General features: G+C 42.2%; 2 protein-coding genes and 1 long non-coding RNA gene across 3 annotated transcripts; all 3 read right to left on the reverse strand.

The window, feature by feature from the left end:
• Positions 1 to 5,974: 5,974 nt before the first annotated feature.
• On the reverse strand, positions 5,975 to 85,070 carry LOC133419538 (NACHT, LRR and PYD domains-containing protein 3-like). Its single transcript, XM_061708757.1, has 7 exons — positions 85,019 to 85,070; positions 82,081 to 83,863; positions 81,610 to 81,783; positions 11,798 to 11,971; positions 11,434 to 11,604; positions 6,631 to 6,680; positions 5,975 to 6,501 (listed from the first exon to the last, which is right to left on the reverse strand). The coding sequence occupies exons 1-7, from the start codon at positions 85,053 to 85,055 to the stop codon at positions 5,975 to 5,977; spliced, it is 2,916 nt and encodes a 971-aa protein (XP_061564741.1). The 5' UTR covers positions 85,056 to 85,070.
• Positions 30,744 to 47,395, reverse strand: LOC133419539 (uncharacterized). The gene is made up of 3 exons (XR_009770530.1): positions 47,311 to 47,395; positions 30,877 to 31,009; positions 30,744 to 30,794 (listed from the first exon to the last, which is right to left on the reverse strand). It is a non-coding gene; the product is annotated as an uncharacterized LOC133419539 (long non-coding RNA).
• A 12,806-nt stretch (positions 85,071 to 97,876) lies between the features above and the next one.
• On the reverse strand, positions 97,877 to 134,780 carry fmn2b (formin 2b). Its single transcript, XM_061709141.1, has 20 exons — positions 133,765 to 134,780; positions 133,174 to 133,712; positions 131,291 to 131,508; positions 127,063 to 127,250; positions 126,265 to 126,406; positions 125,848 to 125,903; positions 121,873 to 122,990; positions 120,299 to 120,443; positions 116,372 to 116,459; positions 116,135 to 116,196; positions 113,338 to 113,429; positions 112,371 to 112,500; positions 111,442 to 111,588; positions 109,430 to 109,489; positions 108,349 to 108,469; positions 104,627 to 104,719; positions 102,729 to 102,780; positions 99,995 to 100,144; positions 99,314 to 99,395; positions 97,877 to 98,326 (listed from the first exon to the last, which is right to left on the reverse strand). The coding sequence occupies exons 1-20, from the start codon at positions 134,611 to 134,613 to the stop codon at positions 98,300 to 98,302; spliced, it is 4,359 nt and encodes a 1,452-aa protein (XP_061565125.1). The 5' UTR covers positions 134,614 to 134,780; the 3' UTR covers positions 97,877 to 98,299.
• Between the last annotated feature and the right edge of the window lie 9,399 nt (positions 134,781 to 144,179).

Consider the following 144,179-nt stretch of genomic DNA (forward strand, 5'->3'; position numbering starts at 1 on the left):
TGATTATTTATGTATTTGATTTACAAGTTGTCCTTTTACTTTGGGTAACCATTTCTTCTTTTATTCTTTTTGTCTTGATTTTTCTTTGTTGTCTTTGTCCTGTATGTCTTTAAAATGCTAAAAACAAATAAAAATATAATTGAAAAAAAAAAAAAAAACTCATCCGAAAGAACAGCAAGGTGTTTTCTGTAGCCACCGAGTTCGCTAGACCCCAATCGGTGAGGGGACTCGTCTCAATCCTCCGGACGTTAGGCCCTCTCTCGACCTTCCTTGATGGGGGAGTATGTGTTCCGTGCACTTTAGTCACCTTCGGTCCAGAGGAAAAAAGAAAATCCGCTCACAGATGGGGTCGCCAAATTGTGGTGGGAAAAATTGTTGTTTGTTCAATAAAGTGTTCAAAAAAGAATGTCTTGACATGTCAGCTGCCTTTCTGGAGTTTTAATAAAAGAGAGCATTCATGAATGGAGTCACACAGTACAACTGATTACAAAAAGCAGTCAGTGAGTGAGTGAGCTGAAGATGTTTTGAGACATCCTGTCTTATATTTCAGCCAGGCTGGGAACAAAAGACAAAATATATGTCACCCTGACAACCAGCCTGGCTCCACCGCCTGATAGTGAGAAATTCCACAGGCTCTGTGTCCAAGGAGCTTGACCTCGGCAGCATAGGAATGTTCACTTGAAAACAGGTATGTGCATTAGTCAGTCTTAAAGCATACAAGACAAAATATATATGTTATACCAGAATTTCCCATTACAACATCTGACGGAGTTGACGTCTGATGGAGTTGCATGTATTTTCCCGCCAAAACATGTATTGTTCACTGCAGCTAGCTGGTTTTTCCTCAGTTGCTAGCTGTCTCAATAACCTTACTAAAATAACTTGATTCAATCCACTACTGTTTAAAAACATTATCATAACAGAGAGACGGTGTTGACATGTTCCACCTGTGACCATAAGAATATCAACATTGTTTGTCTAAAATATAAAAAAATGTAAAAGGTACCAGAGTATGTGTGGTAGCGTTGCATTCAGAACAGGCAGGGAGAGAAAAGGGTCCTTAGGGAAATAGCTGACCACTTTGATAGGCAGGATTTTAGGGAAAATTGTTTTATTTATTTAAGACCACTCTTCGTTACTGCATGCGGCTCGCGAGCCGCGGGTTGGACACCCCTGCAGTGGACTGTTGCGCCAGGCTTGAGGCTCCTTTTAAGAAATGAGACTCTCTAGCGCCACCCTTCACCACGACGGCCGTTGGGGGTACTGCAGCCAACAGTGAAGCCGGCACGGGAGAACGGGGAGAACGCACAAGCAGCGTCATGTGACGTCACATCCGCAGCCCAGCGCGGGAAATTCGGGACCGAATTGCAGCACATTTTGCAGCACACAGCCTGTTCAAGGCAAAGGAGAGATACACTAGAGGAATCATTCTTTTTGGTTTGGAACGCTTCATCTGACATTATTAATAGAAAACTTAAAATGTATACGGATTTTTTTCATAAATCTTGCCACAATCCTGCCTCAAGCTCCTTTAAGAGTGTCTGTTATTTTACTTCTCTTCTCTATTTCTCTTTTCCTCTCCTACTAATCCCCCCACACATACAGACGGGTCATAAATCCCAGAGCCATTCTGAGCTATCGACACACACACACACACACACACACACACACACACACACACACACACACACACACACACACACACACACACACACACACACACACACACACACACACACACAGACGTTATCGGAAGATTTGCATTATATGATTTCTTGTCCCTGTTAATGTAGTTGAGCCGTCAGAATTTATCCGAAGTGTTGTTTTACCATCTGCTTGACACTGGTGTAAATAAATTCTGATTGGAAGAAGTCGTCCTTGTTTATTTTGCACACGTTTGCTAATATGTTGGTTAATGTTGGTTGCCGGAGCCTGTGTTCGGATTTCATCCTTCAATTATTATTCTGTAGAATAATTAGGGCCCGAGCACCTTCAGTGCGAAGGCCCTATTGTATCCGTAGGAATTTTTAGGGCCCGAGCACCTTCAGTGCGAAGGCCCTATTGTATTTGCAGGAATTCTTTGTATTATTTTTTTTTTTATTATTATTATTTTTCTGACAAAAGGAAGGCCTTTTTGCCCCCCTAAACGTGCCCAAAAAGTCACCAAATTTTGCATGCAAACCAGGCCTGGCGAAAAATTTGATATTTTATGGTTTGCATTAATGGGAGTGGCAAAATGGCTCAACAGCGCCCCCCGGAAAACTTTGTGCCTCAAGCCCCACGATACGGTTTGTCGTACATGCACGAAAATCGGGACACAGGAAGTCAGCCATTTTGAATTAATCGTGTCACTTTGGCGCAATTTATGCCATTCCTTCGGCAGTTAATACGGCCCGAACCGTAACGTGCACCCAGGTGTGTTATACATCAAAATGTGCGTCTCCATCCTGCGACAACACGCATTACTTTTCTCTTTCAAAAGTGTTACCGTGGCGACGCTAGACGCCAAAAAGCGCACCCACCCTTCATCTGATTGGTTCAGACCGAAAAAACTTTGCGCCTCAAGCCCCACAATACGGTTTGACGTACATGAACGAAAATCGGTACATACCTGTATCATGTCGCAACTTAAAGAAAAGTCTCTTGGCGCCATGGCCGAAACCGAACAGGAAGTCTGCCATTTTAAACATTCTGAATTAATCGCGTAATTTTGGAGCAATATGAGCCATTCCTTCGAGAATTAATACGGCCCGAACCGTAATGTGCACTTAGGTGTGTTGTACATCAAAATGTGCGTCTTCATCCTGCGACTACGCACATTACTTTTCTCTTTCAAAAGTGTTACCGTGGCGACGCTAGACGGCAAAAAGCGCTCCCCCCTTCATCTGATTGGTCCATATTTGATAGTTCCCCAAAAGTCACCAAATTTTGCATGCAAGGCAGGCCTGGCGATAAATTTGATATTTCATGGTTTGCATTAATGGGCGTGGCAAAATGGCTCAACAGCGCCCCCCGGAAAACTTTGTGCCTCAAGCCCCACAATACGGTTTGACGTATCTCAGATCAGCTGATCAGCTGATTTGAGAGAGCCTGAAACTAAGAGGAAGCTCAGAGGGGACGGCGCCTTTGCTGTTGCAGCTCTAAAACTATGGAACAACCTGCCTCAGCAAATCAAACAGGCCTCCTCTCTGTCTGTTTTTAAATCTCTTCTCAAAACATACCTGTTCTCCTTTGCTTTTAACACCTAGCAAGACAGTTTATTTTATCCTTTTATTCTTTATTTTATTCTTTTATCTTTTATTCTATCCTTTTTATTCACTTAACTTATCATGATTGTTTTATTTACGTGCCTTGTGTTTTACGGTGTTTTGTCTTGGTTTTCCATTCACCTGTCCAGCACTTTGGACCATGTTGGTGTTTTTAATGTGCTTTCTAAATAAAGTTGACTTGACTTGACTTGGCTCTCGTCCCGCTGAAACGGTGGAGAAGCAGGCGAGGATCACGTGGCTTCATGCGAGCTCCCGTCGTCCCGAGAAAAAGTAAACACAGCTGGCCCAGAGCCACTTAGCCTCTTAGCCACTTAGCCTCTTAGCCTCGCCGTCAGGCCGTGGCTCAGAAGGCCAAGGGCCCTGGTACCCTGGTGCATTTTTTGGCAGCAAAATTGCGCCTCACTGTGGCAGAAACAAAGTACTGCACCCTCAGCAAAACAACGGCAGAATGACATTTATCCGAGCGGCTTAAAGACAAGCCAACACTCATGTGGTGACATTATAAACACTTTAATATTGATCAGTAATCCACAAAACCACCTCCCAGAGCTGCAGTCTGCATCACTCTAGATGCTGAAGCTTCTTCTGATGGAGGAAAACAGCTGATCATATTTGGTATGTACAGAAATACAGATTTGGTAGAAATGTGATGCATTGGACGATGGAGCATAAAATCTGTGGTTGCAATAAAGACATCTTATTTCCAAACAGTTGTCTTGACTCACTGAATCATTAGGTGAGAAAATGAGAGCTGAAAACAACGTTACAGATGACGTCATGGAGGGGTCGTCCAGTTCTACTACAGTCTAGGAACCATAGAAGCACATTATAGTTGTTGATTTCTCCTTCTACTGACAAATGTACATAAAAATCATCGTAGTACATGTAAGATCAACCAGGCCGACCCCCGGGACCCTGAACATGAAGAAGCAGTTCTAGATGATGGAGGGATCTTCTTATTCATACAATAAACTCACATAGAAACAAACCCTTTACCATGACAGAGACCTGACAGTCCAGTAGTGACGTCATGGCCGGAACAGGAAGTGGTGAGCAGGCCAGCTGACAGTCTTGCCTGGGCCCGGGACAAAATAATCTAAGATGGGCCCCCCTGCGCCCGGATCTCTCCTTCTCCCTCTTCCTCTCCTCTCCCTCTGCTCTTCAGGTTTTTATACAAGCTAATGGACGTTAACATTAGAGATAGCCAGTTAGGTTAAGTTACAAGGTTGGTAAACGTTGTAACTGTTTCTTACCTTGCTCTACGCTGACTTTATTAATTCCAGCTTCACCGTCACCACTATTTTAAAATATTTGTGTAGAGAATCTCTGAGGCCTCTATTTTCTTCTTCTCTTCTTCTCTTTTCTCTTCTTTTCTGAGCACCAGACTTGTGCTGACCGGACATTTTGACCATTCTAATGGTTGAATTAAATGATAATATAAAATTTTGATCATTTTAGTGTTGGGGGTTCTTGACCACAAGGACAATTGGGAAGAAAACAAATAACAAGCTTTTATGTAACTCAAATACTACATATTTTTCCACAATTAGGCATATTTTGAAACATTTTGAAAAATGATTCCATAATTTTATGAGAAAAAAAAAAATCTTTTTCAGTTCTGGGGCTTCCCCCTACCCTGGGCCCGGGACAACGGACCCGTTTGACCCCCCCCCCCCCCCCCCCCCCCCTATTGGCGGGCGTGGTGGTGAGAATATAGACCAGGATGAACCCTGGCTGCACAGCTACCTTGTGCTCAGATCTGTCAGCAGGTTGTAACTTCATACTTCATCTGGGCTGATTGCAGCTCAGTGATTCCTCTCTGACATCACAGTTGGTCACATGTGCAGCAAACTACCTGCAGCTGACATGAAGTGAATGATCTGAGCTGAACTGAGCTGCAGAGAAACAACATGCTGCTGTTCACCGTGAAGCTCTGACTGGAAACAGACAGAAGAATAACGTGGATCCTGGAATAACGGCAGCTTCACCTTTAAAGGACCGGAAGAGGAAGAAGTTTCCAAGGAATCATTCAGAACAGTTTCACCAACATGTGATTCAGGTGTTGTTCTGCCCTGTGTTCAGGTGCATTTATAATTTAATAGTAGATTTTGTACAACAGCGCCCCCTTTTTGCCCCCTAGCAGCATTAACTGTAAAGCAGAGTAATTTCCTCAGAATTAACAAGGCCAAGAAGAGAGCACATGGTGCCTGTTTCTCCTGCTGCGATTTATCTTTAACATTGTTGCCTTGGACACTCTTTGTCCGTGAGTATTTTGTTTTGTTGATTTTTAGATATGACTTGCATATTATATTTGCTGAAAGTTTGTTTTGCTGCAAATTCAGTCTAAGAGTGACTTAATTAATGGCTAGCATAGCTTTGCCCTATGACTCAACATTTTTTTTACCTTAGTTACATTTCTTAGTCATGTCAGTGCAATGAATATTGTTTAGATTCTGATTTGTGTTTGGATTTTGCTCTTTATTACAGTTTTACAGTAAATTGTGGATCTTCAATAAACGTGCAAGAAAAGTTATGCCTTGTTTTTATTGGAGGACTTCACACTGTTCTGTAACTGTCAAGCTTTGAATACTCATGGCGAGGACAGTATAGGTGTTCTGATGGAAACAGAGACAGACATGTACAGACTCAACTATCTGTCCAACAGAGACATTTTCTCTGACAGGAGGCGACTCTGGAGACTGAACTCAACACAGAGACACTGAAGAACCAGAACCAATCCAGAACCCAGGATAGAGAGGTTCAGTGAATGTGGTGTTGAAGGTGTGGAGGTGAATCAGTCTGTCAGAGGAGACCCTGTAGAAGGACAGAGTTCCAGCAGGAACGTCCACGTACACTGCTACTCTGTCAGAGACTGAGGAAGGGGAGGAGGGAGATGTTAGTTTGTTATTGTGACAGACTTGGTACCGACCATCATCAGAACCATACAGACTCCAGGAATGATGGTTCCATCCAAACACAGAGTCTTTAGAGTTTCCTCTCCTGCTGATTCTTCTGTAACTCACTGATACAGAAACATTCCCTCTCTTCTGGACCTCCCAGTAACAGCGACCCGTCAGAACTTCTCTACACAGCAGCTGAGGCTCACCATCAAACCTGTCTGGATGACGAGGATATGACTGATCCTCCTTCACATCCATCATCTTCCTGTTGTTGTCACACAGTTGGATGTATTTGTTTACTGTGTTTGTGTCGATGGTGAGTTGACAGGAATCTGATGGAGAGAACAAACAAGCAGCTGCAGTTATTATTGATCAGTTATTGATCACTGATGGACTCATGAATGAGTGATGTGTCAGTGTGAAGATGGTTGAATGTGTGAATGAAATAGAAACAAACTTACACTTCCTCAGACCTCCTGGTGTCAGAAATCGCTGTCCAGCAGGCTCCACCCTGGAAGGAAAAGGAGGATCAGACCAGCACAGTCTCTGTCAGGGGCGGGATGTTATTTAGAGGACCAGGGTTCTCTAAATAACACCCACCCCTGACAGGAGGAGGAGGATCAGACCAGCTCAGTCTCTCTCAGGGGCGGGATGTTATTTAGAGGACCAGGGTCCTCTAAATCAGGGGTTCCCAACCTTTTTTGTGCCAAGGACCAGCAGAAGTATAAACAAAAAGCTCAGGGACCGGTTGACAATTTATGTCAATTTTAATAAACATTTTAGAAATAGAATTTTCCACATCAGTAGATTTGTCCACTTGTATTGCATACCACGGAGATGCTTTTATTCTGTCCAGCAATTGTCCCTCAATATCCTCGGCAATATCATCAATTCTCCTGGCAACAGTATTGTTGGAAAGTGGAACCTTTCCCACAGCTCATTTTTCCCCCAAAAAATCGAGGCAGATGTCTTTTGCAGCGGTACCGGTCCGGGGACCGGGGGTTGGGAATCACGGCTCTAAATAACATCCCACCCCTGACAGGAGGAGGGGGGTCAGACCAGCTCAGTCTCTCTCAGGGGTGGGATGTTATTTAGAGCTGTGATTCCCAACCCCCGGTCCCCGGACCGGTACCGGGCCGTAGAGCCGTTACTACTGGGCCGTGAAATGGCTTGTGTTCCGATCATAATTAGGGCTGCAACGATTCGCTGATGTTGTCGACAAAAATCGATAATCAAAATTGTCGACAATTGAGGCATCTCACTTCACTTCACCTCATACAATCTCTGCCGAGAGCCGCGCAGCATGTCAGCGTCTCAGCGCAGCCGCGGGTAACAAAACTTAAAAAGTTCGGGAGCGTTTTAGCCTGGATACGGCGAATAAAAAGAAGACTTGCAAGGTTTGCAAAGCAGACCTTGCTTATCACGGGAGCACGTTGGTAATGCACGAGCACCTCAGACAGTTGAACGAAATGGACTCGCCTTGGTAAGTGTATTTTGGCTTTAAAAGAGAACTTTAACGTTATGCCTGACTGCACCTGACAAAAGTACTTTAAATTAAATACATGCAGTCCAAAGATGAGAGCCACCATGGACCCCTTTCTGCAAAAGAAGCAGACGTGTTCCCTGCAACAGGCGACTGCCCTCACTGAGTCAGTAGATGCTGATCTGTGATATGAACAGCTCTCCATGGTTGATGCTGACGGGTTTCAACAAATGATACACCAGTTCAACCCAGAGTACGTCCTGCCATCCAGAACCCATTTCACCCAATTGATGGAGAAAAAATACGAGACGTTTTATTTTATTTTATTTTATCATTTATTTTTTCTATAACACAATTGCCTGTCCTTAAAAAATGAAAATAATGGACAGAGGTTTATTTATTTATGGATTTATGTCTATACTGACTGATCACTGTGCCTGTCCTTGGTTTTTTTATTTACTTTTTGTATGAACAGCAGCAAAGTTGAATAAAATATCTATTTTTCATTGAAGTACCCATCTTTCTCGTGTTTATTATCATTTGCCACATAATTAAAGCAACCTCATGCTAAATTTAAGAAAAAATGACAAATTATCCGATTAGTCGACTAATCGTTTCAATAATCGGTGACTAGTTGACTATTAAAATAGTCGTTAGTTGCAGCCCTATTTAAAATGCGTTGTTTTTTTCTAAAATGTTTATTAAAATTAACATAAATTGTCAACCGGTCCATGAGCTTTTTGTTGATACTTGTGCTGGTCCTTTGCACAAAAAAGGTTGGGAACCCCTGATTTAGAGGACCAGGGTCCTCTAATGGCCCTTTTCCACTAGTCCCGCCTCAGCTCGTTTCTACCCGCCACGGCCCCGTCTTGTTCTTTTGCACTAGGGGCTGAGACGGGTAGAGCCGCTCCAAGCCGATACTATTTCTGTAACCATTCTGGCGAGGTTCTATCCGGGCTGAGCCGGGACTATTTCTGACGTCACCACCCTCCGCGCCACTGATTGGTCGGGGGGCGGGGCCGTCATCACCCTCCGTGCCACTGATTGGTCGGGGGCGGGGCCGTCAGATGTTTGAATCAGGAAGCGGGAGTCAGCGCGAGCGCGACTCGCGGCTCGCAGCGATTTTATCATAAAGCGCAAAACGTCTGTTTGGTCATCCAACTCTGAGGTGCAGATGTTCATAAACCTGGTGGCTGAGGAGAGAATTAAAAAAGGGATGTAGACGGGCTGTTTTACTCTCAGCCCCTCGCGGCTCCAGCTGATTTCTGATCAGCGCCCACATGAACAAAGCGGTTGCGCAATCGAGTACGTCACAGCAGCTTCACCCCAACCTGCCCACTTCTCCCCTGGCTGTGGAAAAACAAACGGGGACAAAACGGGTAGAGGCGGGTAGAGGCGTGACGAGCCGAGTTGGGCCGAGTAAGGACTAGTGCAAAAGGGCCAAAAATAACATCCCACCCCTGACAGGAGGAGGGGGGTCAGACCAGCTCAGTCTCTCTCAGCAAACATGGACATTACATGTCTCTCACACACGGATGAAGGAACAGTCCAACACTTGGACACACTGATACAAATATTGTGCTTGATCTACTTAAAAAACAAAAGTAAACTTTTTGCATGAGATTATTATGTAGATCAAAAAAGACTAGTCTTTGGTTAAACTACTTCATTTTTTGTATGAAAATAATACATTTTGCAAGTACAGTCAACGTAATTGTGTTAAGTTTACTTTATTTATCAAAATTAAGTTGACTTTTCTTGCAAGTGAAGTTTGTACATACTAAAAATTAAGTAGTTTATACAAAGACCTACATTAAAATCTCATGCGAAAAAGTTGCCTTAATTTTTTTTAAAGTAGATCAAGCAAGATATTTTATACTGTGGTGTTCTACTTAAACAAATAAAGCATGTTTCATCTAAACGTTGGTCAATCTGCCCAATAGATTAAAATTGTTAAAGGAAAAGTAAATATGCTGTGTGTAAATGAAAAGATTGCCTGGGATTACAGAAATACTGCTGGTTAAGGAAAAATGCACAATGTTAGGGTTTGGCACACCCTTCCTCCACCAGAGGGCGCCACAGGCTGGTCAGGCTTGGCCAGAGCAGCTGATCCCAATCATCGTCCCCACACCTGACACCACTCAGCCTTGTCACCCAGCCTGCTCTTAAACCTGCCTCCCACAAGCTGCGGTGTCAGATGATTCTCTCCAGCTCAGAGCCCCGTACTCGGCCCGTTTTCCTGGTCTTCCATAGTTTCGCGTTCGTGGACCTTCCCTTCCTGGGTCCTTTTGGATTACTTTTTTCCAGCCGTGAGTTTCCCCTCCGGTCTGCGTCTTTTGTTGGACTTTCCTGCTGCGTTTTTACGGTCTGTGATTTTGTGTTGGTCTTCCTTCCCTCCTTTGGAGCGCCCTTCGTTATACCTGAACCTTGCTCGTGTTGTCCTGCATTTGGGTCCGCCCTCCTTCCCTCGAGCCTAACAAAAATGTCTTGTTTTTGAACAAATGCAGATTAAGTTCTTGAATCTATGTTATATTTACATGTGCTTAGATTTAGTTTTTTTCAGTGAAGATGCACTTAAACGCAGCGTCTCTGAAGTCTGTCCTGTGGTCGGCACCTTCCAGCACAGTTTCAACACATTCTTCTCATCTGATTTCAGATTTATTTATTTAAAATGGGACAGTGCATATTAATGAACATTCACATGTAAATATGCCAGATTATAGCCTAAGGCTAATTTCCATCTGTAGTCCCCTGGCAGGTTGATGGTAACATGAACATAAACGAATAAGAAAAAACAAAGACAGAAACACATAATACCACAACACAACACGAAACTTAGTACAAAGAATAAAAACAGGAGACCAACGACCAGTGTGTAAACGAGTCTAAACAGTAGAGTACAGTTATAGTGGATATATGTTAAAGTGTTTATATTTTAAAGTGCTTAGTGCGAGGAGATAAATTATATTGTACGGGAACCAAAATGGAGTATACATATTGCACAAAACCCGTTGTTAATATAAAGTGCATAATCAAATTGCACATTGCTCTACCGTATCTCTACTAATTGTATTTAATATATACATATGTATATATACACATATATATACACACATACGCATGTACAGTACGTACACACACACATATACACACATATATATACATACACCTACACACACATATCCATACCCATGTCTACATACCCCAGACAAGCCCAATCTGAATTATGCATGATCACAGGTTTGGTTGCCTCTTAACCACATCTTCAAGTGTTTCTTAAATGTGGTGAAATTAGAGCACTCCCTTACCGAGGGTGGGATGCTATTCCAAAATGCACACCCTTTATAAGATAGGGTATTTTGGGCAAAAGTTGTCCGCCTGAAACTTAGGTCACAATCCCCTCTATCAGTGGCTCTCGTCGCACGCAGAGTAGGGCCACGGGTAGATCTCTTTTTAATAAACATTTTCAGTGGCAGAGGATCTGGTTTCATCTCTGCTGAATCAGCAGCAGGAGGAGACCGTGTCATGGATGAGTGAAGGTGCAGCTGTTATTGTGCTCTGATGGGCCTGAAAACCACCCTGCTGTGGTTCTGGGATGTTTACTGGGTCGAGGACGGCTCAGAGTTGTGAAGTTCATCTATCAGCTCTGCTGCAGCACCAGATGAGCTGCAGCAGCTCTGTCTGCTCAAAGATCTCTGTTCAAAGCCAGAGAAGCACAAAGACGATGTCCACAAAGACACCATGAAGAGTCCAGCACTCTGATGTCCTTCTGTCTTCCTACCTGAGAGTGTCCAGTCTCCAGCGGGGATCCTCCAGTCTAGACAGAAGCTTCCTTGCTGACTCCCCTGGATGGTTGTAGCTCAGGTCCAGCTCTCTCAGGTGGGAGGGGTTGGAGGTCAGAGCTGAGACCAGAGAAGCACTTCCTTCCTCTGAGATCAGACAGCCTGACAGCCTGAAACACACAACACAACACACATGCAGAGACTCTGAGAGATCTGCTCTGTGACTAAAGCTGACTCTGTCCTCGTGTTCACCTAATGATGGAGCTGAAGGAGAAGTCAGAGGATCAGCAAAAACACATCAACAATCTTCAATATCAACCTCAGTTGTAACGGTCACCAGTTGAACACTTGGTGGATTCTGACCTGAGAGTCTCCAGGTGACAGTGTGGACTCTCCAGTCCAGGACACAGCTTCTTCAGTCCTGAATCCTGCAGGTCGTTGTTGCTCAGGTCCAGTTCTGTCAGACTGGAGGACTGAGAGCTGAGAACTGAGGACAGAAGTGGACAGATGTCCCCTGAGAGGTGACAGCCACTCAACCTGCAGATGAGATTAAAGAGAGATCAGGAGGTTATTTAAACGTTGATTATGTCATTTAACAAAGATATAAATTATATATCAATGAATACTGATTATTTCAACTAATAATCAATAAATATTGATCATAGTGATCGCTGCATTTGTCTTCTCTGCATGTAAAGTTTCCTGAAATGAATCATTGAGGAGAACTGGTCCCACATGAACCTGAACTTAGTTGAACAGTGAATTTAACTGGTTTCCTCCAAGAACACAACATGTGATTGTAACTAAAACAGATGTGTCCGTGTTCATCCTTACACAGCTTTCTTGGAGGCTTTGACCACCGGCAGCAGCCTCCGTAGAACCTCCTCTGAAGCTGAGAACTTCTTCAGGTCAAACACCTCCAGATCTTCTGATGACAGTAAGATGAAGACCAGAGCCGACCACTGAGCAGTAGACAGATAATCTGTGGAGAGATATCCTGACCTCAGGGACTCTTGTACCTTCTCCACCAGAGACCGATCGTTCAGTTCATTCAGACAGTGGAACAGGTTGATGCTTCTCTCTGCAGACAGATCCCCACTGATCTTCTTCTTGATGTATTTAACTGTTTCCTGATTGTTCTGTGAACTTCTTTGGTCTGGTTCCAACAGACCTCGTAGGAGGTTCTGATTGGTCTCCAGTGAAAGACCCAGGAGGAAGCGCAGGAACAAGTCAAGGTGTCCGTTGGGACTCTGTAAGGCCTTGTCCACAGCACTCTGATAGAAGTTAGTCTCTGCTCTTTTTTTAAACCACCTGGAGGTGTGTCTCTGTTCCTCCAGCAGGTTGACTCCAGACTTGATGAAGGTCTGATGGACATGAAGAGCAGCCAGAAACTCCTGGACAGTGAGATGGATGAAGCAGAAAACCTGGTTCTGGTACAGGCTGCTCTCCTCTCTAAAGATCTGGGTGAACACTCCTGAGTACACTGAAGCCTCTCTGACATCGATGCCACACTCTCTCAGGTCTTTCTTATAGAAGATCAGGTTTCCTTTCTGCAGCTGCTCAAAAGCCAGTTTTCCCAGAGACTCCACCATCTTCCTGCTCTCTGGACTCCAGTGTGGATCAGTCTCAGCTCCTCCTTCATATTTGACTCTCTTCAGTTTGGCTTGGACCACCAGGAAGTGGATGTACATCTCAGTCAGGGTCTTGGGCAGCCCCCCTCCCTCTCTGGTTACCAGGACTTTCTCCAGGACGTTCTCCAGGACCGTAGCAGTGATCCAGCAGAAGACTGGGATGTGGCACATGATGTGGAGGCTCCGTGATGTCTTGATGTGGGAGATGATCCTGCTGGTCTGCTCCTCTTCTCTGAACCTCTTCCTGAAGTATTCCTCCTTCTGTGGGTCAGTGAACCCTCTGACTTCTGTCACCATGTGAACACAGTAAGGAGGGATCTGATTGGCTGCTGCGGGTCGTGTGGTGATCCAGAGACGAGCAGAAGGAAGCAGGTTCCCCGTGATGAGGTTTGTCAGCAGCACGCCCAGTGAGGTGGACTCTGTAACATCAGTCAGGTCCTTATTGTTGTTGAAGTTCAGAGGAAGTCGACTCTCGTCCAGACCGTCAAAGATGAACACGACCTGGAACTCTTCAAAGCTGCAGATTCCTTTGGTTTCACTGAAGAAGTGATGAACAAGTTCCACCAAGCTGAACTTCTCCTCTCTCAGCACATTCAGCTCTCTGAAGGTGAATGGAAGCAGGAACTGGATGTCCTGGTTGGTTCTGCCTTCAGCCCAGTCCAGAGTGAACTTCTGTGTTAGGACTGTTTTCCCGATGCCGGCCACTCCCTTCGTCATAAACGTTCTGATTGGTCCTCCTCTTCCAGGTGGGGGTTTAAAGATGTCTTCCTGTCTGATGGCGTTTTCTGCTCCGTCTGGTTTCCTGGAAGCTGCTTCAATCTGTCTGACTTCATGTTCATCGTTCACCTCTCCAGTCCCTCCCTCTGTGATGTAGAGCTCCGTGTAGATCTGCTCCAGAAGGGTTGGGTTTCCTGCTTTAACAATCCCCTCGGACACACACTGGTACTTCTTCTTCAGCTTAGACTTCAGCCGCTTTTTACAAACTTCAGCAAAAGTACCTTAATAAAAGTGGAAAAAAGAAACCAATTAGTGTTTTATGAAGTTCAACTAAATTCTCCTTAAGAATCAGGATGTGAAACGACACTAGGGGTGTAACAATATATCGTGCCACGAAATTTCGCGATACAAAAACGTCACAATACGTGTCGTGTAGGTGACAAAGTGTATCGCGATATTGGGTTATTAATATTAATCTATTGTGTTGACTAGAAACGCGCATCCAACCGCGGCCGCGTCCGCATCTCGACCCGCGGACCAAAATCTTACTCCGCTCAGAAGAAACTAGTCCCATTTTGTGGTCCCGTTTTGAGCTCTGAACTTTTACTAATGTAAGGCTGGTGTAGAGTTAAGCCTTACCTTATTAAATTAAACCTTTTTGGGGTGGTGAGTAGGATAAACACGCGGGCAACTTCTGCTGAGCTCCAGTGTACTTTAATGTCCGCTCAACAGCGTAGGATTTTAGAACATCAACACAGCACCTAGTGCCGTACTGTGGCGTATCACTCCGCCCAATCTAAAACAGACTAATCACTACAGATAAACTGACTAGTGTCATTATAGTCCCTGATTTACATCAGAATATAAGGAATATATGTATAAAATAATGAACCCTGTTTTACCAAAATAAACTTCTTAACAAAAATAAATCTCCTCTTACATGTATAAGGTGAGCATGAATCAATCTGTTTTATGATGTAAAATTGTATGTATTTATTTACTTTTATTTATTTATTTAATTTTAGTTGTTAAATTAGAAAGAAAAAAGTCAAATCATACATGAGAGAAACTATTCAGTTTGTGGCAAAATATTTGTATTTGTATGAAACTGAAGATGCATAATGCAAACCTGACATTTACTTTTAGTTCAGTTTGTGGAAAATGGTTGACCTGGCTTTCTCTTTAAAACTTAAACAGTTATAAAGCATTACAAACTGTAACAATAGGGCAAACACACAGCATTGTTTTGTATTTTGTGTCTTTCAAATAAAAGAACATTTTTTTCCAGTCATATGTTCCTCATGCAAGGTTGTTAAAAAAATACTGCTATAATATCGTATCGTATCGTTATCGTGACCTCAATATCGTGTATCGTACCGTATCGTGAGATTAGTGTATCGTTACACCCCTAAACGACACTGATCAACTCTAACATTTCGATGAGCTGTACAATACTGAGTAGAATCAATTTTACCACCAAAACACCTCTGAATATTCAGGACGTGGAAGTGACAAGAACATCTAGGTGTCCTGGAGTTTTTAGTATCAGGATGTTAGCAGTACAGCCCTGATGGGTCGTGGGTTTGTGGGTTGTTGTGTTCTTCTTATTGTTGTGGTGTCTGTGAAGTGGATTTTCCAGGTTTGGGATTGGAAAACACCAGAAGATGATCTGGTCCAATAATCTGTAGAACCATCAAGACAATCTGGAGTTCAGCAGGATTCCTGGAAGAGGAAAACCTGGACTACAATCTTCCAGTTATCTTGTGGTGTTGGTTGGTTAAACATGTTTATTGAGGTCTACTGCTGTCCTGTACATGGACGCTGCTACTGGGAGGTGCCGGGACCATGTGGGGACGACTGGTCTGCAGAAATGTTTAGCTGGGTGTCAACGGTCAAAATAACCTTCATGTGGATCAAGAATGCAGATCTGATTCCAGCAGAACATTGTTGGAACAACATCTTTCAGTGGGTTTAATGTTGTGCTGATCTGTGAATGTTGTTCATCTCCTGAGGCATTCTGGGTCTATCCAGCAGATTAAATGTTCAGAGAAATCCTCTTACTGCTCTGCAGACGCTCAGCCAGCTCCTCCTGCTTCATTCTCCTCAGGAAGTTGACTGTGATCTTCACAAACGCCTCTCTGCTGCTCCTCTGCTCTTCATCCTCACCCTCCAACAGATGCTCTAGGGATTCTGGGTAATCTGGACTCAAACCCTTCTGGATCTTCTTCAACTCATTCTTCACAAACAGGGCAATGTTGTCCTCCAGCAGCTGGAACAGAAGTCCACATGAAGGACACAATCAGACTGAAACCACACCAACATCAGACCCATGTTGGACAGACTGACAGTCCACTGGTCTCCAGAGACCAGCATGGAGACAAACATCCGGTCCATGATGGACAGACTGACAGTCCACTGGTCTCCAGAGACCAGCATGGAGACTGTCATGGAAAAATTCAAACATTGTTTTTTTTTCCCAACAGGGTGGGGAGCAGGAGTTGGGTCGGCGGGGGGTGGTGGATCAACAGCTGTTTAAATGCAAATATTAACAAAGGCCCGCTGCGAGAAAGAAACTAAGAAGGACTACGCCTCTTTTGTAATGTATGTGTAGATGTAGAACGCCTCTTTTGTAAATGTGTGCCTTCTCTAGGAGAACTGGCACCTATGTGTCTGTCATGCGGGGGGGTCTTTCATGTTACTAGCATCCAATGACAGTCAAGTCTGACCCATTCCTATATAAAGAATTCAGACCACATATGGGGAGATTCGACTGTCCAAGCCTGTGTGCTGCTGTTGACTCTCCTGGTGCTCACCAGTTAAAATAAACTTTGATAATCTCGAGCTCACTGGTGTTGTAGTGTAGAGAAAATCCTTTCGGGACCTCCACAATAAATCTAAGTTTTTCCTACCCCACATAGGCTTGAAGAAAAACACTGGAGTCAGGTTTCGGCTGGTGTTCCGTCCAAATTCTCTGCAGGTCTTTATTGCAAACGGCATAAATCCCATTATAGCAGGATTAGTGGATGCAGGAGTCCTGATGAGAACAAATAGTGCATGCAATACCCCAATCTTTCCCATCAAAAACCCAGGTGGTGACGAATATAGACTAGTGCATGATTTGAGGAAATGCCAATATTACCTGATCCCCACACAGTAATAGATATGTGCTCAGCATTTTTCAGCATAGCAGTTCATCCTGATTCTCAGCATTGGTTTGCTTTTACTTGTAAAGGCCTACAATCGTACACTCTCCCTCTATCTTCAATCGCGTCCTTGCAGATGATCTTAGTCATTTGTATTTACAATCGACCACTTTAATGTACGTGGCCGATATTTTGATTGTCTTTCCTTGGCAGGCTACAGCAGACCCTGGGTATGTGGTTATGGTATCAAAACAGCCCCATTAAGAGCTTTAATCCGAGCGGCTGGACAAGGATAACAGTCAGCCCGATTGCAGTGGACTGACGGGGCAGAAGGGGCATTCCAGCTGATAAAAACAAGATCTCCAGACTGCCCCAGCCCTAGCCAATCCAGACTACACAGGAGGAAACGCCAGGCTCGTTTGGCCCGCCAGCGTTTGTTTATCCACCCCTGCTGGGGCGTGATTGGTTTTCCTCCAATTCAGACTAACTGCATATGGATGTTAATACTGTGTGGATTAACAAGGGGGGAAGTTATAATATTAGCTAATACTAATCCTAATAAATAATAAGAAGGGCAGAGCATGGAAGCAGGTGTCTCGGTTTGAAAAACAGACCGACATGTTCAGATTTTAGATATTTAGTTTTTGCACAAGGTGATCAATATGACATTTAAAGTTTAGACAGTCATCAATGAGGAAAGATTTTCCATATTTATTAATTATTATTGGAACTAAATGATATATAATTTGTTGGGCTTAACAAGGAACCTTGTTTTTCATTTATTGTTTTTTTTTTTTTTTTGTCTGCACACATATTAATGATTGATACCATGACGGTAGAAACCATGTGCATTATTACTATATTTAATATATATACATATATATACGCATACATATGCATACACATACATAAATATACACATACAAACCCAGTGATTTTTTTTTGATTTTTTTTTGTGGGTGTGGGGGGGGGGGGTGACGACATCCACTGCCAATCCAGGAAGCAGGAACACATGGAGGCCTCACGTCAAGCACTGGAAATCTGCAACAAAAAACCACAAACAAAACACGAAACCGGCACGGAGCCGACCAAAACACGAACAGCAATCTAAGCTACCGCTACCGCTGCCTAACCCCAAAAACTACAGAGCAAGCATGCAGGTGAACAAGCCAGTGTGTATGTCTATGTGTGTGTATGCGTGTATGTATATGATCGTGTGTGTGTGTGTGTGTGTGTGTGTGTGTGTGTGTGTGTGTGTGTGTGTAATAATCCAAACAAAGCTCCACCTCAAGTGTATCTATAGTGGGGGAGGGAGGGAGCAACCCCGCCACCCGCGAGACCAGAGGCCGACACCGAAGAACCCGGAACCCAGGCCACCAGCAACCCCACAGAGGGGAGAAGTAGGAGGGAGGCAACCCACCGCCTGCGCGCCCCCCCCCCCCCGGCGGCGGTCGAGGGGGCCCGTGGGCGGGTCCCCCACGGCGCGGAAAGAAGCAGCCAGGGATCCCACGGCGACGGACCGCGACCCAGGTAATCCCCGGCCACCCGGTCCGGGCCGGACACGTGGCCAGGAGGCCCTCACCCTCCAGGCCAACGACCCCCACCCGGCAGGGGGCCAGCCTGCCCGGAGAGACAGAGCCGCCCCGGCCGCCGACGCGGGCAGGTGCACCCGCCCCCACGAAAGTGGCCCTCCAAGACCAGAGGGGCGCCCCGCCGCGGAGGCAGCGGGGGGGACCGGAGACGGGCCCGGAGAGAGGGAACCCCCCAACAGGGCGACACCCGCGCAGGCCCAACAACGGAGGGCCCCAGACCCAGGCATCCGATTCATTCATCCATTCACCTATCCGATATCTATACTAATAATAAGATATACTATACATAATAATAATAATAATAATAATAATAATAATAATAATAATAATAATAATAATAATAACCATCTTTGTATACCGTAGATGACCATTTAGTAGCCCGGGCGTTTAATATGCTAAATCCACTTGGACCCCAGGTGTTTATAAGAACCAGGCGGGTATTTGCACCAGGCTACAATTTATTTTTGCAATGAGCAGCACCAGACCATTACTTACAAAGAACATATGAGATCACCATAGTACCACTGGAACTAAAATTGTACACACTGTACACAACACAACACCTCACGACGAGCTCCCGATCACGAATCGTGAGCTCGCAATAAAATCAAGCGTGTTTGAAATCCTGGTCGCTCCTCGTGAAGGAATCACAGTTGAAGCAGCTACGACCCGATTTGCCTCATCCTTTCACAGAGAGCATGCGCAATCTCTGATGTCACGTCAAAAACTATTATTTGTAGTTTAAGTTTTGCAAATTCACATTACAAATCATATTTTAATAGCAAAAAAAAGAGCGCAGTTCCACGTAAGGTGCGGGTCGCCGCGTACCCTGCGCCGTAGGCTCTGCGTTGGTGTAACGCGGAACCATAAATCAGCCTTACGGCGTACCCTGCACCGTAGGCTCTGCGTTGGTGTAACGCGGAACCATAAATCAGCCTTCGGTGTGTGCGCTGTCTGCTCTTCAGAAAACCTCTTTTTTCTCTTCTCATTTTGCTGGGACGCCGGGTTCCTCCGCCGAGACAACTTTTGCGGTACGCGTTCTTTGTTGTGTCTAAAAATGATTCGCAGTGCACACATCCAATCAGAAACGGTACAGATATTTTGGGATTTTAATATATAAAAAAATAAAATTATAAATAATAAAGAATCCCCATGACTTTGATCAGGTGGGCAGGATGCAGGTTTGGGTGTGGGAACAGCCCACCCCTGCCCAAAACCGGCTTCGAGTTCCAGTACACAGACTTCAGGTAAACATGTGCATTTTATATGCATGCAAACATTTTTGGAGCGGAGCGGGGTGCAGTGTTACTGGAGCGCTGAGCGGTTATGGGTGGAGCGTTTTTTTTTTTTTCATGCTCTGATATACAAAGACAGTTTGTCTGTGTAACGGCGACACACGGAGCTGATCAGAGCAGTATGAACGATACTGTACACAATACAATGCAAATACAGTGTTATTACCAGGTTATTACCGGTAGTCGCCCGGGCGTTTAATTGAACCGGCGTTTATTATGCCAAATGGGCTCGGACCCCCGGCGGTTATTAGAGCACAGGCGCGTATTTGCGCGCGGGCGACTATTTGGTCATCTACGGTAATATAATATTGATAAATTATTAAGTTTTGTTGTCCTGCCAATGGAGGCTCAAATCCTCCATGGCAGGACCCTTCCACACTGCATTCTCACCGACACAGACACACAATCACGCACTGTTTCCCCCTCCCTGGGGGGGGTCCATCACCGCCAGAAGGCACCCCAGGCTGCACGGCGAGCCCCGCCAGGCCCGGGTATCCTGACCCACCTATCCCAGGCTGGCGAGGGAACGCGGGTGATGTGGGACCCCCTATTTAAGCATATTTGTGACCAAGAAAATGGTCGGTATTAAGAGAGAGATACGCCTCCCACTTGGAAATCGGGAGAGAGACTGAATTGTCCAGTTTAGACACTAACCTGTAGAGTTTTGATAACAACTTTAAAGTGCTTAGGTTCAATAAATCTATTATCTTAGCAGGAAGTTGTAAGTCTAATTGGCTAATTTTATATGTTTTATTTATTATGGCCTTAAGTTGTTGGTACTCTAAAAATGTATTACTGCTAACTCCGTATTGAACAATAAGTGTATTGAAAGGTACAAACTGTCCTCCTACAATTACGTGTTGTAAGTACCGTATTCCTTGATCTCTCCATTGAACAAAGTTAACCATCTTTTTATCATTTTTCACGATGTCTTGGTTGTTCCATATGGATGTACGGTCACATGGAAAAAGTGAAATTTTAGCTACTTTAAGAAATTCCCACCAAGCTGATAAAGTTGTGCTAATATTAATGCTTTTGAAACATTGATGATGTTTGATACTTTGACTAATAAATGGTAACTCTGAGATTTCTAGTTCGTTGCAAAACACTTGCTCTGAGTCCAGCCATTGACTATCTAAAGGATGATCTTTTATAATATACTGTAATTTATTGGCTATGAAGTAATACTGAAAATTAGGTAACTCTAAACCTCCATATTCTTTGGATTTTTGCAATGTCTTTAAACTAATACGTGGTGTTTTATTTTTCCACAGAAATTTTGATACATATGAGTCCAAGGATTTAAACCAGGAAAGAGGGGGTTTGAATGGTATCATTGAAAAAAAATAATTTACTTTTGGTAAAACCATCATTTTAATGGTGGCTATTCTACCCATGAGTGAAATGGGGAGAGAGCTCCATCTGGAAAGATCATCTTCTAGGCTAGGGGAGATGTTTATGCCTAAATATCTAATGTTCCCTGATTGTAATTGAGTATTGGTTATATTCCTAAAATTGCAGTTAACACACAAAACAGTGGATATAGACCAATTAATAGAATAGTCAGACAGAGATGAAAATCCCTCTATAAGTGCAATTGTCTGTGATAGTAAAGATCGTGAGTTCTGGAGGAAGAGGAGTACGTCATCCGCATAAAGACTTATTTTGTGCTCTAATATTTTGCATTGTATACCTTTAATATTTTGATTTTGTTGAACCTTTAGCTGCTGCTAAAGGTTCAATAAATATTGCAAATAATGAGGGAGAGAGAGGGAAACCCTGTCTAGTGCCTCTTTGCAAGGTAAAACTTGTAGAGATTTGATCATTTGTCCTTACACGTGCCTTGGGAGAGCTGTATAATATTTTTATCCAGTCAATGAAAGATTCGCCAAATCCAAATTTATGTAAAGTTGCCAATAGAAACTTTCAATTTACCTTATCAAATGCTTTTTCCGCCTCTAAGGATATAATAGTAGTTTCCTGTTTATTGATACTCGAATAGTCTATAATATTTAATAATCTGCGAATATTAGTAGAAGAATGTCTACCTTTAATAAAGCCTGTTTGATCCGGATGTATAATAGAAGGGGTGACTCTTTTCAGACGTTCAGTAAGGGCCTTGCTAATTATTTTAAGGTCTACATTTATAAATGAGATTGGGCGGTAGCTCGATGGGAGCAAGGGATCCTTATCCGGTTTTAATAAAAGACTCATATTAGCAGAGTTCATATTTAAGGGTAAGCTTTTATTCTCCCTGGCATTTAGAATCATTTTATAAAATGTTGGTTCTAATATGCTCCAGAATTCCTTATAAAATTCAGCTGGGAAATCATCTGGGCCCGGAGCTTTATTATTGGGCATATGTTGAAGAGCTTCATGAAGTTCTCCTATTGAGAGCAGTGAGTCTAAATTCGTAACCTGTTTCTGATGTAACTTCAGCAGGTTCATTTCTCCAAGAAACTCATTAATGGATTGATCAGATGGTTGAATTTGTGATAAGTATAATTTATAGTAAAAGTCTCTAAAGACTGAATTTATTAAACAGGGATCATGTGTAACTTCCCCTGACTGGTCCTTAATAGATGTTATGGTTGTTTTTTCTTTGTTTATTTTTAGTTGATTGGCTAAATATTTTCCCGATCTGTTAGCATGTGCAAAGTTTTCCAGGCGAAGCCTTTGTACTAGAAACTGCGTTTTTGCGTCAATTATTTTATTTAATTTATTTTAGTTTTCCTTATTCTGTTAAGGATACGTTCGTCTGCAGAGGTCTGGAAGGCCTCCTCTAGCGTTTTTATTTCACCTTATAATTCTTTTGTTTTTAAGTTGTCTTTTCTTTTCTTATTTGAGGAAAAGGAAATAATTTGGCCTCGCATTACTGCTTTTCCTGTTTCCCATAGAACGCTCGCTGATATTTCCGGCTGGTCGTTATTTTGCAAAAATATATCCCTTTCTTTCTTAAAAAAGTTAGTAAAGTCGGGGTCTTTGAGCAATGATGTATTAAATCTCCAAACTTTGGAGGATGATACGCTCCCCCTCTTCCCCAGAGTGAAAGAAACAGGTGCGTGATCGCTAATATTGATTGGGTGGATTTGTGATTCTGAGATATCTCTCATCAGAGAGCTACTGACTAGAAAATAATCTAACCTAGAGTATGAGTGAACGGCTGAGGAAAAAGTGTTGTTCCTAAGTTTTTCATTTATTGTAATAATTAATTTGATCATCGACCAGTATTTTGGGCCAATGTGCCGTAGTTTCGTGGTAGCTAATCATTTTTACTTTTTGTTTAGAAACGCAATTTTTTTCATGAAGGAAACATTATTTACTGCAGACAATCCTAAGTACCCCCTGATCGCCTCAAGGAGTTAACAGGGCAACTTGCAGGTCTGATTGTTTAGGTGTGTATACACACGATACCCAAAAGGAAAGAAATCAGCAAGCTTATCTTTATACATTATTAAATAATTTATTAAATCATTTGGAGTTGAGTGGAGTAGGAAAGATCATGTGGGCTTTTGGTAAACACCAGATGGGAAGGTAATCCTCCTGCCAGGCGTTCGACAGCAACTTTCTGAACAAAAGTTTACTTCTCCGAACTGCAGAGTTTGGGTGCTTCTTACTCCAAACAGGTCAGAGACTCCAGAGACGGACAGACACCTACCCCACAGGCGGAGTGGGTTCTCCTGAGAGTCATCAGAAGCAAGTGCTCGGAAACGAGGTGGACAGGACCCAGAACGGACCTCCCCCACCGCCCGACTCCACGGGAAAAGGGGCACGTGGTGTCACTGGTCGCATGGGGCCCCAACTGACCCGCCAAGAAGATCAGTACCCCAGATCCAGCTGGATCTGGTGCAGCAGCGGACATCAGACCTGAGCCCTCAACAAAGGGGCAGGATAATCTCCTGGGCAGGTCGAACGGGTGTCAGGGTAGTCTACAACTGACACCCGAAGAAAGAAGAATTAAGAAGATTACTCCTCATTAGTGTACCAGGGAATCTTCCCTAGAACAAACCAACAGTAACTAGCTGTGTGAACAGAATAGACATGGTTTGATGTGTGCTGTTAATAATCGTATCATTTACCAATATATCTGATTGTATGCTCACGTATGATTTTATTAATTTTATATTACCCGTAAACTGTGGAAAATGTGTAATGCTGACTTTGCCACCTGGCGAGTTTTTTATCTCCCATCACTATAACAATGAGAGGATGTTTCCCTGGCCATGTCTGCAAGGGTCAGCTAGTGAGGGGCCGGCAGTGACTGATCACCGAACCATTAGGATGGGCCAAGTCCCAGGATGGTTCGAGTCATGGTCATGCAGCCGTCTTAGCAGCTGGAACAGTGTCTCAGATGGTGATCCTCACTGTGGGATGGAACTACTTATGTTAGATATTCTTTTACCTTAAGAAGTTTTTGCGCTGTATTAACATATCCTAAGTGTGAGAACTATGTATGTCAAGGAATATGGATAATGATTAATGATCCTTTCAGGATCAGGTGGGGGAATATGTAGAGGAATTGTTTTTATGTATGTATAATCATTTGGTTGAAATCTAACACTGGCAACCTTCTACTTCAAAAAAGATCTATATTAACTTTAAGCTAAGGGAGGAAGAAAAAAGGACACCTCCTTTGTGGTCACTGCAGCTCTGCTCAATGCAAAGGAATGTTGCATGCTGTAAAAAATCTGCCTGTCTCGAGCTCAGATTGGAAGAAAACACGCGCGGGCCTTCTGCGAGAGGCCTCACTCTCTGTCTGCAAAGTTATCTCCCCCTTTTGGGTATAAAGGGCATCATATATCACACCCCAGGGGTCTAGAGATAGCCCATGTTTGAGCAATTTGAGTGTCTCTCGGGGAATCCTCCCCTTTGAGTGCTCAAATAGTCTTCAGATTTTAAGGGAAGACACGAGACTTGGGAGACGCACCTGTTGTTGATGAAAGATGCAGGGGAGGGTGGATAAAGGTTTAAAAAGAATGAATGATTGATTGCTTTTCCCCGGTAGAGTTGACAGGAAAGAAATGGAAGGATATCATGTGGCTGAGGGGTGTGCCCCCCAGGCCCCTTGATAGTATAAATGAAGAGTGGAAATCTACAAGTTTTCAGAGTCGGCACCGGGACCAAGCCGGCTCTGGGTGTTGATTGTAATTCTTGCAATAAAGACCTGCACAGTATTTGGACGGAACACCAGCCGAAACCTGACTCCAGTGTTTTTCTTCAAGCCTATGTGGGGTAAGAAAAAATTAGATTTATTGTGGAGGTCCCGAAATGATTTTCTCTACAGTAGTTTTGTTAAGAATTGTTACTTTACTTTTCAATTCAATTCAATTCAATTTTATTTATATAGCGTCTAATACAACAGATGTTGTCTCTAGACGCTTTCCAGAGATCTAGAACATGAACATGAACATGAACATAAACATAAACATAAACATAAACATAAACCCCCGAGCAATTATTATATAAACAATGGCAGGTAAAAACTCCCATAGTGGGAGAAAAACCTTAAGCCAAACAGTGGCAAGGAAAAACTCCCCTTTAGGAGGGAAGAAACCTTGAGCAGGACCAGGCTCATAAGGGGGGACCCTCCTGCCGAAGGCCAGACTGGGGGAGTCAGGGACGTCAACAGCACACAGCAGGCAGGTGGAAGCAGCAGCGGGATGACCAGAGGTGGGGGGGGGGGCGTCAGCAGCACACAACAGTCATGTGGAAGCAGCAGCGGGATGACCAGAGGTGGGGGGGGGGGGGGGGCGTCAGCAGCACACAACAGTCATGTGGAAGCAGCCGCGGGATGACCAGAGGGGGGGGGGGGGGGTGCAGGCAGGCGGAAGCAGCAACAGCAGACATCCACGTAGGCAGGTGGAAGCAGCAACGGGATGACCGGGGATGGGCGGGAGGGCCGGGAACACAGGCCAGAATGCAGCTCCCGAGGCTCCAGCCTGCAAACATACAAAAAAGAGAAAAAAGGGGGGCCGGCACAAAAAACTACAGGAACGATGGACAAAAATGATAGCTATGAGATATTTATAATAAATAAAAATGGTAATGGAGAAGAGAGGCAGGGAAAAGGAGAGGAGAAGAAGGGTGAGAGGCACCGCCCAGCGGATCATGTCGGTGCCCCCTGCAGCATAAGCCTATAGCAGCATATCTACCACCAAGCTATATTTGAGACTAACTATTATAGTCTTGTTCTATAGCTGCAACTATGACTACTGACTCTAACACACTAGAGTTTACACTACCTAGAGATTTACCAACACCAGCTAGAGGTTTACTAAACACTAACTATAGGCTTTACTAAACAGAAAGGTTTTAAGTTTAGTTTTAAAGGTGGAGGTGGTGTCAGCCTCCTTAACCCAGATTGGAAGTTGGTTCCAAAGTAATGGTGCCTGATAGCAGAACGCCCGCCCTCCAAATCGACATTTAGATACTCTAGGAACTATGAGTAAACCTGCACCCTGGGAGCGGAGAGCTCGGCCAGGAACATAAGGCACTATCAAATCTTGTAAATACTGCGGAGCTAAGCCGTTTTGGGCTTTATATGCAAGTAATAAAATTTTAAATTGAATTCTGAATTTTACAGGTAGCCAATGGAGCGACGCTAACACTGGAGAGACGTGGTCTCTCCTGCTGATTCCTGTCAGCACTCGTGCTGCTGCATTCTGGATCAGCTGGAGCCTATTCAGCAAATTACTTGGACATCCTGCTAACAACACATTACAGTAATCCAGTCTAGAAGATACAAACGCATGAACTAGTTTTTCTGCATCCCTCTGCGAGAGGATTTTCCTAATTTTTGCAATATTACGGAGATGGAAAAACGCTATTTTACAAACCTGATTAACATATGGTTTAAACGACAAATCCTGATCGAAAACAACACCAAGGTTTCTCACAGTGGAAAACTTTGTGGAAATGTATACAATTTCCACAACAAGACAAACATCAGACCCATGATGGACAGACTGACAGTCCACTGGTCTCCAGAGACCAGCATGGAGACAAACATCAGGTCCATGTTGGACAGACTGACAGTCCACTGGTCTCCAGAGACCAGCATGGAGACAAACATCAGGTCCATGTTGGACAGACTGACAGTCCACTGGTCTCCAGAGACCAGCATGGAGACAAACATCAGGTCCATGATGGACAGACTGACAGTCCACTGGTCTCCAGAGACCAGCATGGAGACAAACATCAGGTCCATGATGGACAGACTGACAGTCCACTGGTCTCCAGAGACCAGCATGGAGACAAACATCAGGTCCATGTTGGACAGACTGACAGTCCACTGGTCTCCAGAGACCAGCATGGAGACAAACATCAGGTCCATGATGGACAGACTGACAGTCCACTGGTCTCCAGAGACCAGCATGGAGACAAACATCAGACCCATGTTGGACAGACTGACAGTCCACTGGTCTCCAGAGACCAGCATGGAGACAAAAATCAGGACAACAGTTGTTGTTCATGTACAGACCTGAAAGACGGAGTCCAGCTGTGTCTGATGCTGCTGGACAGACGGACCACTGGGGGACTCTGAGATTTGCTGGTCCACTCTGTGGAGGAACCAGGAAGAATTAGCTCACATCATGTCCTCACAGAGACAAACAGCAGCTGAAGGTCCATGAAGTCCTGTTGGGATGAGGACAGTCCATCAGAGGACTGGTGGTGGTGAAGGTTTACTAGTTCCGCTGATCCAACGAGAACATGTGACCTCAGTGAAAAGTTACAACAAGACCGGGAACAGAGACAACTGATGGAGACATGAAGCAGCTGAGGAACTCTGGATCATCATCAGGATCAGTAAGAGGAACTCTGGATCATCATCAGGATCAGTAAGAGGAACTCTGGACCATCATCAGGATCAGTAAGAGGAACTCTGGACCATCATCAGGATCAGTAAGAGGAACTCTGGATCATCATCAGGATCAGTAAGAGGAACTCTGGACCATCAGGACCAGTAAGAGGAACTCTGGACCATCATCAGTAAGAGGAACTCTGGATCATCATCAGGATCAGTAAGAGGAACTCTGGATCATCATCAGGACCAGTAAGAGGAACTCTGGACCATCATCAGGACCAGTAAGAGGAACTCTGGACCATCATCAGGATCAGGAAGAGGAACTCTGGATCATCATCAGTAAGAGGAACTCTAGACCATCATCAGGATCAGTAAGAGGAACTCTGGACCATCATCAGTAAGAGGAACTCTGGATCATCATCAGGACTAGTTAGAGGAACTCTGGACCATCACCAGGATCAGTAAGAGGAACTCTGGACCATCATCAGGACTAGTTAGAGGAACTCTGAATCATCATCAGGATCAGTAAGAGGAACTCTGGATCATCATCAGGACCAGTAAGAGGAACTCTGGACCATCATCAGGACCAGTAAGAGGAACTCTGGACCATCATCAGGATCAGTAAGAGGAACTCTGGACCATCATCAGGATCAGTAAGAGGAACTCTGGACCATCACCAGGATCACTCCTCTGGAAGGTGAGACCTCCAGATGTGTCAACCAGAGGAAAAAGCTCCTGACAGGAGATGAAGATCTATGAGGAGGAAGCTCAGATCACCATCAGGTGATGGAGGACCACAGGGGTCCAGGACTACATGATCTACTCAGGAAGAAACATGTGGACATTTCCCAACATGAGGACTGATTTACATACATTTAATGTGTTTAAATACATCTCACCTCTCTGAAGAAGAACCTTGGTCTCCTTTAAAGGTAATTAACCAGTCCCTTGACTGGTCGCTCTTCAAGGACAAACAGCTGGGTTCATGTTCCAGAGAGTCTCTTTTCTGATGGACCCTGATAGAAGACAAAAGTTCAAAATGTAAATATTCTATTTATATGAAAAAGAAGGTTTACAGATGAAAAAAACGAGTCTATTCAAAAAGCATTACATTTAAATCATTGGCAGAGTTTGGATACACTCCCTTCTTTACAGCAGAACCTAACTCTCCTCTAACTGATGGAGACATGAAGCAGCTGAGGAACTCTGGACCATCATCAGGATCAGTAAGAGGAACTCTGGATCATAGTCAGGATCAGTAAAGCCGGGCATACACTGTGCGATATCTTAAATCGTATGAGACTGCCCCATCTCACACTGCACGACTAGATCGCGGAGTTCAAAAGTTCAGAGCCCACGACTTATGTTCTCACACTGAACGAGCCGATGCTCGGATGCGACCCGTCTGCTCACACTATACGATCATAATCCTCCCGTCTGCTCACACTATACGATCATTACCCTCCCGTCGGACCTCTGTTACTGGAACTCGAGACCGGTTTTGGGGCACGGGTAGGCTGTTCCAACCCAAACGTGCGTCCTGCCCACCTGATCAAAGGTTATGGGATCCTTTATTTTTTTATAATTATATATATATATATATATATATATATATATATATATATATATATATATATATATATATATATATATATATATATATATATATAGAAAAAATCCCAAAATATCTGTACCGTTTCTGATTGGGTCGGCACTGCGCATCATTTTTTGACACAACAATGAACGCATACCGCAAAAGTTCTGTCTCGGCGGAGGAACCCGGCGTCCCAGCAAAATGAGAAGAGAAAAAAGAGTTGTTCCAAACAGCAGACAGCGCACACACTTAAGGATGATTTATGGTTCCGCGTTACACCAACGCAGAGCCTACGGCGCAGGGTACACAGCGACCCGCACCGTACGTGGAAATGCGGTCTTTTTTTGCTATTAAAACATGATTTGTAATATGAATTTGCAACACTTAAACTGCAAATAATAGTTTTTGACATGACATCAGAGATTGTGCATGCTCTCTGTGAAAGGATGAGTCAAATCGGGTCGCAGCTGCTTCAGCTGTGATTCCTTCACGAGGAGCGACCAGGATTTCAAACATGCTTGATTTTCTTGCGACCTCACGATTTGTGATCGGGAGCTCGTCGTGAGGTGTTAATCTCTCGTCGTTACCCCACGTACACTGCACGAGGCACGAGCAACGATTGGGTCAAAATCGGGCCCGATCAAAAAAAAGTTGCACGACTGGAAAATCGGCTCAAAACGAGCCGATAATCGCACAGTGTGTGCCCGGCTTAAGAGGAACTCTGGACCATCATCAGGATCAGTTAGAGGAACTCTGGACCATCATCAGGATCAGTAAGAGGAACTCTGGACCATCATCAGGATCAGTAAGAGGAACTCTGGACCATCATCAGGACCAGTTAGAGGAACTCTGGACCATCATCAGTAAGAGGAACTCTGGACCATCATCAGGACCAGTAAGAGGAACTCTGGACCATCATCAGGATCAGTCCTCTGGAAGGTGAGACCTCCAGATGTGTCGACCAGAGGAAAAAGCTCCTGACAGGAGATGAAGATCTATGAGGAGGAAGCTCAGATCTCCATCAGGTGATGGAGGACCACAGGGGTCCAGGACTACATGATCTACTCAGGAAGAAACAAGTGGACATTCCTAACACGAGGACTGATTTACATACATTTAATGTGTTTAAATACATCTCACCTCTCTGAAGAAGAACGTTGGTCTCCTTTAAAGGTAATTAACCAGTCCCTTGACTGGTCGCTCTTCAAGGACAAACAGCTGGGTTCAGGTTCAAGAGAGTCTTTTTTCTGATGGACCCTGATAGAAGACAAAAGTTAAAAATGTAAATATTCTATTTATATGAAAAATAAGTTATACAGATGAAAAAAAATAGTCTTTTCAAAAAGCATTACATTTAAATCATTGGCAGAGTTTGGATACACTCACCTCTTTACAGCAGAATCTAACTCTCCTCTAAAGGTAATATCAAGGTCCTTTGACTTTTTGCTCTTCAAGGACACACAGCTGGGTCCAGGTCCAGGTCCAGGTCCAGGTCCAGGTTTACGTTTAGGTTTAAGTTTAGGTCCAGATCCAGGTCCAGGTCCAGGTCCAGGTCCAGGTCCAGGTCCAGGTCCAGGTTGATTCCTGTAATAATGATGTTTGGTGATGTGAGTCTTGAGCTCTGACATGCAGAAGAGTCAGGGACAGTTAGAGATGCTCATCTCACCTCTGAGCTTTGCTCCGACTCTCATGTTCCCCACACAGAGAGGTTTTAGAGGGAGGGACTCCGTCCTCTCTGTCCTCACACTGGTCCATTCTGCTGAATTCACGTCCACATCAGCTCACACACACACCTTCACCTGCAGAGGAAACACACATCACTGGTGTTGGACAGAGATCAGCTGATCCTGCACTGGTTTGCTGCTCTCTTTAGTGTTTATGTCACTTGAATGCAGTCAGAAACCAGTGGGAGGTGGAGGAAGTCACTGATACAGCCGTATCTGCTGATCCGAGCTGCTCTGGAGCAGGTTTTTTCTCAGTTGCTCCCTTTTCAAACATGCACAACATTGTAGAACCTTTTCTGGTTTTAGAACCCTTCACAGGACCGAAACAGCCTAACTTACGGTGAATAATGACCTGCTGCACACTTTAGATCCAGGGGAAAATGCAACCCTGATCTTATTAGATCTTAGTGCTGCATTCGACACTGTGGATCATAACATTCTTCTTATTCTCCTTGAACAGTGTTTAGGCATTAAGGGGACAGCCCTGGACTGGTTCAATTCCTATCTTAAACATAGGACATTATCTGTGTCCATTGACCGGTTCTCCTCATCTATTGAATCTGCCTCCTATGGGGCCCCTCAGGGGTCCATACTAGGCCCATTGCTCTTCTGCCTCTACATGCTTCCCCTTGGCGTTATCATCAGAAAATACAATATCTCTTTTCATTTATATGCAGATGACTCTCAACTGTACCTCCCACTGAAATCCACCAACTCTGTACAGATATCAAAGTCTGGATGTCAAACAACTATCTCCAGTTTAATAGTGGTAAAACAGAAGTCATCATCTTTGGTCCTCCTAAATCAACAAACACTGTTGCAAGTAAACTAGCTCACCTTGACCCGCATGTTGAATCCCACGCCAGAAACCTGGGGGTTCTACTGGATTCAGGGCTAAGTCTTAACAAACAGATAAGCTCTGTTGTTAAAAACAGTTTTTATCAGCTACATAACATCTCCCACCTTAAATCGTTTTGAACCTATAATGACTTGGAAAAAGTAATCCGTGCATTCATCAGGGGAGAACGGGGTGATTTGAGACTGTGGGGAAGTTGAGCCACCCCTTGTTTATGAACAACCATAGACAAATTTGGTCACGTGACCACGTGTGTTTGAAGAGTCATCCATTGTACTCACCCTGTGATGGAGAGAGGCTGATCCACTAAGTGGTAAGCATATTTAAGTTCAAAAAACTTTTTTTTGCTGTTCAAAGTGAATTTTTCATGTTCAAGGAGTCGTGATTCTTGCGTCTGAACAATTAAAGAGAAGATTGAACAAATCTCACATATGTGTTAGTGGATTAGGAAGCTATAATATGAGGCTATACTTTTAGCATGATGTTAGCTCTAAACTGCTGGATGATAAAAGTTTGTTAAAATGGCAGGGGTGGGGTAATTTTAGCCAAAAGGCCTGGGGGATGTTGAGCCAGTCAGTGGCTCAACTTCACCAACTTATTATTATTATTAAATTATTATGTTACTGTAATATGTACATTGCATTCTTACATTTTATCACCGAAATGATGTGACATTTTGAATTTTAGACCAGAAACCATCATGCCACGCCACTATAAATGGAAGACAGACAGGGCTTCAACTCCTCTTGTGGATTTGGACAGAGCAGTGGCAGAGGGACAGAATTGGAAGTCCATTCGTCAGATGGCAAGGGACATGAAGATCGACAGGATGACTTTAAAGAGATACATGGATATGAAACGACTAGGAGAAGTGAAAAGAACAGGCTATAAGAGAACAGGACATGCCAATCAAGTCTTCAGTGAAGAAATTGAGACAGAGCTTGCAGACCATATAAAAAATCTAGCTGCAATGTTTCACGGTCTAAGTGCCATGAAATGTCGTGAACTGTCATTTGAGTTAGCACAAAGAAATGACCTTGATGTCCCTGCAAGCTGGATGAGAGACGAAAAAGCAGGTTAGTCTAAGTGTACATTTATAATAATAGGGAATATTAATAATTTTTTTTCAGGGAAATGCCCACCATCATTCTTATGTAAATCTCAACGTAAACTGCAATGGTTGAATAAAGGATAAATAAAAAGATAACCATCCCGGTCAATTCAACACACCTGATTCTAGTTAAACTATTAGCTTGTCTGATTAACATCTAAAACATGCTGGATATGGGCTCTCAAGGACCAGGATTCGGCACCCCTGATATATATCAACTTTTAACCTTTTATAGGACGTGATTGGTTCATGAGTTTTAGGGTGCGCCACCATCTGTCATGCCGCACTCCTGAAGCAACCTCTCTCGGAAGAGCCACTGCCTTTAAAAGGCACAATGTGGGGGAGTTCTTCGATAACCTCACTTCAGTGATGGACAGGTAACATTATGATTGATAGACAAGGCCTACCACATAAACTGACTAAATCTGCAACCTCAAACTGCTTTAAGCTTCTTTGATTAACAGCACTAATTTTGAATGTTATTTCAGGTACAGTTTCCCTCCACACATGATCTATAACATGGATGAAACTGGTGTTACAACAGTGCAGACACCGAAGCAAATTGTAATAGAAATGGGGAAGAAGCCAGTGGGTTCTGTAACATCTGCTGAAAGAGGGGAGCTTGTCACTGTGGCCTGTGCAGTGAATGCCACTGGAAATGCAGCCCCACCCATGTTCATCTTTCCCCGTGTCCGTTTCCAGGACCACTTCATCAGGGGATCACCAGCAGGGTCCATAGGTCAGGCAACAAAATCTGGATGGATGAATGAAGAAGCCTTTGTCATCTTTCTGGAGCACTTCATACGTCACACAAACAGCTCTATTGATCATCCAGTTCTGCTGATTCTTGATAATCATGAATCTCACATTTCACTGAAGGCTGTGAAAACTGCAAAGGAAAATGGTGTTGTCATGCTCACTCTGCCACCTCACACCTCCCATCGCTTGCAACCCCTTAGACAAAACAGTCTATGGACCACTAAAGACCTACTACAATAGAGCCATGGATGGTTGGATGCATACAAACCCTGGTAAAACCGCAACAATATATGACATTCCAGGACTTGTGAAGGAAGCATTCATGTCAGCAATGACACCGAGGAACATCATCTCAGGATTTAAAATAACAGGCATATTCCCTTTTAACAGGGATACCTTTCCAGATGAAGATTATGCCCCATCCATGGTCACAGACAGGCCAGATCCCGAGGAGCAAACAGAGCTGACCTGCCTGTAAAATCAACTCATGCCATGAGTCCTGATTGCTCAGCAGTTCCAGACCTAGAGATGCACCTGCTACTTTATCTGAACCATTGAACAGAATCATCAGTCCTGAACACTCGTCCACAAGTGATGCTACTGGTTCTCCTGCCCATTTGGGGTATGTGTCCCCAGAAGACATACTTCCCTTCCCTAAAGGCACACCAACTAAACCTAGAATAAAAAGGAAGAAAGGGAAAACAAAAATCTTGACCGACACTCCAGAAACCCTGGAGCTGGAGAAGGCACACAATGACAGAGCAAATAAAAAGACTGAAAAGCAGAAGAAAAAGACTCTGAAAGGGTCGAAACAAATCAGAACTAAGAAAAAAACTGTTGTCTACAGTCGCTCAGATGATGATAGTGGCAAGAATCTGTCTGCTGGTGACTTCGTCATTGTAAACTTTGCAGGTTAAAAATAATCCTATAATTACATTGGAATGGTGGAGAACGTTGAGGGCACTGACATCAGTGCAAAGTTTCTGAGGCAAAGTTGTGATGGTTCTGTGAATGAAAAGCCCAACTTCACATTCAAAGAGAATGATGAAGGACTCATCCCTAGAGGTGTTGTGCTCATGAAACTCCCAAAGCCGCAAAAACTTGGGGGAACAGCCAGAAGGGAGAAGACGTTCGTATTCCCGTGCAGCATTGACAAGTGGGATGTTGAGTAGTAGCCTTGAAGTTCATTTTTTTCTTCATTGTTAACAATAAAACATTTAAGGAGTCATTTGGTGTTGAATTTGTCTTGCTTTGATATGGCATTAAATGAGGTGAAAATGTTAAGTTTTACTTCAACATAATCAGTGGCACAATTTACCCCCCTGTGGCTCAACTTACCCCTCACCGGGGGCAAGTTGAGCCAAGACACCACTTTTTTTTGAAAAGTCATATTTTGAAAACAGTTAATTTTAGATCAAAGGTGATTATTCCCATGGATGCACCACATCCTGAAATATATGTACATATTTTAGTTGGAGACATTACTGTCATGCCCTCACTTTAAAGATGCCTTAAGTAAAAACTGGCTCAATTCACCACGCTCTCCCCTAGATCTCTCTTTGATTACTGCAGTTGCCTCCCCAGTCTTTATGAACACGCCTGCAGTTGGTCCACAATGCTGCAGCAAAACTGCTGACTGGTACGAGGAACCGGGGACATGTCCCGCTGTCTTGGCTTCCCCGCATTGGCTATTTTAGAATCAAGTTGAAAGTGTTACTCATGGATTTTTAGGCTCTAAAAGGGCCGGCCCTGCTTATATCACTGACCTTCTCCAGTTCCAGTCAGCCAGCGGTCCCTGAGCTCCTCTAGTCAGAGAAAACTACCTGTGGTCACGGCTGGAGCTGAAAGGTGATAGGGCTGTTGCTGTGGAACCAGTTTCCCTCAGACATCCCATGTGCCCCAACTATCTCCACCTTTAAAGGGAAAGTTCGGTTTTTTACAACCTGGACCTTATTTCTGGCATTTTTTATGGTTGTATACTCACCCAGAGGTGTTTGGTGTCATTTGGAGTCCTTCGGAAGATATTACGAGTTTTTTGCGAGCCGCTTCTCCATATAACGGTGGTGAACGGGGCACCGCGGGACACAGACGATGCAGCGTCTAAATAACACATGATTAGACGCTGCATCGTCTGTGTCCCGCTGTGCCCCGTTCACTACCGTTATAAAGGAGAAGAGGCTCGCAAAAAACTCCTAATATCTTCCGAAGGACTCCAAATGACACCAAACACCTCTGGGTGAGTATACAACCATAAGAAATGCCAGGAATAAGGTCCAGGTTGTAAAAAAACGAAGTTTCCCTTTAAGATTAAAAACTCTCCTCAGTGTCACAGAACCGCTATATTCTATAGAACAACCAACCAGTTGCTCAGTGATGAGAGACGACTTCCGGTCATGGTGGAGTAGGTAGCAATTACGCGTGGCTCCCGCGGCTTTTTAGGTAAAATTTCGACTTCAGACAAAGTAGATCAATAAATTGCCTTCCAATCAGCTTCTAAAGCAACAGAATATCAGGACATTCCCATATCGAGCGGAAAAATGCCTCCAAAAAAACTCCGGAGCCGGGCAACACTGAAGTGCTGGAAGCTATCACCAAACTGCGCTCTGAAATCACCGAAATGAAAGCGGACATCTGCGACACACTACGGGGAGAAATTGCCAGCCTCCGTTCGGAGAACGAGGCCGCCGTCTCAGGTTTGGAAAAACAACTAGTGAGTCAAAATGAGAAACTGGAAGATATAGCCGGTGCGGCTACGGCTAATGCTAACGGCCTGTCGGAGCTGGACGGCAAAGTTAAGCTGCTTTCAAGCCAAGTAGAGCAGCTAACAGAGAAATGTATAGATCTGGAGGGGCGCTCTAAAAGAATAAACATTCGAATTGCTGGTGTAAAAGAGGGGAAAGAGGACGGGCAACGGGCGAGTGACTTTGTGGCGCAGCTTTTGAAAACCACACTGGATTTGGCTGAGGTGCCATTACTGGATCGTGCGCACCGGGCGCTCCGCTCACGCCCCGGGGATGACGGCCCCCCCAGACATTTCATTGTTAAAGTCCACTACAACCACACTCTGGACGAGATCATGCGCCGTGCTGTGGCCAAGAAAAACGTGACGGTTGGAGGGGATCGGGTCCAGATATTTCGAGACCTTCCTCAAGCGGTGGTGAAACGTCGTGCTGCGTTCACGCCCGTCAGAAACCTGCTACGAGACAAGCCTGGAGTTAGGTTTGGACTACTTTACCCTGCTAAACTGAGGGTGTCCTATAAAGACACCGAGAGGGTGTTCACCGACCCCAGCGCTGCTCGGAAATACGCACTGGAACTTTTTGGGCCGTGAAGCAAGAGAAAACAACACCGGTGAATTAGGAAGAGTTAAATACCCTGATAAATAAAACTGTAATTATTTGATACCAAGACAGTCTTTTCTTACTTGTACAGGCAAGCTATGGATGAATAACGATAAGAATATCTGCTTTGATACGTTAATTGCACTAAATTGCTGTGGTTCCCTGATATGTTTTGTAATCAGCATAGGAGGTCTTAGATTGAGAAACGTGGTTAATCACTCCTTTGTTTTTATGGAGTTGATATGTTCACCTTTTTTTTGTGTTTTTTCAGCTTGGGGTGAGGGGAGGGTGGGAGACTGCACAGAGGGAGAAATGAAGAATGATCAAGAATGGCGATGACAAACCCAGATAACTCTAAGGTGGGTGATACCAAAGGAAGTGTAACCTTTTGTTCCTGGAATGTTAAAGGAGTTAATGAGGCGGTTAAACGTGGCAAAGTATTATCCCATTTGAAAAGCCTTAAAGCGGATATAATTTTCTTGCAGGAGACTCATTTAAAAGACAATTTTCATAATAAACTCAGGTGTCGCTGGGTTAATCAAATATTCCATTCTACTTTTTCAGCTAAAGCTAGAGGGGTTGGTATATTAATCAAAAAGGGGGTTCCTTTTCAACAAACAGCTACAATAGCTGACAAAAATGGTAGATATATAATAGTTACCGGCGAACTACACGCAAACCCGATTATATTAGTGAATGTTTATGGTCCCAATTTCGATGACCCGGAATTTTACAGAAAGCTCTTCACTTTGATCCCTGACACTCCCGGTGCAGGCCTGATCATTGGTGGTGATTTTAATCTAGCATTAGATCCATATTTAGATAAATCAATGCCCCGCAACTTAAAACCCTGCAAAGCAAGCAATTTCATTAGGAAATATATGACCAATTCTAACTTAGTGGACATATGGAGAACTTTAAATCCGTCCGGTAGGGAATATTCGTTCCACTCCCAAGTCCATAATACCTATACCAGGATTGATTATTTTATAATAGATGGTAGAATGCTGCCCAATGTAAACTCTGCAAATTATCGTGACATAATAATCTCGGACCACTGCCCTGTTACATTTAATGTAAAAATGTGCAACCTAACTCGCTCAGAAAGATACTGGAGACTTGATCCTACTCTTTTGAATGACAATAAGTTTCGGAAATATTTAGATACTGAAACTTCACTATTCTTTGATACGAATGATCAGCACGATACTGACCCTGGTTTACTGTGGGAAACTTATAAAGCCTATATCAGAGGTTGTATAATATCCTTCCAGGCCTCCCGGAAGAAGCATCATAGAGCTGAGCAAACTAAACTGGAGAAAGAAATCAGGGAGCTGGAGGCAGACAATGCACAATCCGCATCTAAAAAAAAATATTACTCTATTTGTACTTTAAAGTATAAATTAAATCAAGTTTTATCCTCGAATGTCAACAGAGCGTTTACATATATGAAGCAAAAAAACTTTGAATTTGGTGACAAACCGCAAAAACTTCTAGCCAGACAACTAAAAAAGAGGGAGAGTGATAGAACAATATATAAAATCAAGGACCCCACGGGAACCATCCAAACTTCAAATAAGGAAATTAATAAAAATTTTATGCAGTTCTATGAGTCACTCTATACTTCTAAATCAACAGACGACCATAATAAAATGGAAACATTTCTTGATCGATGTGAACTACCACTGCTTAATCAGACGGATAGTGGCTCTCTAAACTCTGAAATTACTCTAAATGAAATTAACAAAGCTATAATGTCACTTAAAAGTAGTAAAAGTCCAGGTCCAGATGGGTTGGGTAATGATTTTTACAAATACTTAAAGGACAAATTAACGCCATATCTGCTTAAAATGTATCAACACGCTTATAAGGAGAAATCACTGCCTCCATCGCTTAATGAAGCCGGAATTACAGTACTTCCGAAAAAAGATAAAGACTTGGAGCAAGTAGCATCATATCGACCCATTTCATTATTAAACTCTGATCAAAAAATTCTAGCTAAAATTTTGGCAAAGAGACTTGGTGCTGTCATGAGTAAGCTTGTGCACGGTGACCAAACCGGTTTTATCCCTGAAAGATGCTCCTTAAATAATCTCAGACGTTTATTCAATATAATTTACTCCCCCAATAATCATAGAGAATTGGCTATACTTAGTCTGGATGCGGAAAAAGCATTCGACCAAGTAGAATATCCTTACCTTTTTGCGGTCTTGGAAAAATATCAGCTGGGTGAATATTTTATTTCTTGGGTAAGATTGCTATATAAATCTCCAATGGCCACAATCTTCACAAACCAAAGTAGGTCAGAGCAGTTCAAACTCGGCAGAGGTACGAGACAGGGCTGTGTCCTAAGCCCCTTGTTGTTTGCCTTGGCATTAGAGCCCCTAGCAGAAACGATTAGAAAACATTCCCAGATACACGGATACGACACAGTGTATACCAAGAATAAGATATCTCTGTACGCAGATGATATTTTATTATATATAACGCAGCCTCAGACTTCTATTCCTGTAATCCTCAACGTTATTAGTGAATTTGGCTTGTTCTCAGGTTATAGGATAAATTGGGAAAAAAGTGAATTAATGCCTGTAAAACTTGACAAACTGAACTGGCTCAAGACTCTTCCCTTTAAAATATCATATGAAAAAAATAACTTATTTAGGAATAGTAATAACCAAACAATATTCTTCCCTTATAAAAGAGAATTTTGACCCGCTTATTAGAAAGCTAAAAAACAACATTCAATTCTGGAAAACCCTCCCAATTTCATTGATAGGCAGAATAAATGCAGTGAAAATGGTGTTCCTTCCACAGTATTTATATTTAATACAAAATCTACCGGTTTTTCTCACAAAATCCTTTTTTTAAAAGTTAGATGCTATAATTTTACCCTTTATATGGAACTTCAAAAAAGCTAGAATTAAAAAGGTACACTTGACTAAAAATAGATCCTTGGGGGGCCTGGCATTACCAAATTTTATTTACTATTACTGGGCTACAACAATAAGATCAACATCCTTTCTGCTTGATGACACAGCCTTACTTCCTCTGGGGCTGCAGATGGAGTATGAGGACTGCCTTCCATACTCAGTGGGGGCGATTGTTTTATCACCGACGGCTGTGTCTAAAACTTTTTACAATAACAATCCGATAATACACAGTACTATCAAGGTTTATAAACAAATTGTGAAAACCTTCAAACTTAAACCACTCTCGCTGTGTATGCCTATCACAGCTAATCCCCCTTTTCCGCCTTCATACATGGATGGCGGTTTTAATATGTGGAGAGAATCCGGAGTACGCACAATTAACGAATTGTACTCAAACGACACTTTCATGACGTTCAAACAACTTCAGGACAAATATGGCTTACCGAGCAGTCATTTTTACAGATATCTGCAAATCCGAGACTATGTTCGCTCTCACACTCCACAATTTCAAACTGCCAAACCAGATATTCTGGATGAGTGTCTGAGTGAGCATCGTGGACCACAACTGAAAATTTCAGATATTTATGCTTCGTTGGAGGAAATAACTGTCCCTTCCACTACGCACATCAAAAGTGATTGGGAGGGGGAATTTGGCTCCGCTATTGAGGATCATGTGTGGCATCGGGCTTTAGAGATGATAAAGAACACCTCCATCAACGCTCGTCATTGCTTAATCCAGTACAAAATTGTACACAGACTCCATTACTCCAGAGAAAAACTTAACAAAATATACCCAGAAACTTCACCTATATGTGAAAAATGCAGTGTAGAGAAAGGAACATTAATGCACAGTTTTGCAACATGCCCAAAGCTTCAAACTTTTTGGACCAATGTATTTGAGTACCTTTCCAAAGTACTGATAACAAAAATAACTCCGAACCCATTTCTTATTATTTTTGGAATTCCTCATCAGATGGGAAATATAGAGCCCGCAAAACTCAGGCTTATATCATACTCTTTGATAACGGCAAAAAAACGTATCCTGCAATTCTGGAAAGGTAAAGATATTCCCTCATTGAAGTTATGGATTACTGAACTGACAGATACACTCCACCTGGAAAAAATAAGATACACTGTTTATGACAAACTACCAGAGTTTGAAAAGATTTGGCATCCTTTAATATCTTTTCTTAAAGGAATTGACCTGTGCAGTCTGTGGGTGGATGTGGGTGGGTATTTTGTGTGCCTTGGCTGTTGTTTTTTTTTTTTTTTTTTTTTCCCTTTATTTTTTCATGTTTTGTTTCCTCAGGAGTTACTCTCACAGCTCGGTTCGGAGATTTGTAGATTTTCTTTTTCCTTTACTCACAATCGAGCCCAACTGTGCTTTGCTCCCCCCCTTTTTTTTTAACGATTATTTTTATTTCATCTACTGCTATCTATTCTTTTTTTTTGTGTAAAAAAAACAGCAAAAAATTATTATATGTCTAAAAATGTTACAAGTGAAAATTATTTGTTCAATAAAAATATTTGAAACAGTTGCTCAGTGATGACTGTTGGGGCCTGAAAATAACATGTGAGAGAGACCTGGATGTTTGATGGGTAAAGACGAGTGGCTGACAATCATATCTAACAATGGGAAATACATTAGGGAAGCTAAAGGGAAATTTACACGATATAAAATAACACACAGGTATTACTGGACTCCATATAGACCAGGGGTCACCAATCCTGGTCCTCGAGGGCCGGTGTCCCTGCAGGTTTTAGATGTTTCCCTGCTTCATTGCACCATGATACAAGTGACTGTGTCATCAACAGAATTGTGCAGCCCTGGATGACAAGCTGAGGACGATGATTAATTAGAATCAGGTGTGTTAAAGCAGGGAAACATATAAAACCTGCAGGACACCGGCCCTCGAGGACCAGGATTGGTGACCCCTGATATAGACTCAACAGAGCAGGTATAATAAATAATAACTTTGTTGGAAATGTCAAACACACATTATTTTTCATTCCAATGTATATACTGTTTATATTTCCTAATTATATATTTTTTACCTTTTTTACCCTTTTAAGATAAGACAATCTAATCTATTGTTAAAGCCTGTATAATGAATAAACATCTTGTTTCCTGGTACAAAAGGGCAGCCCCCCCATAAAACCACAGTCCTCATTCAGCTAATCTGACGTAGACTCTCTCATCGGGATCAGATCCTTTTATTTCCACCACACTAACGACATTATTCAAACAAAAATAACACAAATATAAATGTGTTTTAGTGGAATTGTGCGTCCGGATTGAACCAGTTTGAGCTGGAGTCTGTATGGACCTCATGAAGCAGAAGTGTTGCAGCTCCGTTTCAGTCTGGTCTAGTTTATCCCCCAAACTACTGGACACATCTGTCATTAAACTAATGTCTAGTTTATCCCCCAAACTACTGGACACATCCCTCATTAAACTAATGTCTAGTTTATCCCCCAAACTACTGGACACATCCGTCATTAAACTAATGTCTAGTTTATCCCTCAAACTACTGGACACATCTTTCATTAAACTAATGTCTAGTTTATCCCCCAAACTACTGGACACATCCCTCATTAAACTAATGTCTAGTTTATCCCCCAAACTACTGGACACATCCCTCATTAAACTAATGTCTAGTTTATCCCCCAAACTACTGGACACATCTGTCATTAAACTAATGTCTAGTTTATCCCCCAAACTACTGGACACATCCATCATAATTAAACTAATGTCTAGTTTATCCCCCAAACTACTGGACACATCCCTCATTAAACTAATGTCTAGTTTATCCCCCAAACTACTGGACACATCTGTCATTAAACTAATGTCTAGTTTATCCCCCAAACTACTGGACACATCCCTCATTAAACTAATGTCTAGTTTATCCCCCAAACTACTGGACACATCCATCATAATTAAACTAATGTCTAGTTTATCCCCCAAACTACTGGACACATCCCTCATTAAACTAATGTCTAGTTTATCCCCAAACTACTGGACACATCTGTCATTAAACTAATGTTTAGTTTATCCCCCAAACTACTGGACACATCTGTCATTAAACTAATGTCTAGTTTATCCCCCAAACTACTGGACACATCTGTCATTAAACTAATGTCTAGTTTATCCCCCAAACTACTGGACACATCCCTCATTAAACTAATGTCTAGTTTATCCCCCAAACTACTGGACACATTCCTCATTAAACTAATGTCTAGTTTATCCCCGAAACTACTGGACACATCCCTCATTAAACTAATGTCTAGTTTATCCCCCAAACTACTGGACACATCCGTCACTAAACTAATGTCTAGTTTATCCCCCAAACTACTGGACACATCCCTCATTAAACTAATGTCTAGTTTATCCCCCAAACTACTGGACACATCTGTCATTTAACCAATGTGTAGTTTATCCCCCAAACTACTGGACACATCCCTCATTAAACTAATGTCTAGTTTATCCCCCAAACTACTGGACACATCCGTCATAATTAAACTAATGTCTAGTTTATCCCCCAAACTACTGGACACATCCCTCATTAAACTAATCAATACGGTTTTATTTCATTTTATCTGGAAAAACAAATGTCATTATCTCAACAAAAACATCCTGAGTAACTCCTACAATCAAGGAGGATTAAAGGTTCCTGGTTTTGAAACTTCAAACGTTATTTATTATCTGAACTAAATAAAATAAATCTAAGTAAAATTTGACTATGACACTTGATACTAGAGTATGGTGTCTGCCCAGGAATTTGGAAAGAGGCAAAAGTTATTCCACTGCTGAAGGATGGTAAATCTGCTCTCACAGGTCCCAACAGTCGCCCAATCAGTCTGCTGCCTGTATTGAGCAAGTTACTGGAGAAAATAATATGTGCCCAAATTCAAAATTATTTTAAATGCAACTCATTATTCATTGGCAACCAACATGCATACAAAGAGGGACATTCAACAAGCACAGCATTGGCTCAAATGACTGACGATTGGTTGAAATGTATGGAGGACAAAAGAAAAAGATTAGTGGGAGCAGGGGCCCGTTTCACAAAGCAGGTTTAGTGAGAACTCTGAGTCTGTTAACCCTGAAATGAGGGAAACTCTGAGTTTTCCGTTTCACAAAGGGAGGTAACTCAAACCAGAGAAAGAGAGGTAACTCTAGCCTGTTTCACAAAGAGAGGTAACTTAAGCTCTCGGTCAGTTACCGTAGTAACAGACGCTCTGAACCTAACCTGGTCGGGACCAGGTTTATTTCAGCGAACCTGGAGTTTCTCTCCGTCTCCTCCCTCAGTGGCGTCAATTCAGCCAATGGGTCTTTGCGCAATACACATCCGTTTTCTGCACCACGGACAGCAAGCGGCAGAGTTAGAGAGCAGAAAAGGCGTATCTGACAAACGCAACGTTATTCACTATGTCCGTGCAACAATATCACAGGGACATCCCAGTTTAACTTCAAACAGTTAAAGTCCAAATTCAAAAAGGAGAGGGAGAGTAAAAAAAAGTCAAATATTTCCCTTAAACAGATGTATAAGAGGATTTATATCTTACTTTGAGATGAACTTGCATAATTAATCCATCAGTGGCTAACAGCCTCGTTAATATATTCTGGACCCATCACTTGCCTTCTTTCTTTTTTTTTTATTGCGTGGTTGTCTGCTTCATTTTAATTTTTGTAAGTTAGTAACACTGCAGAGCGCACTTTTTTTTTAACTTTATTTAAAACTTTATTTAAAAGTTCCAATTACAGTCAGAACATTGACCGTGGACAGTCAGGCATCAAGGAATTAAATAAACAAATACAGTATGAGACATAAAGTGGATGAAGTGCATAAGTCATTACATAAGTAACATAAATATAATAAAATAAATCAATTTAAATAAAAAGAAAGAAAATGGCAGGACATATATTATATCTGCAGAGCGCACTAAAAACGAGATTGATAGCGACCACTGTCGTCAGGGACGCTGGGACATTTCAAGATATGAGGGGGGGTTACAAGTGTTGGGATAGATAATACCTACTGAAATCCATCATGTTGTTCTGATATGCATTGGTAGTTATTTTATATGTATGAAGTAATAGAATACATCAATACAAATAGATACAGAGTAATTCCATAAATGTATTAAAAAAAAAAACATTTACATTTTCCCCTGAAGCCGAGGTGTGGCAGCTGCCGTACCCAATTGACGGCCCTGATCTAATTGACAATAAAATTTCATTTTTTCTTTTCAAAATATGCTCTCATACTCGCCATATGCACGTATTAACACTTCTAACTCCAGTGGCGTGAAGTATGTGGATCTTCAGATGCAAACTAACGTTTCCTCAAAGGGATTTTGTAAATTGAAAAGATAAATAAAGTTAAAAAGAAAAAAAAAGAAAATGTATGTCGCTCTTTTGTGTCGCCGGTTGCCATGGTGAATCCTTGTATCAGCGATCTACTGATGCTGGCTTTTTATTTCCTTCACGCTCGCGCTTAACTCCCGGTGAAACTACTTAGAGTTGAGTAAATTACCTCAAATCCGCTGTTCTGGAACCAAAAACTCAGAGTTTCCAATCTCAGAGTAGATCAACTAAGAGTTCAGGATTAGACTCAGTGTTTGTTGAACCTGCTTTGTGAAACGGACCCCAGTACTAATAGATTTTAGTGCTGCTTTTGACGTTATTGATCACTGTCTTTTGCTTGAAAAACTCAGAGGTTATGGTTTTAAACCAAATGTATTGTCCTGGGTGAGAACTTACTTGAGCTGCAGAAGGCAAAGAGTGTGTTTTAATGGCAGCCTGTCTGACAGCAAGGAGCTCCACTGTGGGGTACCACAGGGGAGCTGCCTTGGACCTATTTTTTACTCGATTTTTACAAATGATCTTCCATTAGTGTTGAAGAATGCAAAAGTTGTCATGTATGCGGATGATTCGACCATGTACAGTGCTGCACCGACAAATATTGAGCTATCTGAAATCTTGAACATCGAACTCGAGAAAGTGGTTGACTGGGTGCATAAAAATAAATTGGTGTTAAATATCTCTAAAACAAAAAGCATGAAATTGGTTCCAGACATGCATTAGTAAATGATCCTCAACTACAGCTGTCAGTTGATGGAACACAAATTGAGCAAGTTAACAATCAAGTTACTGGGAATAGTATTGGATAACAAACTTTCATGGTCAGAACATATCGATCACATTACGAAAAAAATGGGTAAAAGTATTGCAGTAACAAGAAAGTGCTCCAAGTATGTTGAACCAGATACTCTGAACCAAGTCATTAAGGCTCTAGTGTTGTCCCATCTGGACTATTGCCCAATTATTTGGTCATCTGCAGGCACCAAAGATATTAATAAACTTCAAATTGCACAGAACAAAGCAGCTAGGATTGCTTTAAATTGTTCACTGCATGCAAATATCTTAAAAATGCATCAGCATTTATCATGGCTGTTGGTTGTAGACAGATTAAAATTAAGTCTCCTTACTTTCATGAGGAAGTTGATTAATAGTAAAAAACCACAATATTTCGCAGATCAGATAGTGCTCACTAGAAACGTCAATAAATATCCAACCAGACAACCATGTTATGATCATTTACTGGCACCTAAGCGAAGAACAAACTTTTTAAAACACACTGTTATTTACAGAGCTATCACAGGATGGAACGCATTACCTTATAACATCAAAAATATTACATCAAAATACAGTTTTAAAAAGGTAGCAAAAGACTTTTTACATAAAATTCAATGAGTAACAAATATATCACATGCTATAATTTATTACAGAAATGTATTTGTGGGTTATATTTCGTGGTATTGGAATGACTGTATGATTCCTTTTTTTTTTTTTCACCACTAATGTATTTTAGACAGAAAGTTTGCTGTTAGTGTATGTTATGACTCGGTGTTACAGTGATCCGTAACTGCGATATGTGTGTATGTATGGACTATGTATGTTCTTTTAAAATTGCATTAGGGACCCCAGGAAGAATAGCTGATGTTGCGACATCAGCTAATGGGGATCCTATAAATAAACAAATAAACAAATACCAAATGTAATTTTTCAACAAATTGGAGTATTTTCTACTAAAATGTGGTTTAGCGTTTAATAAACCATCCAGCTATCAAATGTTCATAAACAGACATAACTGTGCTGGCGTCTGATCTATAAAAATCATCATTTAATCTAGAATAACCAGTATTAAATATCAGAATAAATTAATCTTGGATTAAAAACCGGCTGATCATCACAGTGTTTCTGATCAATAATAAAATCAATCAAATTGTTGTCATTAACAATCATGTAGATTTGTCTTCAGACACAAAAATGATCAAAGTTTGCAGGAAAATCAGAAGTGAGAACGAGTTCCTACCGTCACCTGTTAGAGCGGAATGAACGTTAGGGAGGAGTGTGTGTGTGTGTGTGTGTGTGTGTGTGTGTGTGTGTGTGTGTGTGTGTGTGTGTGTGTTTGTGTGTGTGTGTGTGTGTGTGTGTAGGGGGGGTGGAGCGAAAACTCCTTTAACACGACAGGACAATAAGCGACATTGTACAAACATATACATCAATATACAACAATATATAACAATATACATCAATATACAACAATATATAACAATATATATATTCAAGAAAGACAGAACTACCTACCTGCTTCTTTTGCAGTTTTTCCTTTCTTTCCCGTATTGCACTACTTTTTATTTTTCATTCCAATGTGTATACTGTTTATATTTCGTAATTATATATTTTTTTAAACCTTTTTTACCCTTTTAAGATAAGACAATCTAATCTAATGTTAAAGCCTGTATAAGGAATAAACATCTTGTTTCCTGGTACAAAAGGGCAGCCCCCCCATAAAACCACAGTCCTCATTCAGCTAATCTGACGTAGACTCTCTCATCGGGATCAGATCCTTTTATTTCCACCACACTAACGACATTGTTCAAACAAAAATAACACAAATATAAATGTGTTTTAGTGGAATTGTGTGTCTGGATTGAGGCGGTTTGAGCTGGAGTCTGTATGGACCTCATGAAGCAGAAGTGTTGCAGCTCCGTTTCAGTCTGGTCTAGTTTATCCCCCAAACTACTGGACACATCTGTCATTAAACTAATGTCTAGTTTATCCCCCAAACTACTGGAGACATCCGTCATTAAACTAATGTCTAGTTTATCCCCCAAACTACTGGACACATCCGTCATTAAACTAATGTCTAGTTTATCCCCCAAACTACTGGACACATCCGTCATAAACTAATGTCTAGTTTATCCCCCAAACTACTGGACACATCTGTCATTAAACTAATGTCTAGTTTATCCCCCAAACTACTGGACACATCTGTCATTAAACTAATGTCTAGTTTATCCCCCAAACTACTGGACACATCCATCATTAAACTAATGTCTAGTTTATCCCCCAAACTACTGGACACATCCCTCATTAAACTAATGTCTAGTTTATCCCCCAAACTACTGGACACATCCGTCAATAAACTAATGTCTAGTTTATCCCCCAAACTACTGGACACACCCCTCATTAAACTAATGTCTAGTTTATCCCCCAAACTACTGGACACATCCGTCATAAACTAATGTCTAGTTTATCCCCCAAACTACTGGACACATCCCTCATTAAACTAATGTCTAGTTTATCCCCCAAACTACTGGACACATCCCTCATTAAACTAATGTCTAGTTTATCCCCCAAACTACTGGACACATCCCTCATTAAACTAATGTCTAGTTTATCCCCCAAACTACTGGACACATCCGTCACTAAACAAATGTCTAGTTTATCCCCAAACTACTGGACACATCTGTCACTAAACAAATGTCTAGTTTATCCCCAAACTACTGGACACATCCGTCATTAAACTAATGTCTAGTTTATCCCCCGAACTACTGGACACATCTTTCATTAAACTAATGTCTAGTTTATCCCCCAAACTACTGGACACATCCGTCATTAAACTAATGTCTAGTTTATCCCCCAAACTACTGGAGACATCCCTCATTAAACTAATGTCTAGTTTATCCCCCAAACTACTGGACACATCTGTCAATAAACTAATGTTTAGTTTATCCCCCAAACTACTGGACACATCCTTCATTAAACGAATCCATTGTTGAGCCACATAGGGGCTGCTGGTTCAGTTATCCAAGAGTTATTAATGGTTGTCTTTTGACAATCATTAATAATTAATAAAGTAGATTATTTATCAAATTGAATAATCAAAATGAATTAATCAAAACGCGACACCACCTGACGTAATCAGGAAAATGATTAACTAAACAGCAAAATCAGTCTCAAGGTAAGTTATTTTTCAGAATAATGGTGAAGGAAGGAGTCTGAGCTCAGACCTTTAAACCAGCAGTTGTGACAATTATGTGTAAAATAAAGACAAACAACTTCTCTCATTCAAAATAATCAGAATTTATTTACACAAGTGTTAAAAGATGATAAAACAACACTCAGGATAAATTCTGATGCCTAAACTACACAAAAACAACTAACAGTAGACACAAACTTCAGATTACGTGTGTGTGTGTGTGTGTGTGTGTGTGTGTGTGTGTGTGTGTGTGTGTGTGTGTGTGTGTGTGTGTGTGTGTGTGTGTGTGTGTGTGTGTGTGTGTGTGTGGGTAGAAGGGGTGGAGCGAAAACTCCTTTAACACGACCAGACAATAAACGACATTGTACAACAATATAGATCAATATACAACAATATACAAAAATATTCAAGAAATACAGAACTGGTGGAAACTACTGAGTAAAGCTAAACCAGAACTAATGTTAAGGAAATGTTTCATGTCTTATTCAGCTTTACTGGGGTGTGATTTTATTCATTTTAACTTTAGTGTGTTACTTTCATTGTTTTACTCATCTTGTATTTTTATTTTCTTTATTCATGTACATTAATCTATGTCCAAGGTTACAAGTAACTTTTGTTCTTTCTTAACAGAGCAAAGCACATTCCCACAGAGAACCACAGCTAATGTCTGAAAAAGGTGTGGTGGACTTTGATCAAGGAAACACTCCTTAATTCAATTCCCTCAACTGAGAAAATCACCTTTGATTCCTCCTCACCTGCTGGAACCTTTATATTAATTATTATTATTATTATTATTATTATTATTATTATTATTATTATTATTATTATTATTATTATTATTATACTTTATATTCCAAACATGTGCAATATCTGTCCACCTCACGCACATCCTACCTGCTTCTTTTGCAGTATTTCCTTTCTTTCCCGTATTGCACTACTTTTTATTTTTCATTCCAATGTGTATACTGTTTATATTTCGTAATTATATATTTTTTTTACCTTTTTTACCCTTTTAAGATAAGACAATCTAATCTAATGTTAAAGCCTGTATAAGGAATAAACATCTTGTTTCCTGGTTCAAAAGGGCAGCCCCCCCATAAAACCACAGTCCTCATTCAGCTAATCTGACGTAGACTCTCTCATCGGGATCAGATCCTTTTATTTCCACCACACTAACGACATTATTCAAACAAAAATAACACAAATATAAATGTGTTTTAGTGGAATTGTGCGTCCGGATTGAACCAGTTTGAGCTGGAGTCTGTATGGACCTCATGAAGCAGAAGTGTTGCAGCTCCGTTTCAGTCTGGTCTAGTTTATCCCCCAAACTACTGGACACATCCCTCATTAAACTAATGTCTAGTTTATCCCCCAAACTACTGGACACATCCCTCATTAAACTAATGTCTAGTTTATCCCCCAAACTACTGGACACATCCCTCATTAAACTAATGTCTAGTTTATCCCCCAAACTACTGGACACATCCCTCATTAAACTAATGTCTGGTTTATCCCCCAAACTACTGGACACATCCCTCATTAAACTAATGTCTAGTTTATCCCCCAAACTACTGGACACATCCCTCATTAAACTAATCCATTGTTGAGCCACAGAGGGGCTGCTGGTTCAGTTATCCAAGAGTTATTAATGGTTGTCCTTTGACAATCATTAATAATTAATAAAGTAGATTATTTATCAAATTGAAAAATCAAAATGAATTAATCAAAACGCGACACCACCTGACGTAATCAGGAAAATGATTAACTAAACAGCAAAATCAGTCTCAGTCCGAGCTCAGACCTTTAAACCAGCAGTTGTGACAATTATGTGTAAAATAAAGACAAACAACTTCTCTCATTCAAATTAATCAGAATGTATTTACATGATTGTTAAAAGATGATGAAACAACACTTAGGATAAATTCTGATGGCTAAACTACACAAAAACAACTAATAGTAGACACAAACTTCAGATTACGTGTGTGTGTGTGTGTGTGTGTGTGTGTGTGTGTGTGTGCGTGTGTATGTGTGGGTGTATGTGTGAGTGTGTGTGTGTGTGTGTGTGTGTGTGTGTGTGTGTGTGTGAGAGAGAGAGTGTGTGTGTGTGTGTGTGTGTGTGTGTCTCTGTGAGAGAGAGAGACAGAGAGAGAGAGAGAGTGTGTGTGTGTGTGTGTGTGTGTGTGTGTGTGTGTGTGTGTGTGTGTGTGTGTGTGTGTGTGTGTGCGTGTGTGGGGCGGGTTAGTAAGAGAGAGGTGAGGAGAAGAACAATAAAATAAACAAACACATATAAACTTATAAACACAGTTGTGACGGGATCAGCGATCCGGCTCACAACGTGAAACTAAACGTATTAACTAAGTTTCTCTGCCCTGGAAACAGACTCTTAGTGGATCTTTGTAATTTAGTAAAAGGGTGTTTGGTCTGGCCGGTCAGCGTTCCTTGGTGAACAAAGGTGGTTACGCTCAGAAGGGGATCCTGATAACGAGCGGTTCTCTCTCTCTCTATCCATGTGGATGAGTGGTGCATTCTGGGTGGATGAATGGTGCATTCTGGATGGATGAGTGGTGCATTCTGGGTACATTAGCTGGTTTCCTTCAGCTCCAGGTCGATCCAAAGGCGTTCAGGCCTGCAGGGTCCCTAGTTCGGTTACTCTATTAATGGAACATATCCGAATACCCTCCCAGTCTTTATCCACGCGGATGCTATTGCGGTTTGGTCTTCAGGTACACCCAAGGGGATTTGATCCCACGAGATATAGATTTCCTCAGATGCTTTCCAATTCCATTCCCACCTTTGATTGGAGTCTTGAGTATTCCGTTTACTTCTGTGGTGTGGTTGATCTTGATCTAATTTTTGCATAATCAGAGATAATTGTCCTGTTAACATTATTGGAGCGCATATACCCGTCCAATCTAAAGGTAAGTGGGATATCATAGTGCCATTATTCTCACAAGTCCAAAAAATATCCCCCAGTAGCTTTGTTCCTTTTCCCAAATCCAGCAACTTATATTGGGCTATATGGGATGAGCTTTGTTAGTAAATCAATTGTCCCCCATTTGGTACTACTTGTTTACATTGAATTCAAGCTTTTGGGCTGGTCTCATAGCTTGAAGGTTGCAGTGTCATTTCCCCAGGGGGATTTTGGGTACCATGTTACTCTGCTGCATCTCACCAATCCCTCCGCAACCGTCATCACTGGCAATGCTCCCCGAGCAACTACCTCCAATTCTGCTCCTCGTACTATGCAGAAAGGAAAAACAAGATCATTAGGTTTGTGCACCACAGGGGGGAGCATCCCCATCACATTATGAACCTCATGTGAAAGCTTTTTAGGGCAAATATCCCTATCTTTACTCCATCTTCTCTGTCCCGCCGCCATGACCATTGCACAGGGAGCAAAACACTTGTTCAGGTCTGCACAATCCCCTATCCCACTCCCTGGCAATGCCCGATCCTGAGGCCCGATCAACGCTGCTTGCAGCTTTAATTATTATTATTATTATTTTTCTCGCCGGTAATAAATTGCCTTTTTGGAGGCCTTAAAATGCTCGAAAACTCACCAGATTTTGCACACGCTTCCAGAGTCGCGAAAAATTACGTATTTTATGGGCGACAGGTATGGGTCGACAAGAATGGGCTCTATAGCGCCACCTATTTTATGTTTTTCGACGAGCCCCACAATATGGTTTGACTTACAGCAATGACCTTTATGTGTGTATTATATCTGACAAAGCCCTACAAAAAAGTCTCTTGGACCCATGCTCTAAGTTACACCGGCATTTTGAACAGAAAATGGCATTTTTTATGAATTATGGTTTTCCAGGCCTCGTACTTTAACAAACTCCTCCTAGAGATTTTATTGGATTAGCTCACAATTTGGTTTGTACAATCTAGACACATGGTCGACGCTAAATTGCGAAGCTTTTAAGTTTTTACCAGAGGGCGTGACCGTAGTGATCCGGTGAAGTTTGAGGTCATTTTTAAGCCTCGCCATCAAACATCAATTGGCTGTAATTCAGCAATATATTATTTGATGTGGTCGAAAATGTATGTGCACGATTGTAGACTGAGCCTGAAGACATCTATGGTGGAATATTCCGGATCGGTTGTAGCGCTACCTGTTGGCACCAGGAATTGTCATGTCTACTAGTATGCATCTGTGCTCCAAGCGAGATGAGTGTATTGATCTCAACGCTGGTCACATAATAGGTAAGACATTGACGATGACTGACAGTGAAAACGGTAACTTTTTATCAAAGGGCGTGGCCGTTAGAGGTAGTCAAATTTCGGTGTCATATACATCATATAACATATAACATATAACAACATATAAGTTGTTGTAACTTGCTCATACTTTGTCCAATTTGACCCAAAATCTGTACATTTAATCTGGCTTCCATTCTGAACAAGTGGATATGACAGTTTGGTCAGGTATACATTTTTCATCAAATTATGTGCTACGAAACTTGAACGAAAATGCTATTCTACGTCACTCTGGATTTCTGGTAAAATAATCATTAAAAATCACTGGTTTTGTCTTAGGAAAATTACATTTCAGATTCAGATACCTTTTGACAGGACTCAAAAATCATACACTGGTACATATCGGTTTAGGAGAAGTTTGTCACTCACTTTTTTCAAAATATGAACTCATATCAAATAAATTATAAAATTGTCATGTGTGGTGGCAAAAATTGTTCGTTCCAAAAAGGTGTTCAAAAATGAATGTCAGGACACACTCAGCTGTCTTTCTGGAGTTTTAATGAAAATAGAAACATTCAATGAATGGAGGGTCACACAATGCCAATCTGATCAGACGCTCAGTCAGCCAGTAATGCCCTAGCAATGTTTAAGCACACGCTATCTTATAGTGTGATATTTTGTCTAGTCAACTAGACAAAATATCACCCTGGCAACCATGCTAGGCTCTGTGTCAAAGGAGCATGACCTCACCATCGGAATGTTCATTTGAAAACAAGATTTGTGCATTAGTGTTAAAGCATACAAGACAAAAAATATTGTTATACCAAAATGTCCGATTACATTCCACCCTTTTTAGCATTTTATGCCAAACCATAATAAAATAGGAAATTTTGCAATGACCTACCCCGTGACCCCGGGGCTCTGCCCCGCACCAGCCAAACGCTAGCACACCCAGTCTCCAACTTGGGAGTAAAAAAAAAACCCAGGCAGAGGATCACAGGTTACGGGTACAGAAGAGACAAAACCCCTCCCCCCACTTGACATGAGGAGGGTAAAAGACTCATCCCGCCTAGGTACACTCAACCTAAAAAGGAAAAAAAAAACAATATGATGAGGAAAAGTCCCATAATGAAGTATAAACTAATCTACTATAAACAATAACAAACCAAATCACATTTAGCACAATAATCCATGAAGGAAAAAGGAGAAGAAAAAAAGAAAAATCAAAAGCATTGTGTGACCAAGCAGTAAGGATAAAATGCGAGGAAAAAGTGTCAATCATAAAAAAGAAGTGACAAAATTTTCCATATGTCCTGGCATAACTCTCCATGTATTAACCCTTCGTAACACAGGGCTAATGCTTGACTCCCTCTCATTTTGTCAACAGGACATAACAGCTCAAAATCAGCTCAAAACAGAATAAATGAAAACATCCGCTTGAGGAGGGATTAATGCAGAATATAAAGTTAAAGTAACTCTTCTTCCTCCACGAAAGGAGGAACCCACTCATCATCCCGGTCCATCTCCTGGGCAAACTGCCCAGCAGGGGTGGAGATGGCAGAAGCCACTAGTTTCTTCACCAATTGCACAATACAACACAGAAAAACACACAAACCCAAAACAATAGTCAGGAGTGGGGCAGAGAGGTGGAACAGCGCAGTTTGCCACCTTGAAATGGAAAACCAGGACCAAAAACCATCACCTCCGCCACCTGTGGAATCTCGGCTCTTCTGGAAATGCAACAAATTATTCAGGTGTGCAACAACATGTGTCATATTGTCATACACGTCAGGAGTACAGCAGTCAGTACCAATCATATGACAAACCCCCACCTGTTTAGCTAACACCAAGTCCAGGGCCATTCTGTTCTGCATAACCACATTGCGGAGGCCTTGTACAGCCGAACAGGTTAAGTGTCCCAAAACCTATTGTGACAGTCGTTGTGAGGTCCTCCAAGTCCAATGCCATCGCATCAATCTTAAAACAGCACAATCAACCCCACCCCTATGGAGATGACCAGCAGGACACTGGTCGCCACCCTTAGGCCGCATCCGAGCCGCCTAAGGGGATGGTACGGCCGTGGCCTCTAGATCAGGTACATGGCGTGTGTGTGGCTCAGGAACCCATCGGCAGTAACTGGTGTGAATCCACGTGGCTCTCTCTGCAACCTTGACTGCTGTCTCCGTCACCAGAAGCACTTGGAACGGTCCGTTCCACCTCCGAGCTTTCCAGTGTTTACATCTGAAGTCTTTCACCACAATGTAGTCTCCAACTCCGAGGTCATGGAGTTTTGTCTCTGCCGGTTTGGGGATGGCAGTTTTAACCTGTTTGTGAATATCAGACAAAAACAGAGGACAAGGTGGCACAATATCATAACATTTCATCTTCACAAAGGCCAGTGCCATTGTCTGAGCTGATTTTCGCTGGAACTCCCAATCTGGGAATTATCAGGTGCATCAAAGCCTTTGCCACTGCAGCGGAGTCCTGTCTTGTTGTGGGGAAATCTTCAATCCATTTGGAAAACATGCAAACGATAACCAAAACAAACTCTTTGCCTTCACTGGGTGTAAGTTCAATGAAATCCATCTGCAAATGCTGAAACGGTCTGTCTGGTGGGGAGTGAGCCGCCTGTGGATAACTTTAACCCCCTCCCCACATTGTTTGTGGAGCAGATCACACATCTTTTGCAAAAATCAGTAGCGTGAGTAGTGAACCCTCTCGTGAACCAGTGTCTTCATATTTCACTCACCATACCCCCCTTTGACACATGGTCCAATCCGTGTGTCGATTTAGCATAGTGAGGGAAAAGAAATCTGGGGAGACAGGGCAGGCCGTCAGGGCCTTTCCACACACCGTCAATTACCCTACAGTTTGCATTCCTCCAGGAGTGTTTTTTAGGCTGTGAGGGCCCTTAACTGCAGGTCAGCAATCTCAACCGAGGTGACAGCGGAGGAAGGAAGGAGTAGGGAAAACAGCCTGTATCTTGAGAGATAAAGGTTGCCTTGACGCAGTTTTTGCTTCTGCGTCTGCTGGAACATTTCCCTTGGGAGATAAGATCAGATTTGTTAGTGTGAGCATCACATTTACATACAGCAATTTGTTTAGACAGCAACATGGCGTCCAGGAGGGCAGCCACTAGTAGAAAATCTCTGTTACGCCAAATTTGGCCAAAATCATGAACAACACCCCAGGCGTATCTGTCAGTGTAAATGTTTACTGATTTTCCCTTCAGCAAACTTGCATGCCTCTGTCAGCGCCACCAGTTCAGCTGTCTGAGTGTTTTGGGGACAAAGACCCAGCCACACAGAGTCATGCAGCGTGGTACATACAGCTGAACCTGCAATGTTATTGCACGTAGCAGGATCCCTGGAAGCAGAACCATCAACAAAAAAAATCAAAGTCAGCATTGTCAATTGCAACATCAATCAAATTCAGGTCTTGGGGAACAAATGGATGTTAGCGTTGCCACACAGTTGTGTGGTTCTCTGTCCTCAGCTGTTGGCAAAGGGTAAGGGTTATGAACTTGTACTGGAACTGAAATCATGTGACCCCCCTTTTCGTCCACATTCTGGGTGAAAGGTCGTGAACAGTCAGGCAGTCCAAGTGTCGGAGTCGTCTGTAACGTCAGTTTCAGGTCCGTGAAGACTTTGTCAGCCTCGTCAGTCCAAGTAACAGGGTCTGATGCTTTTAGGCCTTTTCCATGGGTAATTGCTGCCAATGGTGCCTCAATTTCAGCATAATGCGGGACCCACTGTCGACAATAACTGGTGACGCCCAGAAATGACATCATGTGTTTCTTAGTGATCGGTTTTGGCATTTTCTGAAATGGCCTCAATTCTGCCTGGTGAGAGGGATTTGCCCTCCCCCGAAATGACGTGACTCAGAAACGTAACCTCTGTGGCAACAAACTGCAGTTTGGACAGGCTGGCTTTATGCCCCTGTTCAGCCAAATGGGTCAACAGAGCCAGAGTAGCTTTAACGCATTCGTCTCTGGTGATAGTACGTGACTTCACGACAGACAAAATAAAGAAAAGTGATTGATATGTTTCACGCTTGTGTCACAATCAACCCAATCATACACGGCAATGGCAAGAATCCCATTTCCATACAATCAGGGTCAAATATAGTATCACAAAAGTAATATGCAACAATTCGAATGGTGAATCAACCCAATTTGACAATTCTACGTCGCCATGCCTCCATTCAGGGCCCAGAATGATTCAAAAAGACTATATTATTCCATTTCTAAACACTAGCCAAAACGTCCTCTGAAGCTCTTGTGTTGTCCAGCAGACAAAAATCTCCCTCGTCAGACACAGACCACACCGCATCAAGAAGCCAGTTATTTGCATTATTTTAACAAAAATGTCAACAGAAAGGTAATGAGATAACACCTCCCTCTGATCCACGCAGCTTCACGTGAACCCGCAGCCAGACAGGCAACAAGGAGCTTACACACACACACACACACTGCAGCCGTTTACACACACACACACACACACGTTTACACACGTTTACACACACACACACACACACACACACACACACACACACACACACACACACACACACACACACACACACACACACACACACACATGACCTTGGGCCCTGACTGACGGAACGCTGAAAAAAAATGTTGGAAAGGTCAACAACCGAAAACCATTTACTCTCTCCCGCAACCTGAGACAGAATAGCATGTGGATTCAGGTCAAATCTTTTTCACTTCTGGTCCATTTATATCACTTCATCTTATTTGTACCTCATTTTTAATTAACTGTGAATGCAGCGTTACAGTCTGGCATGTGATGCAAGAGTTTTCCAGCTGCAGAATAAAACAAAAAGTATAAATCAGCCCCCGCAACAGTGTTCTAACAGTCGAAAGTATTATAATAAAGCCTTTAATTCACTAACAGTTCTGCATGAGTCAAATTACTGACACCTATTAATTTACAATTATGTTCACGTAACTGGAATTTCTTTATTCATTAATAATCACGTCAGAGAGGATACTGATTATGGGCAAGCAGCTACAACAGCAGCGGGTTGTGTACCCACATGTCATGAATAATCTTTCCTATCACACAATACTCAATTCCAAGTTTTTTAATAAATTACATTATACTCTAATACAGACGAGTGTGCTGATTTCATTCCCTTTGGACATTGTGTACACACACCTAAACAATCCAGACCTGCAAATTGCCCTGTTTGTTTGTTTGTTTGTTTTTATTTAGGATCCCCATTAGCATTAGCCACAGCATTAACTATTCTTCCTGGGGTCCGACATACACACAACACACAAATTAACACTTAATACATACAGACATACATTACACATGACAAAACAAAACAATAATAGACACAACTCCCTTAATCACAATCTATACAGAGGATAACCACATCACCATCATTCTCAGACATACATACATACATAGAAATGAAATCAAATAAAACACCTTTATAACCAATGCCTGCCTGGAATTACCTTATCTAGAATTATTTGACCACTTTTCACCTTATTACGATAGGGTTTACACTACCTATAATTATATTTCAACCTTCACTTTGTTCCCTCTAAATGACAAATCATCATTCATAAAATTTTAAAAGATATTGTTTTAACTGAAACTTAAACCAATCTTTGCTACCTGCATGTGAAATATAAACTGGTATAGAGTTCCAGCCGACCATGGCTCTGTAAAAAAAAGTTCTCTGAATCGTACCTGTTCTCACCCTCGGTAGTATGAACCTGCTTTCTGATGTCATTCTAGTATTGTAACCATGGTGAGCAAAATGATGATGGAATCTGTCATACAGTTGTTTCGGAGAGCGTGTCACCAGTATATTTCTCAGAAAACTTAACATAACATACGTAGACCTTTGTCTTAAAGATAGCCAGCCTAGTTTTTTGTGCATGCTGGACACATTAGATCTATAAGGACATGATAAAGCACAACGTGCAGCTTTATTTTGTGCCCCTTGTAATTTCTTTACATTTTTAACTAAAGTATTAGACCAAACTACAAAACAATAATCTAGTTGCGACAAAATCAAAGCATTCAAAACCTGTCTCCTAACATCTAGAGATAAAAATTTTGAGTTTCTTCTCACTAGTGACACGCCTCTTCCCATTTTGCAAACTACAGAATCAATTTGTTTAGACCATAACAAATTATGATCTAAAATTACACCCAAAATCTGTCTCATAAACCTGTTCAACAGAAATATTATTTACATTCAATTTCAATATTATTTCAGGTTTAAATTGATATTTAGAACAAAGCAATATTGATTTTGTTTTGCCAACATTAAGAAGGAATTTATTGTAACCTATCCATTCAGCTACTACCTTTAATTCCTCCTGCAATATGTCATTCAATTCACCTATTAAAGGAGCAGTAGCATAAATTGTAGAATCATCGGCATATGTAACAATATTAGATTTCTTCAAAGCAAAGGGCAATTCATTAAAAAATACAGAAAATAATAATGGTCCTAAACAGCTCCCCTGTGGAACTCCACATGTAACATCTTTCATTTTAGATTCACTGCCATTAAAGTAAACTATTTGTTTCCTATTTAGTAGGTAACTTTCCATCCAAGATATTCGTCTTATGGTAACTCCATCAATTTCATAATTTCTTGCATAAATTAAGGTTATTTACTTAAAGCCATAGCTCCCTATCAGAAATAAACATAAACCATAAACTATAAACTATCATGCTATTTAATTTTCACATCATCCTCATAATATAATTTCACCATTTATACAGTATATCTCAAAAGTGAGTACACCCTTTAGATTTTTGCAAATATTCTGTCATATACTTTCAGGGGATAACACTATCTTAATGAAACTTTGATATAACCTAAAGTAGTCAGTGTGCTGCTTGAATAACAGTATAGATTTATTGTCCCTTGAAAATTACTCAGTACACAGCTGTTAATGTCTAAACAGCTGGCAACAAAAGTGAGTACACCCCATAGTGAACATGTCTAAATTGTGCCCAAAGTGTCAATATTTTGTGTGACCACCATTGCTATCTAGCACTGCTTTAACCCTCCTGGGCATGGGATTCACCAGAGCTGCACAGGTTGCTTCTGGAATCTTCTTCCACTCTTCCATGACAACATCACGGAGCACACGGATGTTGGATACCTTGCACTCCTCCACCTTCCTCTTGAGGATGCCCCACATGTGCTCAATTGGGTTTAGGTCTGGAGACAAACTTGGCCAGTCCATCACCTTAACCTTCAGCTTCTTCAGCAAGGCCATTGTCATCTTGGAGGTGTGTTTAGGGTCATTATCATGTTGGAAAACTGCCCTACGGCCCAGTTCCCGAAGAGAGGGGATCCTGCTCTGCTGCAGGATGTGACAGTATATATTGGAATTCATGTGTCCCTCAATGAAATGCAGCTCCCCAGTGCCGGCAGCACTCATGCAGCCCCAGACCATGATGCTGCCACCACCATGCTTGACTGTAGGCAAAACACATTTTTCTTGGTTCCTCACCAGGGTGCCGCCACACACGCCGGACACCATCTGACCCAAACAGGTTTATTTTGGTCTCATCAGACCACAGGACATGGTTCCAGTAACTCATGTTCTTGGATTCATTGTCTTCAGCAAACTCTTTGTGGGCTTTCTTATGCATCAGTTTCAGAAGAGGCTTCTGTCTGGGGCGACGGCCATACAAACCGATTTGATGCAGTGCGCGGCGTATGGTCTGGGCACTGACAGGCTGACATCCCACTTCTGCAACCTCTGCAGCAATGCTGGAAGCACTTGCACGTCTATTTTTGGAAACCAACCTCTGGATATGACGCTGAGCACGTGGACTCAACTTCTTTGGTCGACCCTGGCGAGGCCTGTTCCGAGTGGAACCTGTCCTGGAAAACCGCTGTATGATCTTAGCCACTGTGCTGCAACTCATTTTCATGGTGTTGGCAATCTTCTTATAGCCAAGGCCATCTTTGTGAAGCGCAATAATCCTTTTTTTCAGCCGCTCAGAGAGTTCCTTGCCATGAGGTGCCATGTTGTCCAGCATTCACTTCACTCGTTAATAGAGCTAAGTCAACCACATGTATGTTAGACCCCATCCCGACTCGACTATTCAAACATATTTTTTCTCTTATTGGTACGACAATACTGGACCAAATTAACTTATCCCTAAGTTTAGGATATGTACCACAGGTTTTCAAAGTCGCAGTAATTAAACCTTTACTTAAAAAACCTTCTCTTGACCCAGACACCTTAGCTAATTATAGACCAATTTCCAACCTTCCATTTGTGTCTAAAATTCTGGAAAAGGCAGTTTCAAGCCAGTTATGTGACTATTTGTATAGAAATGATCTGTTTGAAGTCTTTCAGTCAGGGTTCAGAATGCATCATAGCACAGAGACAGCACTTGTTCGAGTCACGAATGACCTCCTTATGGCCTCAGATAAGGGATTAGTGTCCATACTGGTTCTACTGGACCTCAGTGCTGCTTTTGACACTATAGATCATGGCATTTTACTGCACAGGTTAGAGCATGTTGTTGGGATTAAAGGGACAGCTCTATGTTGGTTTAAATCATACCTATCTGACAGGTTCCAGTTTGTTCATGTACATGAGGTTTCTTCAGAACAGTCAAGGGTCTGTTATGGTGTTCCGCAGGGTTCAGTGCTAGGGCCAATCTTGTTCAGTTTATACATGCAGCCGTTGGGAAGTATAATCCAGAATCACGGCATACAATTTCATTGTTATGCTGATGATACGCAGCTCTATTTGTCTATGAAGCCGGATGAAACAGAACCGTTAGTTAAACTTCAGGCATGTCTTAGGGACATCAAGGACTGGATGTCCAGAAATTTCCTGCTTCTAAATTCAGATAAAACAGAGGTTATCATTCTTGGTCCAGAGCATCTTAGGAAGGGATTAGATGGTGTTGCGATGGCTTCCAGTGCAACTGTGAGAAATCTTGGTGTTATTTTCGATCAGGATTTGTCGTTTAAACCATATGTCAATCAGGTTTGTAAAATAGCCTTTTTCCATCTCCGTAATATTGCAAAGATTAGGAAAATCCTCTCACAGAGTGATGCAGAAAAACTAGTTCATGCGTTTGTATCTTCTAGACTAGATTACTGTAATGTGTTGTTAGCAGGATGTCCAAGTAATTTGCTGAATAGGCTCCAGCTGATCCAAAATGCAGCAGCACGAGTACTGACAGGAATTAGCAGGAGAGACCACGTCTCTCCAGTGTTAGCGTCGCTCCATTGGTTACCCGTAAAATTCAGAATCCAATTTAAAATTTTATTACTTGCGTATAAAGCCCAAAACGGCTTAGCTCCGCATTATTTGCAAGACCTGATAGTGCCTTATGTTCCTGTCAGAGCTCTCCGTTCTCAGAGTGCAGGTTTACTCGTAGTTCCTAGAGTATCTAAATGTAGATTTGGAGGGCGGGCGTTCTGCTATCAGGCGCCACTACTATGGAACCAACTTCCAATCTGGGTTAAGGGGGCTGACACCACCTCCACCTTTAAAACTAAACTTAAAACATTTCTGTTTAGTAAAGCCTATAGTTAGTGTTTAGTAAACCTCTAGCTGGTGTTGGTAAATCTCTAGGTAGTGTAAACTTTAGTGTGTCAGAGTCGCTCCTGTGGTTTCTTGTGCTGGCCCCCCCTTCTCCTCCCTTTTCTCTCTTTTGTCCATGTTGCAGCATCCTTTGCCGGACACCGGAACCTGCAGTGTGGGAGTGAGGGGGGCAGGGTAACGGCCCCTTTTGGGCGGGGGAGAATGTTCGTCCCTCAAGACTCCTCTCCCTGGCCCTGCCCCTTCTCAACCTTCCCCCGACCCTGCACCCCAACCTGGGACTTGATGATTGGGCCGGAGCTTCGGGAGCTGCGTGCTGGCCTGCGGTCCCCACCCCTGGTCATCCCGTTGCTGGCCCCCCCTTCTCCTCCCTTTTCTCTCTTTTGTCCTGCAGGTGGCCGTGGGTGGCTTGTAGCTTGCATTACGGAGCACAAGTCTTTTCCTGACCCTGCACCCCAACCTGGGACTTGCTGATTGGGCCGGAGCTTCGGGAGCTGTGTGCTGGCCTGCGGTCCCCACCCCCGGTCATCCCGTTGCTGCTTCCACCTGCCTGCTGTGCTGTTGCCGTCCCTGACCCACCAGTCTGGCCCTCGGCAGGAGGGTCCCCCCTGATGAGCCTGGTCCTGCTCAAGGTTTCTTCCCTCCTAAAGGGGAGTTTTTCCTTGCCACTGTTTGGCTTAAGGTTTTTCTCCCACTAGGGGAGTTTTTACCTGCCATTGTTTATGTAATAACTGCTCGGGGGTCATGTTCTGGGTATGGGTCTCTGTAAAGCGTCTAGAGACAACTCTGTTGTATTAGACGCTATATAAATAAAATTGAATTGAATTGAATTGAATTGAATTCAGAGAGAATTGTGCCCAAAACACCAAATTTAACAGCCCTGCTTATCATTTACACCTGAATCCTTGTAACACTAACGAGTCACATGACACTAGGGCAAGAAAACAACATCATTGGGCACAATTTAGACATGTTCACTATGGGGTGTACTCACTTTTGTTGCCAGCTGTTTAGACATTAACAGCTGTGTACTGAGTAATTTTCAAAGGACAATAAATCTATACTGTTATTCAAGCAGCACACTGACTACTTTAAGTTATATCAAAGTTTCAGTAGGATAATGTTATCCCCTGAAAGGATATAACAGAATATTTGCAAAAATCTAAAGGGTGTACTCACTTTTGAGATATACTGTACATTATTTCATTCCCGGAGTTGGACAGAGTTGGACAGAGTCCAACTCCGGGTCCAGCTTCACACACTGGGGCGCGGTCTGTTTGGGAGCCTGCCTTCGCTTTGCCTCACTCAGCCACATTCCAAAAGATTTCCAATCTATCTCAATTTGTTTTTTATTTCTCTCTTTAGTGAGTGCTAACTGGTGGAATGGTGGAATCCCACCACTGCCTCCAATGGTAAAGGGTTTATTGATAATAATAATAGAGTTTTGATTTATGTGTCTTTCCTGCATCTTTTAAATCCTACAGAAGCAGTTAAGGTACTTAGGATTACCTGTTTGACTAGTTTTGTTTTTGTATCAGTCATCTGAAGTCTCACCTGCAAAGCCTCCAGCTGTTTAACGATCAGGCTTCCTGTTTTTGGAAATTTAAGTTGTCTGACCCACAGATCCAACTGAGATATGGATTCTTTTCCATAGTTAACTATCATATATCTCACATTTGGGGCTGACAAATCTGGTCCCTCAGAAAGATTACTGCCAGAGGGTTTGTTTAATCTTGTTCCCATTGTTGATTCTCTCAGACGTTTGCAAGTTTAATTTTCACGAAAGGAAAACAGTGGGCTACTCAAGGTTTACCCTTATCAGGGTCTGTGATGTCACAGAAGCCTGAACAGAGAAGCAGCTCGCTATTAAATTGAGATTTTCTTAAAATCTTTCAACACAATACATTAAGACCTGATTTTAGAATAACCGCAATTTGGATTATATCTAAATTAAAATAGTAGCACTGCTAAATTTTAATTTTAAAATTTACCCTTTAACTTTAACCGGATCCCAGACCCAGCTAGAGGGAAAAAGACAATTTGACTTTGTCAACGGGAAAAAACCGAGTTTCCAACTTTAATTATTTTTCAAAATTATTTTTTTGTTCTCCAGACAGTCAAAATTGTAATGCCGGGTCTTCCGGCGGGATACGATGGAGTAGACACGTGTTGGTTGTAGCTCCCTAAACTTACATTAATTTTCCATTTCAAACCCCATAGCCTTGTTTTTTTTCTTTTGCCAAGTGGATACAGTTCACCTCGAACACTTTGGTGCTGAATCATGGCCTCTAAACATCCTAAATCGGGCAAGAAAGAACATGCTACAAAAAACGACCTCGCACTGGAAAGCAGCAGCGAGCTTAACATGACGACCATAGCAAGCCTACTGGAGAAACACTGAAGGGCGCTCTCCGCGGACTTCAAGGCTACCATCTCCACCCTCGAAACCAAACTGGATCGCATTCAAGCTACGGTTTCTGACAATACTCAGTCGATTGTCTCACTTGAGGTAAATGCAAATGAACCAGAAGGGCGCATACACAGCCTGGAATCGACGTGTACAAAGCTACCGGAGAGCAACATCAAGCTGACACTTGATGTTGAGAAGGCATTCGATAGGGTGGAGTGGGGCTACCTATTTTTCATTTTAGGAAAATTCGGCTTTGATTCCCAACTTATTTCCTGGATTAAATTACTTTATGCCTCTCCAACTGCCTCTGTACACACTAATGGAATTCGGTCTCCACCTTTCTCTCTCCAACGTGGGACGCGCCAGGGCTGTCCTCTTTCGCTGCTCCTGTTCAATATAGCCATTGAACCCCTCGCTATCTGGCTCAGAACTCATGACAAGTTTGAGGGTAATAATCGCCATGATTCATAAGCTCTCTCTTTATGCAGACGACCTGCTTCTCATGATCTCCAACCCCATATCCTCTCTTCCCGCGATATTATCAATTTTAGATATTTTTGGCCGCATATCAGGCTACAAACTAAACATCCATAAGAGCGAAGTATTTTTTTTAAATGACCTGGCAAAAGGCACTTCCCCAATCCATATTCCTCTTTAAAGTGGCCATGGAGTGGTTCAAGTACTTAGGGGTGTTTGTTACTAGCTCTTTTAAAGAACTGTTTCCTAAAAATGTCTTGCCTCTAATAGACAAACTTAGAGCCGACGTGTCTAGGTGGGCCTCTCTCCCTCTCTCTCTTGCGGGTTGCGTCAACCTTGTCAAAATGATCATCCTACCTACATTTCTTTATCTTTTTTCAACACATCTCTGTTTGTATCAATAAATCCTTTTTTACTGATCTTGATCGGCAGTTAAATGCATTTATATGGAACAACAAACCTGCACGCATTAGAAGATTGTGTCTCCAACTCCCTAAATCAGAAGGAGGCATTGCACTCCCCAATTTTCGTAATTATTTTTTTGCCTCCAACATTAACAAGTTGCTATATTGGGCCAAATATAAACCTTCAGAATCTTGTCCCCCCTGGGTACATATTGAGTTGTCAGCCTCTGCATCCCTACACTCTATTATATGCTCTCAGCTTCCTGTTGTGGCCCATAAAATTTCCAGCAATCCAATTGTTACTAACACCAATAAGATCTGGCTGCAATTCAGAAAACAACATGGGCTACATAGAGCCTCGATTCACGCGCCAATTTTAAACAATCACTTATTCTCCCCATCGTCTAAGGACCCCACCTTCCGCGTCTGGTCGGATAATGGTCTCACTACCTTAGATGACCTTTATGAGGATGGGGTTTTCTCTTCCTTTAGGTCCCTGTCAGACAAATTTAAGTTACCCAACAGCCATCTTTTTCGCTTTTTCCAAATCAGGCACTTTATTCAAAAGCTGTTTCCTCATTTTCCTAATCGTCCTCCTGAATCAGAAATGGATAAGCTTCTCTCATTTGACCCTAACCAAAAACGCATGATTTCTATTGTTTACAATCAGATTGGTTCCCTGAATCCAGATCCCTTGATACCTCTCAAGGAGCTCTGGGAGCGTGATCTAGATGACAACATCTCTGATAGCCAGTGGAGCGATATTCTCAATTTAGTCCACTCATCATCTATTTGTGCCAGACACAGCTTACTGCAATGTAAGGTGCTTCAGTTTGTATGACAGACTGAGGCCTTCAACACAAAAATAGAACCTAACCCCTTGACTGCATTATTTAGGTCTTCCCCCAGCTGATAATATGCCCACCGCTGTACGCCGTGTCATTGCCTTTACCACTCTGCTGGCTAGACGCTGTATCCTTCTCAAATGGAAACATGCCTCCTCCCCAACACATGACCAATGGATACGAGATGACTTACAATGCCTTCAGTTAGAAAATTTAAGATTTTCATTGAAAGGATCCCTGAAATCTTTCCAAAATACCTGGGACCCCCTGTTAGTCCTTATAAGAGAACTTACTATCATTCCTGATGCTGACGAGGTATCCTAGTTATAGTCTTCTGGAGAACAGGTGACCCTTCCTCTTCCTTTCTATCATCTGAAATTTCTTCCCATCACCTTCTTGTCTATGAAGCTGTTTTTCTTTCCCATCCTTTTTTTATTTGTTATTATTATTATTTAACCAGTTTACTTATTCACTTTTCCCCTTTATTAACTTATGATTTTATTTTTATTAACTTAGTCATTTTATTATTTGTGGCTCAACATACCTAGGGGCGAGGGTGGGGGGAGTGGGTAAAAGCTCACTATAAAAATGGAAAAAAATAATGTAAACAGGATTCGATGTGAAGATGGAGCACACCTCTTTTTTCCGTTTATTTTTCCCTTCTCAAGAGACTCCGATATATTATGCTCCTTTTTTTTCTTTCTTTTTTTTCTTCTTGTTATTCACTGTTGTTATTATTATTTAATTGTTTTCCCTGATCAGCAAGCACCTGTACTGTATATAGTAATGTTCTACTCGCTTTGTTGCTCTTGTTATTGCTTTTATCATTGTCCTGTTTACAATAAATACATTTATAAAAAAAAAAAAAATTCTAATGCCAGACATTAACAGACAAAACACAAACTTCTTAGTATTCATAGGCCCTAAGTGCCCCCAGACCCGGTCTGGTCACTCTAGATTCCCAGAACCCAGAGCCCCCAAGTTCCAAACTTGGAGTAAGTCTACCACTCTCTGACACAAAGCCTCCGCCCGTAGGGAAGCCGAGTATCCGGCACGTCTGCCGACACCACTGTCAATTCAGTAGGTAGTGAGGAGACTTTCGCGCAATTTCCGGCCGTTTGTTTCCTCAAAACTCATCCGAAAGGGGGGGCGCTAGAGAGCCCGAACTGGATGGCTGCTTAGTGTGAAGGCTCCACTTAACTTCGCACACAAAACCACCCCAAACTTTTGCAAACCTGACCAACTATAGGTTACAGACTATGCCAAAACTCTCAGCAGCCAAGGAGTGCGATATTCTTGCAAAAGCTCGCAAAACGAACTCACGAAGCGCGAAGACAACACTGCCGGCCGAGGACGACGGAGCTAACATGGCTAACATAGCCGACGTGCTAACGGAGCTGAAAGCTCTCCGCTCTGAGTTCGGCTCTAAGTTGGATGGGATGAACGGCCAACTGGGGGAACTGAAGAGCTCCATGCTGGTGCTGGAGAACAACCTGGGTGAAATCAAACGAGAGGTAACGGCTAACGAAAAACGTGTCGGGGAGGCAGAGGCCCGCATAGCCGCGACGGAGGATAGGCTGGACAAGACCGAGACGGCGCTGGCTGCGGCAACGAGACGACTCGCACACCTGGAGGAGAAGACAGAGGATCTGGAGAACCGTGGGAGGAGGAAGAATATTCGGCTGTTTGGTCTTAAGGAGGGAGCTGAGGGTAAGTGTCCTCTTTTTGACTTTATACATGACATGCTACCCCGGTGGCTGGGCACCGAGCCTGATAGATCATTCATACTGGAAAGAGCCCAACGCACGCTGGCCCCAGCAAATCCCAACATCAACAGAGCCGTCCTCATTTGGTTCCTCAAGTACCAGGATAGGGAGTTCGTTCTGCGCTCCACGAAGCAGCGGGACATCACACATGACGGATCAAAGCTCGCATTCGCACAGTATTTCTCTGCAGAAACGATGCAACAGAGAAGGGGGTTCAACGCTGTCAAGAAGCTGTTTATTGACATGGGAGCCTTTCGAGGATTTCATCTCCAACCATGCAAGCTGAGGGTGCTGCACGGCGGGAGGATTCGCCTGTTTTCCTCTCCACAAGAAGCTGAGGAATTTTACCGCAACATTACGGCTGGATAAGCCACACATGGCCAGGTTTGAACTGCCTTTAATACATGGAATGGGGTGAGTGCACTAGCCTGCGTGCATAAACATAGGACCACCATCTGACTTGTTCAGGCTTAGCTGCCACTTAAGCTGATTTGCTCGGCATTGGTTTACATGGACAATACATAGCAGGTACACATTGGTTGTTGTCAAGTCGTCGATGTAACATTTCATTTTTGAACACTAACAGTGCCTGTATCGACTGACGTTTTGGTTTATTATTATTACTTATTGGTTTGGTAAGCAGAGGAGTGGGCAATGGAGTTGTGAAGGGACGTGGATAACAGGTGGCTGGGCTCTGTTTTTTTTTTTTTTTTTTTTTTTTTTAATGTATTTATTTATTTATTTATTTTTTATTATTATACAAATGAAAATAAGCTTTGAGTTGTCTTTAAAACAAAAGAATAGGATAGGGGAAAGCGTTGAGGGCTAGACATCCTGTTCTTATAATTTAAATCAGCACACATTTATTTTTATTTACTTTACTTTATTTATTTATTTATTTTTTTATATATATATATATATATATATATGTGTGCGTATATATATATATATGTTTTTGTGCGGGACGGATTGAATTGGGGACGACCCCACTCAGTTATCTTAGTGGTGACCCCTGATTTAGTCTAGTCCTTGTGGTTAGCACAACCTGAACACTAGTCAGCACCTGCCAAACTGATGCCCACTTTGACATGCCCCTCCTCATTCATTTTATTTTTATTTCTTTTTTTCTTTTACCTGCATTTTTTCTTTACAAGAGCATAGTACTACCTAGGAAAGCTAAGCTTATCCTTATTTTCTTTTAGCCTATTTCTTTTTTTTTGTTTTTTCTGCACAAAGGCATTTTCCTTTTTTTTAAAAACAAATTGTGCGTTGTTGGAAGCTAATCGCTACCTGCCTGACAAGTTAAGGGTGTTACTTGTTGTTATAGGGTTGCCTTGTCGTTTGGGGACTAGGCTAGGGTTGTGGGTGGGGAGGGTGGGGGGTTAGAGGGGGGCCCCTTATACTCTACCTGTGTTTTTTTTTCCTTTAACAGTATGTTAGTTTTTTATTATTTGTATACTTTTTGTTTTACCATGGTCAAGCACGGTCAAGATATTATGCCAATCTTAGTATGTCTAGCATGCTTAACGTAATAACGTTTAATGTCAGAGGCCTTGGTCACCCAATTAAGCGGAAAAGAGTTCTTACATTTTTGAAAAAGGAAAAAATAGCAGTGGCCTTTCTACAAGAAACACATCTGTCCAATGAGGAGCACAAAAAACTTAAGAGAGACTGGGTTGGGAAGGTATATTTCTCTAGCTTCACTAGCAATAAAAGAGGAATGGCAATACTGATTCACAAAAATCTGCCTTTCATTTTTAAAGACCAACATACCGACTACGAGGGTAGGCATATACTAATCCGAGGGATGCTATATGGGCGAGAACTAACACTGCTTAACATCTACGCACCTAATGAAGATCGCCCTAAATTCATGTTAGATATGATCACCTTATTTAACCAATATAACACAGACTTTGGAATGATCTCTGGAGACTTCAACTGCTGTATGGACGGTAATCTGGATAAATCCTCACCCACATTGTCCAATCCTAATGCATCAAAGACTTTGAGGTATGCCTCGAATGATGTAGGTCTTGTTGATGTGTGGAGGGAACTTAACCCCACAGTGAAAGATTACACTTTCTATTCAGCTAGGCACAAATCATATTCTCGATTAGACTTTTTTCTTTTACCCCAGGAACATCTCTCATCCGTGATTTCGTGTAATATAGGGCCCATTCTTATATCAAATCACTCTCCAGTCCATCTTAAGCTATCCCTCCCTCAACTGATGCACCAGACTAAACATTGGAGATTTAACTCTTCACTTCTCACAAGTATCGAAGCCTGCAATAATATTAGAAGGTGGCTGGAACAGTACAGACAGGACAACGCAGCCTCCCCTGTTTCTTCAGCAATAATGTGGGATGCAGCTAAAGCTGTAATCAGGGGTCAACTGATCTCTTACACATCTGCAAAGAAAAGAACTATCGTTCAACAAACAGAACAACTTAAGAAGGAGTTAATCAATCTGGAACAATCCCACAAACAATCGCCTACGGATGAAAATATGAAGAAACTAAATGCAGTCAGAACTAGTCTTAATCTCATGTTCTTCACTAGACAGCGATATCACGAATACGGTAATAAGCCCAGAAGGCTTCTAGCCTATCAACTTAAAAAAGAACGCACGGATAGAACAATAAAATGCATACGTAATGCGACAGGCCAATGGAAATATGATACACAAACAATACAGTCCTCATTTTTTGACTTTTATAAACAGCTTTACACGTCAGAGAATCCCTCCGAAACGGACATCCATGCATTCCTGGATGGTTTATCTTTATCCTCTATCTCGGAGGGCGAGAAGGAACAGCTGAGTGCTCCATTCACCTCAGATGAGGTGCTACACGCAATTAAGTCAATGCCATCCGGAAAAACTCCAGGTTTGGATGGATATTCGGTAGAGTTCTATAAGGCCTTCTGGCTGCAAATTGAGCCCTTTTTTATGCCCATGGTCACAGATTTTTTTGAAAATCGAACCCTTCCTGAATCCATGAAGACAGCGATAATTACACTAATACATAAGAAGGACAAAGACATTGCTGAATGCACCTCATTTCGCCCAATTTCGCTACTTCCAGTTGACTTATTATAATATCGAAATTAATTGCACACAGGCTTGAGGACCTCTTACCCCAGATCATCCAGGCTGACCAATCTGGCTTCGTGAAGGCACGCTACGCCTCTGACAATGTTCGGAGGATACTTAATGCGATTGACCACTCGGCCCTATACAACAAACCAGCCCTACTGGTATCACTTGATGCAGAAAAAGCGTTTGATAGGGTCGAGTGGTCATATCTATTTGCCGTCCTGGAGAAATTTAATCTAGGTGAGAAGTGCATTGGGTGGATTAGGGCTATGTATAGCAACCCGCAAGCTCAAATATGCATTAACGGCACCCTCACTGAAAAATTCGGTTTATACAGAGGCTGTCGGCAGGGATGCCCTCTATCCCCGTTTTTATTCAACATGGCGATTGAACCACTAGCAGAAGCCATACGGGCCAGTGAAAAGATTATCGGTATTGATATTGGGAAAACAAATAATATAATTTCACTGTATGCTGATGATATAATATTATACCTGACCAAGCCGGAGAGATCGATCCCAGCAGTGTTAGACCTCATCACCAAATTTGGAATGATATCAGGCTATAAAATAAATCTGACAAAATCCAACGCTTTACTATTGAACTCCCCAGTCTCTCACAAACTCAAGACCGTCTCACCTTTCACCTGGGCTCAGAATGGCTTTAAATATCTCGGTATAAATGTGCCTCCCAAACTCAAAGATCTTTATCTGGTAAATTTTGTCCCATTACTTAAAAAGATTAAGGACGAGTTAGAACATTGGAATATGCTTCCCATTTCATTTCTCGGGCGAATTAATGTAATTAAAATGAACATATTACCACGTTTCAGCTATTTATTTCAGTCACTGCCCTGCTATTTAAATAAATCGTTCTTTAAGTCCATAAATAAAATGCTGACCTCCTTTATCTGGAAAAATTCTTCTCCTAGGATAGCTTTTAAAACTCTAACAAAGTCCAGAGAGAAGGGTGGGCTGGGACTGCCAGATTTTCAGATGTACTACTGGGCTGCCCAGACGAAGGGCCTGATTGGTTAGGTACAAAAACGTGATAATGCTCACTGGATTGATATAGAAGAAGAACTCTGTCTCCCTACACCCATAACCTCGCTACCATTTATCAACGATATAAACACACTAAACCTGGTAACAAGAACCTATGTAGTTTGTAACACTCTTGGCGTGGCAAGATGTGAAAAAGTTCTGTGGAGTCTCAGACAGAATCTCTGGGCTTTCCCCTTTATCGTTAAACCCAGATCTTCCACCATTGATTGGAAAATCCCTGTTTGCAAAGTGGAAGGAGAACGGTATATATCAGTTCCGACACCTGTTCACCAAAAGCACACTCAAATCCTTTCCAGATTTAAGATCAGAATTTAAAATCCCGAAACAAGATTTTTATAAATATTTGCAATTACGCCACTTAATTACCACTCTGAAAGGGGAGGGTCGACTATCTTTGGGGTTAACAGACCTAGAGGAGATCTTGGTGAACTCCAAATCATTAAAAGGCAAAATGTCTGTGATTTACAGTGTTCTATTAGACCATCATAGCTCTTCTCTGACCTCACTCAAAAATATCTGGCAAAAGGACTTGGGATGTGACCTCAGTGAGGATCAGTGGGATAGTATGTGTCGGAATGTCTTTATTTCACTGTCTTGTAACAAGATAATTGAACAGAATTATAAATTTATGCACAGGATGTACTTTACGCCACTCCGTCTAAGTAAGATGTTTCCTAACTCATCCCCTAGATGTCATCGCTGCAAAGCATGCATAGGGTCAACTATGCACATGTTTTGGGAATGCAGAAAATTACAGCACTTTTGGGAGGCTGTGCATGACTTAACTGTCAAGGTTGTACAGACCCCTCTAGACTGTACACCAATACGTTACCTTTTTGGTACAGAACTGGACAAGACACTGGACCCCACACACACGAAGGATTGCTATGATATCCTACATAGCGAAGAAATGCATCCTACTCAACTGGAACCAGCACAAACCCCCTACATTTAATCTGTTTAAACAAACCTTGAATGACACTTTGCGTTTGGAACAACGCACGTACACTCTAAAAAATAAGGGAGATGTTTTTCTCAGAATATGGCAACCGCTCATGGACCTCTGACATTCATCCGGCATGGCTGGCCATGCCAGGATTCTGTGTACATAAAGAGACACATATGCACTATGACCATGGTTTATTTGATTTGATTATTTATGTATTTGATTTACAAGTTGTCCTTTTACTTTGGATAACCATTTCTTCTTTTATTCTTTTTGTCTTGATTTTGCTTTGTTGTCTTTGTCCTGTATGTCTTTAAAATGCTAAAAACAAATAAAAATATAATTGAAAAAAAAAAAAAAAAAACTCATCCGAAAGAACAGCAAGGTGTTTTCTGTAGCCACCAAGTTCGCTAGACCCCAATCGGTGAGGGGACTCGTCTCAATCCTCCGGACGTCAGGCCCTCTCTCGACCTTCCTTGATGGGGGAGTATGAGGTTGTTCCGTGCACTTTAGTCACCTTCGGTCCAGAGGAAAAAAGAAAATCCGCTCACAGATGGGGTCGCCAAATTGTGGTGGCAAAAATTGTTGTTTGTTCAATAACGTGTTCAAAAAAGAATGTCTTGACATGTCAGTTGCCTTTCTGGAGTTTTAATAAAAGAGAGCATTCATAAATGGAGTCACACAGTACAACTGATCACAAAAAGCAGTCAGTGAGTGAGTGAGCTGAAGATGTTTTGAGACATCCTGTCTTATATTTCAGCCAGGCTGGGAACAAAAGGCAAAATATATGTCACCCTGACAACCAGCCTGGCTCCACCACCTGATAGTTAGAAATTCCACAGGCACTGTGTCCAAGGAGCTTGACCTCGGCAGCATAGGAATGTTCACTTGAAAACAGGTATGTGCATTAGTCAGTCTTAAAGCATACAAGACAAAATATATATGTTATACCAGAATTTCCCATTACAACATCTGACGGAGTTGACATCTGACGGAGTTGCATGTATTTTCCCGCCAAAACATGTATTGTTCACTGCAGCTAGCTGGTTTTTCCTCAGTTGCTAGCTGTCTCAATAACCTTACTAAAATAACTTGATTCAATCCACTACTGTTTAAAAACATTATCATAACAGAGAGACGGTGTTGACATGTTCCAGCTGTGACCATAAGAATATCAACATTGTTTGTCTAAAATATAAAAAAATGTAAAAGGTACCAGAGTATGTGTGGTAGCGTTGCATTCAGAACAGGCAGGGAGAGAAAAGGGTCCTTAGGGAAATAGCTGACCATTCTATTTCCTGATTTAGTGAGGATTGTAAAAAAATCTGACGGAGTTGACAGAACCTAAGGACAGAACTTTGATAGGCAGGATTTTAGGGAAAATTGTTTTATTTATTTAAGACCACTCTTTGTTACTGCATGCGGCTCGCGAGCCGCGGGTTGGACACCCCTGCAGTGGACTGTTGCGCCAGCACCCATGTGATTATGAAGTCATATGTGATTATGAATTCATGTATGATGTGTGACTCATTGGGAATTATGAACTCATATGAAATGTGTGATTATGTGAACAGTCAGGCTTTGACCAGCTCAAGGCCACAACGGAAAAACCCTATGGACACAGAGCTCAGCCAGGATTTGCATATGTGGCCCCTTGGTGATAAGGGACCACACTCTGATTGGACAAGGACCCCAAGCTGCAGGAAGGAGCATTGACTTCCTGGGCAGAGCTATAAAAGAGCAAGGCCCCCCCTCTCTCCCTCTCTTCTCTCTTCTCTCCCTTTCCTTTCCCCTACAGGTCTGCTGTAGCACCAGGAGAGACCAACCAAGGGCCGGCTTTCTCCCTTCGTGACCGAAGGAGTGTCCGTTTTGCAGCGCTGCATGAGTGACCCACGAGGTTCAAAGGCCAGACAGCCGAACCCGGGACTCTGCAGGCCTCAACGTGAACGCTTTCGGACCGACCTGAAGCTGAAGGAAGCAAAGCTGCCGTCCCCTCATCCAGCTGCTGTCCCCTCATCCAGCTGCTGTCCCCTCATCCAGCTGCTGTCCCCTCATCCAGACAAAACCACCTTTTTTTTCTTAAACTACAAACATCCACGTAAGAGGCTGTTTTGTTTCTGGGCAGAGAAAACTTAGTAACACACTTTAAAAGTTAGTTTACGTTGTGAGCTGGATTGCTGATCCCTTCACAACTGTGTTATTAGTTTAAGTGTTTTTGTTTATCTTCTTTTTTGTCTAGTGCTGCATCCACATCGCTGGATCGTGATGACTGGTACTATACTGGTACTACTGGTACTATACTGGTACTGGTGATGACATGTTCCTCCACAACCGAAAACAAAGCCCTTCCTCATTTCCCGGTTGAATGACTAGAGCGCACGTGTGAAGTTTAGTTTCACAGTGGTGCATTTCTGTGTGGGAAAGATCCGAAGGTCTTTGGTTTCTGGTAGCGAGGAATCATTTAAAGGAGCTTGAGGCTCCTTTTAAGAAATGAGACTCTCTAGAGCCACCCTTCACCACGACGGCCGTTGGGGGTACTGCAGCCAACAGTGAAGCCGGCACGGGAGAACGGGGAGAACGCACATGCAGCGTCATGTGACGTCACATCCGCAGCCCAGCGCGGGAAATTCGGGACCGAATTGCAGCACATTTTGCAGCAACAGCCTGTTCAAGGCAAAGGAGAGATACACTAGAGGAATCATTCTTTTTGGTTTGGAACGCTTCATCTGACATTATTAATAGAAAACTTAAAATGTATACGGAGTTTTTTCATAAATCTTGCCACAATCCGGCCTCAAGCTCCTTTAAGAGTGTCTGTTATTTTACTTCTCTTCTCTATTTCTCTTTTCCTCTCCTACTAATCCCCCCACACATACAGACGGGTCATAAATCCCAGAGCCATTCTGAGCTATCGACACACACACACACACACACACACACACACACACACACACACACACACACACACACACACACACACACACACACACACACACACACACAGACGTTATCGGAAGATTTGCATTATATGATTTCTTGTCCCTGTTAATGTAGTTGAGCCGTCAGAATTTATCCGAAGTGTTGTTTTACCATCTGCTTGACACTGGTGTAAATAAATTCTGATTGGAAGAAGTCGTCCTTGTTTATTTTGCACACGTTTGCTAATATGTTGGTTAATGTTGGTTGCCGGAGCCTGTGTTCGGATTTCATCCTTCAATTATTATTCTGTAGAATAATTAGGGCCCGAGCACCTTCAGTGCGAAGGCCCTATTGTATCTGTAGGAATTTTTTTTTCTTTTTCTTTTTCTTCTGACGAAAGGAGGGCCTTTTTGCCCCCCTAAACGTGCCCAAAAAGTCACCAAATTTTGCACGTAAACCAGGCCTGGCGAAAAATTTGACATTTAATGGTTTACATTAATGGGTGTGGCAAAATGGCTCAACAGCGCCCCCCGGAAAACTTTGTGACTCAAGCCCCACAATACGGTTTGACGTACATGCACGAAAATCGCTACACACCTGTATCAGTACACAACTTAAAGAAAGGTCTCTTGGCAACATGGCCGAAACCGAACAGGAAGTCAGCCATTTTGAATTAATCGTGTCACTTTGGCGCAATTTATGCCATTCCTTCGGCAGTTAATACGGCCCGAACCGTAACGTGCACCCAAGTGTGTTATACATCAAAATGTGCGTCTCCATCCTGCGACAACATGCATTACTTTTCTCTTTCAAAAGTGTTACCGTGGCGACGCTAGACGCCAAAAAGCGCACCCACCCTTCATCTGATTGGTTCAGACCGAAAAAACTTTGCGCCCCAAGCCCCACAATACGGTGTGACGTACATGAACGAAAATCGGTACACTCCTGTATCATGTCGCAACTAAAAGAAAAGTCTCTTGGCGCCATAGCTGAAACCGAACAGGAAGTCGGCCATTTTAAACATTCTGAATTAATCGCGTAATTTTGGAGCAATATGAGCCATTCCTTCGAGAATTAATACGGTCCGAACCGTAATGTGCACTTAGGTGTGTTGTACATCAAAATGTGCGTCTTCATCCTGCGACTACGCGCATTACTTTTCTCTTTCAAAAGTGTTAACGTGGCGATGCTAGACGGCAAAAAGCGCGCCCCCCTTCATCTGATTGGTCCATATTTGATAGTTCCCCAAAAGTCACCAAATTTTGCATGCAAGGCAGGCCTGGCGATAAATTTGATATTTTATGGTTAAATTAATGGGTGTGGCAAAATGGCTCAACAGCGCCCCCTGGAAAACTTTGTGCCTCAAGCTCCACAATACGGTTTGACGTATCTCAGATCAGCTGATCAGCTGATCTGAGAGAGCCTGAAACTAAGAGGAAGCTCAGAGGGGACGGCGCCTTCGCTGTTGCAGCTCTAAAACTATGGAACAACCTGCCTCAGCAAATCAAACAGGCCTCCTCTCTGTCTGTTTTTAAATCTCTTCTCAAAACATACCTGTTCTCCTTTGCTTTTAACACCTAGCAAGACAGTTTATTTTATCCTTTTATTCTTTATTTTATTCTTTTATCTTTTATTCTATCCTTTTTATTCACTTAACTTATCATGATTGTTTTATTTACGTGCCTTGTGTTTTACGGTGTTTTGTCTTGGTTTTCCATTCACCTGTCCAGCACTTTGGACCATGTTGGTGTTTTTAATGTGCTTTCTAAATAAAGTTGACTTGACTTGACTTGGCTCTCGTCCCGCTGAGACGGTGGAGAAGCAGGCGAGGATCACGTGGCTTCATGCGAGCACCCGTCGGCCCTGAGCACTGGCCTGAGAAGGCCCAGGGCCCTGGTACCCTGGTGCATTTTTTGGCAGCAAAATGGCGCCTCACTGTGGCAGAAACAAAGTACTGCACCCTCAGCAAAACAACGGCAGAATTACATTTATCCGAGCTGCTTAAAGACAAGCCAACACTCATGTGGTGACATCATGAACACTTTAATATTGATCAGTAATCCACAAAACCACCTCCCCGAGCTGCAGTCTGCATCACTCTAGATGCTGAAGGAGCTTCTGATGGAGGAAAACAGCTGATCATATTTGGTATCTACAGAAATACAGATTTGGTAGAAATGTGATGCATTGGTTGATGGACCATAAAATCTGTGGTTGCAATAAAAACATCTTATTTCCAAACAGTTTGTCTTGACTGACTGAATCATTAGGTGAGAAAATGAGAGCTGAAAACAACGTTACATGGAGGGTTTGTCCAGTTCTACTACAGTCTAGGAACCATAGAAGCACATTAGTGTTGTTGATTTCTCTTTCTGCTGACAAATGTACATAAAAATCATCGTAGTACATTTAAGATCAACCAGGCCGACTCCTGGGACCCTGAACATGAAGAAGCAGTTCTAGATGATGGATGGATCATTTTATTCATACAATAAACTCACATAGAAACAAACCCTTTACCATGACAGAGACCTGACAGTCCAGTAGTGACGTCACGGCTGGAACAGGAAGTGGTGTGAATAAAGACCAGGATGAACCCTGGCTGCACAGCAACCTTGTGCTCAGATCTGACAGCAGGTTGTAACTTCATCTGGGCTGATTGCAGCTCAGTGATTCCTCTCTGACATCACAGTTGGTCACATGTGCAGCAAACTACCTGCAGCTGAACATGAAGTGAATGATCTGAGCTGAACTGAGCTGCAGAGAAACAACATGCTGCTGCTCACTGTGAAGCTCTGACTGGAAACAGAAGGAAGAACAACATGTGGATCCTGGAATAACGGCAGCTTCACCTTTAAAGGACCGGAAGAGGAAGAAGTTTCCAAGGAATCATTCAGAACAGTTTCACCAACGTGTGATTCAGGTGTTCTGATGGAAACAGAGACAGACATGTACAGACTCAACTATCTGTCCAACAGAGACAGTTTCTCTGACAGGAGGAGACTCTGAAGACTGAATTCAACACAGAGACACTGAAGAACCAGAACCAGACCAGAACCAGAACCCAGGACAGAGAGGTTCAGTGAATGTGGTGTTGAAGGTGTGGAGGAGGATCAGTCTGTCAGAGGAGACGCTGTAGAAGGACAGAGTTCCAGCAGGAATGTCCACGTACACCGCTGCTCTGTCAGAGACTGAGGAAGAGGAGGAGGAAGATGTTCCTCTGTCATTGTGCCAGACAGAGTACCGACCATCATCATAACAGACCAGCCTCCAGGAATGATCGTTTGCTCCAAACCTACAGTAACCAGATTTTCCTTTCCTTCTGATTCTTCTGTAACTCACTGATACAGAAACATTTCCGCTCCACTGGACCTCCCAGTAACAGCGACCCGTCAGAACTTCTCTACACAGCAGCTGATGATAGAAATCAAACCTGTCTGGATGATCAGGATATGACTGATCCTCCTCCACAAACATCATCATCCTGTTGTTGTCAGACAGTTTGATGTTCTTGTGGACTGTGTTTGTGTCGATGGTGAGTTGACAGGAATCTGATGGAGAGAACAAACAAGCAGCTGCAGTTATTATTGATCTGTCATTGGTCATTGATGGACTCATGAATGAGTGATGTGTCAGTGTGAAGATGGTTGAACGTGTGAATGAAATAAAAACACACTTACAATTCCACGGACCTGGTGTCAGAAATCGTTGTCCAGCAGGCTCCACCCTGGAAGGAGGAGGGGGGTCAGACCAGCTCAGTCTCTTTCAGCAAACATGGACATTACATGGCTCTCACACATGGATGAAGGAACAGTCCAACACTTGGACAGATGCACTGACTAGAGACAACATCTGTTGTATTAGACGCTATATAAATAAAATTGAATTGAATTGAAAACTTGAATGCAACATCTCTGAAGTCTGTCCTGTGGTCGTCACCTTCCAGCACAGTTTCAACACATTCTTCTCATCTGATTTCATCTCTGCTGAATCAGCAGCAGGAGGAGGCCGTGTCATGGATGAGTGAAGGTGCAGCTGTTATTGTGCTGTGATGGGCCTGAAAACCACCCTGCTGTGGTTCTGGGATGTTTACTGGGTCAAGAACGGCTCAGAGTTGTGAAGTGCATCTATCAGCTCTGCTGCAGCACCAGATGAGCTGCAGCAGCTCCATCTGCTCAAAGATCTTTGTTCAAAGCCAGAGACCGACAAAGATGATGTCCACAACACCATGAAGAGTCCAGCACACTGATGTCCTTCTGTCTTCCTACCTGAGAGTGTCCAGTCTCCAGCGGGGATCCTCCAGTCTAGACAGAAGCTTTCCTGCTGACTCTCCTGGATGGTTGTAGCTCAGGTCCAGCTCTCTCAGGTGGGAGGGGTTGGAGCTCAGAGCTGAGACCAGAGAAGCACAGTCTTCCTCTGAGATCAGACAGCCTGACAGCCTGCAGACACACAACACAACACACATGCAGAGACTCTGAGAGAACTGCACTGAGACTAAAGCTAACTCTGTCCTCGTGTTCACCTGATGATGGAGCTGAAGGAGAAGTCAGAGGATCAGCAGAAACACATCAACAATCCTTCAATATCAACCACAGTTGTAACGGTCAACAGTTGAACACTTGAATTAATCCTGACCTGAGAGACTCCAGGTGACAGTGTGGACTCTCCAGTCCAGGACACAGCTGCTCCAGTCCAGAATTTTGCAGGTTGTTGTTACTCAGGTCCAGTTCTGTCAGACTGGAGGACTGAGAGCTGAGAACGGAGGACAGAAGTGGACAGATGTCCTCTGAGAGGTTACAGCCACTCAACCTGCAGAGGAGATTAAAGAGAGATCATTAGGTCATTTAAAAATTGATTATGTCATTTAACAAAGATATAAATGATATATCAATGAATACTGATTATTTCAACTAATAATCAATAAATATTGTTCATAGTGATCGCTGCATTTGTTTTCTCTGCATGTAAAGTTTCCTGAGATGAATCATTGAGGAGAACTGGTCCGACATGAACCTGAACTTAGTTGAACAGTGAATTTAACTGGTTTCCTCCAAAAGCATGTGATGGTAACTAAAACATAGACATAGTGTCCGTGTTCGTCCTTACACAGCTTTCTTGGAGGCTTTGACCACCGGCAGCAGCCTCCGTAGAGCCTCCTCTGAAGCTGAGAACTTCTTCAGGTCAAACACCTCCAGATCTCCTGATGACAGTAAGATGAAGGCCAGAGCCGACCACTGAGCAGGAGACAGTTCATCTGTGAAGAGACGTCCTGATCTCAGGTACTGTTGGACCTCCTCCACCAGAGACCGATCGTTCAGTTCATTCAGACAGTGGAACAGGTTGATGCTTCTCTCTGCAGACAGATCCTCACTGATCTTCTTCTTGATGTATTTAACTGTTTCCTGATTGTTCTGTGATCTTCTTTGTTTTGGTTCCAACAGACCTCGTAGGAGAGTCTGATTGGTCTCCAATGAAAGACCCAGGAGGAAGCGGAGGAACAAGTCCAGGTGTCCGTTGGGACTCTGTAAGGCCTTGTCCACAGCACTCTGATGGAGCTTAGTCATGGCTCTTGTTTCAAACCACCAGGAAGTATTCTTTTGTTCCTCCAGCAGGTTGACTCCAGAATTGATGAAGGTCCGATGGACATGAAGAGCAGCCAGAAACTCCTGGACACTCAGATGGATGAAGCAGAAGACGTGGTCCTGGACAAGGCCACTCTCCTCCCTAAAGATCTGGGTGAACACTCCTGAGTACACTGAAGCCTCTCTGACATCGATGCCACACTCCCTCAGGTCTTTCTTATAGAAGATCAGGTTTCCTTTCTGCAGCTGCTCAAAAGCCAGTTTTCCCAGAGACTTGACCATCTTCCTGCTCTCTGGACTCCAGTGTGGATCCGTCTCAGCTCCTCCGTCATACTTGACCTTCTTCAGTTTGGCCTGGACCACCAGGAAGTGGATGTACATCTCAGTCAGGGTCTTGGGCAGCTCCCCTCCCTCTCTGGTTTCCAGGACGTTCTCCAGGACCGTAGCAGTGATCCAGCAGAAGACTGGGATGTGGCACATGATGTGGAGGCTCCGTGATGTCTTGATGTGGGAGATGATCCTGCTGGTCTGCTCCTCATCTATGAACCTCTTCGTGAAGTATTCCTCCTTCTGTGGGTCAGTGAACCCTCTGACTTCTGTCACCATGGAGACACAGTCAGGAGGGATCTGATTGGCTGCTGCGGGTCGTGTGGTGATCCAGAGACGAGCAGAAGGAAGCAGGTTCCCCCTGATGAGGTTTGTCAGCAGCACATCCACTGAGGTGGACTCTGTAACATCAGTCAGGTCCTTATTCTTGTGGAAGTTCAGAGGAAGTCGACTCTCATCCAGACCGTCAAAGATGAACACGACCTGGAACTCTTCAAAGCTGCAGATTCCTCTGGTTTCAGAGAAGAAGTGATGAACTAGTTCCACCAAGCTGAAATTCTTCTTTCTCAGCACATTCAGCTCTCTGAAGGTGAATGGAAGCAGGAACTGGATGTCCTGGTTGGTTCTGCCTTTAGCCCAGTCCAGACTGAACTTCTGTGTTAGAACTGTTTTCCCGATGCCGGCCACTCCCTTCGTCATCACCGTTCTGATTGGTCCTCCTCTTCCAGGTGGGGGTTTAAAGATGTCTTCTTGTCTGATGGTTGTTTCTGCTCTGTCTGGTTTCCTGGAAGCTGCTTCAATCTGTCTAACTTCATGTTCATCGTTGACATCTCCAGTCCCTCCCTCTGTGATGTAGAGCTCCGTGTAGATCTGCTCCAGAAGGGTTGGGTTTCCTGCTTTAACAATCCCCTCAAACACACACTCTGACTTCTTCTTCAGCCTAGACTTCAGCTGCTTTTTACAAACTGCAGCAAAAGTACCTTAATAAAAGTGGAAAAAAGAAACCAATTAGTGTTTTATGAACTTCAACTTAATTCTCCTCAAGAATCAGGATGTGAACCGACACTGATCAACTCTAACGTTACAGTGAGCTGTACAATACTGAGTAGAATCCCTTTGACCACCAAAACACCTCTTAACATTCAGGACGTGGAAGTGACAAGAACATCTGGAGTCCTGGAGTTTGTAGTACGAGGATGTTAGCAGTACAGCCCTGATGGGTTGTGGGTTGTTGTGTTCTTGTTATTGTTGTGGTGTCTGTGAAGTGGATTTTCCAGGTTTAGGATTGGAAAACACCAGAAGATGATCTGATCCAATAATCTGTAGAACCATCAAGACAATCTGGAGCTCAACGGTAAAAACAACCTTCATGTGGATCAAGAATGCAGATCTGATTCCAGCAGAACATTGTTTGAACAAAACCAATCCCTCCATAAACTCCAACTGGTCCAGAATTCAGCTGCCCGCATCATAACTCGGACCCCCTCCATCCATCACATCACTCCTGTCCTCCAACAGCTCCACTGGCTCCCGGTTCAGTTCCGTATCCAGTTCAAGGTCCTCCTGTTTGCATTCAAGGCCATCCACAACCTCGCCCCCCCATATCTGTCTGATCTCCTCCACGTCCACACTCCCTCCCGAGCCCTAAAATCATCCGCCTCCGTACAACTGTCTGCCCCCTCCGACCGTCTCACCACCATGGGGATCAGTCTGTCCCCTCCGCCCGTCACCACCATGAGGAGCAGAGCATTCAGCCGCTCTGCTCCTCGTCTCTGGAACTCTCTACCACCCCAAGTCAGGAACATTGACTCATTCATTGACTTCAAATCACAACTCAAAACTCATCTGTTCAAGACTGCCTATCCCATCTAACAATTCATCTCTTTTAATGTTCTTACCTCTGCTCTTTTTTAATGCTTTGATGTTTGTTTTTAAATGTATTCTGCTATTATTTTAACATGTTGTGTACAGCGACCTTTAGTGCCTAGAAAGGCGCCTTAGAAATAGAATGTATTATTATTATTATTATTAACAACATCTTTCAGTGGGTTTAATGATCTGTAAATGTTGTTCATCTCCTGAGGCATTCTGGGTCATTTATCCAGCAGCTTAAATGTTCATAGAAATCCTCTTACTGCTCTGCAGACGCTCAGCCAGCTCCTCCTGCTTCATTATCCTCAGGAAGTTCCCTGTGATCTTCACAAACGCCTCTCTGCTCCTCTGCTCTTCATCCTCACCCTGCAACACATGATCTAGGGATTCTGGGTAATCTGGACTCAGACCCTTTTGGATCTTCTTCAGCTCGTCCTTCACAAACAGGACAATGTTGTCCTCCAGCAGCTGGAACAGAAAACCACATGAAGGACACAATCAGACTGAAACCATGGAGACAAACATCAGACCCATGTTGGACAGACTGACAGTCCACCGGTCTCCAGAGACCAGCATGGAGACAAACATCAGGTCCATGATGGACAGACTGACAGTCCACTGCTGTCCAGAGACCAGCATGGAGACAAACATCAGGTCCATGATGGACAGACTGACAGTCCACTGCTGTCCAGAGACCAGCATGGTGACAAACGTCAGACCCATGTTGGACCCATGATATGATAGCAGGATTTTTGCTAATTGGAGTTGGTCGATTCCTGGTCTATCGACAAATGCGTAAGTCGTCGACAGCTGTTCTGGCCCTTTCTGAACTGCCGGATGTGGCTGAGGGGATACGCTCTGCAACCAACACTCAGACTTTAACGTTGGAGGAGCAAAACCGCAAGCTGGATGCGATTCTTGTCGCTGCCGGTGAACAGAATCGCAGGCTAGCGGCGGTCTTTGAGCTCATTGACAAGATGGATAAGACCTTGGAGAAGTTGGAAGCTCGGCTTGGCGGGAATTGATCACAAATTCGCCTGTTTGGAGTCGCCATTGAGGAACCAGAGACTTAAGGCAGACGGAAAATTACTGGAATCTGCCTGTTTCTTTTCAATACAATTGTTGATTCTATAATCTGACCTTGACAACTTGGCCGGCTGCTCCAGTCACAATCTCCCTGGTGGAATGAAAACAAGATGCTCTGCTCCCACTAGCCCTCCCCTTCCCAGGACATCTGTGGACCTGTTTCAGAACTGTACCGGGCCGTCTGATAACATCAAGGACATTGGCTGAGAGCAGCTCTGGGCGAAGTTCACGGACTTACCGCTCACACACACACTTGCTGATAACCATACCTCCCTCATCTCAACGCCTTCCAGGCCCCCCCCTCTTATCCCCGCCCCCTAGCCCCCCCTCCCCAGCGCAGTCTCCGGGTTCGAGCGCCACGAAGCCGCAGCAACCCCCCCCCCCCTCCCCAAAGACCAGAGACCACCATGGAGACAAACATCAGGACAACAGACAAACATCAGGACAACAGACAAACATCAGGACAACAGATGGAGAAGCAGTTGTTGTTCATGTACAGACCTGAAAGATGGAGTCCAGCTGGGTCTGATGCTGCTGGACAGACGGAACGGGGGACTCTGAGATCTGTTGGTCCACTCTGTGGAGGAACCAGGAAGAATTAGCTCACATCATGTCTGTCCTCCATGAAGTCCTGTTGGGATGAGGACAGTCCATCAGAGGACTGGTGGTGGTGAAGGTTCACTAGTCCTGCTGATCCACCGAGAACATGTGACCTCAGTGAAAAGTTACAACAAGATCAGGAACATGGACAACTGATGGAGACATGAAGCAGCTGAGGAACTCTGTATCATCTTCAGGATCAGTAAGAGAAACTCTGGACCAACATCAGGATCAGTAAGAGGAACTCTGGACCATCATCAGGATCAGTAAGAGGAACTCTGGACCATCATCAGGATCAGTAAGAGGAACTCTGGACCATCATCAGGATCAGTCCTCTGGAAGGTGAGACCTCCAGATGTGTCGACCAGAAGAAAAAGCTCCTGACAGGAGATGAAGATCTATGAGGAGGAAGCTCACATCACCATCAGGTGATGGAGGACCACAGGGGTCCAGGACTACACGATCTACTCAGGAAGAAACAAGTGGACATTTCCCAACATGAGGACTGATTTACATACATTTAATGTGGACAAACAGCTGGGTTTAGGTTCAAGAGAGTCTCCTTTCTGATGGACACTGATAGAAGACAAAAGTTCAAAATGTAAATATTCTATTTATATGAAAAATAAGCTTTACAGATTTAAAAAAAAAAATCTATTTAAAAAGCATTGCATTTAAATCATTGGCAGAGTTTGGATACACTCACCCCTTTGTAGCAGAACCTTGGTGTCCTCTAAAGGTAATATCAAGGTCCTTTGACTTGTTGCTCTTCAAGGACACACAGCTGGGTCCAGGTCCAGATTCAGGTCCAGGTCCAGGTCCAGGTCCAGGTCCAGGTCCAGGTCCAGGTCCAGGTCCAGGTCCAGGTCCAGGTTGATTCCTGTAATAATGGTGTTTGGTGATGTGAGTCTTGAGCTCTGACATGCAGAAGAGTCAGGGACAGTTAGAGATGCTCATCTCACCTCTGATCTTTGCTCCGACTCTCATGTCCCCCACACAGAGAGGTTTTAGAGGGAGGGACTCCCTCCTCTCTGTCCTCACACTGGTCCATTCTGCTGAATTCACGTCCACATCAGCTCACACACACACCTTCATCTGCAGAGGAAACACACATCACTGGTGCTGCACACAGACTAGCTGATCCTGCTCTGGTTTGCTCCTCTCTTTAGTGTTTATGTCACTAGAATGCAGTCAGAAACCAGTAGGAGGTGGAGGAAGTCACTGATACAGGTGTATCTGCTGATCCAAGCTGGTTTGAAGCTTTCTCTCAGCACCTTTTCTAATTTTCTGTTTCTAAGATTAAAAACATTAAATTGTGTGAACAACAGAGTTTTACTGCAGTTTTACTGCAGAAACAGGAAGTTGAAAATCTTGAACAAGCAGAAAGAGACTGGGCCTCTACGTGAGTCTGTAAATGTGAAGAAGCTCAGAGGTGAAACTGTCCTGCAGAGACACGTGTCCTCCTCCTTCACAGCCTCATCACACAACAGTTACACAAGCAGCAAACAACTTCCTCCAGGAAACACGCTTTATTTTGAAAGGCTCCACAGGAAACAGCAGTCTGACTTTAATTCTGGAGATGACAGCTTCATTCCAGGAAATAAAAACACCAAAGTTTGATCAATGTAGAAAACTAATCACCTGCTGATCATCACAGTGTTTCTGATCAATAATAAAACCAATAAAAATGTTGTCATTAACAATCATGTAGATTTGTCTTCAGACACAAGAATTATCAAAGTTTGCAGGTAAATCAGAAGTGAGAATAAGTTCCTACCTTGACCTGTTTGAGTCAAAAGAAAAAGTTCAGGAGTGAAATAAACTTTTAGGTATTGATCCGGTTATCAGCAGCTGTTCTCCGTCCTCGGGTCACCTCACCGGCTGTTTAACGCCTGTTCTTCCACATGTGTTATGGCAGATTTACTTTTACTTCAACCGAGAGCTCGGTTGCGTCCACACCCAGCTGCCTTGTGAGCATTTCCTGATTTCAGGTGTGACGGTTGGGGGTGGAGTAAAAACTTGGTTAACAGGACGAGCCAGAAAATAAGGCGAGATGAAGGACGGGAGGAAAACAGGTTTAGGCACTGAAATGGAATTTGACTCGGTCACTGTGGCGTATATTTTTGATCCTAATTTTAGCTCAAGGTGTGGTGGGTGTGAAACAAAAAGAAGGAAACTTCTGGGCTAAGTTTGGGACGGATGCCAGCAAGATGTAGGCAATGAAAATCCAGCCTAACCTCGTCTTTACTGGCATGTTTTCACAAGAATGCAGATGTGTGTGTTGAGCGTCTGTACGTTTATCCCCTGTGAGGTAAAAAGGCCATCAGCAGAGTCTGGCGGATCTCAACCACGGCCTCCTCTTGGACCGTTTTCTGTCCTGCCTCCATATCTGCTTTAGCAGATCTGCTGCCGTTTGCTTCACTGAAACCTGGCTCAGTGATCTCGTACTGGACAGCGCGGTGCGGCTGCCCGGGTTCCAGCTGATCCGAGCAGATCGCAGCAGGGAACTCTCAGGAAAGACAAAGGGAGGTGAAATCTGCTTCTATATAAACGAAGGTTGGTGTACGGATGTCACAGTGCTAAAAGACTCTTGCAGCCCTCACTTAGAGACACTTTTTGGGAACTGCACACCTTTTTATTCACCGCGGGAGTTTTCATCTTTTGTCCTGGTCGGGGTTTACATCCCACCCGACGCGTGTGTGACTGAAGCCACGCTGGCCGACCAGATAACAGACTTAGAGAAAAAACTCCAGAACTCACTCTTCATTGTTTTGGGGGATTTCAACAAAGCAAACCTCACTCACGAACTTCCGAAATACAGGCAACATGTTACGTGTCCCACTAGGGACACGCAGACTCTGGACCATTGTTACACCATTATTAAGAACGCATACCGCTCTGTTCCCCGCGCAACTTTGGGACACTCTGATCACTGTCTCCTTCATCTGATCCCGACCTATAGGCAGAAACTAAAAACATCTAAGCCTGTGGTGAGGACTGTGAAGAAGTGGACAGAGGAGTCCAAGCTGGAGCGTCAGGCCTGCTTCGACTGCACGGACTGGAGTGTTTTCGAAGCTGCGGCCTCAGATCTGCACGATCTAACTGACACTGTGACATCCTATGTCAGCTTTTGCAAGGACATGTGTGTGCAGACCAAGACCTTCTGCACATACAGTAACAACAAGGCCTGGTTCACATCGAACCTCAGGAAGCTGCGCCGAGCCAAGGAGGATGCCTACAGGAGCGGTGATCGAGCCCTGTTCAAGCAGGCCAAGAACATGCTGACGAGGGCGATCAGGAAAGCGAAGCGATCCTACGGCGAACGGCTGCAGAATCGCCTCTCTGTCAACCCTGACCCCTCTTCTATGTGGAGAGTTCTGCAGAAACATCAGTCAGCTCAAAAGAACAGCTCCACACCCTGCAGGCAACCTCAGGCTCAACCAGCTCAACATCTTGAAAGATTCAGTGTTCATTTGTCTGGCGAACCATAAGAAAACTAGTGGAATAGAATAATAATAATGATAATGACTTGGATTTATATAGCGCCCTTCAAGGCACCCAGAGCGCTTTACAGAGATCATTATTCATTCATACACATTCTCACTGGTGGTGGTAAACTACGTTTTGTAGCCACATCTGCCCTGGGGCAGACTGACAGAAGCGTGGCTGCCATATCGCGCCAAACGGCCCCTCCGACCACCACCAACATTCATACACATTCAAACACATTCACACGGGGCAGGTGGGTAAGGTGTCTTGCCCAAGGACACTACGACAGCAAACTGGGACAGAGCGGGATTCGAACCGCCGACCTTCGGATCATTGGACGACCCGCTCTACCACCTGAGCTACTGCCGCCCCAGAATCAAGGTTAATAGAAGCTTTAAATATGTCAAACACAATATTTTCCAGCCGGAGGTTCACTTCTCTCAGACGACAGTGGTTAGGAAAGAAATGCACACGGTGGTCATCAGTCCAGTTTAATTTATAGTAAAAAGTGGGAGTGTTCTTTGTAAATGAATTTCATTGGTGGAGCCAGCTATGGGAAAGACCCCCGAACATGTCACTTCCATCTCCTTTTTTATTCTCTCACCTGGGGTGCCAACCCAGAACACAGAGAAGAATGTCTCTTCTCAACAATGGTATGTGTATTGTATTTAACCTCTACATCTAATATAGTCTATCCCCCGTAACACCAGGGGGTGGCCCCATGTCTTGCTAAATACGAGGTTAATTTGAATATAAAGAGAAAGCCCACCAGTGTGTGGTGGCAAAAAATGTTGTTTGTTCAATCAGAAAAGAATGTCTTGACACGTCAGCTGTCTTTCTTGAGTTTTAATAAAAAGAAAAAACATTCATGAATGGAGATCACACAGTGCAGCCTGATCAGACGAGCAGTCAGCCATGAATGACCTGGAGATGTTTAGGGAAACACGCTATCTTATAGTTTCAGCCAGGCTGGGAACAAAAGACAAAATATATACAGATGTCCTCCCTCTCTCCTTCCATCCCAGGCTTTTATTTTGGTGGACCCACTTCCTGTCCCTCTCTCCTTCCCTCCCAGGCTTTTATTTGGGTGGAGCCACTTCCTGTCCTCCCTCTCTCCTTCCCTCCCAGGCTTTTATTTTGGTGGACCCACATCCTGTCCTCCCTCTCTCCTTCCATCCCAGGCTTTTATTTTGGCAGTCCCCCCCCCTAGGGCTGATCAATCCTCTCTCGACTCAAACTTTCCTCGGCTCCTGCGACGGCTCTCATCCATCATCACTTGGTTTCCATGGTAACGTATCGTCTCCAGGATGTTACCTGGACCAGGACTGGTCACCTGTGGTCCCACCTGAGCCCCCCTGCCCCCCCCCCCGGGGACAGTTCCTGCTGGTTCCACCCCCGAGTCTCCACAGTAAGTGCAGAGTCACAAGTTCCCTGTTTGTTCCACTGGTGTCCGACTCTATGTCTCCCTCTGGTGGCGGAGAGAGGAACTGCAGCCGCTGCTTTTAGCATCAGAACCAGGACCGGGATCCATTCAAATGTCAAGAATTGATTCGATTCCGATTCTTAAGATTCAGAATCGATTATCAGGATTTCATTCGATTCAATTCCGATATTGATTTGGGTTAGTGTTATGAAAACTGTTTTTTCAGCTGTTGCATGAATTATATGACTGTATCTAGTCTTGTCTTTCCCTGCTTCCTGTTGGTCCGTACTGTTTGCTCCCTCTATGTTCTCCTCGTCTAGTTTTTGGATTCCTGTTTCTGTTCTGTCTTGTTGATCCTGCTCAGCAGCGTTTTTGGTTTGTCTTTACAAATAAACCTTTTGAGTTTTCTGGAACTCCTGCCTCCTGCTCTCCTGCGTTTGGGTCCTCAACGAAACCAATCGTGACAGATTTTTGTGCTTTTAATTGTACCAACAGACTGCTGTTACCGGCTGAGGGTTGGAAGAGTCCCTGGACAAGGCTTCGCCAAAAAGCAGGTAGGTTGTGCTAACCGTAGCTAAACGCAGCAGTCATTTCTGATGTCATTTCTGATGTCGGCACCGAAATGACATCTGAAATGGGAGTCACAGTTTTAAATGTTTACTGGCACCTCCACTGTTGCTCCACTGCACATTGGCTGGAGCTGGAGCGTCTCATAACAAGTACTTTTTAATCAGTGTTGGGTGTAACGCGTTACAAAGTAACGCGTTACGAGATTACATTCGCCAGTAACACAGTAATGTAACGCGTTACAGTTGTAATTTGGGTAATCCCGTTATAGTTACTCTAAGACAAAAAAATACGTTACTTTAGTTACTTTAAGCTTTTCAGCTACATGTAGAACGGGAGAACAGAAAAGAAAATCAAACTTGCCTTTCATGCGTCTTCACGCGTTGCGCAACACTTGTCTGACTTGAGGCTGATTTATGGTTCCGCGTTAAATCGACGCAGAGCCTACGGCGTAGGTTCTGCGTTGGTGTAACCCAGAACCATAAATCAGCCTTTAACGTGATTTAACGTGATTTTACGGGATTTTACAGGATTTTACGGGACTTCTGGTGCTGATCTGGGCACTGCAGTAATAAAGTTCCAACTACAGGACTGTCTCAGAAAATGAGAATATTGTGATAAAGTTCTTTATTTTCAGTCACCAGTAACTAAGTAGTGTAAGGGATTACTTTTTTTCAAAAGTAAATAGTAATATGTAATGGATTACTTTTTTTGAGTAACTACCCCAACACTGTTTTTAATACAGCATCACCATAATCTCCATGAGGAAAACCCGGCAGGATCAAACAGCTCAGACAAGCAGTTGTGACGCCGTTGTAGATCCATTTGGTCTTCAGCAGTGTTGGGGCTACATTTGTTGCTGCTAAATCAGAATCTGCCTTTAACAATGACAGACCACTTCTCCTAACATCCCACATCATGAACGTCCTGTATAGAAGTCAAATTTGTATTAGAATTATTCAACATTACAATTCAAAATCTTAAAAAGATAAAGTCCAGTTGATGGGGACCTGTCAACTGGAGCCCCCTCTAATCAGGCTGAAACCACTATCAGGGTTCTGGTCAGTGGCGTAGGGATAGTCAGTGCAGCACGTGCAACCGCACTGGGGCCCGGGACGCACAGGGGCCCGTGTGACTTGCCTATTACTCCTATAGATATTGTGAAACCAACCGTTGGTAAAGTGGTGGTTTTTCACAAACGACAAGCTCTGTCAGGAATGTGCCAAACAATAATTGCCAACACAGCCTATCAAAGCTGCAGCGCCGAAAGCAGAAAGTTCGGAGTAATTTGAGAAACACGTCCTCGTCGAAACGATTTAAAGGCTGATTTATGGTTCCGCGTTACACCAACGCAGAGCCTACGGCGTAGGGTACGCGACCACCCGCAACGTACCGCGTAGCCTACGGCGTAGCCTCTGCGTCGATTTAACGCAGAACCATAATTCAGGCTTTAAAGCCAAACGAGGACGCACAACGTTGTTTCATCGACTTCTCCACAACAAGCGGGCGCCACAGTGGGCTTGTGCAGCAGCCTGCAGCCTGCTGTTTGGCACTCAAGGACGGGACTGAATGTACTCTTTGCATATGGGCAGCAGTCACCACCGTAAATACGTGTTCTGGTTGCGGCATCAAAGGAGGCGCGCAAAAAAAACGCCCCGATCTGCGCTCCTCTTGTTTTTAACATTGCCGGTGACAGTGGCGTCAGCTGAGAGATCATTCTCAAAGTTAAAAATGATTAAGACATACCTGAGGAGCTCCATGGGGCAGGAGCGGCTGAGTGGCTTAGCTATCCTCTCCATTGAAAATGTAAGAGGCAGGGAGTTGGACATCGAGGATGTAATCCAGGATTTTGCCCAGCGCAAGGCTCGCAAGATGCCGTTTCACTGAACTTATAAATTAATCTTTTGTTTAGTAGGCTACACCCTGTGTTAAACCTCGGGCTCATATTCTAAGAACCTTTTCTTAGAATTTTTTTTCTTTTCAAGGAATGAGTCTAATATAGCCTACAGCAGAGGTCTGTTTTTCACGTTACGCACTGTTGCGGTTTGGTCGGAAGATCTTAAAATAAAGTGTAAAAAAACAAAAACAATAATCTCTCTTCTGTCTTGTCATGCTATTGTTGACTTAATGTTTATTATCTCCTCTTGCCTTAAGCTTTATCATGTAGCGATGCACTCTAGACTTTGTAAGAAAAATGATGTTGTGGTCATTTCAGCACCGCCATGTATCAGACAGCTCCTCCCGTGCTGTCTGGTGCGATGGTGAGGTTTGTTCACCTGTAGACTGTTGTGCACAGGTGAGTCAAAGCTGGGCTGTTACATTTAGAATCTTGACCTCTTAAAAAGTTTCTAATAGGCTACAATAACCCAAGTCATGTATTTGATTGAACAAACTGTTGGTAAAATCTATATATCTGATAGTGGGGGTGAGCGCATGCATGTGCGTGATTGCGCGGCTACGCCTAATTAGTAACATGCACTTAGGGCCCGACAATATATCTTGCACTGGGGCCCGTGCTGAGGTTGCTACGCTGCTGGTTCTGGTCCCTTGATATTTCAAACTATTCATTTCAATCATAATTTATTTGCCTCCAACTTTGGATATATGTCGTTCTGAGTTGAGTTGATCTGTTTTGATTGTATGTAGTTAATGTAGTTATGAATTGTTCACTACCGAAACATTATTATTCATTACCGATATACTTTTTTTCATTACCGCAATGTATAATATTTGATGATTTATTGAAATGACATGAATTAATTACCTTTAATGTTTAATCCCTTAATAAAATGTGTCAGACCCCTTATACTGTGGTTGTAATGTTTCTTCAATTTAATGCTTTAAAACAAAATCACAATGAAAATGTATGTGAAAAACGGTTTTCATGTTACGGTGATGAAATAATTGTTTGCATTAAAATAATATTTTTTGTTAATAATGCATATTTTGGGTGATACCTGCTGCCCTTGAGCATATTAAAGTCCTTGCTGTTAAAAAAAGGTGATTTTTTTTTGTGCTTGTTTCATATTTCTTAATCAAAAATGTGTTACGGTAATTAATTTATTTCCTCAACGTGTCGATAAAAATGACTGAAAATATCTCAAAAATGTGCATATGGGTTATAATTTCAAATTGAATAGTGAAATTAGATCCTATTTTATAAAAAGGGGGGGAAAATTTGTGTATCCAATATTTTTTTTATTTTTGCTATTAGTTGTTCCATGTTCATGAGATTCACCTTATGCACCAGTAACTGGCGAAGGTTTCCCAAAGAGTCGTTACGGTTCGCTAGCAGGAAGGCCGTCCTCTAGGGGTTGGTGTTTAAACGGATCTGAAGAAGTCGTGACTGCAGACGCTGAAGGACAAAGAGGATGTTCAGTGTATTCAGATACAGTAAATCACGAGGTGCTGTTACATAAATTAAAAAATTATGAATTTTCTATCAATGTACATAACTGGGTGAAATCTTACCTAAGTGGTCGACACCAGTGTGTACGAGTGAATGGTATACTATCTCCATTTCTAGCATCCACACTGGGAGTCCCACAAGGGTCAATTTTAGGGCCGCTGCTGTTTTGTTTATACATTAATGACTTGCCTTCTGTCTGTCAGGATGTTAACACTATAATGTATGCCGATGATACTGTATTGTATACTCATGGGAAAAATGTAACAGAGGTGGCTGTGAAATTAACAAAGGCAATGAACAAGGTTAGTGATTGGTTATACAACTCATGCCTCACGTTAAATGTGGAAAAAACTGTGACCATGTTCTTTACAAATAGGTGTAAACTTAAAAGTTACCCTGATATTGTAAATGGGCAAAAAATAAAACACGTAGAACAATTTAAATACCTGGGGGTAACGTTGGATTCAACACTTAGTTTTAAAGGGCATGTCAAAAAGCTGAGTAACACGTTGAAATATAATTTAGCTAATTTCAGATACATAAGAAATTCTCTCACCCTTGAGGCATCAAGTACTTATTTAAATGCAATGATTAAGCCCCATTTTTTGTACTGTGTTACATCCTGGTCTCAGGCATATAAAACAGTTACAAAACCACTAGAGTTATTGTACAAAAGTAGTCTTAAGATCCATGCCAAAAAACCACGACATTACCATCATTGCCATGTACTTGCCAAATATGATATTTTGAGCTTTGAAAACTTGATTATACACTCAAATGTTTGTCTACTTCACAAAATTATTCATAATGCTTATGCCCCCCCTCTGAAAAAGTTTGTGACACTCTGCTCTGAAAACGCAGTACGTCTAACTAGATCTGTTACGAGGGGTGAGTGTAGTATTCCTCAACGTAGAACTCTTCTTTTTCCTGTGTGGCCATGGGGCAGTGGAATGTCCTTCCCACAGAACTTATTCTATGTACAAATCCTCACACATTCTCATGCTTGTCTGGTTATTAAGTAAGCAAGTTTGCACACATTGTTGAGTATTATGTGAGTGTGTGTATGTGTCTGGTTATGAGTGTGGTTGAGGATGAGGATGATTGTTATCTGTGTATTGTATGTGTATGTGTTTGAATGTGTGATGAGAGAGAGAGAGTGTATGTGCTGTTGGTCTCTATTGTGCACTTTATGATTTGGCGCTCTTGTTTCCGTGCTTTTATTTATTAGTGCATTCTGTCAATTTTTTAAATATTATGGTTATTATGTTTTATTTCAATTAATCTTAATATTGTATCTGTTTAGCACTTTACCTGCCCAGGGACTACAGGCGGAAATTAGCAATTGTTGCTATAACCTGGCTCAAAGCATCTCTTCTTGTTTTACAAGATTAATGTTTTTTTTGTGCATTGTCCCTGTTTTAAATAAATAAATTCAATCAATTCAATCAATCAATCAATCAATCAGTGCTGCCAAACCGGTTCCTGCTGGTTCTGGTTATGGTTCTGGTTCTGGTTCTGGGCCAGAGTTTGGAACCAGGCTTTCTGTTTCCACGGACAAAGAACTGACTCCGGGCCAGAAGAACCGGTTCCAGGTTCCCAGCCTGACGGAGGAACAGGAAACAGCAAACTCCCCCCCAGGAAGAATCTGTGAGGAACCACAAGTGTTTTTTCTCTCAATCTCTTTTATTGAACCTTTGACAGCAGGTTTTACGATTAGAGTTCAGTTAAATATTAGTAGTCAGACTCTCGTATATATTTAATACCGTAAATATAGAGCTGGACGCCAATATTTGAGCTGATGAATTCCAGACTGAGCAATTGTCCTTCCGTGAATGAAAAGTATTTAATCACCACGTAACGATCCGGCAAAACGGATCAAATAAAAATCACTAAACAGATGAAACAATGTCCAGAGAGATCAGAGTCCAGCGACCGAAACGGCTCAATTCAGTTAAATTCAAGTTCTGTTCTCTCTCAGCGTCTCCGTCTTCATCCTTCGTCTTCCTCTCAGATCAGGGTCTTCAACCGTTTTCTTATTTTTTCCGTTTCCTTTATTTTTTCCGTTTTTTTTTAACATGTCAACTTTTAAACCTGACTTATAATAACTCATGAATGTGTTTTATTCTGCTTATTTCACCTTTACTACGGAAGAGAATCAGGGCCGGCAGGAGAAACATATTATTAATATTATTAATTATTAATATTTGAGAGGGGAAGATTTTTTTTTATTGTGCACTTTGAGAAAAAAGTCAAAATGTCGAGAAAAAAGTTGAAATGTCGAAATTAATGTTGAAGTACAATTTCGAGATTAAAATGTCGAAATATCGACTTTTTTCTCACCATTTCAACTTTATTCACGAAATTGTACTTCAACATTAATCTCAACATTTCGACTTTTTTCTCAACATTTCGACTTTTTTTCTTTCTAAAGTCGAAATTTTGTGAAAAAAGTGGAAATTTAAACAATTAAGTTGAAATACATTTTGACTTTTTTCTCAAAATTTTTACTTTTTTCTCAAAGTGGATAATGATTATTAATGAAAAAAAAAATCTTCCTCCTCTAAAATAATATTTGTATTTTTCTCCTGCCCTTATTCTCTTCCGTACCTTATTAACCAATTCCTGACTGGGTTATATAATAATAACTTTAGAATGTGTTTTATTCTGCTTATTTCACCTTATTAACCAATTCCTGACTGGGTTATTATAATAATAACTTTTGAATGTGTTCTATTTCTGCTATAATTCCTGACCGGGTTATTAGCTACATGTGTTTACGGTTGATGAAACTTTGAAGGAGTAACGTTAGGCCGAGCTGGAACGTTACAATCTCCAGCTTTATTTCTTGTTAAGTTGTTGGACCCCCTGCAGTTCCTCCGTGGCCCCCTAGGGGTCGCCAACCCCCAGTTGAAGACCCCTGATCTAGATCTTCATCCTCCAGACTGAACCATCAGGACCAGAGTCTTCCTCTTAGATCTTCATCCCAAGTTTAGCTTTCTGTGGAAAACAAACACAAACGTTGATGTTTCGTCAGCTAAGATGGAAAATTTAGCCTTGGCTATTTGTCTTTTTTCTTTTTTTAATTTCATTAACATACAGTACAAATAACAACAAAAAACGACATTGAATTACAATGATATGTATCTAAGAATATTAATTTGAAAAATAAATAAATAAATAATTATCATATAGAGTGATATAATATAGCACGATATAATATAAAGTAATATATGTAATACTATAATAGCATATAATAATATAATAATATCCTAATATAACATAATCATTTTTATAATATTATAACATATAACAAAATGATATCACCATACTATAATATATAACAATATAATAATACTATAATATAACATCCCATGAGATCTCATAACATAATATAATAATATACTATGAAACAATATATCATGATAATGCCAAGAATAATGATTAGAATTGGTAATATATAGAGTATAGAGAATCAGGGCAGAAGCAAAAAGATGTTTTTTATTGTTCACTTCGAGAAAAAAGTCAAAATGTGAAAAAAGTTGAAACGTTGAGATTAATGTTGAAATACAATTTCAAGAATAAAGTCAAAATTTTGAGAATAAAGATGAAATACATTTCGCCTCTTTTCTTGAAATTGTACTTCAACATTATTCTCGACATTTCGACTTTTTTCTGTACTTTTTTCTCGAGGATTGTAGTACATAACAAGTACATAATGAAAAGAATAATCCTGCTCCTCTAAGATATTATTTTTATTTTTCTCCTGCCTGGCCCTAATTCTCTTCCGTACTAATACTCGTATTCTTGTATACTAATACTAGTACATGTATACTCCGTATGTTTAATGTTCAAATCCAGGATGAAAACAGTTTTATTCAGCTGATATGACGGAACTTCTTGTGACCTTATTTGCTCTACAATGGTTTTGTGTCTTTATCTTCTGTCGGCTCGTTAAACTCGGATAAGTGAATAAAATAAACTTACGATGCCAGAAGCGTGTTTGGGTTTGACGCTGTACGACGCCTTCTCCTTGGCCTGCCGGAAACTTTCCTCCGCCGCTTTTAACCTGCAAATCACAAAATATTCATGAAAACTGTTGAAAAAAATCGATTTTCCGATTCTAAATCGATTCTCATATTAATTCCCAAAAATCGATTTGTTTTTTTTGTTTTTTTTCCCCATCATTACATTACAACTTTTGTTATTTTTTGGTTTATGCCCAAAAAAGGAATGTTTTGTTGGACACCAGAATAACTAGTGCCATGTTTTTGCCTTTAAATATGTTTAAAGGTATGAAAACATGAAAGTTTTCAGTTATAATTGCATAAATTGTCTATATTTCATTACTTTATATACTGTCTTGGGGTTACATTTGCACAAAATGCAAAAAAAAAAACAAATTCTCAAAAATTAAAAACAGAAATAGACAGAAAATGGATAGAAAATTTAAACAGAATGTGTTAAAAACTAAAAGTGATTTCATCCGTCTCTGTTTGCTTCCCTGGATGTGTTTGGTAATTCTGCGTGATAAATTAATCTTAAGAATCAGAATCAAATCGATTCTTGACATTTGAATGGATCCCCAGCCCTAAACTCAACAACACAATTAACCGGACGATATGTGTGAAAGCTGAGCCTCTTAACCGCGGGTTAGCGTTATCGTACCGCTCTTTCAGGATAACTTTGTTCTCCTTCTTCCATTGGTCCTTGAAGTCGGAGGAAAACTCGTGCCAGACGGAGAAGAAGGTGTTGGCGGAAACTTCCTTCTCTCCCATCTTGGCTTTTACGGAGAAGAAGACGGTGAGTTCCAGGAACCTGACGAGACACAACGGTCGGGTCACAGAGAGTTCGGTACCAGTCAGGGAGAATATGGGCAGGAAAACCTGAACGAGGGACGTTAATACCGTACTGTCCCGAATATAAGACAGTGTTTTTGCATTGAAATTAGTGCTGTCAGGCGATTAAAAAAATTAATCTAATTAATTACGGGATTTATAATTAATTGATCTAATTAATCACATTTTGATCTCATATCTGCTAAAGGTCCCCAAATAAAAAATTAGAATTCTAGGACATTGTAAAATTGCAGTGCATGACTGATCAATTGAATACACTAAGAAGAGAAGATTTGAGATCCACATATTTATTGGTGAAGTTTGTTTCATAAATGAAATTCAAAAGAAAAATCTCAAGCATCATCAGCAAACCGATTAGGCCAGGTGCATTATTCAAAAATCCAATGCAAATACAGTTAAATAAATAAAATTCAGAAATAAAATACGGCTGAGTCTCAAATAGGCACTTAAGCAGACACTCAATTCAAAATTAAAACTAAAGCTGACCCAATACCGTCTATTGCTGTCTATTCTCTATTTTCTATTTTTTATTACTATTTTATTGATCATTCTAGCATGTTAGTGATTTTATTGTTTCTACACTTTGTACTGTATTTTCTTTTGGTATTGTTTCATTTTATTGTATACTGTAGAGCACTTTGGTCGACCTGGGTCGTTTTTAAATGTGCTTTATAAATAAAATTGACATTGACAATACAGCGATTCAAGCACTAGTAGCTGTAACGTTTACAGTGGAACTTGTCCGGACATGTTTAGCGTTTAAATGATAATTCAGGCTGGAGCAGCTCCGCTGATAGGAACATTATTTTTTGCAAAATGTACAAATCACCGCGTTCTTGTTGATAGTCCCGTCTTCTTTCTTTTTATACATAAACTTGGCGTTCAAAGGTCCTAGCAAAGATTTGCTGAGTCGCTCTAGCAAAGATTTTCTGAGTCTTGCTGAGTCGCCCTAGCAAAGATTTGCTGAGTCGCCCTAGCAAAGATTTGCTGAGTTGCCCTAGCAAAGATTAGCTGAGTCGCCCTAGCAAAGATTTGCTGAGTCGCCCTAGCAAAGATTTGCTGAGTTGCCCTAGCAAAGATTAGCTGAGTCGCCCTAGCAAAGATTTGCTGAGTCGCCCTAGCAAAGATTTGCTGAGTTGCCCTAGCAAAGATTAGCTGAGTCGCTCTAGCAAAGATTTGCTGAGTCACTCTAGCAAAGATTAGCTGAGTCGCTCTAGCAAAGATTTGCTGAGTCACTCTAGCAAAGATTTGCTGAGTCGCCCTAGCAAAGATTTGCTGAGTCACTCTAGCAAAGATTGGCTGAGTCGCTCTAGCAAAGATTAGCTGAGTCGCTCTAGCAAAGATTTGCTGAGTCGCTCTAGCAAAAATTTGCTGAGCCGCTCTAGCAAAGATTTGCTGAGTCGCTCTAGCAAAGATTTGCTGAGTCGCTCTAGCAAAGATTTGCTGAGTCGCCCTAGCAAAGATTTGCTGAGTCGCTCTAGCAAAGATTAGCTGAGTCACTCTAGCAAAGATTTGCTGAGTCGCTCTAGCAAAAATTTGCTGAGCCGCTCTAGCAAAGATTTGCTGAGTCGCTCTAGCAAAGATTTGCTGAGTCGCTCTAGCAAAGATTTGCTGAGTGGTCCAGGTTTGTTATGACTAGCATGACTAGCATGACTAGCAGCAGGAGGGAAGTATCGGCCTACGGGTCCCTCAATGGGACAAATTTAAGATGCTCACGCATTTTGCCACTCATAATTAATTGCGTTAATTTTCATAATGCGTTAATTAGCAGTGTAATTAATTACTTTAAATACCAGCATATAAGCCGCTACTTTTTTTCACATGCTTTGAGACTGCGGCTTTTCCAACGAGGCAGCTAATTTATGGATTTTCATAGGCTAACTAGCTTCCCGCCGACAACACATTTACCGGTAACCTCGTCACATCAGACCAATGAAATTATTGAACAGGTCACAGTGGACCAATCAAACTGTTTCGGAAAACTACGGTAACTCACGCTTCTTTAACTCCGAGTTCGGTGGGAGGCTTTGATGACGAGCGGCGAGAAATCAGACAGTGTTTTTTGCATTGAAATAAGACTGAAAAAGTGGGGGTCGTCTTCCTTTAAGGCTAAATTAATCTTCCATTGAGACTAAATAACAGGATTTTTCTCTCCAATATATTGTTATAATCATTTGTTTCAGATGTACTGTAATCATTTTCTGTATAGAAATTTTATTTGGTGTTCAAAAAGTATTTTTTCAAACTTGAGTCTTATAATCAGGGTCGTCTTATATTCAGGCCACTCCGGTAATAATAATACATTTTATTTATAATGCATTTTATATTTGAATCAAATCTCAAAGTGCTACAATAAAAAAAAGTTGAAAAAAAAGCAAGAAAAATAAGATGCACTGAAATTGCAGAACATGTTCACCTATGCACAGCTAAGAGATTAAAAATACATAAAAATAAAAAAAATACATCATTCCTACTGAGGTTAGCAAACGTTAAACAGGCAAACGTTAAACAGCGGAAACAAACAAAGTGAAGGATGTTCTTACAGTTTGTGCGTGCTGCTGAGTTGCGTGTCCAGCGTCTCCAGTTCATTCTTTGCTGAAAACAGGAACAATTCAAAGGTTTAGACGGAAGCTCAAATACGATAAAATCAAATAAAATACACAGTTTACTGTTTCTATCCTGGTCTGGGACGAAAGGGAGGGGCTTGTAATTTAAGGGGAAACCTAAACTTCAAATCTTTATTTGTGCGTATAAAACAAAAATACGTTTTTGTGTCTCAGTTTGTGGAATTAAACTGTAGAATGATTTGAATTTGGAGTTAAAAGAATGTACAAACCTTTTTCTTAAATTATAAAACAGGTATTCTTTGCACAAACTTGTATTACTTGATGCACAAACATGCTGTAATGAGAAATAATGTTAATAAAAAAATATTAAAAAAAGAAAGTACAAACATAAAACAATTTAAGAAGAAATATAAAGAAATGGTTTTTTTGAGGTATAAAAGTGAAAACTGTGTTTAAAGATCAGCAGATGTGTGTGTTCTGCTATTAATCATGTTTACATACTTAGATGTACGTATTATATTTATATCATAGTTATATTATATTTATATCATAGTTATATTACATTTATATCATAGTTATATTATATTAATATCATAGTTATATTATATTTATATCATAGTTATATTATATTTACATCATAGTTATATTACATTTACATCATAGTTATATTACATTTAAATCATAGTTATATTATATTTATATCATAGTTATATTATATTTACATCATAGTTATATTACATTTATATCATAGTTATATTATATTTACATCTTATTACATCAGGCTAGTTTCATTATGCCTTGATCTTTGGCAATTCATTGTTTGTGTTTGTATTTTTTTGTTTCTTTTCTTATTTTATTTTAATTTTTATATTTTCTATGGCATATATGATCTGATATAGTGAGGAAGAGACAGAACTAAATCAGAACTAAATCAGCGTATATATATATATATATATATATATATATATATATATATATATATATGTATATGTATATGTATATGTATATACAACCTAAATAAAACGTTGGTTTTATTCAGGTTACACAGCTTTGGCAGTGGGAAGCAATGACGTATATATTGAATTATATTGAATTGCCATTTTTATTTGCGAACATGAAACAGTGGTGAATACAAAACAAAACAATAATAATCAATAATGATAAATAAATGTAAATAAGAAAACAAAAAGGACAAAAATATAAATAAAAACATGCATCCATCATAATTAACATGTTGGAAAAGGAGTAAGAAGAAGTAAAAACGTATTAAATCCTAAACCCCTACACTCTATTTCATTATAATCAAAATTAATTTAATTTTACATTTTTTTTATTTTTTATTATTATTATTAATTTAATTTTACATTTTTTTATTTCATTTTTTTTCTCCCTTAATGTATAATTTGTTCCCCTGGGCAATTATGGGGAGGGTAGGAATGTGGGTAAAATAAAAAATGTGAATTGTGAAAATGATTGCGAAATAAAAAGACATAAAAAAAAAAATAATAATCTCTATACAAAAAACAAAAGGTTTGATTTGAAGATTTGATTTCGAACATGCATGATAAAAAAAAGAGTACAAAAAAGTAAAAAAACAATACAAATATATATAATAATAATGAATAATATATGTATATATATATAGCCTATATATATATATATATATATATATATATATATATATATATATATATATATATATATATATATATATATATATATATATATATATATATATGCACACACACACACACACACACACACACACACACACACACACACACACACACACACACACAAATGTTATATCTGGTGAAAATAATTCGTTCATATTTGTTTTTAATGGTTGATGCTTGTATATTTATATGATTTACCTTGTGCTAGGAAGTCGTCCATCTTCCCTTTGAACGGTTGCAGGTTTTCCTCGTCTGAAACTTTACAAACTTTCTCCACTTCTGAATTACATTCTGGAGGAAGAAAAGCAGAGTCAATATATAAATTGCAATACATAAAATTACCAATTCTATTATTCTAATTATTCCTGGCATTATCATGATATATTGTTTCATAGTGTTTTAATACATTTAATAATAATACATTTTATTTATATAGCGCTTTTCTGGGCACTCAAAGACGCTTTACATTAAAATACAACACATAATACAAATTACAATTACACAGGACAGTACAAAAGGACACAACATGAGACAGGACATTAATCACACATTAAAAGCAGTTCTGTAAAGGTGAGTTTTGAGATGGGATTTGAATGCTGGGAGGTCAGTACAGTCACGGATGTTTTTGGGGAGGGAGTTCCAGAGGGTGGGTGCAGCGATGGAGAAGGCCCTGTCGCCCCAGGTCCGGTGCTTGGTTCTGACTGGAAGGGACAGGAGGTTGGCGTCAGAGGAGCGGAGGCTGCGGGAGGGAGTGTAGCGGTGGAGCAGGTCGGTGAGGTAGCAGGGGGCCTGGTTGTGGAGGGCTTTGTGGGTGAGGAGAAGGATTTTGAAGTGGATCCGTTGAGAGATGGGGAGCCAGTGGAGCTTCTGGAGGACTGGGGTGATGTGATCTCTGGAGCGGGTGTGGGTGAGCAGGCGGGCGGCAGAGTTTTGAATGTATTGGAGTTTATTGAGGACCTTGGAAGTTGAACCGTAGAGGATGCTGTTGCAGTAGTCGAGTCTTGAGGTGATGAAGGCGTGGATCAAGGTTTCAGCGGTAGAGAAGGAGAGTGATGGACGGAGACGGGCAATATTTTTGAGGTGGAAGAAAGCAGTTCTTGTGATGTGGTTGACATGGTGTTGGAAGGAGAGGTTGTTGTCCAGGATAACTCCGAGGTTGCGGATGTGAGTGGAGGGAGACAGAATGGAGTTGTCAATGGTGAGGGTAAAGTTGTGAGCAGTTTTGGTGAGGGATTTTGGGCCGATGATGAGCATGTCCGATTTGTTGTAGTTGAGTTGGAGGAAGTTCGAGTGCATCCATGACTTGATTTCAGCGAGGCAGTTGGTCAGGGTAGAGTGGGTTGCAGAGGTGAGGGATTTGGTGGAGATGTACAGTTGGACGTCGTCGGCGTAGCAGTGGAAGTGGAGGCGATGGCGGCGGATGATGTTGCCAAGGGGGAGCATGTAGAGGATGAAGAGTAGAGGACCAAGCACCGAACCCTGGGGGACGCCTTGTGACAGAGGGGCAGTGGAGGAGGAGCAGTTGTTGATGCTGATGAATTGATGTCTGTTGGTGAGATAGGATTTTAACCAGGAGAGGGCGGATCCGGTGATGTAGAGAGATGATTCCAGGCGGGAAAGGAGGATGGTGTGGCTGATGGTGTCGAAGGCTGCTGTGAGGTCCAGGAGAAGGAGAATGCTGAGGTTGCCGGAGTCGGAGGAGAGAAGGAGGTCATTGGTGACTTTGATGAGGGCTGTTTCTGTGCTGTGACGTGAGCGGAAACCAGATTGAAATGTTTCAAACAGATCATTGGAGGTGAGGTGGGTCTTGAGCTGAGTGGCGACGGCACGTTCCAGAATTTTTGACAGGAAAGGGAGGTTGGAAATGGGCCGGAAGTTGTTCATGGTGTCAGGGTTGAGTCCAGGTTTTTTGAGGATGGGGGTGACAGCTGCCAGTTTGAGGGTGTCCGGGACTGATCCAGAGCTGAAGGAGGAGTTGATGATGTTGATGATGAGTGGGGAGATGGCTGGGAGACAGTTTTTTATAAATGTGGATGGGATGGGGTCCAGAGCACAGGAAGAGGTTTTCATGCCCATCATGACTGTTGAAAGAGACGCTGAAGACATGGGAGAGAAGTGAGACAGGGGCTGAGTGGTGGAGGGGGGGTAAACAGGTGGGGAGGTGGAGGGGGTGGAGGAGGTGGTCAGGTTACTGTAGATGGTCTGGATTTTGGATTGAAAAAATGAGAGGAAGTCGTTGCACTTAGAGACTGTGAAGGAGTTGGAGATGTTGTCACTGGGTTTGAGAAGTTTGTTGATTGTGGAGAAGAGAGCCTTTGGGTTGGAGGAGTCGGAATGGATGATGTTGGAGAAGTAGGTGGAGCGAGCTGAGTTGAGGGCATCCTTGTATTGGTGGAGATGATCAGAGTAGGCGAGTTGATGAACAGTTAATCCGGATTTCTTGCAGAGTCGCTCGAGTTGACGTTTACGGGATTTCAGTTTGCGGAGTTCAGGGGTGTACCAGGGTGCTGAGCGTGCGAAAGAGACTGTTTTGGTTTTGATGGGAGCCAGTTGATCAAGACAGGAGGAGAGTGTATGATTGTAGTAATCCACGAGGTCCGAGGGGTTGTCGGGTGACGGGGGAGGGGAGGCGGACATCTGAGTGGCAAGAGAGGCTGAGAGGGCAGAGGGGGAGATGGATCTGATGTTGCGGAAGGATATTTTGCGTGCTTCTTTGGGAGTGGGGATGGGGATGTTGATGTCCATAATGATTGCCAGATGATCAGACACGTGGAGGTTGAGGCTGGAGAGCTGATTTATGGTGAGGCCAGTGGAGCAGACGAGATCGAGGGTGTGGCCGCGGGCGTGAGTGGGGAAGTCGACGTGTTGAGTGAAGTTTTTTTATATATTAAATTATTTATTATATTAAATTATGAAATCTCATGAGATGTTAAACTATAGTATTATTACACTGTTATATATTATAGTATGGTGATATAATTTTGTTATATATTATGATATTACAAATGTATTACATTATATTAGGATATTATGCTATATTTATATTATATCATGCTACTTATTTATTTGTTTATTTATTTATTCTCGAATTAATATTCTTAATTTACTCATCTACTTTCATCATATTATTTGCACACAGAAATTACGATTCCGGCGAATCTGGTGGTCACGTGAATATGGAGGTAGATTTGTGTCAGACACCTGTCACTCAAACATATGTCTGACCAATGGGGAAGCTCCGCCCACTGGGGAAGCTCCGCCCACTGCAGGATTTGTGTCAAAATGTTTCAATAAAAAAAAATCACTTCAAATCGAAAAAAATATTTTAAAATCCCAAAAAATAAAAAAAAAAAGTGTTCAAATGCAACTTTTTGGGTCTCAAATATTTTTTTGCATTCAAACATTTTTTTTCTTTGATTGTAAAAGTTTTTGATAAAGTTTTGATTTTTTTTCATTGAAAATATTTTTTACATAGAGAGTCTTGGGTGGAGTCATCGGACTCAGTTTTGAGTCCTTGACCTTCATTGGCCTGAATTAGCCCCGCCCCTTCATCTGATTGGTCCAAATGTGATAGTCATGGGTGGTGTCATCGGACTTAGTTTTGAGTCCGTGATCTTTATGGGTGGAAATTGTACGCGCGAGGGCCCGTTCATCACTGCTTGCAGCTTTAATTATTATTATTATTGTTGTTGTTGTGGATTTGGATACAGGAAGAAGAAGCAGAAATGACGGTAATTGCATCATGACGTTCTCCGTGCGTCGCTGGTTTGATCCAAATATCCCAAATGATTAATTACCATGTTTACAGGGATAACCCTGTTAGTTCACGCAAGGAAACGGAATATTCCAGATGTTTCAGTCACCGTAATATTGACCTCAACCCGAGTTTTGACTGCATGCAAACGTAGTCGGTGATCGACCTCTTAGATCCTTCCGGAGACGAGTCAGGTCTTTCTGGAAATCCTCAAACTTCATCTGTGAAGTCTGGAAGAGATCGTGAGGCTCGGGGAGCGGAAACAAGCACGACTCCTTCCCGGCGTCCTGGAGGAAACACACATTATTGATCCTGATCAGAAACCGACAAAGTTACTGGAACCAGGTGCATGCTGGGTAAACGCAGGGCCAGGCAGGAGAAAAATAAAAATAATATTTTGGAGGAGGAAGACTTTTTTTCATTACACAGAAAAAAGTTGAAAGTCGAGATTAATGTTGAAGTACAATTTTGAGAAAAAAGTAGAAATGTCGAGAAAAAGGCGAAATTTTGTTAATACAGTTGAAATGTTGGGAAAAAAGGCGAAATTTCTAGATTAAAGTCAACCTTCTGAGACTAAAACAAATGTGACTGTCTTCATATGCAGTTGCAAAACTTCAGAATCGTAGCCTTAACGTTCCACTCCAAGGATGTAAGTTAGGTAGTTAGTTAGTTAGTTAGTTAGTTAGTTAGTTAGTTAGTTAGTTAGTTAGTTATTTAGCTAGTTAGTTAGTTAGTTAGCTAGTTAGTTAGCTAGTTAGTTAGTTATTTAGCTAGTTAGTTAGTTAGCTAGTTAGTTAGTTAGTTATTTAGCTAGTTAGTTAGTTAGCTAGTTAGTTAGTTATTTATTTAGCTAGTTAGTTAGTTAGCTAGTTAGTTAGCTAGTTAGTTAGTTATTTAGCTAGTTAGTTGTCAGTCGCTCTGCTAACTGGATTTGATGGGCCAGAGGAGACATTTACACTTTATTCATGAAATTTCAACTTTATTCTTAAAATTGTATTTCAACATTAATTTCAACATTTCGGCTTTTTTCTCAAAGTGCACGATAAAAGAAAATCTTCCCCTCTCAAATATTTTTCCTCCTGCACGGCCCTGATTCTCTTCCGTAAGAAACAAATAAAGAAAAGCAAATACTTACACATAAAAAAGTGAAACACACAATAGTGAAGCGGTTCATGAGTGTTGGGTTCATCCGGCGGTGAGAATGTGAGTATAAACATGTGAATAATTAAGAGAATGAATACGTTTACCTGATCGAAGTGTCTGAGGTAATAAGAGACGATATAAGACAGAAGACTCCTCACACTGTCCTGCAAGAGAGAGAAGAAATAAAACACTTATGTTAGAATGCTTATAGTTAAACACTGTTATTACTGTAGTGATTGTTTAGTCCTTCTCAAGACTCAAACAACTTCTGCAGACATATATAGATTTATAGTCATTTTTATGTATATAATTGGAGGTAAATATATGAACCAGTATATATATATATATATCTACTCTCAGTGTCTGCGCCATGGGCGGGCACCAGGGGGCAGTGCCCGCTTACTTCAGTCACTGTGCCCCCTCACTTTTCTTCTTTGGCGGTAAACACATTTCTCGAAAGCGAACTATTGCGAAGGAGAGATTGCGAACGAAAGAGAGATTGCTAAAGGGATTTATGGTTCCGCGTTACACCAACGCAGAGCCTACGGCGTAGGTTACGTACCCTACGCCTAGATTCTGCGTCGATGTTACACGGCGACGCGCGCCATACGCCGTACCCTACGCTGTAGGATCTGCGTCGATTTAACGCGGAACCATAAATCAGCTCCGGAGCAGGCAGACAGAAATCTCGAAATTTTCGGAGCAAATCTCTTAACAGGCGTAGCTACAACTGTTAGATTTCATCTATTAAACCAACATTTATCTTCCTAAATGATTTATTTCAGCCAGCGGTAATTCTCAACTGCATATTTGTTCTGGCGCCGACCCTGGCGACTCAAAATGTAAATATAAATCAACGCATAGTTGTTCTTGTTCTTGTTCTATATGCTACACATGAACACGTGTATGTGACCTCGTTGTGTGTTACGTGTAAAACGTTTTCAGTCAAAGTAAAATGTGCGCTTCCTTGCATTATTTACACCTAAGTGATTTGATTTCTCCACATGTTATAGACAGATTATTAATAGGAAAGTAGTGAGAATGCACTTTTTTCCTTAAAATGCTGTCCTACACGACTGATTTGGTGCCCGCCCTAATAAGCCTCGTGCCCCCTCTGAATATTTGCTCTGGCGCCGACCCTGTCTACTCTTATATAGTTATTCAAGTATATTGTTATATCATTGCTGTCTATTGTTCTCTATTATATTGTAGTATTATAGTAAAATAATGTATACTATACATTATAATTACTTGATTGGTTTTGTTTTTGACTATATTTATAATTAGGGCCTGAGCACTGACAGTGCTAGGGCTCTATCGTATCTGTAGGAATTTTTCCCGTTTTTTTTCTCATTTTTATTTTTCCGACGAAATGAGGGCTTTTTTCCCCCTAAACGTGCCCCAAAAGTCACCAAATTTTGCACCAAGCCAGGCCTGGTGAAAAATGTGATATTTAATGGTTTGCATTAATGGGCGTGGCCTAATGGCTCAACAGCGCCCCCTAGAAAACACACCTGTACACACCTGTATCATGGCGCAACTTAAAGAAAAGTTTCTTGGCGCCATGGTTGAAACCAAACAGGAAGTCGGCCATTTTGAATTAATCGTGTCATTTTGGCGCAATTTATGCCATTTTCACGTGTTGTACTTTAACGAACTCCTCCTAGCAGGATCGTCCGTTCCACATAAAACTTGTTCAGGAGACACAAAAGACATTAACCATGAAAAGTTATCAAAATCTTGAGTTCTGGTGAAATGGCGTGGCCGTGGCGCCGCGTCAAACTTCAACGCTAAACAGGAAGTGATACTAGTAGCTGATTGGTCGATATTTGATCGTTCCTATTTTCTGACTATAACTTTTGAATGGTTTGACATAAAGAGTCGTGGTGGTGTCATCGGACTTTTGTTTTGAGTCCTTGACCTATATTGGGGAGAATTGCACGTGCGAGGGCCCGTTCATCACTGCTGCAGCTTTAATTATTGTAGTGATTGTTTCGTCTTTCTAGGACTCAAACAACTTCTGCAAACTTTTAGATCAACGTAAAATGAGTTCCTTTAGATTAAAGAAGGAATAGAAGCATCCAGTACTTTTTACTTCCTTGTTTTTCATACTCACGCTGCTCTTGACATCTTTGAGTTTGGGGAGGATGTCGAGGGTGAATCCGTCAGCTTGACCTCGGGTTCGATTCCCTCCGTTCATGAAGTTTCCAAACGCCAGAACGAGACCCAGGATTGTCTTCACTCGCTCACAATCCTGCAGCGCCTGCAGAAGAACAGACCGGAATGATACGGTTTTACTGTGGTTTACAATTGTAGAGGAAAACTGACTTTTTAATCATTCACTTTTTGTTTTTTTTTAAACAATATTTCAATTTTTTTATATATGTATTTTTTTATATCTTTTTATTTCACAATAATTTTCACAATTCACATTTGCACATTCACAATTTCTATTTTACCCACATTCCTACCCTCCCCATAATTACCCAGGGGGGAAAAAAACTAATCATACATTAAGGGAGAACAAAATGAAATGAATATTAAAAAAAAATAAAATAAAAAATCTACTCTCTGGATCTATGTGTGTGTCCTTTACAGGAAACTTTACTCTCTTATTAATGAGAATCGCTACCCCTCTTCGTCTGGAGTTGTAACAGGCTGAAAACACATGCGGAAACTGTGCCGTGGCCAATGTATCTGCTGAAGCTTTAACTAAATGAGTCTCCTGTAATAAGAAAATGTCTGCAGGGTTTTTATTTGGTTAAAGAGTTTTAGTCTCTTCTCTCTAGTACCACCTCCACGTACATTCCAGGTAAGAAACTTTCATTTGTCCATGTTCCAATCGTTGGAGGTAATATTATATGTAAATGGTTAAGTTGTATGAACTCGTGTTAATTACTAATGTAAGTTTTTATTTATTATTTAACTCACCTTGCAGACCTTCTGCAGCGTGAGTTTTCATAGTTTTTACATTATTATTTAACTCACCTTGCAGACCTTCTGCAGCGTGAGTTTTCATAGTTTTTATATTATTATTTAACTCACCTTGCAGACCTTCTGCAGCGTGTCCAGTTTCCTGGTGATGGAGATCATGCACTCGGAGAAACTGGACTGGAATAAGATGCAGAAAACTCTCCCGGAGAAGTTTGGGATGAGGGAGAGCTGGAACAGAAACCTGCAAAACAGACGACACCGAGAAAGAAACAGGTTTTTATTTCACAATATTGTCACATGCCAGTTTTGAAAGAGATCATTTGTGTTTCGAGAAAAAAGTCGAAATTTCGTGAATAAAGTCGAAATTTTGACTTTTTTCTCAATATTTCAACTTTATTCACGAAATTTTGACTTTTTTCTCGACATTTTGACTTTTTTCTCGAGACTTCTACTTTTTTCTCGAGATTTCGACATTTCCACTTTTTTCTCGACATTTCCACTTTTTTCTCAAAATTGTACTTCAACATTTTACTTATTTATTTAGGTTTATAACGAGGTTTATAACGAGGTTTATAATGAGGTTTATAACAAGGTTTATAACGAGGTTTATAACTCACTGCTCAGGTTTAAAGACGGTACCTAAATTAAATTAACTTTTTTCTCAACTTTTTTCTCAAAATGTTGAAGTTTTTTTTGTCATTTTCACTTTTTTCCCGACATTTCGTCCTTTTTCTCAAAATTTTGACTTTTTTCTCAAAATTTCGACTTTTTTTCAAAATTACGACTTTTTTCTCGAGTTTTTCCTCAAAATTTCGACTTTTTTCAACTCACTACTCAGGTTTAAAGTCGGTAACTATCGTAGTTTATAACGAGGTTCATAACGAGGTTTATAACAAGGTTTATAACAAGGTTTATAACGAGTTTTTAACTCACTGCTCAGGTTTAAAGACGGTAACTAACGAGGTTTATAACGAGGTTTATAACAAGGTTTATAACGAGGTTTATAACGAGGTTTATAACGAGTTTTTAACTCACTGCTCAGGGTTAAAGTCGGTAATTAACGAGGTTTTTAACTCACTGCTCAGGTTTGTCCAGCGGCTTGGCGTTATCCTTGTCTTTAGACGACTTCACGTGCTTCTCGATCTTTTCCAGCTCGTCCCGTTGAGCTCTCTGTAAAAGAGGAAAACGTATTATTATTATATTATTATGGAAGCAGAATAACGGCAGAAAATATAACGTTTTAATCAAACAGAATCAGTCAGATATCTAGGACACGTTTCCATGTAGCCGGGTATTTACAAAAACAGATATTTCCCCCTCTACGTTTATAAAAATCCCATCATTTCCAGGAACCTGCATAAATATCTGTTAAGGTGCTATGAGCAGCCAAACCTACAGGGGACAGTGTAACGAGAAGATAAAGTCATGCTAGCCAATCAGAATCCTGGAGTGGAGTTACTTTTAAGTGTGACTTTAGAATATAAAACAGGTAAAATACAAGAAAATATTGACGGTGGCCAAACAAATTGTAACCACAGGTGTCACTCATGACGCTGGTGACGTTTCTGTCTCATAATGTGACGTTCTGAAGCCTAAATCTCTGTTTCTCTCCGTTTACAAGCAAAAGTGAAGACGGAGTTTTCAGAAATGATGGTTTTTGGAGACTTTGAGCTCGTTTTCGTGTAAACGAACGGACAAAACGCAGGAAAACACAACCGTTTTTGATACGTGGAAACGGAGCCTTAACATTAATTCAAAGGAAGTTGAGACGCCAAATGTTGATTTGCAAGTCTTATAAATGTAATACTTCCAATTGAAGAAAAACATATCAGATGTGTAAACTAAGATATTTTGCCATTTCATGGGAGATTTTAGCCCCTTTGCAATTTTTTTTTACAAGACATCTTTAAAATAGTTGTGATGTTTTCAAGTATTATATTGTTTCAGGTGAACATGTTTATAGCTAGTCTCCCTTCCTTCTTTTTTTTCCCTTTTCCCTCTCCATTTTCATTGCTTTTTATTTTTTCCATTTTTACTTTTTTTTCCCCCTTCCCTTTTATATTATTTTCCCCCTTTTCCCTCTCTTCATGAATGAGTTGTCTTCTTTTTATTTTTATTTTACTTTTATTTATATCAAAAACAGGGGCCGGATGTAAGCATGCAATATTGTATAACATGTATCACCATTGTTCCAAATAGAAATTTGAATGAAAAAAAAAAAAATTAGTTGTGACGTAAATTTGTGTCCCGATCCTCCTCGTATAAACGTCTGTAAATGTCTGTAAGTGAGTTTCAGGGGAAGGAGTGCAGGACTGTAGCAGGTTTTTTGTTTCATCATGAAATATGTTGGACGTTAGAAAGTCAGTTGCTAAATGTTCATTTATGTATCAAGGTTTTGTTGCTGTGGAACAGTTTAAACATCTAAGAAACATACGGTGGCCGAGACCCGCCATTGCTGAAAATTGAAAAAACACTGCAAATAAAAATAAACGCTGTCGCAAATAAAATAAACGCTTTGCAAATAAAATAAACGCTTTGCAAATAAAAGAAACACTGCAAATAAAAGAAACGCTGAAAATATAAAGAAACCCCGCTGCAAATAAAAAAAAATGCTGCTGCAAATAAGAGAAACGCTGCAAATAAAATAAATGCCGCTGCAAATAAAATAAACACAGCTGCAAATAAAATAAATGCAGCTGCAAATAAAATAAATGCTGAAAATATAAAGAAACCCCGCTGCAAATAAAATAAACGCTGCTGCAAATAAAAGAAACGATGCAAATATAAAGAAACCCCGCTGCAAATAAAATAAACGCTGCAAATGAAAAAGCCACAACGGAAGTGAATTACCGGGGACTATTTTTGCTGATGCACCGGTGTCTTTTACGTGAGAGGAGAAGAAGAAGACGAAGAGGATGTAAGTGAAAAGGAAGAAATAAAAAGAGCGAGGAATAAGAAGAACAACGAACGAGAAAATAAGTGAAAAGGTTAGTGTTCAACGTCGTTACGTGTAATTTTTAATGTGCAACACCGGTGCATCGGCAAAAATAGTCCCCGGTAATTCACTTCCGTTGTGGCTTTTTTATTTGCGTGTTTTTTTTATTTTATTTGAAGCAGGGTTTCTTTTTGTTTGCAGCGTTTATTTTATTTGCAGCGTTTATTTTATTTTCTAAGCGTTTATTTTATTTGCAGCGACGTTTGTTTTTGTTTGCAGCATTTATTTTATTTGCTAAGCGTTTATATTATTTGCAGCGTTTATTTTATTTGCAGGGTTTCTTTTATTTGCAGCGGCGTTTGTTTTTGTTTGCAGCATTTATTTTATTTGCTAAGCGTTTATATTATTTGCAGCGTTTATTTTATTTGCAGCGGCGTTTGTTTTTGTTTGCAGGGTTTCTTTTATTTGCAGTGGCGTTTATTTTTGTTTGCAGCGTTTATTTTATTTGCAGCAGTGTTTGTTTCTGTTTGCAGCGTTACTTTTATTTTCAGCAATGGCGGGTCTCGGTCACCGTAGAAACATGCTCAACATTATCTGCATTCAAAAGAAAGCTGAAAAAAAGTTTATAGGTTTTTAATATATCTGTGTTTTTCATTCACCATTATTCAAATATATTTCTAAGCTATTTAATTGTATTCTGAAGTATCGTATAACTGAGTTATCAGTTATTCTGTAAAGGCCTATGGATTGTGCTTATTTGGTTTTGTGAATTATCGTTTTTTATTGTTTCTTGTTTTTAGGAGTGGGGAGTCGCTTATAAGCCCTTGGGTTTTTATTAACCCTCCTGCTCATCTTAACTTTTTCCAGTGTACTATTCCTTTTTACGAGTGCAAACAATAAAACAGACAAACAAACAATGAAGTGATTGTTGTTTCCTCACGTTTTCATAAAGCGCCTGCAGCGTCTCCAGGTCGACGACCGAGTTGTCCAAGTTCAGGACGGCTAAAAACAAAAGAAGAGAATTAACGCTCACTTTACATCAGAGAAGACACTTTAATGGAGATCAGTGCTGTTTATTGCTTTATTTTATGTGTTATAAACGTTATAAAGAGTAAGAAACACGCAGCAGGTTCAGGATTGTCCTGGTTATTTTACCCAGAATCCCCGGCGGTCTCACCGTGCTGGATGTCCTTCATGTCCAGGTGAAGAGACGACATGAGAATCCCGACGGCCTGAGAACGTTTGTTGTTGAGCAGCTTCATCACCTGGAGAAGAACCGTGTTAGCTATTAAATTACACTAAACTACCAAACTACTAAACTAGAAAATGTTTGTTGTTCAGCAGCTTCATCACCTGCAGGAGAAGAACCGTGTTAACTACTAAACTACTAAACTAAACTAAACTACTAAACCACCGCCTGGCATTATGTGCTGTATTTCCTGTTGCGTTCATCCAATCAAAATGAAATCCGCACATATTATTGTCATAAGGTCCTTATTGACTGTGTCGTGTAACGTAGTCGTAACTTGAACAAACGCCATTGAAAGAGAAATCTGGATTTCTAGTAAAATAATCATTGGTTTGTTCTGCAACAGTGAAATTGCAGGATCAGATTCCTTTCGACAGGATAAAAACACATACACTGTAATACGTGGTGTCTTGAGAAATCTGTCACTTCGTTTTTTTTAAATCACTTTTTATAGTGATATTCAGTGCGTTTACATGGGAAGTTTAATTCCTCTTTAATTCAGAATTAAAATTAAATACATTTAAAATGAGTAAAAAATTAGCATGTAAACACCTAATTTCCGGTAGACGTAATTTCCAATAGACGTAATTTCCGATAGAATTAATTTCCGGTAGACGTAATTTCCAATAGACGTAATTTCCGGTAGATGTAATTTCCGATAGACGTAATTTCCGGTAGACATAATTTCCGGTAGACGTAATTTCCGATAGACGTAATTTCCGATAGATGCAATTTCCAGTAAACGTAATTTCCGGTAGACGTAATTTCCGATACACGTAATTTCTGGTAGACGTAATTTCCGATAGACTTAATTTCCAGTAAATGTAATTTCCGATAGACTTAATTTCCAGTAAATGTAATTTCCAGTAAATGTAATTTCCAGTAAATGTAATTTCCGATAGTCGTAATTTCCGGTAGACATAATTTCCGATAGATGTAATTTCCGATAGACGTAATTTACAATAGAAGTCATTTCCAGGAGATTTAATTTTCGATAGACGTAATTTCCGATAGATGTAATTTTCAGTGAACATAATTTCCGGTAGACGTAATTTCCGGTAGACGTAATTTCCGATAGACGTAATTTCCGATAGACGTAATTTCAGGTAGACGTAATTTCCTGTAGACGTAACTTCCAGTAGACGTAATTTCCGCTAGACGTAATTTCTGGTAGACGTAATTTCCGGTAGACGTAATTTCCGATAGACGTAATTTCCGGTAGACGTAATTTCTGATAGACGTAATTTCCGGTTGACGTAATTTCCAATAGGCTTAATTTCTGGTAGACAAAATTTCCAATAGATGTCATTTCCGGTAGACGTAATTTCCGGTAGACGTAATTTCCGATAGACATAATTTCCGATAGACGTAATTTCCGATAGATGTAATTTTCAGTGAACATAATTTCTGGTAGACGTAACTTCCAATAGACGTAATTTCCGATAGATGTAATTTCCGATAGACGTAATTTCCGGTAGACGTAATTTCCGGTAGACGTAATTTCCGATAGACGTAATTTCCGATAGATGCAATTTCCAGTAAGCGTAATTTCCGGTAGACGTAATTTCCGATACACGTAATTTCCGATAGACGTAATTTACAATAGAAGTAATTTCCAGGAGATTTAATTTCCGATAGACGTAATTTCCGGTAGACGTAATTTCCGGTAGATGTAATTTTCGATAGACGTAATTTCCGATAGACGTAATTTCCGATAGACGTAATTTCCGGTAGACGTAATTTCCGATAGACATAATTTCCGGTAGATGTAATTTCCGATAGAGGTAACTTCCGGTAGATGTAATTTCCGATAGACGTAATTTCAGGTAGACGTAATTTCCTGTAGACGTAACTTCCAGTAAACGTAATTTCCGCTAGACGTAATTTCTGGTAGACGTAATTTCCGGTAGACGTAATTTCTGATAGAAGTAATTTCCAGGAGATTTAATTTTCGATAGACGTAATTTCCGATAGACGTAATTTCCGGTTGACGTAATTTCCGATAGGCTTAATTTCTGGTAGACAAAATTTCCGATAGACGTAATTTCCGGTAAACGTAATTTCCGGTAGACGTCATTTCCGATAGACATAATTTCCGATAGACGTAATTTCCGGTAGACGTAATTTCCGATAGACGTAATTTCCAATAGACGTAATTTCCGGGAGACGTAATTTCCGATAGACGTAATTTCCAATAGACGTAATTTCCGGGAGACGTAGTTTCCGGTAAACGTAGTTTCCGGTAAACGTAATTTCCGATCGATGTAATTTCCGATAGATGTAATTTCCAGTAAACGTAATTTCCGGTAGACATAATTTCCGGTAGACGTAACTTCCGGCAGACGTAATTTCCGGTAGACGTAATTTCCGATAGACGTAATTTCCGATAGATGTAATTTACAGTAAACGTAATTTCCGGTAGACGTAATTTCCGATAGACGTAATTTCCGGTAGACGTAATTTCCGATAGACTTAATTTCCAGTAAATGTAATTTTCAGTATATGTTATTTCCGATAGTCGTAATTTCCGGTAAACATATTTTCCGCTAGACGTAATTTCCGATAAACGTAATTTACAATAGAAGTAATTTCCAGGAGATTTAATTTTCGATAGACGTAATTTCCGATAGACGTAATTTCCGGTAGATGTAATTTCTGATAGACGTAATTTCCGGTTGACGTAATTTCCGATAGGCTTAATTTCTGGTAGACAAAATTTCCGATAGACGTAATTTCCGGTAGACGTAATTTCCGGTAGACGTCATTTCCGATAGACATAATTTCCGATAGACGTAATTTCCGGTAGACGTAATTTCCAATAGACGTAATTTCCGGGAGACGTAATTTCCGATAGACGTAATTTCCAATAGACGTAATTTCCGGGAGACGTAGTTTCCGGTAAACGTAATTTCCGATCGATGTAATTTCCGATAGATGTAATTTCCAGTAAACGTAATTTCCGGTAGACATAATTTCCGATAGACGTAATTTATGATAGACGTAATTTCCGATAGATGTAATTTTCAGTGAATGTAATTTCCGGTAGACGTAACTTCCGGCAGACGTAATTTCCGGTAGACGTAATTTCCGATAGACGTAATTTCCGATAGATGTAATTTCCAGTAAACGTAATTTCCGGTAGACGTAATTTCCGATAGACGTAATTTCCGGTAGACGTAATTTCCGATAGACTTAATTTCCGGTAAACATATTTTCCGCTAGACGTAATTTCCGATAAACGTAATTTACAATAGAAGTAATTTCCAGGAGATTTAATTTTCGATAGACGTAATTTCCGATAGACGAAATTTCCGGTAGACGTAATTTCCGGTAGACGTAATTTCCGATAGACGTAATTTCCGGTAGATGTAATTTCCGATAGAGGTAACTTCCGGTAGATGTAATTTCCGATAGACGTAATTTCCGGTAGACGTAATTTCCTGTAGACGTAATTTCCGTTGGACGTAATTTCCAGTAGACATAATATCCGGTAGATATAATTTTTGATTGACGTAATTTCCGGCAGACGTAATTTCCGGTAGACGTAATTTCCGGTAGACGGAACTTCCGGTCCGCCCCCCTATCCAATCAGAATCTTCCCAACCCCCAGACCTTAAGAGGAATTGGATAAAGCCGATTAAACGTGTTTTCCATGTAAACCTCAATTCAGAATTACTATTTCCATGTAAACTCTAAAATAGTTTAATTCTGAATTATTTAATTAGGAATAATTAATTCCGAATTAAAAAATATTATGTAACCGTGGCCATTGACCCAGGAATGGCCATGAGTGTGAAGGCCCCATCAACGCTGCTTGCAGCTTTAATTATTATTATTATTATTAAACGCACAAACCTGCTTGGCCTTGGACTTTGTTATGGTGTCGGAGAGCGGCTGCTTCTTCTCCTTCACCGCCGTTTTGGAGAACAGCTCCACGAACTCGTCGAAGTCCACCGGCGGCTCCTCGATGGCCTCCCAAACCAGCGAAGAAGAAGCTTCCCTGAGGAACGCAGCATCTTAAATTACCGTATTTTCTGGACTAAGCCGCTACTTTTGTCATAGGTTTTGATCCATGCAGTTTATACAAAGGTCTGTGGATTTTTCTTCCACCGCTCGGGGCGTTCTAACCGGAATTAGAATGAAAACTAAGACAAAATAAATGCAAAGAAGAATACGCTACTTCTTCATTAGCAGATAGAAGTAGGTAGAAGCAAAGTTGCAAAGTTGCAAAGTTGCTGCCATGTTAAAAGACAGATCTATTTGTACATCATTAACAGTTCAAAGTTGTTCTGTACATGTAGTAAATAGAACGGATGCGGCTTGTATGCAGGTGCGGCTTATAGTCCAGAAAGTACGGTAGCTTAGACAAGGATGCGCTCGCAAACCCCTGTTTCATGAAGCCAGATATATATCCACTGCCTTTTTCTGCGTGAGCAAACTTTTTTATGTTTAATTTTTAAGAAACATAAAAGAAAACGTGCCTCAGGCCTCGTTTCCACGTAGCAAAAACGGTGGTGTTTTCATGTGTTTTGTTTTCAAGCTCAAAGTCACCAAAAACTTCAAACTTAAAAAAAAACATTTCTGAAAACTCTGGCCAAAGTGGAGATTTTTCCACGTTTGCTTGTAAACGGAGAGAAACGGACATTTAGGCTTCAGAACGTCACATTATGCGACAGAAACGTCACCAGCGTCATGAGTGCGACCTGTGTTTACAATTTGTTTGGCCGCCGTAAATATTTTCTTGTATTTTACCTGTTTTATATTCTAACGTCACACTTAAAAGTAACTCCACTTCTCTGTCACTCCAAACCAAAGACTCTTGTTCATCTTGGAAGTAACTGGAAGTTACTCGTGTCATTTGTTGTTTTTTTCCAGGATTGTGATTGGCTAGCATGACTTTATCTTCTCGTTACACTGCCCCCTGTAGGTTTGGCTGCTCATAGCACCTTAACAGATATTTATGCAGGTTCCTGGAAATGATGGGATTTTACAAAACAGAGGGGGAAATATCTTTTTGAGAAATTTTGAGAAAAAAGTCGAAATCTTCAGAAAAAGTCAAAATTTTCAGAAAAGAGTCGACATTTTGAGAAAAAAGTCGAAATTTTCAGAAAAAGTCATAATTTTCAGAAAAGAGTCGAAATTTTGAGAAAAAAGACGAAATGTCGAGAAAAAAGACGAAATTTTGAGAAAAAGTTGAAATTTTGAGAAAAAAGTTGAAATTTTGAGAGAAAAGTTGAGAAGTCAAAATTTTGAGATAAAAGTCGAAATTTTTTAGAGAAAGTCGAAATTGTGAGAAAAAAGTTGAAATTTTGAGAAAAAGTCAAAATTTTGAGAAAAAAGTCAAAATTTTGAGAGAGAGAGTTTTTGTAAATACCGGCTACGTGGAAACGTGGCCTCAGTGAAAATAAATAAATAAAAGACATCATTACTTTTTGCTGTGAAGCTGGATCCGGGTCCAGTAGAGAGGCTTCATGGGCCGGGGCGGCTCCAGGGCCGCTTTCCTGGGGGGTTTCTCCTGAACCAGACCCAGAGAGAACAGGCCCGGTGGTAGGGGGGGCGGCAGGGAACCCAGGAACCCTGGACCCGAGGGGAGGCCAGCGGCCCCTGGTGGAGGAGGAGGGGCAGGGGGGGCCCCAAAACCTGGGGGGGGTGGTGGAGGCGGGGGTGGAGGAGGGCCTGCAAGTCCTGGTAACGGAGGAGGTGGAGGAGGGCCTGCAAGTCCTGGTAACGGAGGAGGTGGAGGAGGGCCTGCAAGTCCTGGTAACGGAGGAGGTGGAGGAGGGCCTGCAAGTCCTGGTAGTCCAGGTAACGGAGGAGGTGGAGGAGGGAGTGCAAGTCCTGGTAACGGAGGAGGTGGAGGAGGGACTGCAAGTCCCGGTAACGGAGGAGGTGGAGGAGGGACTGCAAGTCCTGTAAGTCCCGGTAACGGAGGAGGTGGAGGAGAGACTGCAAGTCCCGGTAACGGAGGAGGTGGAGGAGGGACTGCAAGTCCTGTAAGTCCCGGTAACGGAGGAGGTGGAGGAGGTGGAGGAGGGACTGCAAGTCCCGGTAATGGAGGAGGTGGAGGAGGGACTGCGACTCCCGGACACGGCGGGTGAGGAACACCTGAACCCAGAGTCTGTCCAGGTCCGGGCGTAGTTCCCGGCGGATGCAGCAGCCGGCAGGAACACGGGAACCCGTTCTGCCCGGTCGGGGGTTCCGTCACGCCTCCACCCGAACCGCCGAACGGCACCTTGAACCCGAAGCCGTCTTCCAGCGGCGACGTCTGCACCGACTTGACGTCCAGCGAGCTCAGTGAGGTCAGCGAGGTCTGCAGGTGGGCGTCGCAGAGCGAGACCAGCAGGCCGCCCTCGTCCCCCCCGACCTCCCGGTCCGTGGTCTGGGCGGGTGGGGGTTTAACACTGTCTTCATCCAGCAGGGGGGGGTGGCGCTCCAGCTCGGCGATCTTCGTCCTCAGGTCCTCGATCGTCTGCTCCAGCTGCTGGATCACGTTCACCTGCTTCTCCTTCAGCCGGACGGACGGATGAGTCGGGTCCGACGGGTCGTCCTGCAGGACGGAAGGTTCTACGTTATTGACTAGACTAGAGATGAGCCGTGTGTTTTATTTTGAAAATCCATCTGATTTTCTTTGACATTCTGATGACTGGCGTCAGTTACGTCTCTGCTAACGTCAGTTACGTCACTGCAAACGTCAGTTACGTCTCTGCTAACGTCAGTTACGTCTCTGCTAACGTCAGTTACGTCTCTGCTAACGTCAGTTACGTCTCTGCTAACGTCAGTTACGTCTCTGCGAACGTCAGATACGTCTCTGCGAACGTCAGTTACGTCTCTGCTAACGTCAGTTACGTCTCTAACGTCAGTTACGTCTCTGCAAACGTCAGTTACGTCTCTGCTAACGTCAGTTACGTCACTGCAAACGTCAGTTACGTCTCTGCTAACGTCAGTTACGTCTCTGCTAACGTCAGTTACGTCTCTGCTAACGTCAGTTACGTCTCTGCTAACGTCAGTTACGTCTCTGCGAACGTCAGATACGTCTCTGCGAACGTCAGTTACGTCTCTGCTAACGTCAGTTACGTCTCTAACGTCAGTTACGTCTCTGCAAACGTCAGTTACGTCTCTGCTAACGTCAGTTACGTCTCTGCAAATGTCAGTTACGTCTCTGCTAACGTCAGTTACGTCTCTGTAAAACGTCAGTTACGTCTCTGCTAACGTCAGTTACGTCTCTGCAAACGTCAGTTACGTCTCTGCAAACGTCAGTTACGTCTGCTAACGACAGTTACGTCTCTGCTAACGTCAGTTACGTCAGTTACGTCAGTTACGTCAGTTACGTCTCTGCTAACGTCAGTTACGTCTCTGTAAAACGTCAGTTACGTCTCTGCTAACGTCAGTTACGTCAGTTACGTCAGTTACGTCAGTTACGTCTCTGCTAACGTCAGTTACGTCTCTGCAAACGTCAGTTACGTCTCTGCTAACGTCAGTTACGTCTCTGCTAACGTCAGTTACGTCTCTGCTAACGTCAGTTACGTCTCTGCAACCGTCATTTACGTCTCTGCTAACGACAGTTACGTCTCTGCTAACGTCAGTTACGTCTCTGCAAATGTCAGTTACGTCTCTGCTAACGTCAGTTACGTCTCTGTAAAACGTCAGTTACGTCTCTGCTAACGTCAGTTACGTCTCTGCTAACGTCAGTTACGTCTCTGCAAACGTCAGTTACGTCTCTGCAAACGTCAGTTACGTCTGCTAACGACAGTTACGTCTCTGCTAACGTCAGTTACGTCAGTTACGTCAGTTACGTCTCTGCTAACGTCAGTTACGTCAGTTACGTCTCTGCAAACGTCAGTTACGTCTCTGCAAATGTCAGTTACGTCTCTGCAAACGTCAGTTACGTCTCTGCTAACGTCAGTTACGTCTCTGCTAACGTCAGTTACGTCTCTGCTAACGTCAGTTACGTCTCTGCTAACGTCAGTTACGTCTCTGCGAACGTCAGATACGTCTCTGCGAACGTCAGTTACGTCTCTGCAAACGTCAGTTACGTCTCTGCAAACGTCAGTTACGTCTCTGCTAACGTCAGTTACGTCTCTGCTAACGTCAGTTACGTCTCTGCTAACGTCAGTTACGTCTCTGCTGACGTCAGTTACGTCTCTGTAAACGTCAGTTACGTCTCTGCTAACGTCAGTTACGTCTCTGCAAACGTCAGTTACGTCTCTGCTAACGTCAGTTACGTCTCTGCTAACGTCAGTTACGTCTCTGCAAACGTCATTTACGTCTCTAACGTCAGTTACGTCTCTGCTAACGTCAGTTATGTCTCTGCAAACGTCAGTTATGTCTCTGCAAACGTCAGTTACGTCTCTGCTAACGTCAGTTATGTCTCTGCAAACGTCAGTTATGTCTCTGCAAACGTCAGTTACGTCTCTGTAAACGTCAGTTACGTCTCTGCTAACGTCAGTTACGTCTCTGCTAACGTCAGTTACGTCTCTGCAAACGTCAGTTACGTCTCTGCTAACGTCAGTTACGTCTCTGCTAACGTCAGTTACGTCTCTGCTAACGTCAGTTACGTCTCTGCTAACGTCAGTTACGTCTCTGCTAACGTCAGTTACGTCTCTGCTAACGTCAGTTACGTCTCTGCAAACGTCAGTTACGTCTCTGCTAACGTCAGTTACGTCTCTGCTAACGTCAGTTACGTCTCTGCTAACGTCAGTTACGTCTCTGCTAACGTCAGTTACGTCTCTGCAAACGTCAGTTACGTCTCTGCTAACGTCAGTTACGTCTCTGCTAACGTCAGTTACGTCTCTGCTAACGTCAGTTACGTCTCTGCTAATGTCAGTTACGTCTCTAACGTCAGTTACGTCTCTGTAAACGTCAGTTACGTCTCTGCAAACGTCAGTTACGTCTCTGCTAACGTCAGTTACGTCCCTGCAAACGTCAGTTACGTCTCTGTAAACGTCAGTTACGTCTCTGCTAACGTCAGTTACGTCTCTGCAAACGTCAGTTACGTCTCTGCTAATGTCAGTTACGTCTCTAACGTCAGTTACGTCTCTGCAAACGTCAGTTACGTCTCTGCAAACGTCAGTTACGTCTCTGCTAACGTCAGTTACGTCTCTGCTAACGTCAGTTACGTCTCTGCTAACGTCAGTTACGTCTCTGCAAACGTCAGTTACGTCTCTGCTAACGTCAGTTACGTCTCTGTAAACGTCAGTTACGTCTCTGCTAACGTCAGTTACGTCTCTGTAAACGTCAGTTACGTCTCTGCTAACGTCAGTTACGTCTCTGCTAACGTCAGTTACATCTCTGCTAACGTCAGTTACGTCTCTGCTAATGTCAGTTACGTCTCTGCCATCGATCCATTCATCCATCCATTCATCCATCCATTCATCCATCCATTCATCCATCCATAAGTGACTGACCTCTGAACTCTCCTCCTTCTCTTTTTCCTTTGAATCCAAGATGGCCGCATTATGCTCTGGACAAAAGAAAGGATATAAGAGAAAGGTGAGAGTAGAGTCAGCAGGAAGAGTGATGGGAACTACAGAGACCAGATCTAAACAGGAAGTCTCCATGTTTCCTGGTTGGTGGCTTCTTTCTGGTGCCGTATGTTCAGACGTGTTAATCAGTATCTTCGTATATGTACCGGTATATATAAAAAGAATACCTCGTGAGTACCAGAAATAAGCACCAAAAAAGCATAATAGTTCCTATCTAACAGGTTTGGAGCCCTTTGTGTTCATTTCAGTGCTTTTTAGTATGTTTTATCTTGTCATTTGTTTTAATACAATCTCTAAACTCTCTCTGAAAAAATCTCTGAACTTGTGCTCACGTCTTACCAGCCTCGGTGGATTTACTCCGGCTCTGGTTGTCGCCCGGCCTGACGGGAGGCCAGGAACTCTTAGCATGACTCAGCAGTTTCTTCTCCAGAGGATCCAGAGACGCCTGATTAACGGAGGCCCAAGTGTAGAGCTGGTCGTGCTGCAGGAATAAACATTAGTTCATTAAAAATGATAATTAAATAGGGTTAGGGTTATTTACAACGTTTGTACTGTATGTTACACAACTTGGATTCTCTCAGTACCATGATATTACCATCGCTGGTATTTCATTATTGTAATATGCATTTTTTTTTTGCTCAAGTCACTTTAAAAAAAACATCAGGTTCTGTGTATTATTTGTTTGTTTTAGCAAAAATTATATCAACAGTTTTAGAGGAGTTAAGTTGTAAATAACAGTTATTCAACCAGTCTGTAACGTTTACCATGACGTTTGTAAGCTGAGCAGCCTCAGAGTCTTTACCCTTTACAAAAATCATGGTATCATCAGCGTACAGAATGACAGAATGACCTCACTGATGGTAGATCGTTTAGATACAATCCATACCGCTTTTAAATGCTGCTAAATCTATTTTGCTACCATGTATGTTTTATGTTTGTTCCCTTGTTTGATTGTATTATTTGACTGAATTGTTTTAATGTTTTCTGTGGGGAATGCGGGGGGAAACTAGCATTTGTGCTAAAACCCGGTGTATCTACACTGACTAATGTAGTGTTCATTAATATGCATTGTCCCGTCTAAATAAAATGCTTTTTCCCAGGGTGTATTTGCATGTGAAGTACGAGTGCGGTACGTACCTCAAACTTGGCGGCGGCGGCAGTGGAGGTGACGGTTGCTGCAGCGCCGCCTGGCGGCTCCCTGAAGCAGGAGCTGAAGGGAAGCAGGAGGCCGAGCTCCAGGATCCTGGAGCAGAGACGCTCGGCCTCCTCCGGCTGCTCCTGCTGCTGCTGCTGCTGCAGGAACAGCTTCTCCAGGAGAGTACGACCTGGAAAAACGACCAAAAACACTGTTATTACAACTAACTACTACTACTATTACTGCTACTGCTACTGCTGCTGCTGCTGCTGCTGCTGCAGGAACAGCTTCTCCAGCAGAGTCCTGCCTGGAGACATGACCAAAAACACTGTTATTACAACTAATTACTACTACTACTACTACTACTACTGCTGCTGCTGCTGCTGCAGGAACAGCTTCTCCAGCAGGGTACGACCTGGAAAAACCACCAAAAACACTGTTATTACAACTAACTACTACTACTACTGCTACTACTACTGCTACTACTACTACTACTACTACTACTACTACTACTACTACTGCTGCTGCTGCAGGAACAGCTTCTCCAGCAGGGTACGACCTGGAAACACCACAAAATACACCTTTATTACAACTAACTAACTACTACTGCTACTACTACTGCTGCTGCTGCTGCAGGAACAGCTTCTCCAGCAGAGTACGACCTGAGGAGACGACACACGGGAGGTTTCAGAGCTGGACCAGAAACAAACGCATCAAATCTGAGCCAGATTGAACAAAGTACGGCCGAGTTACAGGCAAGGAAACCAAAAAATGCTGTAAGCGCCCCTGCTTTTTTTTTTCTTTTTCTTTTGCATTTATTTGTTATAGAGGGACAATGTACATTAATGAACATTTTTACACACACTCACACTCACACAGGAGTCGTGTCTCTCTGAGAGAGGAAGTGAGGATAAAATCAATAAAACTTGCTGCTTCGTGAAATGATCGTACACATCCAACTATTGATCGTACATCGTACAGAGGTGAAAATATCGTACAAATACAATAGTTATCGTACATCTGGCAACATTGATGGCATCGCTTTTGTCATTTCGATCTACCGGCGCAATGAACGTAATGCTGCCGTCACATTTCACGCAGACAAACATCGAGGTTCGTTTCTAGAACCCGGTTTCAGGAACGTGAGGACGTCCGCTAACGGGATCTTTACTGGCTTACAGAGTTTCCTTGCACCTGATTCCTGCTGATCAGTGATCTCTGAGGATTGGTAGGACCCTCGACCACCCTGGACCCCAACTTCCCCAACGCCCCTGAAGACCAACCCCAACACGCCTCAACCAGTGGCGAAACAACCGGGCCCCGATGCAAGATCATTAAACCCGGGCCCTGCCCGTCACAATGCAAAACAGACACGCTGTGATTGACGCAATCTCACAGCAGATGCATCACCGTTCAAATGACAACGGGAACTACTGACAGCTTTAACTCTTAACACAACCACAGCGCAGATAGATATGTTTAAAAAAAATCCACATCAATAACACAAGCACATTGCAATTTGGTGACACGGCAGAACACCACATAAAAACAATCATAGCGCATATAAAGCACATATAACCAACAGCATAACGCACACAGTGCGACAGAACACCGGCAGTGCAACAGCTGAGAATAAACCCACACAGCGCACAGATTGAAATTTGGTGGCACCACAAATAAAAACATCATAAACACGCATAAACACAAACAAACTAGTGATAGACTATCACTATAACAAATATTAATAATAATGGGTCATTACTTACAATTACAGTTTGACTTTCCGGGCCTTCCGCTGGGCAAAGTCATTAATTAATCCCTGACAACAGTTCAACTCTCAAGCCGGAATTATGGTTCCGCGTTAAATGGACGCCGTAGGGTACGCGGCGACGGGCGCCGTACGGTGCGCGTCGCCGCGTACCCTAAGCCGTAATCTGCGTTGGTGTAACGCGGAACCATAAATCAGCCTTAACTCCTTTCCTCTCCTCACTCGCCAACTCTTCCTCTACGCAAATATGGGTTACACATGCGCACTACACCGGCATCATCCGAGATCATCTATAAATTCAAATTTTTATTTAAACTAGATATATCTTTATAACCAGCCCATAACATTGATGTAAACACACACACCTCAAAAAAAAAAAAAAAAAAAAAAAAAAAAGTCCAGGGCCCGCACGTCCCCAGGTCCTGCGCGTGCGGGCCCTGGACACGTGCGGGCCCCTATGCAGTCGCATTGTCTGCATATATGGTAGTTTCGCCACTGCCCTCAACCTTAAACCCCTCAACCCCAACCTCCCCAATCGCCTCAACACCCTTTGCTGCGGCTTCTCTTTCAAACTTTTGTGAGCCGCTACTGAGCAGGTCAACACAGTCAAAAAACAAAAGACAGACGTGGATCCAGATCCATGTTTATATGTTTCACTGTGGGAAGTGGGAAACGTCCTCTCGATTTCCTGTATGTCTTGACATATCAAGAATCGACAATAAAGCTACTTTGACTTTGACTTTGACTTTGACAGAGTCACTTCCAAGTTGATACAATTTAATAATAGCGAACCACTTCAGCAGATTATACTGTTACAAGAAGTATCCATAAAAAGACAAAAAACTGTCCCGCTTCCCACTCTTCCCTTCAGCTGCAGGTTCATTAATCACTGATCAAATCACTGAAGAAGCTCTGACATAAGAAAGGAGGAGCGAAGACAAGGCAACAAACGGCCCCCACAAACCAATTCATATACACTTTTCAAATAAAGGATTACGAAAATAAAGTTTATTTAGGCTAACCAAGATTAATTTTGGCCTCAACACCCCTCAATCCTAAACCCCCTCAACTTTAACCTCCTCAACTTTAACCTCCCCAACGCCCCTCAATCCTAAACACCCCCCCAAACCTTCACCCCATCAACCTTAACTTCTCTCAACATTAACTTCCCCAACATCACTCAACCTCAACCCCCCCAACTTTAACCCCCCTCAACCCCAACCGCCGTCAACCTTAAACTCCCTAACACCCCTAAACTCTCAGATCCCTCAACCCCATCAACCTTAACCTCCCTCAACATTAACTTCCTCGACATCACTCAACCTTAACCCCATCAACCTTAACCTCCACAACCCCAGCCATCGTCAACCATAAACTCCCTAACACCCCTAAACCCTAACCCCCTCAACCCCAGCCACCGTCAACCCTAAACTCCCTAACACCCCTAAACTCTCAGATCCCTCAAGCCACTCAACCCCGAACCTCCCTAATACTAACTCCCTTCATTCCTAACCCCCATCAACTTTAACCTCCCTCAACCTTAACCTCCCCAACGCCCCTCAACACCCCTCAATCCTAAACATACCCCCAAACTTTCACCCCATCAACCTTAACCTCTCTCAACATTAACTTCCCCAACACCCCTCAACCATAACCTCCCCAACTCCAACCACCATCAACCTTAAAACCCCCTAACGCCCCTAAACTCTCAGATCCCTCAACCCCCTCAATCCCTAACCTCCCTCAACTTTAACTCCCCCAACCCTAAATCCCTCAACCCTAAACCCCTCAATCCTAACCACCCTCAACACCGCTCAACCATAACCCCATCAACCTTAATCTTCCCAACCCCCCTGAAGGCTAACCCCAACATCACTCAACTCCAACGCCCCTCGACCCTAAACCCCTCAACCCTTACCTCCCTCAACCCTAAACCCCTCAACCATAACCTCCCCAACCCCAGCCATCGTCAACATTAAACTCCCTAACCACCCTCAACCCTAAACCCCCTAACACCCCTAAACTCTCAGATCCCTCAACCCTGAAACTCCCTAACTCCAACCCCCCTAACACCCCTCAACCCTCTCAACTTTAACCTCCCTCAACTTTAACCTCCCCAACGCCCCTCAACCTGATAGGTTTAAACGAATGTTTAAATGATCTTACATTGAGTTGAGAAATTACATTTTGGTATCTTTTGATATGATGTTTTTACACCAAAGAAATAGGATTAAAAGGGTGTCCAATAACCTTTGACTCTGCACTGATGTCAGCGATGCCCCTCACAAGGAGATCTCTGACGATCAACGGAAGTCGCTCTCTACATGTTTTGGCATCCATCAATCCACAATTAGACCAACTTCCTATAAATTAACATAATTAAGAACTGGGACTACTTGTCTTTTCCTATAAGTGTTAGTTTTAAACGGACTTCCTCTCCAGCGAGCCGGTTGGTTGCTCACCTGTGAAGACGTCCTGTAGCCCCTGACCGCAGGAGGATCTTCTGGTTGGACAGATGGGCTGGCTGCCTCCTCCTCCTCCCCGGTAGCCAATCAGATCGTCTCCTGAACCTCCGTCCTCCTTCAGCCTCCGGTCCAGCTCCTCCGTCCAGTCGGCCGAGCGACTCAGCGGTCTGAAGCCGCGAGAGCGAACTCTGCCGGTTTCCTGATCGGCCGTCGTCCTGTTGGTGGAGGTTCCAGTTAGTTTCGTTAGTTTCACTCTGAAGGAGATGCTCGTTTCCAACCATTCATACCTTTTTTTTCCTTTAATGAAACATTTCTATCCTACTTTTTTCTCGACATTTCGACTTTTTTCTCGACATTTTGACTTTTTTCTCGTCATTTCGACTTTGCAGATTTCACTTATCACAGGTTCTTTTTGGAACATTACCCCTGTGAAAAACCAGGGATTACTGTGATGACAATATCTCCACATTGTGAAACTCTTGGCTCGCCATGACGGTCATGTTTTTGAACGCAGACACTGAGTTACTGAATTTAAAAAGTAATGCATTACAGTATTAGTTAGCACCAAAACTAACAGCGTTACTGTAACGCGTTACTAAATAACACGTTAGTCCCAACACTGGTGTTTTTACAGATTAAATGCGTTAGCCGTGCATCGACAGAAGTCATAATTAATAGAAAACTCGCCCTCCACAGGGCTAACGTTATGTTAGCAAGGTACGGTAACGTTAATCTCATTCATTAGCGCTACGTTAACTTAATTTTACCGTGTCTCGTGTGCAGTGTTGGGACTAACGCGTTATTTAGTATTTAGTAACGCGTTACAGTAACGCCGTTAGTTTTGCGGTAACTAATACTCTAACGCATTACTTTTTAAATTCAGTAACGCAGTAACCGTTACCAAACGGTGCGTTACTCCGTTATTTCTGCAGCTACAGTGAAGCTTTTTTTCCCCGCACACGGAGACCAGAGGAAACGTAGTGTGGATGTGTGTGCGTTCAAAAACATGACGGTCATGGCGAGACCGCGGTGAAGTTGGTTTTACGTTGGAAAATCAAGTCAATCAGAGCCGAGAGACGGCGAGTTTCGCAACGTGGAGATATTGTCATTACAGTAATCCCTGGTTTTTAGCAGCGGTTACGTTCCAAAAAGAACCTGTGGTAAGTGAAATTCTTTTTACAATTAAAAAGGCTTCAAATTGCGGAGATCAGCACGTATTCCACTGCTCTTCTGAGCCGCTGCATCCCGACTCTGTGGCGTCTTTTTCTCCTAAAGCCGCGGTGCAGGGGTGTTTTTTCGAGAGAAGAAAATAGTTATGGGTCGTTTTGTCGCTGTTTTTGATTCTGGGCAAAAATATTCTTATAAACCATTGATTAAATCTGAGACTGTAATGAACGATTCATCAAAGGTCCCGTTCTTGAGCTGCTGCTGAAGCTCATTGGCCGTTCTCAACATTGTTGCTAAGCAACCAATGTTATTAACACAGGAAGTGAAGAAGCGGGGAGACTGTTTAGCCAATCAGAATGCAGAACACGATGCACAATGTAAATCCATACAGAACCTGCTGAAATGAAGATTAGAGGGGATTAATGAGAACATTTAAAATAATGTTTTTATTTAAAGTAACTCAAGAGTTACGTTTCATAGTAACGCATTACTTTTTGGTCTAAGTAACTGAGTTACTAACTGAGATACTTTTTTAATGAAGTAACTAGTAACGGTAACTAGTTACTATTTTTCAGTAACTAGCACAACACTGGTCGTGTGACTGTCATCCGCTCTCGGAGTAAACAGCGTGTTTGACTTTTTTCTCAACGTTTTTGACTTTTTTCTCAACATTTTTCCAGTTTTTCTGGACATTTGTCCGGCGGTCCTGGTACCTGTGGCGGTGTCCCCTGCGCAGCGACAGCGGGCTGTGTGACGGGGACGAGGACGGGGACGGCGAGTGTCCGGCCGAGCTCAGCTGCCGCGTGGTGGTCTTGATGTAGGACGGGAAGATGGGGGGGTAGGGTTTGACGGCGTGGGGGCTCCGGGGGGGCCGCCGGGCCCTTCTCTCCTGGTGGGGGAACGAGGTGCAGCAGGTGCTCAGGTGAGCCTCCGACACGGTGGCCTCCGAGTCCAGGGACTCTGCGCTGGTGGCCGACCCCGGGGGGCCCCCCCAGCCCTCGTCCCCCCCCTCGTTGAACGGCCCTGAACCCGGTCCGGAGCTAAAACTGTCCGCGACCCCCCCGGGGGGGCCCACGTCCTCCGTCCCGTCCTCCGTCCCGTCCTCCGTCCCATCCTCCGCCGTCACCTCCAGACACTCCTCCACGGTGTCAGGCGGGGGTTCGGGGGGGCTGGTGGTTACCGTGGTGATCGTGGTGACCGGGGGGGCCCCCGCCCCCCCCCTCTGCAGCGGCCCTGGAGTCTCTGAGAGGCTCTGACAGCAAAGCATGCTGGTCTTTTGTGCCGGTGACAACACAAAAGGGGACTTCGGCGTGTTTATGTCCCGTCATTGTCTCCTCCTGCAGGGGGGGCCCGGCCTGGGGGGTGACGGGGCCCCGCAGGGGCGGGCTCTCGGACCGGCACAGGGTCCCCGTCTCCAGGAAGGACAAGGCGTCCGATCCCAGCTCCAGTTCCTCCAGCTCTGGAGTCCCATCGTGGCCCTCCGGCGGGGGACTGGAGGTCAAGGCCCCCCCGGGGAGCTCGGCGGCCCTGGTACCCTGCTCGGCGGTCCTGGTACCCTGCTCGGCGGTCCTGGTACCCTGCTCGGTGGCCCTGGTACCCTCCTGCTGCAGCCGGATGGCCAGCTGGATGTCGGCCAGCAGGTCCTCGTGGTCGGCGCTGGCCGAGTGGAAGCTGTAGATGTCGGTGTCGGACCCGGAGCTGGCCTTGGGCTCCTCGGGGGGCCCCGGGGGCCCCGGGGACGGCCCCCCCGGCGTCCTAGCCGCCTCCTCCGAGCCCCGTCTCCCTGGAAACGCAGCCTCCTCCTGGTCCAGACGTCCCGGTTCCCCCACATGGCCCCCCCTGATCTCCGGCGGGCCCCGGGGAGCCTCCGCTAGCAGCACGTCCTCCCTGGAGTTAGCGATGGACGCGTCTCCTCCTCGTCCCCGCAGGTTGCTCTTCCTCTTCCGGAGGGAGAAGACGGACGACTTGGACTCGGACTTGCTCTTCTTCCGGCCGGTGTTTTCCGCCCGGCTGTTGTTGTTCTTCCTCCCCCCTTTTTTCACGTCTCCTCCTCCTCCTCCTCCTCCGTCTCTCCATCCATCCTCCAGGGACGGGTAGCTGCCGTTAGCCGCCGCCGAAGCCGCTCGTCTCTGCTTGGCCTCCTGGTTCCCCATGATGTCTCAGGTCCTGAGGACCCCCAGACCTGGTCCTGGTCCTGGTCCTGGTCCTGGTCCTGGTCCAGATCTGCAGGTCTGGTTCAGGTCTACATGTCTGGAGGACGATCTCCTCCCCCGTTTGTTTGTGTGTTTGTTTATTCCTGTGACGGAGGGATGGATGCGGACGCGGATGCGGCGGAAGGAAGGATGCAGCTCTTCCTCCTCCTCCCTCTCTCTCTCCGTCTCCCCTCCCCCTTCACTTCCTTTTTTTATTAAACTTTATTAGCAAATCTTGCTATACAAACACCAACAAGGTTTACAATAGTGTGGTACGTATGAGTCTAGTATGAATAAGAAGTCATAATATCGATAATGAAGGTAACAGTCATAATAATAATAATAATAATAATAATAATAACAATAATAATAATAATAATAATAATAATAATAATAATAATAATAATAATAATAATAATAAAAGAGATGAATAAGTAAAATTGTACTATTCTCGAAATTGAGACTTTTTTCTCAACATTTCAACTTTTTTTCTCGACATTTCAACTTTTATTCAAGATTTTGACTTTTTTCTTGACATTTCAACTTTTATTCAACATTTCGACTTTTTTGTCGACTTTTTTCTCAACATTTTGCCTTTTATTCAACATTTTGACTTTTTTCTCTGCATTTCTTTTTTTTTTACATTTCAACTTTTATTCAACATTTGGACTTTTTTCTCGACATTTTGACTTTTATTCAACATTTGGACTTTTTTCTTGACATTTTGACTTTTATTCAACATTTGGACTTTTTTCTCGACATTTTGACTTTTATTCAACATTTGGACTTTTTTCTTGACATTTGGACTTTTTTCTCTAAGAGCATAATGAACAAATATTCTTCCTCCTTTAAAATATTATTGCTATTTTTCTCCTGCCTGGCCCTGATACCAGGACCAGGACCAGGACCAGGACTTGGTCCTGGTCCTGGTCCTGGTCCTGGTCCTGGTCCAGATCTGCAGGTCTGGTTCAGGTCTACATGTCTGGAGGACGATCTCCTCCCCCGTTTGTTTGTGTGTTTGTTTATTCCTGTGACGGAGGGATGGATGCGGACGCGGATGCGGCGGAAGGAAGGATGCAGCTCTTCCTCCTCCCTCTCTCTCTCCGTCTCCCCTCCCCCTTCACTACCTTTTTTTTATTCAACTTTATTAGCAAATCTTGCTATACAAACACCAACAAGGTTTACAATAGTGTGGTAATTATGAGTCTAGTATGAATAAGAATAATATAATAATATCGATAATGAAGGTAACAGTCGTAATAATAATAATAATAATAATAATAATAATAATAATAATAATAATAATAATAATAATAATAATAATAAAAGAGATGAGTAAGTAAAATTGTACTATTCTCGAAATTGCAACTTTTTTCTCAACATTTCAACTTTTTTGTCAACATTTCGACTTTTATTCAACATTTTGACTTTTTACTCTGCATTTCGACTTTTTTCTTGACATTTTGACTTTTATTCAACATTTCGACTTTTATTCAACATTTCGACTTTTATTCAACATTTTGACTTTTTACTCGACATTTCGACTTTTTTCTCGACATTTTGACTTTTATTCAACATTTCGACTTTTTTGTCGACATTTTGACTTTTTTCTCAACATTTCGACTTTTATTCAACATTTCGACTTTTTTCTCTAAGAGCATAATGAAAAAAAAATCTTCCTCCTCAAAAATATTATTCTTATTTTTCTCCTGCCTGGCCCTGATACCAGGACCAGATCCAGGTCCTCAGGACCCCCAGACCTGGTCCTGGTCCTGGTCCTGGTCCAGATCTGCAGGTCTAGCAGGTCTACATCTCCTCCCCCGTTTGTTTGTTTTGTTCCCGTGACGGAGGGATGGATGCAGACGCGGATGCGGCGGAAGGAAGGATGCAGCTCTTCCTCCTCTCTCTCTCTCTCTCCGTCTCCCCTCCCCCTTCACTTCCTTTTTTTTATTAAACTTTATTAGCAAATCTTGCTATACAAACACCAACAAGGTTTACAATAGTGTGGAACAGTCATAATATACAGGACTGTCTTAGAAAATTAGAATATTGTGATAAAGTTCTTTATTTTCTGTAATGCAATTATAAAAACAAAAATGTCATCCATTCTGGATTCATTACAAATCAACTGAAATATTGCAAGCCTTTTATTATTTTAATATTGCTGATTATGGCTTACAGTTTAAGATTAAGATTCCCAGAATATTCTAATTTTTTGAGATAGGATATTTGAGTTTTCTTAAGCTGTAAGCCATGATCAGCAATATTAAAATAATAAAAGGCTTGCAATATTTCAGTTGATTTGTAATGAATCCAGAATGTATGACATTTTTGTTTTTGTAATTGCATTACAGAAAATCACAATATTCGAATTTTCTGAGACAGACCTGGGGCCTGTACTACGAAGCGGGATTTGGGGTTAGCGAGGTAACTTCAGGTTTAACCCTGGGTTTTCAGGACTACGACGGTGGTTCACTTCTTAGCGGGGCACATCGCCATGGTAACTTATGCTGAACAGCTAACCTGCTCCGGAGCAGGTTATGTTCGAGATACAGATTGCCGGGTGTAAAAGCACCGCCCACTGACCAATCAGCTCTCTTGGAAAATGGCATGCCCTTTCGAAGAGAATCCAGTGGAGCTTGGTGCGCGGATCATGAGAGGATCCCTCCGAAGAGAACGCGTATTCAGGGACCGCCAAAACCCCTTTGCTTTCCCTGATGAGTACCTGTATGAACGATCCAAAAAAAAGGAAAAAAAGAAAAAAGAGGTGGAGGAGAAAATAAAAAATAAATCAATCAATGAATAAATAAAACAAATCATCACCCAAAATCCGATGTACAGTCAATCCAAAACTAATACCAATTAAATAAATAAATCAAGAAGAAATGAAAAAGAAGATGCATTTGTAAGGGGATAGCAAAAAAGGGATTTTCAATTTCGTCCCTCGAACATTCTGAGAAGTCACTTTAAAATACTAAATACCCCCCTCCTGAAAAAATAAAAAATTAAATAAAATAAATAAATAAACCCAATTCTTTGGTACAGCATCAGCACAAGTTATCGGTCAACAACAATAGTTATAGAACCAATATATACAGACTGTCTCAGAAAATTTGAATATTGTGATTTTCTGTAATGCAAACACAAAAACAAAAAAATGTCATACATTCTGGATTCATTACAAATCAACTGAAATATTGCAAGCCTTTTATTATTTTAATATTGCTGATCATGGTTTACAGTTTAAGATTAAGATTCCCAGAATATTCAAATATATGTTTATATCCCTATGAATTTACGCATTTATACAGTCAGCGATCTTTTGCCAGCTGTCTTTCCTGCATTTTGCAGCTGCAACTGTGTTGCTTTTTGCCTGTATTATATGCCTATACTCATCATATTTCCGTAAAATTATTGTTTGCTCTTCGCTACTGAAATAAGCGGCTCTGACAGCGGACTTCTCCATGCTTGCGATTGGTCATGCGCTGAAAACACCGCCCCTTTTATGTGCACGCGCTCATATCCAGATTGGAGAAACCTGGGTTGATATACCGAGTTGATAACCACCGTCGTGTGACCGCTTAGCGTGATTGCAATTGTCCCGCTTAGTGAATCTGGATAAGGAAAAGATATCCTGGATATGTTGAACTTGCTTCGTAGTACAGGCCCCTGGGGTCCGTTTCACAAAGCAGGTTCAACAAACACTGAGTTTAATCCTGAACTCTTAGTTGATCTACTCTGAGATCGGAAACTCTGAGTCTTCGGTTCCAGAACAGCGGATTTGAGGTAATTTACTCAACTCTAAGTAGTTTCACCGGGAGTTAAGCGCGAGCGTGAGGGAAATAAAAAGCCAGCATCAGTAGATCGCTGATACAAGGATTCACCATGGCAACCGGCGACACAAAAGAGCGACATACATTTTCTTTTTTTTCTTTTTAACTTTATTTATTTTTTCAATTTACAAAATCCCTTTGAGGAAACGTTAGTTTGCATCTGAAGATCCACATACTTCACGCCACTGGAGTTAGAAGCGTTAATACGTGCATAATTTTATTGTCAATTAGATCAGGGCCGTCAATTGGGTACGGCAGCTGCCACACCTCGGCTTCAGGGGAGAATGTAAATGTTTTTTTTTAAATACATTTATGGAATTACTCTGTATCTATTTGTATTGATGTATTCTATTACTTCATACATATAAAATAACTACAAATGCATATCAGAACAACATGATGGATTTCAGTAGGTATTATCTATCCCAACACTTGTACCCCCCGCCCCCTCATATCTTGAAATGTCCCAGCGTCCCTGACGACAGTGGTCGCTATCAATCTCGTTTTTAGTGCGCTCTGCAGATATAATATATGTCCTGCCATTTTCTTTCTTTTTATTTAAATTGATTTATTTTATTATATTTATGTTACTTATGTAATGACTTATGCACTTCATCCACTTTATGTCTCATACTGTATTTGTTTACTTAATTCCTTGATGCCTGACTGTCCACGGTCAATGTTCTGACTGTAATTGGAACTTTTAAATAAAGTTTTAAATAAAGTTAAAAAAAAGTGCGCTCTGCAGTGTTACTAACTTACAAAAATTAAAATGAAGCAGACAACCACGCAATAAAAAAAAAAGAAAGAAGGCAAGTGATGGGTCCAGAATATATTAACGAGGCTGTTAGCCACTGATGGATTAATTATGCAAGTTCATCTCAAAGTAAGATATAAATCCTCTTATACATCTGTTTAAGGGAAATATTTGACTTTTTTTTACTCTCCCTCTACTTTTTGCATTTGGACTTTAACTGTTTGAAGTTAAACTGGGATGTCCCTGTGTTGCACTGACATAGTGAATAAAATACGTTGCGTTTGTCAGATACGCCTTTTCTGCTCTCTAACTCTGCCGCTTACTGTCCGTGGTGCAGAAAACGGATGCGTATCGCGTAAAGACCCATTGGCTGAATTGACGCCACTGAGGGAGGAGACAGAGAGAAACTCCAGGTTCATTGATATAAACCTGGTCCCGACCAGGTTAGATTCAGAGCGTCTGTTACTACGGTAACTGACCGAGAGCTTAAGTTACCTCTCTTTGTGAAACAGGCTAGAGTTACCTCTCTTTCTCTGGTTTGAGTTACCTCCCTTTGTGAAACGGAAAACTCAGAGTTTCCCTCATTTCAGGGTTAACAGACTCAGAGTTCTCACTAAACCTGCTTTGTGAAACGGGCCCCTGTACAATAGATAATGAAGGTAACAGTCATAATAATAATAACAATAATAATAATAATAATAATAATATTAATAATAATAATAATAATAATAATAATAATAATAATAATAATAATATTAATAATAATAATAATAATAATAATAATAACAACAATAATGGAGATGATTAAGTAAAATTATTCTCCAAATTCAAATTCAACATTATTCTCGAAATATTTTGACTTTTTTCTCGACATTTGGACTTTTTTCTTGAAGAGCATAATGAAAAAAAAATCTTCCTCCTTTAAAATATAATTGTTATTTTTCTCCTGCCTGGCCCTGATACCAGGACCAGGACCAGGTCTTCTGGTCCTGGTCCTGGTCCTGGTCCTGGTCCAGATCTGCAGGTCTAGCAGGTCTACATCTCCTCCCCCGTTTGTTTGTTTGTTCCTGTGACGGAGGGATGGATGTGGACGCGGATGCGGTGGAAGGAAGGATGCAGCTCCTCCTCCTCCTCCCTCTCTCTCTCCGTCTCCCCTCCCCCTTCACTTCCTTTTTTTCCCTTTTTCTTTATTGAAAGACAAAATGCAAACAGCACAATCCACCACCAGGGGGAGACAAACACTCAGAAATCAGGACACGATGAACTATAGAAATGATGGAAGCCCATTTCCGCCAGTAAAAGAAAAAAATAAGATGAAATCTTAGCCTTAAAAATAAAAATATCCCCCACGGTTACAAATTTAAATAAAATAAGAAAAGAAAGGACAAAAAAATACATAAATACAACACAAACAATTAATAACCAAATATAATAGGCATAATTAAACTGGCCACCTACAATATCCTAAACTCAGAAATATAATTTCCAGTCACTTCTTCTGATCTGATGATCCATGACCAGCCATGAAAGCAGGCGGTTACATTTGTATTTATATGATGGATCACATAATGAAAAGAATAATAATGTAAGAAATACATGCAGAAGGTAAGCTGAGTTATTTAGAGGTCCTTATTTTTACATTTGTCAAGAATAGTTTTCTTGTATGTGTTTTTAAACTGTATAGAGTTACAGCTTCATTTGATTTCTTCATTCCACAAAGTTCCCCCACATTTATAAATGTTATTGATCCTGTACACATGTATTATTATTGTTATTATTATTATTATTATTATTATTATTATTATTATTATTATTATTATTATTATTATTATTATTATTATTATTATATTATTAATTATTATTATTATTATCATTATTATTACTATTATTATTATGCAAAAAGTGGAGAAAAAAATTTACATTTTGTAAAGTTCTTAACTTTTATGCTGTAGTTTAACAGAATTATTCTAAAAAATGTAAGACAAACTTTTAGAAACACCAGAAATCCAGACAGGAAGAAAAAACGGTTTTACTCGGGATATAGTTCATGGATTTTGAGTTGCACTTGTGGACAAGTGTCCTCTAGACCAGTGGTCCCCAACCTTTTCTGAACCGCGGACCGGTTTAATGTCTGACAATATTTTCACGGCCCAATCTAAAGGTGTAGCTGATAAAAACTAAATAAAATGACCGGCATTAAAAACTGTGGTATTTTCGCTATAGTAGTAGTAGTAGTAGTAGGCGTCGGTCTGTATTTAAGTTAAACTTATATGAATGTAGAAAGACTAACTATTTTATTTTATTTTATTCCTTTATAGCTCTTACGGTGTGTTTGCAGTGTATTTACATCCAAGGAATAAAAACATAGTGAACCATCAGTTTGAGAGTCAACCATCATCAGTCGGGGATTCTACAGAAATAATTTTTTAATTAAAAAAAAAAAAAAAAAAAAAAAAAAAAATTTTTTTTTTTTTTTTTTTCTCTCTCTGTGCGGCCCGGTACCAAATGACCCACGGCCCGGTACCGGGCCGCGGCCCGGGGGTTGGGGACCACTGCTCTAGACGGTCAAAAAACAGTTTTAATAACACTAACCCTAATCAATATCGGAATTGAATCGAATCAAATCCTGATAATCGATTCTGAATGTTAAGAATCGAAATCAAATCGATTCTTGACATTTGAATGGATCCCCAGTCCTGGTTCTGATGCTAAAAGCAGCGGCTGCAGTTCCTCTCTCCGCCACCAGAGGGAGACATAGAGTCGGACACCAGTGGAACAAACAGGGAACTTGTGACTCTGCACTTACTGTGGAGACTCGGGGGTGGAACCAGCAGGAACTGTCCCCGGGGGGGGCAGGGGGGCTCAGGTGGGACCACAGGTGACCAGTCCTGGTCCAGGTGACATCCTGGAGACGATACGTTACCATGGAAACCAAGTGATGATGGATGGGAGCTGTCGCAGGAGCCGAGGAAAGTTTGAGTCCAGAGAGGATTGATCAGCCCTGGGGGGGGACTGCCAAAATAAAAGCCTGGGATGGAAGGAGAGAGGGAGGACAGGAAGTGGGTCCACCAAAATAAAAGCCTGGGAGGGAAGTAGATTAAGTCTTCCTGCACAACAAAATCCCCAAAAAGTACCGTTCCCACCGAGAACTTCTGTCCAAAAACCACCAAAACAAATTATAGATGAAAATAATAGACAGGAACCAAAGACAAGGGTACTAAGGATTTATAGACCTGAAAAAAGAGAAAATAAGATCTTTAAAAACCAAAATACAGGACTAAATTAATGGGAAGTTGTGTTTCTGTAAAAGGAATCAGTTTATGGAACAATCTGGATACAGAAGCCAAAGAATGCAAATAAAACATTACATTTAAAAGAATAAAAGCCAGTTTGATGAAGAAATATCATGATCATTTTTAAGTTAGGTGGGTTTTCTTTTTTCTCTCTCTCTTTTTAGCACCATTGTTTTTCTTTGAATCAAAAAAGAATAAGACTATCTGTGTTTGGCGACAGCTATTTTGTGTTATTTTATAACTTTGTTGTAGTTTTGTTTTTGTTTTTTTTTTTGTTTAAAATTAGCGTTTTTTTTAAATCGCGTAATTTGTTGTTTTTTTTACTCACTCATCACTCACTCATCTTCTCCCGCTTTATCCGTTACCGGGTCGCGGGGGCAGCAGCCTCAGCAGGGATGCCCAGACTTCCCTCACCCCAGACACTTCCTCCAGCTCTTCCGGGGGGAGTCCGAGGCGTTCCCAGGCCAGCCGAGAGACATAGTCTCTCCAGCGTGTCCTGGGTCTTCCCCGGGGTCTCCTCCCGGTGGGACATGCCTGGAACACCTTCCTAGGGAGGAGGGACATGCCTGGAACACCTCCCTAGGGAGGCGTCCAGGAGGCATCCGGTACAGATGCCCAAGCCACCTCAGCTGACTCCTCTCAATGTGGAGGAGTAGCGGCTCGACTCCGAGCTCCTCCCGGGTGACCGAACTCCTCACCCTATCTCTAAGGGAGCGTCCAGCCACCCTGCGGAGGAAACTCATCTCGGCCGCTTGTATCCGCGATCTTGTCCTTTCGGTCACTACCCAAAGTTCATGACCATAGGTGAGGGTAGGGGCGTAGATTGACCGGTAAATCGAGAGCTTCGCCTTTCGACTCAGCTCCCTCTTCACCACGACGGTCCAGTACATCGACCGCATTACTGCGGACGCTGCACCGATCCGCCTGTCAATCTCACGCTCCATTGTTCCCTCACTCGTGAACAAGATCCCGAGATACTTGAACTCCTCCACCTGAGGCAGGACTTCTCCACCCACCCGGAGAAGGCACGCCACCCTTTTCCGGTCGAGAACCATGGCCTCGGTCTTGGAGGTGCTGATTCTCATCCCTGCCGCGTCGCACTCGGCCGCAAACCGCCCCAGCACATGCTGGAGGTCCCGGTCTGATGAAGCCAACAGGACAACATCATCTGCAAAAAGCAGAGATGAAATCCTGAGGTTCCCAAACCGGATCCCCTCCGGCCCCTGGCTGCGCCTAGAAATCCTGTCCATAAAAATTATGAACAGGACCGGTGACAAAGGGCAGCCCTGCCGGAGTCCAACATGCACCGGGAACAAGTCTGACTTACTGCCGGCAATGCGAACCAGACTCCTGCTTCGATCATACAGAGACCGGACAGCCCTTAGTAGAGGGCCCCGGACTCCATACTCACTCAGCACCCCCCACAGAATGGCACGAGGGACACGGTCAAATGCCTTCTCCAGATCCACAAAGCACATGTAGACTGGTTGGGCAAATTCCCATGAACCCTCGAGCACCCTGCGGAGGGTGTAGAGCTGGTCCAGTGTTCCACGACCGGGACGAAAACCGCATTGTTCCTCCTGAATCCGAGGTTCGACTATCGGCCGTAATCTCCTCTCCAGTACCCTGGCGTAGACTTTCCCC

Source organism: Cololabis saira, chromosome 19 (assembly GCF_033807715.1).
Source record: "Cololabis saira isolate AMF1-May2022 chromosome 19, fColSai1.1, whole genome shotgun sequence".
Classification (NCBI taxonomy): domain Eukaryota; kingdom Metazoa; phylum Chordata; class Actinopteri; order Beloniformes; family Belonidae; genus Cololabis; species Cololabis saira.

What these genes read in the sequence shown, in the direction of transcription:
- LOC133419538 (XM_061708757.1), bottom strand. Translation starts at nt 85,055, where the DNA reads ATGAAGCAGGAGGAGCTGGCTGAGCGTCTGCAGAGCA. An exon ending in GGCTGAGCGTCTGCAGAGCA is followed by an intron (nt 83,864 to 85,018) that starts GTAAGAGGATTT and finishes ACTTTTATTAAG; the next exon opens with GTACTTTTGCTGCAGTTTGT. An exon ending in AAAGCCTCCAAGAAAGCTGT is followed by an intron (nt 81,784 to 82,080) that starts GTAAGGACGAAC and finishes TCTCCTCTGCAG; the next exon opens with GTTGAGTGGCTGTAACCTCT.
- fmn2b (XM_061709141.1), bottom strand. Translation starts at nt 134,613, where the DNA reads ATGGGGAACCAGGAGGCCAAGCAGAGACGAGCGGCTTCGGCGGCGGCT. An exon ending in CCGCTGGACAAACCTGAGCA is followed by an intron (nt 112,501 to 113,337) that starts GTGAGTTAAAAA and finishes TCTGTTTTGCAG; the next exon opens with GTTTCTGTTCCAGCTCTCCC. An exon ending in AAAGTTATCCTGAAAGAGCG is followed by an intron (nt 99,396 to 99,994) that starts GTACGATAACGC and finishes TGTGATTTGCAG; the next exon opens with GTTAAAAGCGGCGGAGGAAA.